Source organism: Mytilus galloprovincialis, chromosome 2 (assembly GCF_965363235.1).
Source record: "Mytilus galloprovincialis chromosome 2, xbMytGall1.hap1.1, whole genome shotgun sequence".
Taxonomy (NCBI): domain Eukaryota; kingdom Metazoa; phylum Mollusca; class Bivalvia; order Mytilida; family Mytilidae; genus Mytilus; species Mytilus galloprovincialis.
Window position 1 is genome coordinate 61,159,562 of NC_134839.1, and position 144,179 is coordinate 61,303,740.

Genomic DNA, 144,179 nt, shown 5'->3' on the forward strand with positions numbered 1-144,179 from the left:
CGTCTGTCCCGCTTCAGGTTAAAGTTTTTGGTCAAGGTAGTTTTTGATGAAGTTTAAGTCCAATCGACTTCAAACTTAGTACACATGTCCCCTATGATATGATCTTTCTAATTTTAATGCCAAATTAGAGTTTTTACCCCAATTTCACGGTCCACTGAACATGGAAAATGATAGTGCGAGTGGGGCATTCGTGTACTGAGGACACATTCTTGTTTTGAGAGGATTAATATTCAACAGCATAGTGAATTGCTCTAAGAGAAAACAAAAATTTTAAGTTCATTAGAACACATTCATTCTGTGTCAGAAACCTATGCTGTGTCAACTATTTAATCACAATCCAAATTTAGAGCTGAATCCAGCTTGAATGTTGTGTCCATACTTGCCCCAATCGTTCAGGGTTCAACCTCTGCGGTCGTATAAAGCTACGCCCTGCGGAGCATCTGGTTGGTTCTGTTGTTAGGAATTTTAGTTGTGACATTATTTGACTTATGAAGTCATATTCAATGTAAACAAAGAAACGCTGTCATCAGGTAACGTTTTTATACGACCGCAAAAATTGAAAATATTTTGGTCGTATATTGGTATGATGTTGGCGTCGTCGTCTGCGTTGTCGTCGTCCAAATACTTTTAGTTTTCGCACTCTAACTTTAGTAAAAGTGAATAGAAATCTATGAAATTTTAACACAAGGTTTATGACCACTAAAGGAAGGTTGGGATTGATTTTGGGAGTTTTGGTCCCAATATTTTAGGAATTATGGGCCAAAAAGGGCCCAAATAAGCATTTTCTTGGTTTTCGCACTATAACTTTAGTTTAAGTAAATAGAAGTCTATGAAATTTTGACACAAGGTTTATGACCACAAAAGGAAGGTTGGGATTGATTTTGGGATGTTTGGTTACAACAGTTTAGGTAGCAATACACAGTTAGGAAAAAAACTTAAAATTGACACTCATAATTTTTAAACACCCTCTTTCCCCTCCTGTCTAACAAAGAAGGCTTTTATATGTGTGTTATGCATGTATATACTTATAGAAAGAGAATCTTCCATAGATTTGATTTCTAATGGTCATAAGGGTGAAATATAATCCCTCTTGGGTGTAACCATGGCAACAATCTGCATTTCTTAGATACAAAATATAGCAAAAAAGGGGGGTGAACATGTCACAAAAGTCTCCAAAATTTGGTCTAAAGGAAAATTTCAATCAATTACAGTAATACCTTTCCTGAATCCATAGGTTTATTTCTATCAAGTGGTCCCAAAAAAATCATATGCTTATCTGCTCGTTTTTCCATAAAATTGAATTGAAAAGATCGAGCGCAAAATCTTTGTTGATAAACACTACAATAATGTATGGACCTATGAACGGTACGGATAGGAAAATACGGACTGTCAATCATATAAATGGCCTATAAAACATGTTAAAAACAATCTTAATGTTCATATAAACCCACTAAGAAGGCTATATTATTCTTCAATTATCTAAAAATCAATTTTATTGTACAAAAACTTTCATATTTAAAAAATTCACAGGGGCCATAATGCGAAACTAAACTTCTAACTGTGTATTGCTACCTTAGGAATTAGGGGCCAAACAAGTGCCCAAATAAGCATTATTCTTGGTTTTCGCACAATAACTTTAGTATAAGTAAATAGATATCAATGAAATGTAAACACAAGGTTTATGACCACAAAAGGAAGGTTTGGTTTGATTTTGGGAGTTTTGGTCTCAACAGTTCAGGAATAAGGGGCCCAAAGGGTCCATAATTGAACTTTGTTTGATTTCATCAAAAATGGGAATAATTGTGGTTCTTTGATATGCCGAATCTAACTGTGTATGTAGATTCTTAAGTTTTGGTCCCGTTTTCAAATTGGTCTACATTAAAGGGGCACTAGCTACGAGATATAAAAAAAATCTAAAGTTTGATTTTTTTTGTTCAATCAATAATGAAAGTGAAATAGTGAAATAACAATTCGCTTTTTTCGGCCAAACAGGTTCAATTTTGTCAAATTACGCTTAGAAACATTGATTATTAGTAATTCACTTGCAAGTGAATGAGTCGACCTCTTTAAATCTGTATTCATGTGAACTTCAATTTAACCCCTGGCTAGAGATTGACAATGCATGCATTTTACGTGTACTGGTTATTTAAAGAAAAAGAATGTCAACAATGAAAGTGAAACTACGGTAAATCATTTGATTACTAATTCGATGCACATAAAATCATTTTTATACGATTAAAAGCAATGAGAAGCATCTATTTTTAATCTATGAAATAAAATCAAACAGACCTATAAAAATCCAATTGCACGTGTTGGTTTAATCTATTCATGAAAAATTATCTTTATTTATGTTTACATCGCTTATATGGTCATCTGAGGTCAAATCGATAGTTAATTAGATGGCGTCTGGACTAAAATACACGAAACGAACCTATATATTATCTACCCCATGCTCTGTAAACTGTTTATTTTAGACTTTTGATAGATTAATGTTTTACATTGTTATAAATCAAATATGAGAATTTGAGTCAAATCGGTGACCATGAATTTGACAGCCAGTGCCCCTTTAAGGTCCAAAGGGTCTAAAATTAAACTTAGTTTGATTTTTACCAAAATTGAAATCTTGGGGTTCTTTGATATGCTGAATATAAAAATGTACTTAGATTTTTGATTATTGGTCCAGTTTTCAAGTTGGTCCAAATGGGGGTCCAAAATTAAACTTTGTTTGATTTCATCAAAAATTGAATAATTGGGGTTCTTTGATATGCCAAATCTAGCTGTGTATGTAGATTCTTAATTTTTGGTCCCGTTTTCAAATTGGTCTACATTAAAGTCCAAAGGGTCCAAAATTAAACTAAGTTTGATTTTAACAAAAAATGAATTCTTGGGCTTTTTTGATATGCTGAATCTAAACATGTACTTAGATTTTTGATTATGGACCCAGTTTTCAAGTTGGTTCAAATCAGGATCCAAAATTATTATATTAAGTATTGTGCAATAGCAAGAAATTTTCAATAGCACAGTATTCAGCAATAGCAAGAAATCTTCAATTGCACAGTATTGAGCAATAGCAAGAAATTTTCAATTGCACAGTATTGCGCAATAGCAAGAAATCTTCAATTGCACAGTTTTGAGCAATAGCAAATATTTTCAATTGCACAGTATTGCGCAATAGCAAGAAATATCTAATTGCACAATAATTGGAGTTATCTTTCTTTGTTCAGAATAGTAGTTGAATCAACTTAAATCATTGTTTTATACAATATACAATGTATATTCACTTTTACTACCAACCAATCTTTACCATTCATTGATAACAAGTACTTTATTTTACATTTTAATATTTTATATCAGATGTATTTAAAAGAGTAGTTATTGTTGCAAACTCCAATAGAAATTTGAATTGATATCAGTTTTGGAAAAAGGGAAAGGGAGATGTGAAAAAAAATAGGGGGGGGGGGGTAAATTTTTCTCATTTCAGATTTCATAAATAAAAAGAAAATTTCTTCAAACATTTTTTTCAATTTGAGAGGATTAATATTCAACAGCATAGTGAAATTGCTCAAAGGCAAAAAGAAAAAAATTAAGTTCATTAGACCACATTCATTCTGTGTCAGAAACCTATGCTGTGTCAACTATTTAATTTTAGATTTAAATAAGTTTGAAGAAGAAATCTTTAATTGATTTGTAAAATCTTGACATTTGTTTTGTGTAAAAAAAAAACCCATATAATGTCAAAAATTTGATCACAATCCAAATTCAGAGCTGTATCACGCTTTAATGTTTTGTCCATACTGGCCCCAACTGTTTAGGGTACGACCTCTGTGCAGTGGCGGATCCAGAAATTTTCATAAGTGGGGGCCCTCTGACTGACCTAAGAGGGGGCCCGCTCCAGTCACGCTTCAATGATTCCCTATATAAGCAACCAAATTTTTTCCCAAAAAGGGGGGGCCCGGGCCCCCTGGGCCCCCCCTCTAAATCCGCCTCTGCTGTGGTCGTATAAAGCTGCGCCCTGCGGAGCACCTGTTTTTTTTTTTTTTTTATAACAAACCATTTTTAAAAATGAATTAGTATTGAGTTCCTTTCTTAAACTTATAAATATACATTTTATTCAGTCTCATGCAAACAAGACCGGAAACGGAAGTAGATTTCTGCGCAGATCCGGAAATACTCTAGTTCAGGGAAAGCTTGTTCGCGACCTAGAATTCTGAGTGGGTCAAGCGTTTAATTAAAATTCATACGAGAATATGCGAGATTTGGATGAACTGGGGGCAAAGTCATATATGGTACACATCAATATTCGGTGTTTAATAGGCGTTTATTAGGACGCCTGCCGCTTTCCCGTTTACCTGTGAAGTCGTTGCGTGTCATCTGTTTTTTGTATGTTTACGTTTATGTGTAATTAAGTAAAATAAATAATATTTTGAAAAATTTCGGGACATAGTGTTTAAAAATTACGGGAGAAAATTGGAAAAGAAATTTGAAATTACTGCTTGCAAATAGCCAAAACGAAATGTTTGATATTAAAAGAAGGAACGAAGTCCTTCAAGTCCCTGGAAGCTGTTAAGAACTTTGAAGAAGTTTATGTGCAGAAATATAATTTTTTATCGATTGAGAATAATTTACAGAAACATGCTGGCGTAATGGCAAAATAGTATATCATACAATGGTGACACTACATAATTTATTCTCTTAAGCTTTTTTTCGGGAGAATATAGATAAACAACCTAAACCATATGATTTCCATGTATTAAAGACGGATCTTTTTGAAAAGTTGTTGCTGGTCATAACACATAGTCGTAATGAATGATATTATGCGTCAGTGTATTCAATAAAAAATAAACAATATGGCATTATAAAAATTATGTTTTCAATATTGTATAAATAATCTGACGTTAAACCTTGGTACAATATATATACGTTCCTTGTCAGTCAAACCATGATAAAATAAGTTCCCATAAAATCAAACAGCTACAGATCGTCATATGGAATTAAAATCTTAGCAAAAAAGCAGCACCCACTTATAAGATATATACAATGTCTTTACTCTGACTGTTGCATTTTGAACAAACGAGTGAAAGTCCAGCGCAATGTAGAACAAAATAGTTTTAACAATCATATATCATTATCATGATCTTGACTTGCATGGATATGCATTTAACTTGCAACTGGACGATTAAACAGAACGGTTATTGATGACTGCACGAAAATCTTTAACCTCAGACAAAACATGAAAAATGAAAATAAATATTTGCAAAATTTTGCCATGATGCCTGGATACTGTATTTTGGACATAAAGAAGCTCCCAATTTCCCAAAATTCCATTATGTTTGACAATGTAAAACAAAACTTTAACCACAGACTGAACCTAAATGCTGAATTTGTCGGCGTGAATGCCGACGACGGAACCTAGCATCGCTTAGTATCGCTTTCGCGAAACTTCTCAAAAAGAAGGATGTATGTCAAAAGATCCGGCAAGTAGGCAGCTATTTCACTCATAAATCTTAAAGACCTTCTTGCTTTCGACAAGACGACAATAATTGTTTTCTTTTTGTCTAGGGGGGGGGGGGTCTTTTTTCTATAGTAATTGTAGTATAACAAAAAAAAAATCGCATTTAGTATCATTTTCTACCTACTAACGTGAATTTTCTGACACAAAAATAAATATACGACAGAACTGTTCATTAAAAGTATGTAAAACAAATATGAACATATATTTTAATGGTACCTAACTGTCAGAACATGATTACGATTATTAAGGGTATATTAATTGTCTCTAACTGTCGCCTGGTGAGATTAATAGTTTGAGGTAAAACTTTATGATACCATATGGCCTAGGTGTTGATTGACTTTTATTTTTATGACCTAAGATCAGTTCCTCAGATATGGTAATGAAATAGCACCCGTACCTTCTTGAATATACAGACGATCTGCTAAGTGAACATCACAGCATGAATCTGTCCATTTTTTGCGTGAAGGTAACACTCAAAGTCGGGTGACATACATCAAACCGTTCCTTTTGTAATTAAGATTAATTAACATAACGGTCAAAATAGTCTGTTTTAATATGTCAGTGGAATCTTCAGCTTTAGAAGAATGTAACAAACTTTGTATTTATAAACGATATAAAGTAGTATTTGGTTTTGAAAGATACTTAGATTTTCATTGTAATGTATCAATATTAACAAAATTGCGTAGCGGCACGCTTAGATTAAATGTTGACGTTGGTCGTTATCTGAATACTCAAAGAGAAAATAGAATTTGTATATGTTGCAATATGAATGTTTTGGAGAAGGGATATCATTTTGTTTTATCATGTCCAACGTATAGATCTGTACGTAAAGAATTTTACATTTATTCTACTATTCTTGGCCAAATCGGTACAAGTTAGATAATTTATTCTAAATCTCTGACAGTAAAACTATGCATTTATTCAAATGCAGCCGCTTGGAATATTAAATCACATATAATGCCATAATATTATTGTACACTCTGTAACTTCTGTTCTCTGCTGCCTTTTGTTTGTCATATGTTGCATATATTTTCGTTTGCCATAGCATGTGAAAATAAAGTATGCATTAATCTGACTACAGAAATAACGATGCCGCGATCTGATAACTCAATAAACTGATAATGCCCCCAGTTTAACAAATCTCGTATCTAATTAGTCGATAACGCAAAATCACGATCGATTTTGCACATGCGCATTGTTTCCCTGAACTATAGCCTGGGGTCCTGGCTAATCTTGTCAGTATACGACGCGCAGCTAGATTGGGCCGGATGCCAGGCTACCTGAACTAGAGTATTCAAAAACGCGACAACAAAAAAAATTGAACGATTTTGAGTTCATTAGTACAATGAAAATACCGGGAAAATTTTCCCGACTTTTTTTTTTAACTTTTTTTATTGAATTTTCTACTGTTATTGGGGACTTCGTCCCCATATAAATCCTTGGTTCAATAGCTTGTTTGTAAGCAGCACCCACTATCAAGGAAATCATGTTAAGAAACACAATTTAAGCTCTGGAATATTGTATCTATGTTTCTGTGAATGTTGGCGTTTGTTTTTGTAGCAGTTCAGTGTCTATTCTTCCTTTGTTTTACTCTTATATAGTTGTCCATCAAACAATCTTGTAAAACTGGTTGATTGTTTAAAAAATCACGATGGTGATCAGATTACCTTAAAAACTAACCTCTAAACCATTTTAAAGATTTGTATTTCACATCCTTTTCAAAAATATCACAATCCTGTGAAGTTTATTGCAAAAAAAAAAACGTCTTGTGTGCATGAAAATAGATGGTTTTTTTTTATGTCTTCTGGGTTGGTACAATGAAGCAGATTAATCAAAATAACCATATTGCAATAATAATTGGGCTACTCTCATCCTAGGTAATTTGAATAATGTATAATACGTAAATTAATATCTTTTTTTTAATAGAGATCACATTAGTCAGTAACCTTAGGCTTATAAAGAACCTGGAAAGACCCATTTTTTTAGAAGAAGATAACAGTTCTTTTTTGGTAGTATGTTTGGCCATAATGTTCTTGATATTCACAAAATCGCATTCATATATTTGTTAAATTTCGATTACAAAATACTATTTTAAGATGTACAAAATTTCAGTTCCTGAAATAGAAAGTATACTATTTAGTTTAACTTCATAATGTTTTTCAAATTCTATAAGATCACTTGAATATATCCTTCAACCTTGACCAGTCACCCTTATGCGGAAGAGGTTGTATTTTTAGAGCTTTGCACATTACTTGATAAATATCCACTGCCCGGACAGGTCCAATCTTGTAATTCTTCTTAAAATCTAAAAAATATGAATAAGGGCAATTACGATTTGTTTTTCCCCGAGGATTTCCCTCTAGCAATAGTTTAAGTACTTTTAACAAACGTTGTTTGTAAATTTTACCAAAATGTTTTCCATTGTGATTTATTTGAAATAATCTTTTTAATAAAACTTTCTTTGTTCAAGAATTATCAATGAGATACCCTTTGTATTAGTTATATGCCCCGTTTCTCAATTTCATAAAATTCAGATTGTTCCCTTTGCTTGGTTAGATTTGTTACCCGCTTATGTTGCACACGTGTTGATGTACTTGTCCCTCTCCATTTTTGTAAAGCCCTGGTCATAACGAACCTACGACACATCTATACAACGCCACGACATAAAATTTGGTCAAAACGCGGCTCATCTGTGGTCGTCGTACGACGATCGCACGACAGTCGCACAATATTTTGTGCATCGTGGCACTGTCGTGTGTCGTGGGACGAAAATTGGACACGCACCTTTTTTGCTCTACGATTTTTTATCGTGTCACTGTCTTGTGGCTGTCGTCACGTGTCTTACAATCGACGTGCGACTGTCGTGCGATAAACACATTGTCGTTGGTATCAATATAATGCATTTTAATCAAACAATCGTCGCACGGCTGTCGTACGATTGTCTCACGAATACCAAATTCGTACGATGATCGCACAACATTGATTGTCTGTACGTTTGTCGTGCAACATATTTTCGTTGTATTTAGAAGAATACAATTCGGTGGATATGAATGTTTGGAAAAACATACCGTCTACCGTTTAAACAGGATGGCTATTTCATCAGAACGATTACGCTTGGCCCTGTTGAAAATGCGCCTTGAAGGACTACAACAAGAGCAAAATATGGTCCTGTTAGCGTTGATCCGAGCCCGTGAACAGTATAGGAACCAGCGAAACGCCCGACGTTGGTGGGTTAGGCCATGGATCGAATGGCACCCTATGTTTGGGCAGTACAGTACACTGATGTAAGAGTTGGAGTGGAAATCTACCGTTGATTTCGTTGGATTCATGCGGATGGAGCCTGACATGTTTCAAGAGCTTTTGTTGAGAGTCGCATCACAGTGGCACGACAGTCGTACGACAGTGACACGACAGTAACACGCGCATCCATTGACATGAAAACCTGAAAAATAGCCCCAAACAACTCAAGATTGTCGTACGATTATCACACGACTGTCGCACGACTGTCAGACGACCGACTTGCGACAAACCCACGACAGTACAATTACAATTCTTTTTTTTCGGTCTTTTACCAATCGTGGAACCATCGTGGACATGTCGTAGCTGATGTGACCACTCGAATTATGTTTTTGAAATTTTGCACGACAGCGCCATGACAACTATTTTTTAGATCTTCCACGACAAAAAAATCGTACGATCTGTTGTGACCGGGGCTTAAAGCAACACAAGTTCTTGAACAAAAGAAATATATCAAATGAGGTCATTCATAACATTCAATTCACAGTCACGTCTCAGTCATTACAGCTGAACGGACGTGCTGGGCCAGCTCTCCTTTACCCGCTATCTTCGATGAGGGTTTGCAGATAGATGACCAACGACTTACTACTTTAGATGACAGAAACCAATCCAACGCCGTACAGTAAACGTAGTAGTTGGCGTATTCACGCGTTAACATGCACTCCAAAACCCATTGTATCATGGGGAAGTGTTATGCCGATTAACGTTCGAGAGCTGTATCCTAGGTGTTAGATGATTGATCTTCATTTCACTACCTCACGGCTTTGGTCCTGATAACGCTTCCTGTCATCTTTAGCACTACGTCCAAGACTCATCTACCAGTACTCCATCATTGAGGTTAGCGGGCTGCCAAGCTGACCAAATTGGTCCTGAAAGCAGCCGTTGTGAAGAAATAACAACAAAAATAGTAAACAAACCAAAAAGAACTCACAAAACCAAGATGGCGACCTCAATAATGGCCACCACCACCTGTTCCTGGCCGATGCTGGCAGAAATTATTTAAACGCTCACCAATCGCCTTCGGTCACCGAGCCGACCGTGCGAGGGCTGTATAGCCAGTCAAGATCGTTAAAAACTTCCATTTGTTGTAAAATGAGGTAATGTGGAATGATTTTCATCGAGACAACTTTCTCTATAGACCAACATAATTATGCAAAGTAATGGTAATTCTCAAGACCACAACAATTTTACAGATAACGGCATACACTATTAGTCTATGTATCGACAGTTAATTTATTAATTTTCTTACCCGGACCCATCGCCAGAAAAATTCCGTGCATGTCTTCCTCGGCATTGTCGTATCCATGGTACCCCTTTGCCGGTCCATTCATGTATTTGTCAATTGAGGGCCCACCAGGCTGAAATAAATATATATTAAGCTTTATCAAAACTTAGTATGTCCAAACTAGTTTATGTTCTTATATATTACTTCTAGATTTATATGAAACTGGCACATACAATTCAAATATGAATCTAATACACTAAAATTATGGCACAATTATGGTAAAATAGTTTTTGAGACTTCAAGTACTCAAAGAGGTGCTAGTACGAAAAAGGAAAATAAGCAATCGTTGCAGTGTATAAAGAAGCTTCCTATTTATAAAACAGATAATGTTACTCATGCAGTTAGTTACAGCAAGTCACTTCCTAGTTCTTTATTATAGATTTATTTAGAGGGATCTTGCTCTGTTCTTAATGTGAGGAATGTGTGACATTCCCATAACACTTGCGTTTGATTTAGTCTTCACAGAAATATGTGCAACGAGAAATGGAGATTTACAGTCCGAATCGGACGAATTACAGAGAAAGTCTAAGCAGGTGTACACACTTCTAATGTATCTAGAATGTTAAAAGTAATGGAATTACACAAAGGTTGTTATATTTTGTTCACTTTATTCGTTAGGTTAAGTTAAGTTAGTTGTGGGATTATTTTTTCATACTGTTCTATACATGTAGTGTATTTCACAAGAACTACAAAAACTGAAATCTCCTTTATTTAGTGTTTTTAGGTAATTCATATTCTATCGATACCTGAAGTTTTCCAGGTTAATATAGTTATCAAAGGTACCAGGATTATAATTTAGTACGCCAGACGCGCGTTTCGTCTACATAAGACTCATCAGTGACGCTCATATCAAAATATTTATAAAGCCAAACAATACAAAGTTGAAGAGCATAGAGGATCCAAAATTCCAAAAAGTTGTGCCAAATACAGCTAAGGTAATCTATTCCCGGGCTAAGAAAATCCTTAGTTTTTTGAAAAATTAAAAGTTTAGTAACAGGAAATTTATAAAAATGATCATATAATTGATATTCATGTCAACACCGAAGTGCTGACTACTGGGCTGGTGATACCATCGGAGACGAAAAATCTACCATCAGTGGCATCGACCCAGTGGTGTTAATAGTTATCAAAGGTACCAGGATTATAATCTAATAGCCAGACGAGCGTTTCGTCTACATAAAACCCATCAGTGACGCTCAGATCAAAATAGTTATAAAGCCAATCAAGAACAAGGTTGAAGAGCATTGAGGACCAAAAATTCAAAAAAGTTGTTCCAAATACGGCTTAGGTAATCTATTCCTGGTAAAAGAAAATCTAAGATATTTAGTATCTTTCTAAACATAATATGCCTTTATTTCATAAAAGGGGGAGAGATACCAGAGGGACGGTCAAACTCTTAAATCGAAAATAACTGAAAACGCCATGGCTAAAAAATATAAAGACAAACAAACAAATAATAGTACAAAAGACACAACATAGAAAACTTAAGACGAACCCCATCTTGTATCCATCTAATGAGTACAGCATTTTTCAACTGATTTTTATAGTTTTTTCTTATGTTGTACTGTTACACCACTATCCCAGATTAGAGTAGGGTTAAGATCTCACGAACATATTTAAACCCGCCACAATATTTATGTGCCTGCCCCATGTCAGGAGCATGTAGTTCAGTGGTTGTCCTTGGTTCGTGCATGTTTGTTATAATTGTTTTTCGTAAGCTGTTTTCTTAATTATTTTGTTTCAAATTTTTCATGTCGGAACCTTTTTAGCTGACCATTCGCTATAGATTTTACTCATTGTTGAAGTCCGTACGGTTGCCTATAATTGCTTACATCCACTTCATTTGAACTTTCAAATTGGTGGATAGTTGTCTCATTGACAACGATACCACATCTCCTTACTTTTTTATATTAAGAACACTTAAGGAACTTTGATAATGATGATGAGGATGATTAGATAAACTTACTGTTAAAATGTACCATCCAAGATCAGCCACAACGATTATTGGAGCTATCAGTTTATTATTTCTATAGTGCCACCGGTCTGGTAAAGTTTCTTTCTTAAACACTTTGATATGACTATCCCCCATGCTTGTTAGACCAGTGTAAACCTGTGGAAAATATTCATATATTTCTGCCCTTTTCTAGCACTTGTGTTTGTTTTGACTGTAGTAGTATACCGAGTACATGGTATAAAATAGTGGTTCATTGGTTGATGATAATTAAGGTAATTCCATGACCAACCATAAGATAGGCAACATAAACCAATGGAGTATTCAAACTCAAAACCGGTTGAACCTGTCGTTATATTCAAACTCAAAACCGGTTGAATCTGTCGTTGAATTCAAACTCAAAACCGGTTGAACCTGTCGTTATATTCAAACTCAAAACCGATTGAACCTGTCGTTATATTCAAACTCCTAACCGGTTGAACCTGTCGTTATATTCAAACTCCTAACCGGTTGAACCTGTCGTTATATTCAAACTCATAACCGGTTGAACCTGTCGTTATATTTAAACTCATATCCGGTTGAACCTGTCGTTATATTCAAACTCGTGGTTGTCGTTTGTTGGTGTTGTTCGTAAGTGTTTCTCGTTCAACAATTTTAATATAGGTTAGACAGTAACTGTTGGTTTTCCTGTTTGAATTGGTTTGCACTAGTCATTTTTGGAGTCCCTTATAGCATATTTTGTTGTAATGTTTTCCCAATTTATTGTCAATTTCAAGCTGATATGAGACAGACTCAAATGTATCTCATACTTCAAGTTTGATGGGAAAGATGCATTTAACATAATCACCGAACTTTAAATTACCGGGTATTAGATAAGATGACATCATCTATATAATGGATAATAATACTACTAGCTTCTTTTCATCACACACACACCTAAACGTTACCAATTACAGACAAATTTTAGAGGCAACAAAGCATTAGAATTAAATAAAGCAGGAAACAAGCGAAGTGTAAAGCATACCATCAAATAAGAATTGTACAATTAATTTTTCCACTAAGTCTGTATCAAAATAACCAAATAAGGTATGATTTTCAATGAAACATTTATAAGCAATTTAGTGTTATCATTTGTCATGAATAAAAATACGTGACATTCATCTATACGGGGACTATTATATTTTTTAAGAGATTGAGAATTTTACACAATGTTGACTGCTGTACTTCTATTTTTGACATTTTTATCTATCATGTCTGTTTGTTTTTGTTCACACATCGTTGTCAATATTATGCATTGTTTTTTACTGTCATACAAGTGAGAGGTTTAGCTAGCAAAAAACCAGGTTCAATCCACCATTTTATACATACGAAAATGCCTGGTCAAGTGAGGAATATGACAGTTGATATCCATTCGTTTGATTGATAGAGCTTTTGATAAAGAACATTTCGATTTAATTTTTCATTGGAGTTCGGTTCTTTTGTTATTTTCCTTTTTTTTTAATAACATGTATAGTATAAAAGACTCAGATTGAATGCGCGAGTCCCACGCCTTTTCATAGAGAATTGGCAGTATTCACATGTATATTTAATGATAAAATTCTACTGACGAATCCATCATGTGTCTCATAAGAGGGGGATATAGGACCTTTATCGGGACTCCTGCATTGGGTTATTTTAAGCTCGGGATTTCGGGATTGACCCTTTCGGGATCCGGGAATTCTCTTTTTGAATTTCGGGATGTCGGGATTTAAATTTTGTTAAATTCGGGACCTCGGGATATCGTGTTTCTAAGCCCGGGATTTTCGGGATCAGACCCCTCCTACCCCCTAATATGTATAGAAATTAATGTGTATACCGTGTATAATCATAAACGTTCGTATACACTTGATAATATCATTAAATAAGGTTGGATTAAAGAAATATTTAGCTTTAAATAATCCTTTTTTTCTGTGATTTTGAAAGTTTAAAGCTACAATTGATTGATGAAGTATTAAGTTAGTATAAATTTCAATGTGTTGTTAACCAACCACCGTAATCGTAACCTTATTAAAATTGAAAAAAAAACTCACCTTATCTATTTTTCCTTCTCTTGGCCATATGCTACAAACCGCACCTTTATCCTCAACAGCTATGACATCCACACTACCAATATGATCTGATATATCAATTGTTCGAGATTCCGAAATTTCTGTCATGCCATGGTCAGAAAAAATAACTACATTGGTGTTCTTTTCTAAGTTATACGTTTTAAGCAATAGCAGCATTTCTTTTATAGCTTCATCAGTTTGTTTCACTATGTCAAACACTTCCTCAGAGTTTGGACCATAGCTATGTCCCCATCTGTCAACAGCATTCAAATATACTCCTGTAAAAATTGAACCAAGAACTAATTGAAATGTATGATCCAATGATATTTTCTCTGATTTTGTTTCATACCAGTGAAATTAAAGAGTAGAATTTCAAGGATTTGAACATAAGTTTTTCCATAAGCCAATTTTATACAGATTAATAAATGGATAGCTTAAATTATTTTGAGAAACGACATGCAAATCTAAAAACAGAGAGTGAAATTACAAAAGGAAACACAACTAGCCTTGAATACACAAGGCGTACGGATATTAATTTTGATAGTAAACTCTTAAAGGTACTGTTTAAAAGTACGTAATCATACTACATTTTGTATATTCAATTTACGACAGCTATGCTTACAAGTAGTTATCAAAGGTACCAGGATTATAATTTATTTCGATAGACGCGCGTTTCGTCTTCATAAGACTCATCAGTGACGCTCATATCAAAATATATTGCAACAACCTTCAAAGCCTCTCTGCTAGTTGAAATACAAATATCTATTTGTTACTTAAAATGCTTACCGGCAAAATCAATCTTGTCTGTTTTTAATAAGTCCACAGCTTTCTTTAAATTTTTTACCGTTTGTGGAACCATCGGCCATTCATTCATTTTATCACAAAAGGTAGATGTCATGTTATGTACAGGGACATGACACCCAGGCCATTCAAACATGTATGTTCTTTTTTCCTGAAAATATTCATTACAAGCATTTGGATAATGTTACAAGTTAGACTAGAATATATTCAATGAAGGGAAAACATCTTCATATATATTCCTATTTAGAAAGTGTGCAGGAAGAAAATATTTCACCCCGTAAACATGCGAATTGAATATTCCGTGGAATGAAATCATTTCTGAAAAATCAGCCTTTTTATTCTGTTTCTGATAAAAAAAAATAATAAAAAAAAACCGTCGCATTCATAAGTTGAACAACTGTGTGATTGATCGACCAAAGTCCGTTTTTCTAAGACAAACAGTCTGTGAAATGTCTATCTACCCTTCACGATAAGTATGTTGTTGTTCCTCCAGACAAAGTCTCAAATATTATTGTCTTTCTATGTAAATCGTACAACTACGAGTGTTTTGTATAAGAATTAGAAATAGATATGCACTCAGGTAATCGCCCATACAAAACCCATCATTTGACAAGGATGAGATTTTGGCGAATCATAAGTCCTTCATGTCATCAATGAATATTACATTGAACACCAATTTGGAGGACTTTACTTGTTTTTATTGGATATCTAAGCTTCACAAACTTACGTACAAATAACGCTACATTACCGGCTCATCTGCATGTTCGACAAAAGAATTGTCCATTCGATTGGAAAAAAAATATATCCGCAGTGAAAGAGGAGGGTCTTCAGAAATACTGTGAAACTGTTTACTCGCGTAGTGGTATTAACCATATGTGGATTCTTAAAAACTCGAAAGAAATTCTTCATAATTTAAAATCTCGATCATATTTTGAAATTGAAATCTGATTTTTCAACCCTGAATACCATCACTCCCAATGATAAATTGAAAAATCGTATAAAAGAAATAATCCACACTGCCTTTCAACATAACAATGATTGCATACGCTATAAATTTATTACTTTGTCATACCATACGGCATATTTTGTTGTTAGAGAACATTCATTTGACGTGGATCTGTAATTATACATCCCGTCACTGTGTTCTATGATCATTTTTCATTCTTGTCTTTTATTTTTGCTAATATGATTGCATGCCTTTTTGTGTTTCATTTTTACATATGATGTGGCCCTGTACTTTACATCCCGTAATTGTGTTATTGTGTCACGGTTAATGTTTTGTTTACATATTTGTTTGTTTTAATAGTGATTAAGGTAATACTAGTAACACAATGTTGACTGCTGTATCCCTCTTTTTGACATTTTCACCTATTATGTCGTTTTCTTTTGTTCACACATCGTTGTCAATATAATGGAATTTTATGCGACTGTAATATAAGTGTGAGGTTTAGCTAGCTATAAACCCAGGTTTAATACACCATTTTATACATAATAAAATACCTGTTTCAAGTCAGGAATATGACAGTTATTGTTCATTCGTTTGATGTGGTTGAGGTTTTGATCTTGCCATTTGATTAGGGACATTCTTCTTCGTAGTTTAGTATTTTTGTGATTTTACTTCTAATATAAAGGCTTTAATAATTATAATTATGAGTATACATCGTACAAAATCTTTAGAATCATATCCTCGATGAGTTTTTTTTTTCTACATCTAAAGGAAATAAAAATTCTTTAACCGGTGCTATAAACTGACATGAATCTGCAATTACCGGCTCATCTGCATGTTCGACAAAAGAATTGTCCATTCGATTTGAAAAAAAATATATCCGCAGTGAAAGAGGAGGGTCTTCAGAAATACTGTGAAACTGTTTACTCGCGTAGTGGTATTAACCATATGTGGATTCTTAAAAACTCGAAAGAAATTCTTCATAATTTTAAATCTCGATCATATTTTGAAATTGAAATCTGATTTTTCAACCCTGAATACCATCACTCCCAATGTTAAATTGAAAAATCGTATAAAAGAAATAATCCACACTGCCTTTCAACATAACAATGATTGCATACGCTATAAATTTATTACTTTGTCATACCATACGGCATATTTTGTTGTTAGAGAACAAAAAGGTAAAACATGCTACACAGAGGAATAAGTGATCAGTATGCTGGAATTTCCTATTGACAACATATTTGTTGAATACTTTATACTAATACATCGAATTTGATATACACAGTCATCTCAGTACCAGAATCTTTGACAAACGAGACGATCTTAATTTTGAATTATCAATTCCCCCCACCTTACAAACAATATACCAACTTCACCTGCATAAGGGATATACATTTCGCAACTTATTCGGTATTCAAGAGCATGTAGCAACTATTCAGACTTTGTAAAACGTCATCAGTGTCTGAGTAGAAAGTTGATGAACCAGGGTTATGTCAAAGAACGTCTCGTTTTTTTTCTTCTAAAAAAAGTTTATCTGAAGGAAGATTCTGGATACTGACGTTGTTTATCGTCTTAATGACGTGTTATATTATTCATTTATTAGTTTTTTTTAAATATTTTACTTTTATTTTTACTTTTTTACTTTTACTGTATATCATATTGGTGGTATTCATTTGACGTGGATCTGTAATTATACATCCCGTCACTGTGTTCTATGATCATTTTTCATTCTTGTCTTTTATTTTTGCTAATATGATTGCATGCCTTTTTGTGTTTCATTTTTACATATGATGTGGCCCTGTACTTTTACATCCCGTAATTGTGTTATTGTGTCACGGTTAATGTTTTGTTTACATATTTGTTTGTTTTAATAGTGATTAAGGTAATACTAGTAACACAATGTTGACTGCTGTATCCCTCTTTTTGACATTTTCACCTATTATGTCGTTTTCTTTTGTTCACACATCGTTGTCAATATAATGGAATTTTATGCGACTGTCATATAAGTGTGAGGTTTAGCTAGCTATAAACCCAGGTTTAATACACCATTTTATACATAATAAAATACCTGTTTCAAGTCAGGAATATGACAGTTATTGTTCATTCGTTTGATGTGGTTGAGGTTTTGATCTTGCCATTTGATTAGGGACATTCTTCTTCGTAGTTTAGTATTTTTGTGATTTTACTTCTAATATAAAGGCTTTAATAATTATAATTATGAGTATACATCGTACAAAATCTTTAGAATCATATCCTCGATGAGTTTTTTTTTCTACATCTAAAGGAAATAAAAATTCTTTAAATAAAGGCAACAGTAGTATACCGCTGTTCAAAACTCATAAATCCAGGGACAAAAAACAAAATCGGGGTAACCGGTGCTATAAACTGACATGAATTTGCAATAAGGTGCACACTTTTATTCCGTGTTGGAGGCCTGACCGGGACTGTAATAGGCCACTGCAATACAAATGATGGGGTATTGCTATGACCTCTTTGTTCATATCACACAAAACAACTTTCGTTATGTTGCGTTTCTGAGTTACTAGTCGACATTTTATTAATATTCATATAGAAACATAATACAGATAACACTGGAAAGCTGTTTGATTATCGAACTTCACTTGTAACCAAGTTTCTTACTTGTTTAACTGCAGATATCCACAAAGGTTCAGCACCTTCAAACCAGTGTGATTGGTTTGATTCTAAATTTACCATCTTGTATTCAAAACTGCTTTGTTTTTCTTCATGGTACATACAGTTACCAACAAAGCCATGATCTTCTGTGTGTAATCCTGGAAAATCAAAGCTAGCACAAATGGTTTAAATTAAAAAGAGTTTTCTTTCAATTTCAAAATCACAGATGAAAATAAACCTGTCTGTTATTGAATCCGTTTTGGAACGTTTTTGTAATTGGTATTTGTTGTTGGTTTGTGATCTCATTGATGTATACTATATACCTGACAGTCTATTCCGCAAGGTTCATATTTCTTATGCATGCATGACGCCTTAAAGGACATACTTTCATATTGTTTTCTGCTTTACACTTAATATTTATTAAATCAAACATTCAATATGTTCAGTGGTTGACGTTTGTTGGTGCGGTTCATCAGAGTGTATATAGATTAAACCGTTGTTTTTCATGTTTAAATGGTTTTGCACTACTAATGTTTAGCCCTCAATTTATTGCTTGCTATTCGGTGTGAGCCCTTCGTGTTGAATGCCGTACTTTAATGGTTTGCTCTTACAAATTGTGACTTTGATGAAGAGTTGTCTCATTGACACTCATACCCCATATTCTTTTATCTATATAACAGGTAAATACTAAAATAGTCAGATAGTACATCCTTTACATCGTGTAGTTTTTGTTTAACTTACTGTATATTCTAAACAATAGTAAAACTTTAATTACCTGTCATTAAAGAATAAAAATTAGGAAATGACAAAGTTGGAAAATCAGGAATCATGTAATCTGCCTTTACTCCTTGTTCAAATAGCCGAGAAAATCCTGGTAGTTGTAAGCCAGGTATATTAAAGTAATCCCATCGAAATCCATCTATTAAAAGCACTAATAACTTTTTGTTCTCAACAACTTGACTTGTCATGCTTTCTCTGGCAGCTTAGAGTGTGGTTTAGCTTGAAAAAATATAATGGAATATTTTGATAATATCAAAATCAGACGTTTATATGCAATATAAACATTTGAAAGACATTTAATTTTTTGCATCTTTGCAACATTTATAATTGAAATAAAAGCCAAGTATTAAATATACACTAATCATGTGACTATATAAAGTTAATATGTTTGTCTAGAAACTTCATACGGGAACACCTATGTTTCAGGGCCTGCATCGTTTTGTACCATGGTTTCCTCGAGTTCAACATTTTGAAAATCAGACAGTTAACTTTCAAAAGTACATTTAGACGTGATATGATAACACTTTTGTAAATTAACTCATCATAGATACCAATATTAAAATTTTGCACGCCAGACGTGTAGCACATGGCCTACATCAATGATACGGAAATTTCAGCAGTAATAATAAAGAGTTCCAGTGTATGTAAAGTGTGGATCCTAAAATATCATTTTCACTGTATATGTCATAAATTTCTGATGTAGAATTATAAATAAACAGACGATTTTTTTTTTATTTTGGAAGAAAATGAAGAAAATTAGTTAAAATGTATATGTTTAGAAATAAATAATACTAGTAAGACAATGTAAGAGATGCGAACGGGGTTTTATCGCGCCTAAAACTATCCAGCTGTGAAATATATACCGAAATAGGTGAGTATTTAGAACATTTCACGAACAGATCGTGCAGGTGATTTAAAACTAGCAGGTTAGATGTTGTTGCAGAAAAATATTCAATTCAACACAATTATTAAAGTTGTATAACGTAGAATAGGTTTTGTCATTCAGTTTCTTCATATTGAATTAAATTCCATTATGATGCTTTCTTTATGCGAGTCATGTTTACTGTCGAATAATGATACTATAAGTTCATTTTCACTGTAGAGCGATTCATTAGTATTGTATATGCGGTGCATTTTCACTATATGATTTTTATGTTTTTTATCTATTAAAGCCTTAATTTAACCGATTTGCTCAAATAATAGATAAAGTAAGAGAAGGATTTGATGAAGTTTTAACTTGCGGAGGAAAGTTTGATTTAACACTCTAATAAATTCAGTAGAAATAACATTTATTTCAAATGTATTCCATTTAATTTCTTATAAATTGTAGGGATCTTTATCCTTGGTTTTATTTATCCATTTCCATGACACTTCATCACTAATTACGTACATCTTGATATAGATTAAACCGTTTGGTTTTCCCGTTTGAAAGGTTTTACACTGGGGTCCTTTATAACTTGCCGTGTGAGCCAATACTCCATGTTGAAGACCGTATTTTGACCTATAATGGTTCTACTTTTATTGTGACTCGGATGGAGAGTTGTCTCATTGTCACATATGGCATCTTCTTATATCTCAGTATCTATGGCTCAAACCGAAACGGGTTAAAGAACACACTACTTTCCTAATATATTTATAATGGGCTTAAAAGAGGGACGAAAGATACCAAAGGGACAGTCAAACTCATCAATCTAAAACAAACTGACAACGCCATGGCTAAAAATGAAAAAGACAAACAAACAACAGCACACACGACACAACATAGAAAACTAAAGAATAAACAACACGAACCCCACCAAAAACCTAGGGGTGATCTCAGGTGCTCCGGAAGGGTAAGCATATCCTGCTCCAGATGCGGCACCCGTCGTGTTGCTTATGTGATAACAAATCCGGTAAATAGTCTAATTCGGTAGGTCACATTCATGAAAGGGAAGGGGATTGTAGTTACGACGTAAGGAACATATCCGATATCATTTGTGAAACGGTTATTCCATAACGGTCAACCAACTCGTGATGGCGTCCGTAAAATGTACGAAGGGATGATTTCAAATTCACCATTTGGAACTCTTGGTTCAATAGCTTCCTTGTGAGCAGCAACCCTCTATCAAGAAAATCATGATAGGAAATGCAAGCACGGGAATATCGTATCAATTGGGAGATATATACCCCGTATGCAGGTGCTGTTGGAATGTTGCTACTTAGAAATGGAAAGTTCACAATTGGAAAGCTGAAATCATCTCTTTTGTCGTAAAGTTTTGTTTTCGACCGACCCTCATTGTCAATTTCTAGATGTAAGTGAAGATATGAGGCCGACTTAACTGTATCTGTAGTATCCTTTATCTCTAGCTCGATTGGATAGATGCGTTCCACATAGTCACCAAATTTTGAATTATTTAGTGAAAGAACATCATCTATATAGCGAAAAGTAGAGTTAAAGGAACCTTTTATCTTTCTTCATAAGAAGTTCCTGCATGAAGTCAGCCTCATAATAATAAAGAAACAAGTCGGCAAGTAGAGGGGCACAGTTTGTTCCCATTGGAATGCCGACAGTCTGTTGAAAAACAATTCCTCCGAACGTAACAAATGTGTTGTCAATCAAGAAATCAAGCATCTTGATAATAACAGTTTCAGAAAATTTTTGTTCGAATCAGAGTGATCCTTTACAAAGTAGGATTTATCCCTCCCTAAGACAAGATACTTGTATCTACGTTAGCCATTCTTTTTAACGAAGCAAAGCAATACCAACTCTTTCAATTTGTCTTTTAGTTTGGAAAGTGGAATACTAGTGTACAGAGTAGAAAAGTCAAATGTTTAAATACTGTTACAAGATGAAAGAGAGTTAGATTGTATGTACTCTAAAAGATCTTTGGAATTTTTAAGTATCCACCTTTGATTCACGCCCCCTCTAGAATAGGCAGTTTCAAAATAAGTTTGAAGCCCGTCTTTGATTGCTGATAAAATAGATGTTAATAATTTCGAAAGAGGTTTCGTGGAGCATTTGGAAGACCCAGCAATATACCGTTGCTTGTAAGAACACTTATGTAGTTTAGGTATCCAATACAGTGATGGCAGATCCAGTTCTTCATCTTTGGTTGAAATTCCAAAGGAACACAGAACAGACCTATGATTATCCAGGAATTTCTCTTTGGTAAGTGTCGTGAGGGTATATGTTGAGTTTCCAAGTGAATTGTCAATACCTAATTCGTTTATCAAGCAGTTAATGTAATGAGTTTTACATACAAAAACGATGTTGTTTGGGGCTTTATCTGAGGGGACAACAACATATTTGTCATGGAGGTAGGATAGGTGTTTTGCAACATTTGGGTCTTTAAAGATTGACGTAGCATGGGCATTGATAGACCCATTCCGTTTCTTAATTTTGATTTGTATCAACGACCTCACTGCCTTAATCCATTCGGAAAGAGTGTCTACGTCTTCCTTCTCGCGCTTAGCCCATTGCCTGGCATAATCCTCAACTGAATCCATCAAAATTTGAAAGTTGTATTTCCAATTAATGGATTAAGACTCACGATATTTCGGACCTTTCGATAACACATTTCGTAGAGAAGTGTTATTAACAATGTTGAGGTCACCGGTAATAACGTGGCCAGCAGGATTATATGTGAATTGGGAACTAGCACAAGTGCAATCAGGAGGTTTAGACTTGAAGTCGTCAATATCGAGATCCTGCAAAACGTGTTTGTAATTGAAAATTTTAGTTGCAATAGGTTTGGTATAGGTATAAGAAATGATTGGTACAGACTGGTCTTTGAAATAAGGAGGTATTTTCGATTGAACTAATTTATGATGAAGGATATTGCCTAAGTTGACGCCATCGATACCTTTGTTGGCAAAGGAAAGATTAAGGAAAGATCTTTTCTCTTTTTCATCTTTGCCAATGCGGACTGGCTTGAAAAGTCTGTGACTTGCAATATCCGAAATTATAGCTGTAATTTTGTATTGGTTTGAATGAGGGTTTGTAACAGTGGATTCCAAACATAAATTGAACAGAGAATGAAGTTTTGAAAGGGGTAATGAATACAGTTTCGTGCGAATATGATGAATACCTAACGGCTTTTGTATAAATGGCAGCAAGTCATTAATAGATACATCATGCAGAGAAGGTGATGTATAATGACGATGACCTTGACTGCGTCTACGTCGAGGAGTCGAGTTGAAAATATTCATCACATTCACCGAGTTACACGAAGGACTAGATAGAATACCTATACCATCAATTTTGTCATTAAGTTAATATGAGTGTTGTCAAATCGTACAATTTTGCCTAACAGGTTACTCGGATAGTCGTTCGAAGGACAAGATTTGTAAAAGTCAGATTTTTAAGTAAAAACGTTTTTGCAATATTTACGTGTATTTTATACATGGTATTGAAGCTGCATGTATCCTTTTGCACTTTATTCCTTTGCGTTTCTGCATGCACAATTTCATTAACTTTTCGTGATATCCTCGTGCATTTATAGACCTGTTTCCTTATTATATATCATTTATAACGTTACTGTCAATTTCAAGTTCCTTGTATTTTTACTGATATGCACACGATGAAACATATCCATACAAAACTGTACAACCAAATTTTGCAAACTTAATTATGACCTCTAAATTGATAAAAAAAGAGCAATTAAAAAATTAGAAAATAAAAATAATAGAACATTACCATAGGTATTCAGTACACATTTGAACTGATAAGCGTCCGCAAGTTGACCCCTTGATCTTTAAAATTTATCAGTTACCAAGAAACAGATAGCTCTGACCATGATCTAATTAACGTATTTCGTATTCAAACATTTCATTTTGTTGTAAAACAATGTCATTATGTTCTTGTTCGTCAACTCAAACGAGCATAAAATATTTATAAAGAAAAAAACCAAACACTATTTGGGATATCAGCTCGCCTGGACCGTACAGTTAAGCATGTTTATTCATTTATTTACAATATATGAATATTTGTCTGCACGCCCGTAGCCGCTGCTTCAACATATCATTTTCCAATTATACACAATCTACTAAAGAAACATCTTTGTTTACAATCTTTTCAATCATGTATAATCTTAAAACACATCCACATCAATCATAAGCATGAATACATCAATTACAATATTGAAAAAAATAAGTGGGTGGGTGGCTGGGGTTAAATGGCCAGACTGAACTGTCCAAAATGCAAGCGTCGAATGACACTTAATTACACACAGATTTACCGTTACAATTCTTCCCGCTTATATTAGCTCGTGAAATATTCATTATTCTATAGTATACCTTAAACCGGTATATCTAGTTATGTGACAAATGTCACTACAAATACATGTGTTCTTTACAACATTGATAAATACATTTCTTTAGTCACACTATGTTCAAATATACAATCGAAATCACAAATAGAACTTCTCCACAAATTAAAGAATAAACGTTGGATATTGATCTCAAAAGGCGTCAACTGAAGCTTCATTTATATAACACAAGCCATTATACATCGAAGTATCCACCTAACATACTAATTTTATAGTGTGTCTCTGCCATCATTGTTTTTCGTTATTCCTTTAATTTTTAATATAAATCAGATTGTTCGTTTTCCCATACGAATGGTTACAAATTTTGAATGACGTAGCTTGTCCAGTGGTATCTAGTCGGTAAATTCTTCCTTATGTAAATCCACTGGCAATTTCGCATTGTTATATCAATTAGTATTTCATAATTTTGCCTATTTGGAATAAATGATACACTCAGTATTACATTTGCATCTAAAAGATGACACATCTTCATATATAAAACCAGGGTTTTATAGTAACGGCAGATTGTGTGTGAAACAAGTTTTATCAAATATGCTCAAGGCAATTCAAAGTATGTACAAAATATAGTAAAAACACATAAAAATACCAGGCATATCATTTTGTATGCCAGACTTGCGTTTCGTCTATAAAAGAATCACCAGTGACGCTTGAATCAATACAGTAAAAATGACAAATCTAATACGAAAAGGAGATCAATAAAAACCATTAATTCCAAAAAGTTGTGCCAAATAATGCTAATGTAATGCATGGCTAGAGTATAAGAAACTTAGTGTTTCTAATGATTCAATATTTTATAACCAGTACATTTACATAAACAGAACATATCAATGATTTTTCGAGTCAACATAAAAGTGCAACTAGGCGGAAAAGGCGCAGACGAAACTTCTACCAACAGTGGCATCGATCAAATGGTTGAAAAAAATCTTGAAGATACCAGGCGTATAATTTTGTATGCCTGACGCACAAAGGTCCACTTTGCTTAAAGGAGTTGTAACCTCAGTTTTAGTATCCTTACATAAAAAAAAATACATGTAGACAACATGTATTATTAGAACGGATAGCAAAATCTACTTCGTCTTCCTTTTGTCAATCCTATAATACCAAAGTAATAGAACAGAAATACTGAACTACAAGGAAAATTTAAAACGAAAAGTCCCTAATCAAATGGCAAAATTAAAAGATTCCTGACTTGGTACAGGTATTTTGTTATGTAGAAAATGGTGGAATGAACCTGGTTTTATAACTAGCTAAACCTCGAACTTGTATACCATTATATTAACAACAAAACAAAGTAGGAACAGAACAAAAAGACATAATAAGTAAACATGTCTGAAATAGGGGTACAACAGTCAACATTGTGTAATAATCTTAATCACTATAACAAAAAATATGAAAACAAAGAAATTTGTCAACAAAGTAAACAAAAATGGCACATACAAATCACATTAGAAAAATAAAGAATACAAAATTTTTACCATAACACAATGACGGTATGTATAAGTACCGAGCCAAGTCAAATGGATATTACCAAATTTAGACAAAACAGTAATAGTAATAATTTACAAAGACAAATAAAAGAATACTATAACACATCAGTAAGATGCTAAACAACGTCCATACCTAGAATCTACTTCAAGACCATAATGTATTATTTGTGATGTTGATACAGAAAAACACTTTCATCAATGGAAAATCGAGTTTCTTTCAGACCTTTCAATTTGCATTACGTAGAGTGATCTTCCAATGCGGGTTCGTTTTAATCGTCAAATAAAGTAAAATAACAAAAATACTGAACACCGAGGAAAAAGTCCCTAATCAAATGGTAAAATCAAATGACCATATAAACAGTTTTTTCCTCATATTTTCACTTCACGAAAATACATCTAGAAATTGACAATGAGAACTGAAATGTACGATAAGAAATAATTTCAGCTTTCCTATTGCCTTCTTTATATCAAGATGTAGAAATATTTTAGCAGCGTCTGTAAATAAGCATGTTTCTCAATTTTGAAGTAAAATTTCAGAGCTTGTGTTTCAGATCATTACTTCCTTGATAGAGGATTGCTGCTAACATGAAAGCTATTGAATCCCTATTGGCGTTATAGTTGAAAAAAGTAAAATCCCAAAAATACTGAACTCAGAGGAAAATCTAATCGGAAAGTTCATAATCACATGGCAAAATCAAATGACAAAACACATAAAAAACGAATGGACAAGAACTGTCATATTCCTGACTTGGTACAGGCATTTTTAAATGTAGAAATTATTCGTTGACCATTAAGGAATATATGTTTAACACATGAGCACAGATCCGTTCCAATTGCCTTATCCACTATTTCTTCCCTATGTTACCATAGATTGTAGTTGTCATGAGGAACACGACGGGGAAACAGTTGGAGCAGAATATGATTTCCCTTGTGCACCTGTAGTATGTGTGTTTTTCTTTCGTATTTGTCATCGTATTAACGATTTTCGTGGACTCTGTGTTTTTGTTGTTGGTCAAGTGGTTTTTTTCTCCAAAAACTAAATATTTGTATCGAAGATTCCCAAATTTGTAGAAAAATTAAACCTTAATGAGAAAGGTGATGTTGCAATTTAGGATGACAAATAATAATCAGTGCAGTGTGTTAAAAAAAAATTTATGTAAAAAAAATATATGTAACTCACCAAATATTTTGAAGACCTTTTTTAAGTGTAAAAAAATAATGATTTTAAAAAGCTGTTAAGTCAAAAATTTTGGATTTTTTTAGATTCCAATTAATGAAAAGAGACGTGCATTATCCTTTTTCATGTGAATAACTAGACAAAGGTCGTATTTTCTTTTATCCTTTATTCTCTTGATTGAATGGAGTAGTTGTGAAGTTGGATTCCAAGGTGTGTGCCACTTTCGAAGTGCATTTTCTATGTAATTCACAAAACAATAATTTAAAAACAATACTATATTGATTGAGGCTTTGTATGTTGGAGCAACAAAATAAGTATCACAAGTTATCATTCACAAGTTACCCAAAATAGTTATTTAAAGGATGCCATCCGACTTTACACAATGGACAAGCACCAACCACCGTATAAAGAGTTGCGAATAAATTTCAACAAAGAATACCATTTCATTATTACGTATTTATTCAAACTAAAAAAAGGTGATACACTATTTTCAAATAAATATATCTTTGACACTAGACCAGTTGCCCTTATGTGGAAGAGGTTGAATTTCAAGTGCTTTGCACATCACTTGATATATATCTACTGCTTTAACTGGCCCATTTTTAAAGTTCTTTTTAAAATCTGAAAAGAGAGTAATAATATGAAATAGTTTAATACTTAATTCTTAAAACTACGAATTAGGAAAACAATGAAGTATACAGACGACTGGGTATATGGAACAAGCTATAATGTGGATTCATTATTATTCGATGGATACCAATTTTCGTAGACTTCCTTGGTAAAGGCGAGCCACGAAATTAAATGTTAAAAAAATGTCTAATGCTCTATAGGCATGTTTTCCTACTTTTGCAAAACCATGAGATCAAATATCATGTATGTTTTCCTTAATCCATGATAATAGGTACCCAAAAAAATGAAATAAATCCAGTGTAAAGAACAAAGTAACAAGATGAATAAGACTTAAAAATGATAATAGAAATCAATTATTTATATGGATTTGTTCTCAAAGTATTCAAGATTGCAACTCAATGCACACCCACAATATTTAATATCTTAGAAGTGTTAAGCTATCTCGCTTCTGAACCTATACTTTATTTTTCAGAATATAACAACATGTTGTTTAAAAGATGATATAGAAGAACTAACAAATATTATTGCACAGTCATTGAAATAAACCCCAAAAAAAGGCTTTAGGATGCCTGAATTATTCAACAGGTAAATAAATCAAAAACAACAGCAGTTGCAATCTACACACATTAAGTAACATAGTGTTCACATTAACTTAGAATTTATTGATTGATTGATTGATGGTGGCATCAACCCAATAAAAAAATTGTCTGCACTCTTATAAGACCTTGTTGATAGCCTTTGATATAATTTTTAAAATGCCACAAGATATGTAGGTGTGAGAGTGCTTCAAATGAAAATTTTCAAGGGGCATAACTCCTTTAATGATGTGTGTTTGTTTAGCTCTGATTCTCAAATTTGCTGATATAAATCTATGTTATAAGTTTCATATATATCTACCAAGAACTGTACACTTCAGAATACAAACAATGCAAAATTCTGTTTTAAGAATACTAGTGTCCAAGAAAAGTATCTTCTTCAAAAAAATAATTTATATTTGCTGATTTGCCAACTTGTAGCATACATTGCTGTTATAATCTTTAAAATAAATTTGATAATAATCTTCCAAATAATATTGGCAACTCAAAGGAACAAAACTCCTTTGAAAATAGTATGTTGGCACTAATTTTGAAATTGGAGACATAGGTTATATACAAGGATCTGAAAACTTGCCTAATTTCAGTCATTTTGAGATAACCTAAAAGTTGGTGTCCTTTTTCTAAAATATATTTTTCAAAATCACATAACGAAGCATGCTCATACTTTATAGCCTCATCGAACTTGTATGACTGCTGCATCGCATTTACTTCATGAATTTTCCTACAATTTTCCTGAAATCATTCAAAGCAATTAAGGGGAGGAAACAATGAAATGATTTTAATGACTCAAAACGAATAATTTCTCAGACATCGTTAACATTTCTTTCGACTTTGAAGACAAAACTTAAAACCGGATGTTTAACATGTATACTTTAATATAAGTTTCATAAATATTTGACAATTATACACACGAAAGGTTTACAAGACCAGACACACATACAGATGGACATCGTGTATTTCTAATTCCCCCTGTACTTTGTTTATCACGAGATTAAAAAAGGGAAGTTTGAACAAGAATGTGTCCATAGTGAACTGATGCCCCTCTCTCACTATCATTTTCTATGTTCAGTGGACCATGAAATTGGGCTCTATACTCTAATTTGGCATTAAAAATTAGAAAGATCATACCATAGTGAACATGTGTACTAAGTTTTAAGTTTATTGGACAACTTCATCTGAAACTACCTTGACCAAAATCTTTAACCTTAAGTGGGACAGCTGAAGGGAAAAACAAACAGACGCACAGACCCAAAAACATAATGCCCCTAAGTGGTGACTATGTATCTTACATTTGGCCTGTAAACAATTATGTGCGAGGTAAATAGGATGTACAAGATTTTCTAAATTTACAATTATAATGTCATTTGTCAACAATTCCTACTAACAATTCAGAACCATATTTACTTAAAAAATACAAAATTTCTTTGATGCAACTGAACTTGGTTTTGTCAATACTTCTTTTACAAAATTAAAAAAATCTGCAAAAATTAAGAAGATCCTACAGGTGTCAATAAATTTCAACAAAGATACAATTTTCAGAGTTGAACAACTTTTTCCCTTCAAAAACAAGCATGCTAACCATTATTTAATCAAAGATTTTTACCTCAAACTGAACCTTATCTTAAATCATCAGAATGACAATTTAACTTGAAATTCTATTGACTATACTAATTGAAGCTGAGGTATCAACTTGTTTAATAAAAGGAATTTTCTAAATCTTCTTGTTGTGGACCTTGTTATTTTTTGTCTAAATACTTTGAAATTAAGAAATCAGTTATTTTAAATGGTTTATACAGGGAAAACTAAATCATTTCATGATTTAGAAACATTGAACAAAGACCCCATAAATGTAATGTTTCTCAAAGTCCACATTTTAAACTTACATTGTGATGAGTTTAATAGAAAGATTGTCGTCGTCTCTAGATAAACAAAAGGTGGATGATTCTGCGTTTTATGATCATCAGAGGACGCTCTTTTGGTGATATCAATTGACTTTGCTATCTTGCGCGAAATTTTTAAAGTGTTAATTTCAATAGTTAGTTTGTACATTAGTTTAGAATGGTCATTAGTGCGAATAATTATTTTTTAAGTGCATCTCACGCTATGTTCCACTAAAAAAGTCTAATATTTTCTTTAGAAAATTCGCAATAAATAATTGATATTTCCATTAAAAACAAGTGAAATAATTTCTGATGCAAATATTATATATGATAAGAAATAAGTAAAAGTTAACAAAAATATGTAAACACTGAATTATTAACCTACATAATAACAGTAGTTTTTTGTGCATTTGTGTTACAGTAAATATCAAATATAGCTTAATGATACTCGGTGTACGTCTTCTGAATATTAAATTCGATTTAAAAATAATTAATTGAAAAAAAAAATAAAAACCATTAAACCTACCTGGGCCACAAGCTAAAAATATACCACCCATATCTTTCTCTGCATTATCATATCCGTGATGTCCTTTAGCAGGTCCATCGCTATATTTGTCTATGCTTTGTCCTGAAGGCTACAAAAGTCTGTATATTTATAACATGATCTATGTGTTCTTTAAATATTTATTGACTTTGAATCATTGCTGAAACTATTGAATATATCAAAATTGCTGATCTGTATAAGGCATGTCGTTGCGTCGTTCTATGTGAATGTATAAGGGACAATAAAACATAGAAAAAATCTAAATATTGAAGTCAAGACTTTCATTATGATCCTGAACAGCTGATTGTTTCTTACATACTGGTACTTAATAATCAAATAAATGCCAGAGAGTGCAATATATTGACCATCGTGTATTTGCATGACTTTATTTTGTTTCTTTAAAAATATATATTATTTTGAATATACTATAAAGTAAGAAACTCACAGCTAAAATATACCAACCAAGCTCTGCTACAACAATTATGGGTGCTACCAATTGACTATTTTTATAACGCCATCTTTCTGGTAAATTTTCCTTTTTGTAAACTGTTATATGCTTGTTGTTCATTTGTCGTAGATTAGAATACACCTAAACAAATAGTAATGAGTTGAGGGTCAATATCTGCATAACAGGTATTCAAAATTAATGACATACTGTAAACGAAAATCGGTTTAGAAGCAAAGCAAAAAGACATGAATAAAACACAGCAAAGACTAATGAATCAAAAGATAGAAAAAAAATATAAACACTTCTTCAGGAAAGTTGTGGGGTATACGTCTATGCGACTGCAACCAGAAACCCCCAAAAAATATATAAAAAACATTCAAAGGTCAATTTACAGTCTTCAATAGATAAATATATATGTAATAAAAAAACTAAACTCTAAATCACTCGTAATAGAAGTATAACTTATCCAAAACTTATAAATCATACTTCTTTAACCCCAAACTTTTAAATTAGCAGACAACGTTAACATTTGACATAAATATGGATGGGTATGGTCATTATTTTCTTTTCAATAAAAAAAAAAAACATTTGGCTTATAATACACAAACTTATATATAAGTAGGATTCAATATTTCAGAGGACTTTGCAGGATTATTTTTCCGTTAAAGGGAATACATTGTCTAAAGTAAGGAGGTTGGTGTCAGTAACCAACTAGTGATTTCCGAGAATTTGGGTTCGATTCTTTTTTGGAAAAAGTTAAGTTGATGTCTAAGCTTTATGATTAGAAAATAAATACTTACTTTTTCTAATTTTCCTTCTCTTGGCCATATGCTACATACAGCTCCTTTATCCCTGACAGCTTCTACATCCGCATATCCTATATGATCTGATATATCAATAGTTCTAGACTCAGAAATTTCTGTCATTCCATGGTCAGAAAATATAACTATATTTACTTTGTCCTCTAAACCTTCCTGTACTAACATATCTAACATTTGTTTGATAGCTTCATCTGTTTGTCTGATAATGTCTTTTAACTCTTTTGAGTTAGGACCATAACTGTGTCCCCCATCATCTACTACATCCACGAATACACCTGAAAAGAGAATTGGTGGTTTCATGCGTTTCACGCTGCACGGCCTCTTTTTAATACTAGTAATACAATGATTAGTTGATGGATTATTTGTTGTTAAACATCTGGTAGTAAATGTTTCGTAAAATCTAAGCATCCTATAAAAGCTAAGTTAACTATTTCAGAGGAAATTACACATGTTTCTGGATAACTCCACAAGAAACTCTCCAAACAAAACCATTTTGGAAGCTACACACCTTAAACTGAAATAACACATCAGCTTTGCCTGTAGTAGCTGCAATTTAGTTTTAGTGTAATGCAAAATTCATACACAGAAACTTCGCAATCGAAACATATCATACAATTCGTGCTAGTGATAATTTACTGACAAAGCAATCCGTACCTGCCATGTCTATTTTATCAGTTTTGAATTTGTTGAAAGCTTTCTTTAAATTCTTCATCATATGGGGAATCATTGGCCACTCATCAACGCCCATTTCATCGTAAAATGTTGATGTCGTTCCTTTGTTTGGGATATGTCCGCCAGGCCACTCAAACATATGTGTTCTCTTTTCCTAAAAATAATATATATACTAAAGTTAATATATTACATTTCTTGTATGGTCATGGTCAGTTTGAGCTGATCAAAACATACCGTTTTCATGGAGTTACCGTGAACACATACATACATGCATCTTTGGTTTATCATCTTACTCATCAATTATCCGTATTCACCTTAGCCATTTACATAATATATTATTTGGGACAAAATTGAACCTGGTCAAGTTTAAAGAGCCTTTATATCAATGTTATGTTTTTAAACTGTATTTCTGTGCTCTTTGTCGATTCTCTTATTTTAGTCTTGGTTTAAACATGACCGCACTAAAGTATTTAGGTTTTATAAATGGTCATTAGCATACCTCTGAGTAAAGTACATGTGTTTTTTTTATTGCTTGCATATCTCATTTTAATAACATGAAAGCACTCGAACAATACATTCTTATAGTGGGTTCCCTTGTATAACTGTTTTAATTCGGAAGTTGGTCGTGTAGGCGGGACACCATTGAAACCTGTTATTCTGGCATTGAAACCGAAAGCAATACAACAGTGAGATTTCATGTTCCTGCATTGAGTTCGTATGCGTTACAATAATTAATGAGACCAAATTTTCTAGTATCTAGTGCGTAAGTTTTGACACTGTTCTTATTTAGACAGCAAGCTTTTCATTTGAAATTTCACGTTCTGGCAAAATTATATTTACTCACCTGTTTTACTGCAGTAATCCAAAGAGGTTCAGCACCTTCAAACCAGTGTGATTTTTTCGATTCAGCGGTTTCCATCTTAATTTCAAAGCTGTTTCCACGTTCTTGATTCCACATAAAATTACCAACAAATCCATGATTTTCAACATGTAGTCCTTTTAAAAGACAATTTCATGTCAGAAAACTAGAAACTTATGATGAATTATTTCAATAACGAACATTGATATTTGAAATACTAAGGCTTTTCTACCTCAGGAATAGATAACCCTGAGATGTATTTGGCAAAATTTTAGGAATTTTGTTCATCAATGCTCTTGAACTTCGTACTTTATTTAACCTTTATAACTTTTTTGGATTCGAGCGTCACTGATGAGTCTTTTGTAGACGACACGCGCGTCTGGTGTAAAAACAAATTTAAATCCTAGTATCTATGATGAGTTTATTTACAAGGACATACATTTGCCGTGTATCTGTTCTGTATATCGATCATTACAAAAATAAAGACAGCTAACATAAATATGTAAAATATGTCAAACCTTCTTTATTAGAAATGGTAGTCCAGTTCGACAGTATGCATTTGAATTAGAAGATCTATAATACAAGAACGAAAGAGACAAAAAAAGGCAAATATCAAAAAGCTCATTTCAGCTAGATAAGGCTGAAATTTCTGTAAGTAGGTATAGCTTTTACGTTCGAATAAATTATGTTATGCTTTGAATTACACGAGATAGCCAGCACAAAAAGTAATCTTTACATTATTTTTTACCTGTCATTATTGAGTAATAATTTGGATATGACAATGAGGGAAAATCAGGAACCATATAATCTGATTTTATCCCTTGTCGAAACAGCTGTTTAAATCCTGGCAGCTCTAGACCATGTATGTCAAAGTAATCCCAACGAAAACCATCAATTAAAAGCACCAATAACTTCTTCGTCTCTCTTTTGTCTGTCATTTTGGTATTGAAAAGCTAAAAACATAAATAATTGCTCAATATTTCTATTCATTTATTTTTATTTTTTATGTTTCTTGTATTTCATCTTACGGTTTAGAAATGTATAAAAAATAGAGTACGACTCTGTCTTTTTTACGTGGTGGAGGTTTAGTTGAGATACAAATTTCCATCTTTATCGTACGATATACCTCAGTCATTGAAAAAGTAAACATGTATTTTTTCAACAATAAAAAATTCAAAACCTTATAATTAGTTTAAATTGATTATAATTGGAAGATTGAATAAACAACATAAAAATAAATTATCAAAAGGTCTGTTATTGTCACTTTATATTGTGAAAAGTTAAAGTTCCAGCACATATTTTTTTACATTACCAGCATCTTATATAGGCTGTGGGTAATTACGCATTAACTCAATAAGGAGTTGCATCCTTACTATATATTGGGAAGGATTTAAAATGGTCATGTTCTAGAAAATAGTAAAGTAACAAAAATAGCGATCTCCAAGTAAATCCAAATCGGGAAGTCGCTTATACAATTGCATAATTAAAAGCTCAAACAAATCAAACGAAAGGAAAACAACTACTATATTCCTAAATTGGTACATGCATTTATTTATGAAGAAAACGGTGGATTAAACCTGGTTTTATAGCTAGCTTAACCTCTTACTTGCATGACAGTCTCATAATGTTCCATTAAATTGATGACAATATGTGAACAAAAAAGAAACCTAATAGGTAAAAAATAAAGGGTTTAGAAGTCAACATTATGTTATAATCATAATCACTATAAAAAAATTATGTCAACAAAGAAAAACAAAGCACATAAGCAAAATGAAAGACAAACATTTAAAAAACAAATGACCACAGCACAACAATGCATTGGCTGGACGCATAAGTACCGAGTCACGTAAATAAAATACCAAAAAAGGACTAAATAATAAAGGTTAATAATGATTTACAAAGGCAAATGAAAGAACACCATAATACGTTATATTAAGATGATAAGCAACATCAGTACAATTTGAATTTCAAAACCATCATGTATTATTTGTGAAGCTGATACAGAATATTTATAATATTTTTTAGAAAAAGCGCATCATTGACATTTAGAAAATATGCTTGCATTGGTAACGTTTTAATTACACACAAAATGTCTGGTTCTTTCATACACAAAAAGTAAAATATAGATTTCCGAAAGACTACGTATGAAATCTTATGAAGTCTTATTAGAAGGTTGTACACAAGTTATTATTCTGAATGCAAAATGATAATTAATAAAGAAAGACTATACCGATACATTGTATTATTACTATGTCATTTTGATGTAAAAACCGTACTTACAACGCTTGTGGTGACCTTCTAATCTGATAATAGAAGTTGGAATTCCTCTGTTGTCAACAAATTCTGATAAAAAGAATTGATTGTACGACTACTTTGGCTATTTACCGATAACTATGTGGCCAAAAGTTCCATCTCTTTGACGGCGTTATCCATGTTATCTGTTTCAAATCCTTTTAAATTTAATATTGTCTAGTGAAGCAGATACATATCATGGTCAAGACAGAACTGACCAAAATAGATTATCTAAATATACATACAAGTGTGGACACAGATTTGTGTTGTCTACGGGGCGAATTTTCATAACGACTTGTTCGGGTGGATTACGGTGGGTGCTAGACAAATATTATGCCACATCAAAATCTAAATTTTGTTATGTTGTTTTTTGGGCGAATATGGACACTGTTTTACATTGAAATTGTAATACAGATACTTCAGGAAGTCACAAAATTATAACTATGAAGGTAAACTTTCCAGAGAAACACTTTAACTTTCCGTCATGTTTAACTCCGCCACATTCTGTATGTAAGTGTCTGTCCCAAGTCAGGAGCCTATGGTTGTCGTTTGTTGATGTGTTACATAATTAATTTTCGATCATTTTTTAACATAGATTATGCCGTTAGTTTTCTTGTTTGAATTGTTTTACATTTGTCATTTCGGGGCCTTTTATAACTGATTTTGCGGTATGGACTTTGTTCATTGTTGACGGCTGCACGGTGACACATATTTGTTTATTTCTGTTTCATTTGGGCTCTTGTGGAGAGTTGTCTCATTGGCAGTAATACCACATCTTTTTTTTTTTAGGAAATCGTTTTTTGTCTGCAGCTGCTGACAAAGCAATCATCAAGCTTTCAGACGTTCGACTTTTCAGAAACACCTAGAATTGAGATAGAAAATTTGCGTAATTTCATACCTGCAACATTTACAAAAGATGAGATCATGGATAAAATGTCTACAACGACTTGACTGAAAGCTGTTGCAGAACGCATGAAATATTCCCACCATATATTGAATTTTTAAATTACAGAAGAAACCTTATATAAATTTATCAGCTTTAAACAAATAAATTTCTTTATATTAATGTTCGTTCAATAAATGTCCATCTGTTCAACTGGACAGTTATTATATGTCTACTCTGCATACTTCACTACCAAACAATTTTACCATAGAAAAAACCCTCCCGATATGATCTAAAGGATTTCAATTTATTTGTGTTTGTTTGTACGAAATCATTTTATTTAAAAGAATTAGATATATAACAATAGAATCATTAATTCAATCAGTAAAATACAGAATTTAAACGACATCTTTGAATGATAAATTGTCGAATCTTCTACTTTTTATTAATGCGGAGACCAGACAAAATCTTTCCGATGAAATCTCTGATGGCTGGATTCTTCAAATTTGGCAGTTTGTCTGAAAAAAAATGCACTATAAAACTTGTTTATGCCAAAAACAACTGTATTCTTTATAGGATTAAACGCCTTTCAAAAGGAATTTATTGGTGTATAAACTCGACCAATTCACTCTCAAACAAGACTTTTATGATATGTATGTGAGTGACTTGGTACAGTTTATACACCAGTAAATTCCTTAAAACTTATAATTCTTTTAAATTGGAGATAAGGAATATATTTTTTCACACTTGTTAGCTCTATCACACGTAAATTGTGTATTTATTTTATTGAATAGACCTGGCGCATGAATATATTTGTTGGTTAACGCAAAAATATGTACTCAATGAAATTTGCTATCTGATAAAAAAAAAAAAAAAAAAAACTCTTATTATCATTCAAACGATTTTTTTTTGAATATTATTTTATTTAACGATTAACGTGAGGTGAAAAAATTTTTGTTAACGTCAAGTTTTATTATCGCCGCCAACTTGTTTACATTGGTTACGAAAAGAAGTTCGGTCAACGTCGTCTATCGAAAAATAACCAACGTCAAGATCAACAACCAGAAGTTTTCTCGACCAATCATATCAACGTATTCCATAATATGCAAATCATATAAGAATTATTATTATATAATTTGATATTTACTTTAAATTCATGTCCACTCTGTAAAATACAGACACATGTGTTTATCATTTATTAGTTCAAACATTTGTATTTGCAAGAATAACAAATTTGATTGAGATAAAGAGACGTTGTCTCCAAATGCAATTATAAGCACAAAAATATTTCAAAATGACGAAAACATTATAGGATTGTATGTACAAAAAAATAAGATACATGAAAAAAATAAAATATATAATATTTTGAATATATAAGATAAAAGTAAAGTGCGGTGGGTTTAGTGAGTGAAATGAACTGTCGGTAACTGCTTGTACTCTCAGACAGGTTATTTGTGTCATTTAATTTTTGCTATTGATATAATTGCAAAGTTAAACTTGGGTTTTATTACTACTTGAACTGTAACTTTAAAGCCTTTAATTGCAACAGATCACAATGGTGCCGTGTGTGATTGTTGATGAGGCGAATTTTGTGACCATGTCCACATTTAGGATTGTAGTTAAAAATACAGTTGTTTTGGCTTGAAATTAAAACATGTCGCGTAATTTTACAATCATGACAAGATGTAGTGAGAGATCATTGCAGATTAAACCTTACCAACAGAATTTTATGTGAGGTCTTGAATTTCCGTCTTTCTCAGAGCTTTTATATGTTCTGTATTTGTAATTTCTCGTTACTTTCATTCCCGTTTTTTCTGATTCATGTTGGTCATTACTGGTTCATCAAATACTAGTAGTTCATTGCTGATGTCATCTTGTTCGTTGTTGGTTTTAATATCTTCCTTGGCGTGATCTTAAATATGGGAAGAATAAAAAAAAAATGAATGAATCTTTTTTTATTTGCATATCTGTTTGACCTTCAGCGTCACTGATGAGTCTTATTGTGCGAAACGCGCGTGACGGTGTGGCGTATCAAATTATAATCCTAGTACATTTGATAACTTTTTGCTTCACAAACAGGAAATATAAACAGAACTCTAACTGATTTGTTTTTCGCAGTTTGGCATTAGTTATATTGTTTAATAACATGAGTTTGTAAAATAATAGTAAAATAACAGCCAAAGCAAAAGATGAAGTTAGCAAATGTGTTTATCAAGAGGTCCGTTACCTCTAGAAGAAGTTTTTAGCTTAAACAATGATCCTTTTTACATGAGCTATTTTCAACTGCGTTTAAATTTTTCATTATTTATCGATTTCTTATTTTTAGTGTAGTGTAGTGCACCTCCTTATACATACATAATATAGTCACTATCAACAGTTTTTTTCCCAACACAAACCTATTACTTCACATGGAACGCCTTCTTCCTCAGGATAGTGATAGTCCCCTCTCATATTTTCAATATCTTTCCAAAAATTTAACTCTAGAATTGACCCGGCCTCTTTTTTAAATTCGCCAAGCAACTTCTTGGTTGCAGCCTCTGAAATAAAACAGACAGTTCATTTCAATCACTCAATCAATTATATTATCTAATACAGCTCTATTAGTTACTTTACTATTAAAGTGTACAAAAATCATGTCCAGTTTTTGGCTTAGATGTTGATGCATAATCAGTATAGGTATTTAAAGGGAATTACACGTCAAAGAACGTATTTTAATCTTTACATCAGAAGTAAAAAAGACGCCTACAGGTACAAATTCATGATTAAATGTACTTCAAGTTTATGAAAAAATGTCCAAATTGCATCAGTTTAGACATATTTCAAAAAAGCTTTACAAAATTCATGATAGTTCGGGATTCTGTACTCTCATCCAAAACTTAAGCAAAGTCAGATCGAAGTCTTATTTTTTAAAATTCTTACGCTATTCTCTTTTTATAGTAACCGCCTATTATTATAAACTGGAAATACTATTTTTTCTCTTTGGTTAAACCTGTGTGTCTTAAATTATGATATAAAAAAGAAGATGTGGTATGATTGCCAATGAGACAACTCTCCACAAGAGACCCAATGACACAGAAATTAACAACTGTCATCGTACGACCTTCAACAATGAGCAGAGCCAATACCGCATAGTCAGCCATGACAGGCCCGGCCGAAATGACAAATGTAAAACAATTCAAACGAGAAATCTAACAAGAGAAAACAAACCTGTTCTTCTGTACAAATCTTCATAATTTCGTCTGTAAAGGTCTTCCTTCATTTTTTCCGTTTTCGCACAAAATTCTTTGTCTCCATCAGCGTGTGAATCCTTTTTTAGATGAGATTTAAGCCCTTTCTTCTCGGATTCTAAAATCTCCTTTGCATTATTGAAGTGATCCATCTAAAATGGACCCGCAAAAAATAAACCATGTTTCTTCAAAAACATAAATCCTGGCATCAATTTTTCATAAGTTGTATAACAAAAAGAAAAAAATGTCTGATGCAGTTTTCAGTCGTTTTACGTTGCTAACAAAAACCGACGTCAGTTCTTCCGAAAAACAAAATCTATTTAGAAAACGATTGAACATGTCATTCAACTTTTCTTTTATCTGTCTATGTAATGGAAAGGAATGAGTATGGAAATCTGAACAAGTTTGCTTAATGTATCTGGTTTCTTTTCTTGAAGATAACAACATTGAAGATAACAAAATTGAAGATAACAACATTGAAGATAACAACATTGAAGATGACAAAAATGAAGATAACAACATTGAAGATGACAAAAAATGAAGATAACAACATTGAAGATGAAAAAAATGAAGATAACAAAAATGAAGATAACAACATTGAAGATGACAAAAATGAAGATAACAAAAATGAAGATAACAACATTGAAGATGACAACAATTTCGGTGGAAACGTAATTAAAATATTGCTACAGAAGTTATTATAATGCTGCAGCAACTTTCTTAAATTAGTACTCATATCTATATATAATGTTTCATCTTTTTTCTATTCTAAAAATGGCAGTTATGCTAAATGCTGTTGCATCGTTATACTTAAGCGTGAACAAAATACCTGCTGAACAGTGGCGGATCCAGGGGGGGTTCCGGGGGTGCGCACCCCCCCTTTATTTTTGCCGATCAATGCATTTGTATCGGGACATATGTTTTGCACCCCCCTGCACCCCCCCCCCACTTTTGCCCTGGGTTAGCACCCCCCCTTTCGAAAATTCCTGCATCCGCCCCTGCTGAAATACTTTTTTTAGTTGAATAACATACCTTTTTTACAATTATTTGTCCTTTTCACAATAAAGCCGTCAGGTATGATTGGTAAAACTGTTATAAGTTTCGTAAAAGAATATGTAGCGATTCGTGTGTTTTTACAACGCCGTTAAGACGTTGCCAGCGGACTTATTGTGACGTTCTTTAGATTGTTCACTATACACTTCCGGAGAGTAACTGAAACTGCGCAAAACAAGCTGCATACCTGCATAAAACAAATAATGCGTCACAATATACCATTTAAACTTAAATCACTTACAATGAGAGGAGAAAACTTGCAAACACGCTTTTTTAAGACATTTGTGTTAGCTTACAGGGATGTGCCACTAAGTTAACGGTTTGATAAGACATTTTTACTTTTTTTTAATGGACAGTTGCGCCCTTTTTAATTGGCATTTGCGCTGTTGTTGTATGTAAAAAAGCTCAAACGTCCTTTGTCAATTTATGCGTGCATTTAATTAAGTTTATTGTGGGAAAAAAGTACACATTGTATCTATAGGCGCATGAAGTTTACACTTATTTTTTCCCCGTGACACGGTGAAGACATTTGCTCTTCAAATACTAGTACTATGTAACTTTAATACATGACCTAAATTGACCGCATATTTGCGGTTTTTACATAGAATGTGTCAAAGAGACAACAATCCGACAAAAGAGCAGAAAACTGCCGAAAACCATCAATCGGTCTTCAAAACAGCGACAAAATCCGCAACCGGAGGCGTGCTCCAGCTGGTCCCTTAAAAAAATATGTACTAGATAGGGATAATGGACGTCACACTAAGTAAACGCCGAGATATATATATAAATAAACTAAAATTAAAAAGCATACAAGACTTACAAAGGCCATAGGCTCCTGACTTGGACAGGCGCAAAGATGTGGCGGAGTTAAACATGTTTTGTGAGATATCAACCCTACCCCACTACCTCTTAATTTACCAAAGTCTAATGAAAGATTTTTTTAAAGTTATCCCGTACAAGCCACAAAAATCATATCAAAAATGATACCAGAACATTTTTTTTCAGGTAAACAATAGAGAAAATATTTGTTTACGGTGATGTTGTTTATAGAGCCTCTGAAATTAGATATGATCAATGCTATAATTAAGCTCATTTGAATGAATTTGATTTTATGACCGTGTAGTAAATTCTTTGAATATTGACTTCATGGTACAAACCTTGAGTTTAATGTTTTCAAAAAATGGAAAAATTACTAAAAGTGATTGGCTTAGATAGTGGAAACAAAATTTGGTCGACACCATATCCATACTGATATTTTGAAATTTCACCATCATGCTTTTCTTACTGCTTATGAAGTCTTTACACGATTTCCATTTGCTTTGTACTGATTAAATTCTTATTCTTGGAAAACTTGGTTTATTGATTAGTTGGAACTGCCTTCCTTTTCCCACACATTCTTTATGTGCCTGTCCCAAGTTAACAGCCTTTAACTCAGTGGTTGATGTCTCTCTTATTTTTCCTTTCTTTAGTTTTATCAGGTAGTTGGTTTTCTCTTGTTTACTTGTTTCCCATTTTGTCATACTGGTGCCTTTTATAGGCTACTATATGGTATGTTTTTTTCTCATTATTGGAGACCATACATTGTCCTATAGTTGAAATATCATCCTTGTCCTTTGGTCTCTTGTTAGTGCTCTTAAGCTTTTTCTCATTATTGAAGGCCATACATTGTCCTATAGTTGATATATCATCCTTGTCCTTTGGTCTCTTGCTAGTTCTCTTTAGCTTTTTGTCATTATTGAAGGCCATACATTGTCCTATAGTTGATATATCATCCTTGTCCTTTGGTCTCTTGTTAGTTCTCTTTAGCTTTTTCTCATTCTTGAAGGCCATACATTGTCCTATAGTTGATATATCATCCTTGTCCTTTGGTCTCTTGCTAGTTCTCTTTAGCTTTTTGTCATTATTGAAGGCCATACATTGTCCTATAGTTGATATATCATCCTTGTCCTTTGGTCTCTTGTTAGTTCTCTTTAGCTTTTTCTCATTATTGAAGGCCATACATTGTCCTATAGTTGATATATCATCCTTGTCCTTTGGTTTCTTGTTAGTTCTCTTTAGCTTTTTCTCATTATTGAAGGCCATACATTGTCCTATAGTTGATATATCATCCTTGTCCTTTGATCTCTTGATAGTTCTCTTTAGCTTTTTTTCATTATCGAAGGCCATACATTGTCCTATAGTTGATATATCATCCTTGTCCTTTGGTCTATAGGTAGTTCTCTTTAGCTTTTTCTCATTATTGAAGGCCATACATTGTCCTATAGTTGATATATCATCCTTGTCCTTTGGTCTCTTGTTAGTTCTCTTTAGCTTTTTCTCATTATTGAAGGCCATACATTGTCCTATAGTTTATATATCATCCTTGTCCTTTGGTCTCTTGTTAGTTCTCTTAAGCTTTTTCTCATTATTGAAGGCCATACATTGTCCTATAGTTGATATATCATCCTTGTCCTTTGGTCTCTTGTTAGTTCTCTTTAGCTTCAAATTGTTATCTTTTTGAACATGCATGAAACATTTGCCAGTGGACCTTAGAAAACTGACAATCAATAAATCTATGTTAATTTTTATATTTTTGCTTGATAATTATTCTTCTATATTAAAAAAAAACCATGCGAACTTTTTAAAATCTCTATGGGGTGTTTATGCAACAATTCTAACGGTTAAAACTTTCAGTGTTCTCGTGTTTCATGGTTCCCCTCTAGATTGTACCAGTAATGTCAGATCTCTTATTTTTTTCTTACAATTTATGATGAATTTGTTTTGTTGCACAATTCCTGTACTCTTGTTTTTTGTGTAGAAAAAAAGTACAAAGCATCACAGCACAATCTTTTTTTTTGTATAGGAATGACTGACTGTAAACCTTTTCCATATTTTGACAAATAAAACACATTTATCAAGCTTGCATTGCTCTCTTAATTGTGGGATGCTATAACACAAGGTGGTGTAACTGTTCTTGCAGATTTTCACAGAAAGGAGGAAATATGCATGTAATTTTTCTAAAGAAGGCATAGTGTGTGTCTGGATCTTTTCAACTGCTGAGAATAAACTTTCACAATCTTGATCGTCAGGGGAAGTAATTCAATATTCTCACAAAGACTGAAGTGTTCTAAGCCTTGAAGGATTTCTGGTGAATAGATGTACTTCTTTAAAATGTTAGTGGGGTCACCATAAACTTTGAAGCATTTGTTGCAGAGGAAAGTTAAAATTATAGTTAGCAGTGGCAGATCCAGCCATTTGAAAAAGGGGGGTCCTCAACCTAGGAGAAAGGGTTTCCAACCATATGTCCCCATTCAAATGCATTGATCGTCCAAAAAAAGGGGCTCCAACCATGAAACCCTCCCCTGGATCCGCCAATGGTTAGCATTTTGAAAACCAGCCATTTTCTACTTACTTATATAAAGCAACACAAGTTTCTTAATTAACTAAGATAGAGCCATTTAGCTAGTGATAATTCATTCACAATGATCACATTTTTCTATTTTACACAAAGACAGAGGGAAAGAATTAACTAAAAATTCCCAAATGCTTCTTACAAAGTGAAATTTACAATTTAGTGATTAATCAGGATGAATTAGTAGAACATAATTCCATTGATCAATCATTCCTGGGTTACAGAAGAGAGTGCATCCCTTGCCTATGGCTAAACTGCATCTTAAATACACATTAGTAGGTCATTTGCTGAAGTAAGCATTTTAATTAAAAAAAAAACAAATCCTCCATCACCATAAAAATGAAACAATGAACCTGTATATGAGAAATCTTTCCTATCAAACTTGTATGTTTTGTGGAACAATCCATAATACTAATTGACTGAGGAGTAAAAGAGAAGAGTACATACTATGGTGCTGTATGCAAATTTTGTGATGTCTATATGTTGGATTTTTTTTTAGAGTTCAATAAATACATAATAGTAAAGACACTTGTCTATTGTTGAAGACCCAATGTTGACATCAAAATATCTTTTATAGATTTTGTGCTGTTGGCTTGCTGTTTTAGAAATGTGTACCTCATATCTTTTTATTCCTATATACTATAAAACATGAATCAACAATACCAAATTAATTTAAACTTTATGTTTGATATGAAATTAGATACATCTTTGAATATGATTGATCTTTAAAAATACATTTATGATACAATGGAAATCTTTCTCTTCCCTCTTTTCATGAAGTTTTGATAGAGAAATTTGGCTTAATACAAAATCAACAATATGTTTTCCTCACTATAAAATACTTTTATCAATTACACACAAAATTATCGTTTACAAGGACTTTTAAACTGGCTATAAGTTGATGAAATGCATTAAAAAAAAAAAAAAATTAAGATGTTTGTGCAGCATGCAATCCTAAAATTTATCATGTTGGCATATGATGAATGATTTCTTATTACTTACATATTACAAAAGAAAATGAAAAGTATCTTGATCAATGTTGACAGATGAGATTCATTCTTTGTTTAAAAAAAACCAATAATGATATATAAAACAGCATTTTATTTTGCACTTTCATATTTGTCAATCAATAATTATTTTCAAGATACAAAATATATCTGGTTTCAAAACCAGACATGTTGACCTACATCACTACACAATAGACCTTTTCTATCAACACAGTCGTTAATACAGGTCGGTATAAAATATTATTCACAAATAGTTCCTGAGGTTTCAGAACTCTGAGTCAGGACTTCTGATAGAATTGTTCCTGTTAATTCCATCTTATAAAAACAATATTACATAGTTATTGCACCAATAAATACAACTGTTTATTCATCTCTGTCTATTCTGAGCTGCCTCTTTTCTTGCTGCATCTTGTAACAATTGCGTATCACATTCATCTGCAGGTAACTGTACATATCTAACTACTGAACCTCTAATAAAACAATTCTTCACTGATAACTGAAAAACAGAGCATGTAACTATTAACAATTCATTTTATACAAATCTTACTTATTGTATTTATAATTATTAAAGATATCAAAGTAAACAAGTTACAGTTTTCTATGAATTTCAAGATTCACTCAAAAAGTACCCTTCAAATAAAACTAGCAAATCAGACACTTTTCCCCATAAGCACATTGTTTCCATTATATATCAAACATTTTTTACTTGTTTTGATTTGGATTTGTAAATTAACTTTAATACTGCTTATAATTTAATCTCAGTAAATAGTATCACAATTATAAATCGTCATCTTAAGTGGATCATTCTTTGAATTATGCTTTTTGTCTCCTCAGTATTTCCAGCATCGAGTTCATTTGTGCAACTTTTGATCTGAGTTAGGCAATCATGATTGAACACTTTGTGGGTATTATTTAGACACTTGATCAGCAATATAGATGTAAAGTGTAATTGTTTAGTAACTGATAAGAAAAGACCTACCATATGTGGATATTTATCTGGATCTGTCACCTGTATGTCTGTTAATTTAATATTCAGGAACTGATCTACTGAATGTAATGTACCACATATGCTACAAAATAAATAACATTTAAAGCAACACTATACATGAAAAATATTACAAAACATAGTACATGTATGGACAAATAATTTAATACTAAATGGTGTATAAAATCTCAATTTTGGAATATAGTTCCTGTTCTTCATTAAAGCTAATGCTCATTTTATTTTAAGCAGTTATGTTTAGTTCTATTATTATTCCTGTACTTCAGACTACTGTCTTAGAATTACTGTGATTAACTGGAACAACAAAGTATTTGAAGTTTTGTCAAATACATCAACATGCAGAAAGAGGCTCATCATTACAAGTTCATTATTCAGATCAAGACCAAATATCAAATTTTCCGATAACTCTGAAAAGAAATATGAAACAAAGGCTAGGGACAAAGCAAAAGGTGAATGCAGTTCACCAACCAGTTTGTACATTTGTATTTAGGGCCTGGGATGTTTATTAACATGATAAAAATAACATATGTGCCATGTGGTGTGATAACCTATAAGACAAGTTTCCACCTAAGACCAAATCTTGTGAATGTAAGCAACTTTAGTATCTGTCTTTATTATTCTTGGATTCTTACCTCAAATCATTCTTTAGTTCCACAACAACATCTTTACCAACTAAAGATTTGAAGAAAGAGTAAAACAACTGAAATCAGAAAAAAATAAACATTCATTTTTTTTACATAAATACATGAAATAAGGCCGTTAGTTTTCTCGTTTGAATTGTTTTACATTGTCTTATCAGGGCCTTTTATAGCTGACTATGCGGTATGGGCTTTGCTAATTGTTGAAGGCTGTACGGTGACCTATAGTTGTTAATGTCTGTTTCATTTTGGTCTTTTGTGGATTGTTGTCTCATTGGCAATCATACCACATCTTCTTTTTTATATGATTAATATGTATAAATTCATTCATATTTTGATACAATTTAAATTATAGAAATGTGATTTGATTGCCAATGAGACAATTTTCTCCAATTTTAATAAGCTCTGACAACAAATGAGAAGCCAGGATGTAAGCAACAGCACATCACTGTCAGATATTTTGTATTATGAGGACAAAATTTTACAGGAACCCTGAGGGATGTCCAGTAATATCAGACAAAAAGGATAAGGTGTTTAGTCAATACCTTAGGGATCGTCTATTGGAAATCTATGAATAACAATCCATGACAAATCGCCCCACTGGCAAATCACCCCACACCTAATCGCCCCACTTCCTGAAAAAATCGCCCCACTTATGAAAAAGGGTAAATTTCCATTGAAAATATGTTGGATAATTTTGCTCCATATATAAAAAGGGTAAAATTCCCTCTGAAATAAGGTCTGCCAAATGCAACTCGTCCCACTTGTGAAAAATAGATAAATCCTGATGAATTTAATAATGCTAACTCGTCCCACTTGATGCAAAAGATGTAATCCCGTTGTATATCTATGTTCCTACCGCACTCATAATTAAAATCAATACCTATGAAAACCTTAGATAAACATGCTTTCCTTGTTTGAATTGTTTTACTATAGTCATTTTGGGGCCCTTTATTGTAACTTGGATGAAGTGTTGTTACATAGGCACTCATACCCATCTAATTATATCTATTTTGTAGTTCTTTTCTTTTTGTTGAAATAAAGCAGAAATAAATGAGTATCAGTATTTCCGAGAGTGACATGAATGCCAACTAGCCCCACTTGTGTAAAATAGAAAAGCCCTAATGAATCGAGTCATGCCCCTCATAGCCGTTTTTAAGTGGAGCGAGGTGGTATACCAGAAAATTATATAATATATTCATCTAGATTTTTACTTTATCATTAATAAGTGGGGCAAGTTTGCTGGAGAAAAATTAACAGGATTTAACCGTTTTCACAAGTGGGGCGAGTTGGTAAAAAAGTCACACTGGCACTTGTCTCAGAATTTTTTTCCCTTGTATACCTTTATATAGCACAAGGTACTTAACTCGCTATTTTGAAAAATGTCGTACGGTGACGAAATTCCATTAAAAATGCCGGGTCTCGGCTGTCAACCCCACTAAAACTTGTTATGCCATAAATCTAAATGAATTTATCTTCACAATGGTGTATAACACGCCTACTGTTGTTGTCGGAATCATCCGTAGCAATCCTACCCAAGTATGTCATTCGTAATTATTTCGTCAACCTACACAAAATTGGCAATACACGTCTCGCAGTTAATGATTAATTATAAAAATTGTTTCAGAAAAAACTGTTAGTTTTTGTATGAATAGAACTTATCATACAGTTAGTGAAATTGAATAATATACCATGAAAAAAATGTAACAAGTGTCGTTTGTGGTATGTCTAATAAGTTACAAATTTTCCCATGACGTCAATGTCATGCAGACTCTCTCTTGACTTTAAGTATGAAATGAAACAAGATCAGATAACTCAGAGAATCATTTAGACTATCCCATAGAATTGACCAATCGGAAACCGAGACATACAAGGAAACGTGACACGTTTATTGCCAATTGTTCAGCGGGTTTGCAAAATTATTACGATTGACATACTTTGGTAGGATTGCTACAGATGATTCCGACAACAAATGTAGTCATGTTATACACCATTGTAAAGATAAATCAATTTAGATTTACAATACAACAAGTTTTAGTGGGGTTGACAGCCTATAAAGCGGCATATAACGGAACTTCGTCACCACCTGACATTTTTCTAAAATGCAAGTTACGTACCTTGTGTTATATAACGGTATATGGGGAAAAAAAATTCTGAGACAAGTGCCTGTGGAAAAAGTGGGGCGATTTGTCCTGCTTCCATGAAGTAGATGTTCTTACACGACCTGTGTCGGACTAACTATTTATAAATAGGTCGTCGGGCTATTGCAGTGTCGAACTAAGAGGGTGTGGGGTAGTTGGAATTAAGAGGCGACCCAGCTGGCCTTAGTTACTGCGTGACGCTCATCACCAAAGTGACACCGAACTTTTTACAGCAGAAAATGGTAAAATAGATAGCTTGAGGCCATGAATAAACTTTCAACACAACTCCTCCTATACACTTTATAGTGTCAAATAGAGCTGATGGGCTGGCACAGCTTAAACATTGAAAGATGAACGTTATTAAATGGAAATCAAAATGTAAAATTTTCATTCATGCTTTTACCCACCATTTTGGATTTTTATCTCGTCATGAAGGAGATTTCACTACAATGAAAAATAAGGACAATCTTTATTCATAAATATATCAGCCATAATATTTCTTTGTATTTGATGTTTCCAAAATTTATAATGACAATCGGAAAATTTTCTTAAAAGAACCGAAAAAAATAGATTTTGCATAGCCGATCTTTGTTGTCACGTGACTTAAACGAGATCATAAATTGTAAAGCGAAAATAGCACTGTCATACAGCAGACAACTTGAAAATGACATCTGTACTCAGTCATATAAATCAGGAGGAGTCACATTATGCTCCTAAACAAGCATACTTCAATCCATATGAACAGAATGGAGGGTATTACATTTTTCCTCTCATGTAAAATTCACATATATCTATATCATGATATCAGAAAGTAAAATGAAAAACTAAAATGATGCACATTCAAGTCATTTCACATAATTTTGTTCTTTGAAACGATCATTTTATTGTCAATGAAACAGCTATCAACCTAAGAACAAGGCGTTGTTGTAAGCAAGCCGCCTGTCTGTCCACTTGCTGATTTTTTTTACATGGTTACCAGGGCTTTCCATTGAAATTGAAGTAGAAGGCTCAATTAAAAATATAGGCGGCTGTAACATGCGTTCGGCGAAGCCGGACGCCCACCAAGCTGTAAGCTTGGTGCCTTACGGCCGGGGTCTGGGGGCCGCTCAAGGCCCCCAGAAGCTCTGGCATAAATAGAGCAAAATCCTGCATTCTCGCAATCTCCTGGCACCTAATTTCATCTTTCAAATGACCATTATTTATGTATGAAATTAAAGAAAGAAAAAAAAAAAACTTAAAGAAATTTCATTTTTTTTTATGTTAGTTTTTTATTTTCATTACCTTATGCTTAAAATTCATTTACTTTAAAGGAGTTTTATTTAAATAATCATCCGGTTTGTTACAAATCTTGATCGATTTATTTTGCATAAATACGTGCATTTGTAAACAAATGACCCCCCTTTTCTCTCTTAAGACAGTTACGCGTATTTAAATCATAATTATTTCTCAAGCATTGACAGAAAATTGATATATCCTCTGATTTTCTCTTTTTTTTTGTAAACTGTTCAATAAGTAGGATACATAAATCATTAGGAAATGTTATTCATTTGAGGTCGAGTCGACAATATTCTACTTTCGTTTTTGACCCACGTGGGCTTTGAAAAATGAACTTCAAAAGATACTGTTTTCCAGATTCTGAACAATATGATCTACTACACTTTCTTTAATTTGACTAATAATATTCCATAACATAAGATTGTCATTCTATCTGATTGTCTTCACGTTTCAAAAGCCAAAAAAAACAACGAGTTAATGACTATCGGAACGTCTCTATTGTTATCGTTCAATGACCACCGGAACGTCTCTCTTGTTATCTTTGAAAAGAAAGAAACGATGCATTCTGACTTTAAATAGACAACCAATCAGTGACCTGAATTCATGTGAACTATATTTAGCCCAAGGTAAACACTGACTTTTCATCCTTGTTTATCGTGACCGCGACTTTGCGACAATACGTCTCTCGGCTGCCTGTAAACATTTGAAAAAGATATTTTTTTCTTTTTGAATTTATATTTTTGTCAGTGAAGTAGCCGGCACTTGAAGCCACCGTAAGCGGCGGATTTCCGCCGGCTACCGGCTTCAATGGAAAGCCCTGGGTTACAAGTTTCAACATGAGAGTAACTTTGCCATGACCAAGTTATACATACACCTTATCGCCATTTGTCCGCCATTACTGGATATCACACAGGTTCCCATAAAATTTTGACTTCATAAAGCAAAATATCTGACGCCACAATGGAAAAGTGATCTTTGTATGCGTCAAAAGTTCAAGTGGCAGGGTCAGCCGGGATTAGCGATAAGTACGTGTATTGGGCATACACCATAATGTTACTAGCACCACTCAGACCTGCAACCTACGTAGCCTGATTTTGTTGGTATCATCCTGTTATTCATGCCTCAACCGGAATCCAGATATAGGGATCGTAAACAAGTCAAATCATTATTTAATTAATTTTCGTCAAACATGTCAAAGGCAATCATCAATTCTGATTTTAAAATTATACTTTAATTTACATAGAAAAAAGATTTTTTCATACATGTATGTAACACATGCGTGAAATTGTTTTTAGCAAATTTAGTATTAAAATGCAAATTGATTTCACGCTAAATTAAATGAGTGCAACTATTATCTGTTGTACAAATATACATGTTGTATTCAAACACTTTTAAAGATAATTAAGTTAAATAATAATAAAAGCAGGTGATTTCCTGTCAATTTGATAAACAAAACAAATCCAGAAATGAATCCAGAACTATTGTACTTTAATTTGATCGCAAAACGTCCGGTTTCAATTTAGTCAAATCGAAAGAAATGTAAGCAGTGTCTGGAAATTAACCAGCTTGATTCATTAAAATCATTTCAATTTTATACTGTTGCCTTCCCTAAACTGTTCTTGAAGGTAATGGTGAGAAATTTACTCTGTAAATGCAATGAAACAGCAATACAAGTTCGTCAATTCTATGAATCTAGTGAAGTTGAAAAGGGGCACCTGCTTAAAGTCTTTTCAATCATCTCAAAATGACCAAAATTGTATGGAAAAATTTCCAGATCCTTGCTTTAAACTGCTATTTTCTGCTACATTATACAGTTAGTGTCAAATTGGTTAAAGTTTTACTATGATTTGTCAAATAACCTAATCCTGATTTGTCAGAACTCTCAAATAATTCTCATTATTTTTCGGAAAAAGAATAATGTGAATTGTCAAAATCAGTTCACTTTTATCGTCTAAAGAAATTATCCATTTAATTGTCTGACATGCACCAAAAATTAACGTTCAAGTCATTTGACAAGAATCTTTCCGGTTATTTTTCATAAACAGGATAAAGGTACCCCCAATGAGTACAACAGTCTGTTGTACCCATCTTAAAGAGAAAAAATAATTAGTCAAGTTAAGAGTACTTTTTAAAAGAAATTAGTTTGAGCGCTGACCATAAATCATTTAATGAGGTATGAATGCTCTTGACTTTGAAAATTGAAAATTTTTTGGTTGTATATTAGTATCACCTTGGCATCGTCTTCTGCGTCGTCGTCACGTGCATCGTCCGAAGACATTTGGTTTTCGCAATATAACTTTAGTATTAGTAAATAGAAATCTATAAAATTTACACTTAAGGTTTATGACCACAAAAGGAAGGTTGGGATAGATTTTGGGAGTTTTGGTTCCAACAGTTTAGGAATTAAGGGCCAAAAAAAGGCCCAAATAAGCATTATTCTTGGTTTTCGCACAATAACTTTAGTACAAGTAAATAGAAGTCTATTAAATTTAAACACAAGGTTTTTGATTATAAAAGGAAGGTTGGGATTGATTTTGGGAGTTTTGGTCCCAACAGTTTAGGAATAAGGGGCCCAAAGGGTCCAAAATTAAACTTTGTTTGATTTCATCAAAAATTGAATAATTGGGGTTCTTTAATATGCCGAATCTAACTGTGTATGTATATTCTTAATTTTTGGTCCCATTTTCAAATTGGTCTACATTAAGGTCCAAAGGGTCCAAAATTAAACTTAGTTTGATTTTGACAAAAATTGAATCCTTGGGGTTCTTTGATATGCTGAATCTAAAAATGTACTTAGATTTTTGATTATTGGCCCAGTTTTCAAGTTGGTCCAAATTGGGTCCAAATTAAACTTTGTTTGATTTCATCAAAAATTGAATAATTGGGGTTCTTTGATATTCCAAATCTTACTGTGTATGTAGATTCTTAATTTTCAGTCCCGTTTTCAAATTGGTCTACATTAAAGTCCAAAGGGTCCAAAATTAAACTAAGTTTGATTTTAACAAAAATTGTATTCTTGAGCTTTTTTGATATGCTGAATCTAAACATGTACTTAGATTTTTGATTATGGGCCCAGTTTTCAAGTTGGTTCAAATCAGGATCCAAAATTATTATACATAAGTATTGTGCAATAGCAAGAAATTTTCAATTGCACAGTATTCAGCAATAGCAAGAAATTTTCAATTGCACAGTATTGCACAATACAATGTAGCAAGAAATCTTCAATTGCACAGTATTGTGCAATAGCAAATATTTTCAATTGCACAGTATTGTGCAATAGCAAGAAATATCTAATTGCACAATATTGTGCAATAGCAAGAAATTTTCAATTAATTTGAGTTATCTTTCTTTGTCCAGAATAGTAGTTGAATCAACTTAAATCATGTTTTATACAATATACAATATATATTCACTTTTACTACCAACTGATAAATTAAAACAATCTTTACCATTCAGTGATAACAAGCACCTTTTGTTACATTTTAATATTTTATGATGTATTTAAATGAGTAGTTATTGTTGCAGACTCCATTAGAAATTTAAATTGAGATCAGTTTTGGTAAAAGGGAAAGGGGGATGTGAAAAAAAAAATGATGGTGGGGGTGGGGTTAAATTTTTCTCATTTCAGATTTCATAAATAAAAAGAAAATTTCTTCAAACATTTTTTAGAGAGGATTGATATTCAACAGCATAGTGAATTGCTCAAAGGAAAAAAAAGTATTTTAAGTTCATTAGACCACATTCATTCTGTGTCAGAAACCTATGCTGTGTCAACTATTTAATCACAATCCAAATTTAGAGCTGAATCCAGCTTGAATGTTGTGTCCATACTTGCCCCAACTGTTCAGGGTTCAACCTCTGCGGTCGTATAAAGCTGCACCCTGCGGAGCATCTGGTTTATTATGGGCCCAGTTTTCAAGTTGGTCCAAATCGTGGTCCAAAATTAAACTTTGTTTGATTTCAACAAAAATTGAATCCTTGGGGTTCTTTGATATGCTGAATTTAAACATGTACTTAGATTTTTAATTATGGGCCCAGTTTTCAAGTCGGTCCAAATTGGGGTCCAAAATTAAACTTTGTTTGATTTCAACAAAAAATGTATATTTGGGGTTCTTTAATATATGATTAATCTAACCATGTATTTAGATTTTTGATGTTTGGGCCCGGTTATGAAATTGGTCCACATTGAGGTCTAAAGGGTCCACAATTGAACTTTATTTGATTTCATCAAAAATTGAATTCTTGGGGTTCTTTGATATGCTGAATCTAACCATGTATTTTGATTTTGGATATTGGACCATAATAGGTAATATCCAATTTAAAATTTAAAGTTTTTAAGTTTAAGTTCTTGGACCACATTCATTATGTGTTGGAAACCTGTTTTGTGTCAACTATCTTATCACAATCCAAATTCAGAGCTGTATAGGTACCAAGCTTGAATGTTGTGTCCATACTTGCCCCAATGTTTAGGGTTCGAACTCTGCACTCCTATAAAGCTGCGCCCTGCGAAGCATCTGGTTTTCAATAAAAAAACATAGGGGAATAATCCAATCATTAAAAATATAGGAAAACTGTCATTGATGATGAAATCACTTTTTCAGGACAGTGTTAGCAGTTGCGGGTGAAGATTTTTCAGTAATAGCATCAGATACAAGGTTGAGTCAAGGATTTTCTATACACACGAGGGATCTACCAAAGACCTATAAATTGTAAGTTAAATGAGTAAACATGGAATCTTTAATTTTTTGGTTGATAATATTTCTTGGTGGCAAATGGTCTCAGTTCATGTAATTCATAGACGGTATTACCAGCCTATATGGCAAGTGCATTAGACTTTAATCTTGGTCAGTGTCGTCAGTTTTCATGCTGAAGTCTATAGTTCTTTCCTCAGGCACCAGCTTCTGGCACCAATATAATCATGATAATACAGTTGGTGTTTTGTTTAAGTTGTTTAAGTTTCCTATTTTACATATATATTTCTTGTGCCTCTTGCACTCAGAAAGTATATATATATATATATATACATGTAATAAATGTAAATTTTAAGATATTTCTGTAGTTCATAATTGACCATGTGATGTTTATTTTCTCAATACACCATATTTATTGAAACAACAGTTAGTAATTATTGTTGAACATGTTCATGCTGTTGGACAATAACAGAGATGGAGGATTTAATGACAGTTTTGACAAGAAGCATAGTTAAGAGTTAATTTTCTTTTCTTTTGTAGGACATCTTCAACAGTTCTTGGAGCATGTGGTTTCCATGGAGATACACTGACACTTACTAAGATTTTACAAGCAAGACTTAAAGTACGCTACAACTTTTGTTTTATTGTATAGATGGAAGTACCTTAAACATACATATTATTATTGATATAATTCTAATCATTTGGTTTAAAAATAGTTTATAATATAAGCTGTTTTTGGTAGAAATCAACTGTATGCAAATTCACATACATGACATATACATTTATAAGACTTAGTTGATTTCGGAACATTCAAATAGGAAACAAAATATGAATGTAACTCTTGTTTTGTAGGGTACTTATAACAATTTAATTTAACGAACAGTTACAAACATTCCGTAGATTTTTTCCAACCAAAATAGGTTAACAGATGTACATGTATTGATATTCGTTTGTACACAGTCCATTTCTATCCGACGCAGCTCATTTGATATCTTTTGGAGAAATCCCATATTCTACATGTAGTTTAAACGGTATATATTTATATGACAAGCTATAACAACCTTTCTTATTTATGTGTTTATAATGCGTTTCCTAGTTTTTACTTGTAACTTTAATTAGTTTGAGATGTTTATGTTTAAATTTATCTCCAAATCCTACAGTCTAAGTGCCCAGAAATTAAAATTAAAAACAGAACATATGAAATAACTTTAACGTCTATGAATGGTATAAGAAAATTATATAGTTGTCATGACAATAATTGTCATCATGATCAAGTCAACATTTGTTTTCCTCTATCTGTTGGTAAAAAAGACAGGTTCAAGCCAGAAGTATGTCAATTTATTATATGTGCAGTAACTAAAGCATAAATAATTTCTTGCTATAGAATAAATATTTATATGCAGTTATATAATTATTACATGTACATGTTCATGATGAATGTACTTTTAATATTACATTTTGCACATTACCTTTTTGATTAACTGATTATTGATTTTATTTAGCTTCATTTATTTCATCATAATCTGGATATAGGAATATTAATTAACAGGATTTGAAATGATAGTGGACAGAAAAAGGGTACAGATAATTAGGGCCCCGCCGACTAAGGCGGGTCGCCCTATAGTGATCAGTCTGTCCGTCCGTCCGTCCGTCTGTCCGTCCGTCCGTCTGTCCGTCCGTCCGTCCGTAACACTTTAACTTTGTGTCCGCTCTATATCTTAAAAACCGTTATGATTTCAAAGTTTATACTTGACATCCATTTTAACCAACACCAGAGGGTGTGTCATGATGTATGTAAAACTTCCTAGGTCAAAGGTCAAGGTCAAAAACTTTGGTTTCAGTTGACAACCCTGTGTCCTGTGGTGAAGATCGTGTCCGCTCTATATCTTGAGAACCGTTATGATTTCAAAGTTTATACTTGACATGTATATGAACCAACACCAGAGGGTGTGTCATAATTTATGAACGACTGCCTAGGGCAAAGTTCAAGGTCAAAAACTTTGGTTTCAGTTGACAACCCCATGTCCTATGGTAAAGATTGTGTCCGCTCTATATCTTGAGAACCGTTATCATTTCAAAGTTTATACTTGACATGTATATAAACCAACACCAAAGGGTGTGTCATAATTTATGTGCAACTTCCTAGGTCAAAGGTCAAGGTCAAAAACTTTGGTTTCAGTTGACAACCCCATGTCCTATGGTAAAGATCGTGTCCGCTCTATATCTTGAGAACCGTTATCATTTCAAAGTTTATACTTGACATGTTTATAAACCAACACCAAAGGGTGTGTCATAATTTATTTACAACTTCCTAGGTCAAAGGTCAAGGTCAAAAACTTTGATTTCAGTTGACAAACCCATGTCCTATGGTAAAGATACAATTTTTTAATGCACATTATTCACAGCGGGGCCCACAGAGATGGCTCCCATCTCAATGATATCTAGTTCTAACTACTACTATGGTCAGTTTAGAGGTTAAGAGCTTCTTAAATGGGGCAAAAAGTAAGTCATACACCTATTACATACACAGCAAAGATGACAAGAAACATCCCTTATGCTTTATGACTAGTGTTTGCAAAAAAAAAAAATCAAATGGAAACTGTCTTTGATACACATATTTGGATTTGCTAATTATTTCCAACTTTTTCCCCAGATGTATGAACACGAACACAACAAGAAAATGTCAACAACAGCTGTAGCTGCCATGTTGTCTACCATGCTTTACTCCAGGAGGTTCTTCCCCTTTTATGTCTATAACATTGTAGCTGGGCTAGATGAGGAAGGTTAGTTCAATAGTTGATAATTATCATGATTATATTGCACAGAGACTTTGAAGCTTTCTAAGATAACAAAAGAATAGAATGTATATTTTTTTTATTTCAACAAAATGTTACATAGAACAGACATTAGTTTTACTTTTCAAGCATGGATACAAAGCATCTTCATTGAATCCTAAAGTTTATATTCTAATTAGGTCCATTTGGAATCAATACTTCTGATATATTATTGGTATAAATGGTGATCAGTTGCATGTTGAATTTGAGGCTTCAAGCTTTCAATCATTCTTAGGTGGCTTTGAAACTGATAGAGTTTGAATGTTAGGTTTTCTCATTATGTGTGTTTAAGGAGAAGTATTTTACAACCCAATGTATCATGCGACTATAGCATCTTTTTAAAGCAGAATCAAGGTAACAATCTGTCATCCTTTATTAACTTTTTTATTATTTTTAGCTCACCTGGCCCAAAGGGCCAAGTGAGCTTTTCTCATCACTTGGCGTACGGCGTCCGGCGTCGTCCGTCGTTAACTTTTACAAAAATCTTCTCCTCTGAAACTACTGGGCCAATTTCAACCAAACTTGGTTACAATCATCATTGGGGTATCTAGTTTAAAAATTGTGTCCGGTGACCCGGCCAACCAACCAAGATGGCCGCCATGGCTAAAAATAGAACATAGGGGTAAAATGCAGTTTTTGGCTTATCACTCAAAAACCAAAGCATTTAGAGCAAATCTGACATTGGGTAAAATTGTTTATCAGGTCAAGATCTATCTGCCCTGAAATTTTGAGATGAATTGGACAACCCGTTGATAGGTTGCTGCCCCTGAATTGGTAATTTTAATGGAAATTTTGCTGTTTTTGGTTATTATCTTGAATATTATTATAGATAGAGATAAACTGTAAACAGCAAAAATGTTCAGTAAAGTAAGATCTACAAATAAGTCAACAAGACCAAAATGGTCTGTTGATTTCTTTAGGAGTTATTGCCCTTTATAGTCAATTTTTAACCATTTTTCGTAAATCTTAAGTTATCTTTTACAAAAATCTTCTCCTCTGAAACTACTGGGCCAAATTAAACCAAACTTGGCCACAATCATCATTGGGGTATCTAGTTTAAAAATTGTGTCTTGTGACCTGGCCAACCAACCAAGATGGCCACCATGGCTAAAAATAGAACATAGGGGTGAAATGTAGATTTTGGCTTATAACTCTGAAACCGCAGCCTTTAGAGCAAATCTGACATGGGGTAAAATTGTAAATCAGGTCAAGATCTATCTGCCCTGAAATTTTCAGATGAATCTGACAACCTGTTGTTGGGTTGCTGCCCCTGAATTGGTAATTTTAAGGACATTTTGCTGTTTTTGGTTATTATCTTGAATATTATTATAGATAGAGATAAACTGTAAACATCAATAATGTTAAGCAAAGTAAGATTTACAAATAAGTCAACATGACGGAAATGGTCAATTGACCCCTAAGGAGTTATTGTCCCTTATAGTCTATTTTTAACAATTTTCATAAAATTTGTAAATTTTAACTAACATTTTCCACTGAAACTACTGGGCCAAGTTCATTATAGATAGAGATAATTGTAAGCAGCAAGAATGTTCAGTAAAGTAAGATGTACAAACACATCACCATCACCGAAACACAATTTTGTCATGAATCCATCTGCTTCCTTTGTTTAATATTCACATAGACCAAGGTGAGCGACACAGGCTCTTTAGAGCCTCTAGTTTATATTGTATAAAGTTTATGGCTAGACATCTAAATTTTTGAAGATTTTTTTGTAATATTCCATTGGTATTTGTAATAATACTACTAACACATACAGTTCATTCATTTTGATAAAAGGTTTTAGAAATATGTTTTTGGCCTTTTTGTAGTTTTTAGATGCTTCATTAAATTGAGAATGGAAACAGGGAATGTGTAAAAAAAAACAAGTAAACTGTATGCACTTATTTGAACAATAGTGGATGGTTGTGTCATTATCAATCATACCACATCTTCCTATTTTTATATAAACTAATGAGATTTGATATTTTATTTGTAGGTAAAGGATGTGTATTCAGTTTTGATCCTGTAGGATCTTATGAAAGGGAAACATACAGAGCAGGAGGATCAGCCAGTGCTATGTTACAACCTTTACTAGATAACCAGGTTAGCATGACAAAAAAAAAAAAAGACTAGAAAAGATTTTGAAAATATTTAGATAAAAATTTGGACATCAAATAATGTCCTAAGAAATCAAATTGCTTACCTTTTTCAAAAATGATAATTAGAAATCAAATCATACACCTTATACATGTATAATATTGAATTATAGTATTAGGATCGAATTGAATCCTTTCTATTTGTTTATAAAATAAAAGAGAGAATCAAATTATATACATTACATGCCTTATACATGAATATAAAATTTATGTACATCATAGGTTCAGTCAGAGAAATATCAAATGGCATGGTATAATAAGGCATTATTTTTGGTGCAAAGGCTACATATATTTATTTCTTTGCCAAAGTAGGTTGGAGTTTGGGTTCGAGCATTTCTTCAATAATTGCAACTATTGATAGTTTTTCAGTTGATGAATATTATTTAGAAGTGGAAGACCACACCAAATTTGGGTGACCTTTACCACTTTTCACATATTTTTGCTTGGTTTTGCATTAAGATAAGTTTCAAAGCAGCTATTCACAAATCAGAGAGAACTGATCTTTTTGTCTAACAGGTGACACAACATGTTTAGTGACTAAGTTCTACAGTTAACTTAGATAACCATGACTTGAATTCATTTATGGATGAATGGCTATATTTTTTTTTATAAAGGTGCAGATCCAAGCAAATACAAATCTAAGTGGGGTTATCCTTTGCAAGTTGATGCATCATTTTCAGTAAACGAAGATGTTCTTGAATTATATGACCTTGATATTTAATAATGATTGAATTTCTTTCAAATAAGAATGGGATTGTTCTAAAAAAGCTAAATGATATACATGTACTAAATTGGCATTAAAACAATGTTAGTTATTTACCATTTATACAATGTATCACACATGACTGGTATGACAAACATGAAATAGATGCTTGATTTTGATTATTTTGTACTTTTAGATTGGTTTTAAGAATCAACATGGAGTAACCAAAACACCTTTATCACAAGAGAAAGCTATTAAATTAGTTAAAGATGTGTTTATATCAGCTGCAGAAAGAGACATATACACTGGTGATGCTATTGTATTAAACCTAATTACAAAAGATGGAGTTAAAGTGGAAACTTTCCCTCTGCGTAGGGATTAACTTCTATAATCTCATTGACTTAGTGCTTTGTTTGTAAAATCTCCATTATATTTCACTGTGACAAGTTCATAATAAAATATCATAAAACATGGTTTCTTGTTGATTTCTGCCATTTTATATAAGTTTCAAATTGCCAAATATCAACATACAATTCTTAAATTGTCTCAAATCATTTCAATCCAATACCTTATTTGTCATGGAAATGGGTTGCTCATTCTGATAACATAATTGTAATAATACATACAAAGTTAAACAGGAATTATCAAAATGTCAAAACAATTAAGCAGACTACCCCAAACACCAGAGTCTTCCATAAATATACTTAAAAACAATAACAACAGATAGTTGGACTTGATACAGGAACAAGTTTTGGTGGGGTTGAATCCATCTTTTGTGATTACAAAAACAAACTACCTTATATGATGTGATTTATTTACTGTTTATTGGTACTAAATACTGAAAAAGTTTGTAATTGCTTGGAAAAATTTAACAGAAATGTAAAAAGGGCAGATGGATAAAATAATAACAGTCTGGTTTGAATTTTGGGATTGAAACAGTTGTACATGAATCTTCTAGTAACAGTACAATGATTGTTCTATTCAGGTGAAAACCAAAAGGAGAAGATGTAAATAACTTTTAAGATTTTCATTTATATCTTTTTAAAATTGTGATAATACAAAACTAACAGGCATTCTGTGAGTATTGCATTGCAATACATAGTCCCCTAACAGTTAAAAAAATCATTGTTTTGGAACAAAATTTGAACTTCATCTATAAATTGTCATGGTGTAGACTATAAAACAAATATCAATATCTTCATGATGAAGTGTTGAAAATTGATTATTTTAAAAAGTTAATTTTCAAAGTCCAAGTACCATAACTGCACAAAATCATCAGACCTGAACAAAATTCGAACTTGATCTGAAACGTGTCATGATAAAACTATATACCAATTCTCAAATCAATATCTTCAAGAACTACCAAAAAAATTGTGGAAATCTGCTTCTTTTAGGGTATTTTCTAAGTCTAAGGACCATAAATCTGCACAAAATCATCAGACCTGAACAAACTTGAACTGTAACTTGTCATGATAAACTATATACGAATTCTCAAATCAATATATTCAAGAACGACAAAAAAAAGTGGACAACTGCTTATTTTATTGAATTTTCTTAGTCAAAGGACCATAACTTCAGTCTGGAACAAAATTCTAACTTGATTTGTAACTGGTCATGATAAAATCATACACCAAATATCAAATCAATATATTCAAGCATGACCAAAAAAATATGTGGAAAACCTGTTTGACGGACAGACAGATGGACAGAGTTCAAATCTAAAGTTCGGTAGGGGACCGTAAAAACAGGTAGTTAAAAATCTAGGATGTCACAGGAAAGCCAATTATAAGCATTTTGCAAAAATGGAGTTTTTTTATTTGACCTTCAAGACCTATAAGGAATTTGAAAACCAACTTAAAATTGTACCAAACTGCTCATTTATGTTGATGTCTCTCTTATAAATATCAGTATTTAATTTGTCCTGAATTTGCTTGATATATTTGCAACTAAACATTATGCAAACAACAATGAACCGTTTTATACTTGACATGTGTAATCAGAGTGTGTGTCAACGTTTCATAATAGCCTAAGACAGAACTAATATTATCTGAGCATCACTGATGAGTATTATGTAGAGGAAAAGTGGGTCTGGCATATCAAATTATTAGCCTGGTACCTTTGATAGATATTCACAATTGTTTACAATGTATGACATCATATTCATTCAGAATAGATAAAGATACGTGTTTTCTTTATTTTCTGTACAGACGATTATCCATTGATTATCACTAGAACTTACGTGCAGGACACACTCAAAACTAACACTCATATGATGAACGGTCAAAATAACTTATAAGACGTATGACCGTGTACTATGTATTTTCCTGAATTAATTGTAAGCTATTTAGATGGCCAAAAATACTGCCTATGAGCCTGAAGAACTAAAGTTTTAAAGATTTTATTTGTTGTCTAAATTCTCCTACAGTGTCCTTTCCTCTAATGAGATCTGCAGCCTTTTCTCCAATCATTATACAAGGAGCATTTGTATTACCAGATACTTGGCGTCTTACAACAGAACAATCAGCGACTCGAAGTCCTTTTATGCCTCTAACTCTAAAATGAAACAATAGAATGTCTTTACAAATAATACTGCAGAGGTACGATCGTTTGTTGTGCTAGATGTCATAATAAAACAAGATACTTGATATTGCACCGTCCAAAATAAGAAATCGCTGGACGGACCTAGTAAAGTACTCAATTATAATATCGATATTGATATTTTCTGCAAATTACATATATCTTTAAAGCCAGATAAACATAAAAATATTTGGCAAATCTTGACGTCCAATGTCTATATTTTAGGCGTTTTCTTTCTATTTTGCATCTACTATCGTATTGTTACATGTATCGTCGTTCATATTAAATATATATGTACACAAACAATCTTTACCTTAACTCTTGGTCAACAACAGCCGTCTTGTCGTTGGGTCCACCCATTCTGCACGTTGATACTGGGTGGTAAGTAGATACAGCAAAATGACGTAACAGACATTCCCAATATGAATCACTGTCAAATTTTTCTTTGTCACATATCCCGTCAATAACAAATTTGTTTAAGGTTGCATCAATTTCTTTCATTGCTTTGGTAGATGCAATTTGTTGTGATTTTTTAATAGCTGAAAAACTGTATAATTTCAGAAACATCGTATAGATTACTATTTAGTATGCAATAATTTAGAAACATCGCTATAAGGGGCTAAGGGACTCGGTTGTCGAGAGGTCTTGCAAGTTAATCTTCTGTATCACTAGCCTGTGAACACTGAAGTTGTGACAGTCAAAACCATAATCAAGGATTGCCATATTTTCTAGAGAAAGTGACGTAGTTGGTGGTTCTTTCTGGGAACCCTTGCTATATCAACTAATAAAAACAATAAGAGCATCCATAAGATATTTGATTGTGCCAAAAGTGACGTTTTATGTCTGTTTTTCGTCTTTTTTTAGTTATAAATCCGGAAGGACTGTAATGACTAAGTATAAAAAAAGTTAACACACACTTTACTGTAATTTACCATAAGCTTGGTGCACTCTTTGTTGAAAAAGAACTTTATTTAAGAAATTTAGTTATTTTGAATTTTAGCAGCAAATTTCGTATATTTGTTCAACTTCGAAACAAGGACCGAAGCTCATAAACTCTATTTTTAATTAAACACAGGATTAAAGGAAATTTCATAGAAGGTCAACTACATTGCTAAGGGAGTTGATATAAATTTGCTAATCATCTTTTAATTTTGTAACCCTTCTAGCTTTTCCCCCCCACAAATAAAGACGTTTAAAAAGAAATCCCACCTGCTTTTCATTGATTTAAATATACGTCACAAATGCATATGCACATGACAACATTTGTAATTAAAGCTTTCTGTTACTTTTCATACAGTCTAACGTTCGATTGAATAATAATTAAAAAAAAAAAAACCAGAGACATAATCATCCACTATTTTTAAAAAAGACTATAAATTCACGAGTTATGTTTTCTTAAGTGCACGAATCTTAAAAACAAAAACAATACCTTATCTCTATTTTTCACACTTTTGATTTATAATTATTCATTCTTGATTTAAAAAAAAAGTGACTGTGTATTAAAAATGATATATTAAAGTCGAATTTCAAGAGTCAATTGCGGTAAACCTCTTTATTCTACACATACCGCTTATTAAAACTTTGATATCATCCGGCTGTTGAAGATAGTTTGGATTTATTATAGGATAATCAAAAGGGTCTGCACTTTTTAGACGTATTGATCCTTTACTCTTAGGATGCGACAAAATGCTCAGCATGGTAAACTCTTTCTTACTTCCTGTTTTTATCAGCTGATCTTTAATCTGAAAATAAGAAAGGATTCATGGTAATTAAGTTTAAATTCAACATATAAAAGAGAATGCTAAATAAAAGACTTTAGACAAAGTGACAAGTGTCTCGGCCAATATACAATGGTATTGTAAAATTTTCAATTGCATGTCTTTCATGAGAATTACTCCTTTAAATAATATATCAAGGCTTATTTATGTAAACCTTTGACATTAAAATTTAAAATAGAAATTGGGAATATTTAAAAACGACAACAACCCGACTAAAGATCAGATAACAGCCGAAGCCCACTTATGGTTCTTCAACACATCAAAAAAATCCTGCACCCGGAGGTGGGACTCAGCAGGCCCCTTAATAAAAATGTGTACTAAGTCAGTGAAAATGGACGTCACACTAAACTCCAAAACGCATAAATGAACTAAAATTTAAAATTTAAAAAACATACAAGACAAAGTCCAGAGTCTCTACTTAAGACAGGCGCAAAAATGCGGTGGAGTTAAACATGTTTTGTGAGATCCAAATCCTCCCCTCATACCTCTAGCCAAAGTAAAATTATTATAAAGAAAAATACAACAATACGCACAGTAACACTCTGTTTAAAAGAAGCCTGAGTCCGATGTCTGAAAAGGTTTCAAATAAACTAAGCAAAATTCTACACAAAATAACAAAAGACTACTAGCAGTTACTGATTTGCCAGGCCAAGACCTCAATTAAACGAATTGAAATATTATGTTTTCATTATATGAAAATCAAGCACAATCCATCCTGTTGGGAGTAAAGTATCATACCATCATAAAAAAGAACATAACCCGTATCAGGCCACCAACTGGTTTTGGAATAAATGTGTTTATTACCGATGCAAAGACCCTATGGGTGAATCAATATTAATAACAAGATATGCCACCCGTAAAGACAAGAAAACTGTATCGTAACTATATTCCGTCTGAATAAATCTGTTTAAAGTTTGGATAACTTTTGAGGTGAATGCCGACATTTTTGTGCTTTGTAAAGAATATTATAAAAGATTGGATATGAAAAACCCGAACTTAATAGAATTCACTGTATATAAGATAGCTTTTCTATGTTAAGTTAACTGATCATTTTTTATATTTTATAATTTTTTAAATAATCAAATCAGTAGGAATAACATAATTTACGCTTCTGAAGTTGTATACAACTACGTGTTCATATAATAAGTGACCTTAGTAACGAGATACATAAGAAATTTTATGGCAATTTAAGATCATATACTTCTCTTTTCAAGTTTAATTTTAGTCCGTCTTCAATAAAGTCTTCATCTTGGGCACCATTGAATAATTGCAGCTGATAGTCCGGCCACCCTGGTTCATTTTTGTTTCTGTCTTTCATTTGTCCAAATACGTGCCCTTCGCCTGCACAGTATGAATTCCATCCTTATGAATAAAAATAAGCATAACATATCGTAGTTAATATCAAGAAATTAAAAAAAAAAAAACAGAACCTCAAACGACATAATCAACACACTAACCACAATCTGTTAGCTCGTTGTTTTGAAAGCATCTCATCAGTCAACATATAAATATTTCAATACAAGTCTATAGCTTCTACACAAAGACGTTTTATTTTACTGGATATCTTTGATTGCACTAAATATTCAATTTCTTTCATTTTATACCAAGTACATAGCGCTACTCCGCTTGCCTCTCGTAGTTTTGAGATTATTATAAACTCAAATATATGAACCTCTTATAGTACTATTCTAGGATGGTCTTCTCCCTTGCAATATACGGGTATCTCAGTTGCTTTTAAAAAGCTTGTAACACTGTATGGACATTTACCAATATGGTTAGACTACATGATGGCATCTAGATTATCAAACTTGATATAAAGGATACGATATAAACAGTGAAGTCTGCTTCATATCTTGACTTACATCTAGAAATTTACAATGATGGTCGGTTGTAAAAAAAACCTTCAGGACAAAGTGATGATTTGAGCATCCCAATTGTGAACTTTCCATTTCTATGTAGCGCCTGAATATTGAGTACATACCTCCTAGTTGATTCGATATTCCAGGGTTTGTTTTTCCTGTCATATTGTCCTTGATATAGGGTTGCTACTGATTAGTAAGCTATCAAACAAGGAGTTTTTTTGTGGTGAATTTGGAAACATTTCATGCTAAATTTAACTAACGCCATCCGGAGTTGGTTACCCGTTATGAAATATCTGTTTCAGAGATGAAGACAGCTATGCTGTAAGTGTTTTTCCCTCAATCACATCCTCTTTCACCAGAATGCGACCAACTGAAAAAGACTCATCACCGGGTTTGTACTTACATGAACAACATGACGGGTGCCATATTTGGAGCAGGATCTGCTCACCCTTCCGTAGCACTTGAAAACAATTCCGATTTTTGATGTGGTTCGTGTTGCTCAGTTTTCTATATTGTTTTGGAGTATTTTTGTTTATCTTTTGTTTCTTTTCTTTTCTTTTCTTGCCATGGCGTTGTCAGTTAATTTTTAAATAATGAGTTTGAAAGTCATTTGGTATATTTCGCCTTTCTGTTTTGTTCTTGCATATAACATAAACGGTACAAATTTTCTGCACCAGATGCACATTTCGACAAATCGTTTCTCTTTCGTGATGATTGCGGCCAAAATATTTGAATATCCATTATATCCGAAACCTATCTTATCTTCATCTCTCCTTTTTTTTATTCTTATCTAAAAGTGTCTCATAATCATGCGATAAGTTAAACTGTTGTTGACTTTTTTATCAGAAGAAATCTTACAAAATAATTATGTGGACTAATGTATACCTTTTTATTTTTAATGGGCTCTGCTAAATTCTATTAATTTTAATTTATAGGTAGTTTGGTGGAACTGTTTGTCGTGAAGCTAATAGACAAGATGTAATTCCAAAATTCAAGCATAACAGGATTTTTTTCCCTGTCAAGACTCCAGGTCATTATATTCGATTTCCATTATTTCACTATCATACTTGCCAGTCTCTTCCTGGTTTTCTTGCACTGATTGTATCATAACAATAAGAAAAAGCCGTTGAGCAATTTTATTTTTTTATATATGCATTGTTTGTTTCCACATTTCTTACCTCTTCCTGTCAGTTCGTACCAAATTGTATTGGTCATTGAATTTGACAAGTCTTTAGTTACAGTATATGATTGGTTGATTTTATACTTCATAAAAAACATCATGTGGTCCTCTAAATTCTCTCCTACGGGTAAATCAGCATTCACCGGTATCTAATAATATTACATACAAAGAATATAACTATTATTGGTTTAATTAGAAATATAACTCCATATCGAATACTACATAGAGACCTTTAGGACTTGCCAAACACATGCATCAATAAGACTATATACAACAGTGACAGGGAGGTTTGGCTAGCCAGAAAACTCATCATGGTTTCTCAAAATGTCCAATATCAAGTCAGTTATTGTCAAATAGTTCGTGTCTATGTAGGATTCATTGGCTTTTATTTGTGTTGCATTTCAGTTTTTCTGTTGTTTCGTTTTTTTTTTCTCTTATAGTGGATGTGTTTCCCTCGGTTTTAGTCTGTGACCCGGTTTTGTAACCTCTCAATTGATTTATGACTTTCAAACAGCAGTATACTTGTTTTGCCTTTATTTACCGACATCTTTCTCATACAAAGCTAGATTGAAAAAAAATATAACAAAAGTACCGAAATTTCTGGAAAATTCGAACCGGAATTCTCTCAGCAAATGGCAAAATCAAAAGTCCAAACACATCAAACGAATTGATAACAAATGTTTTATTTCTGACCTGGGAAAGGCTTTTGTTATGTAGAAATTGTGGATTTAACCAATTTGAATGATATCCACTTTAAAAGTGTTAAAAAAAACCTGGTCAAGTCATTAAAACACAATACTTGTAACCCAAATGAGGAGTTATTTGACATTTTCTATCATCGCGTTCTCTGGTCTTGATGTCGGTTTGATATTTTGCATAGGTATAACAAATAACTATACTAGTAAATCAAAGTAGTGATAATGACCGCTGATAATAGCTAAAATGGACAAATCAATTGTGATTTAAGTACTCACATAAAGAGGCGATACACAATTAAATGATTATTTTATTTGAAATTGATCTCAAAATAGAATAAACGCAAACAAAATGTTGAAATGGTCATACAAGGGCAAGGAGGAGGAGAAGGAGACGATTGTTAATTTCACTCGTTTGACCTTTCTGTAGGTCTTTTGTCACTGATTATTTCCCCTCAAAACACGTAATACAGACTTCAGGACAACGATATTTCAATGAGTAAGTTTGGACTTATTTGTAGTTCTTGTCGTCTATTATCATAAAAAATAATTAACTGTATATCCATCATAATTTTAAAGAAAATCGCCACTTACACTTGGAAAAATGATTACAACCTAAATCAAGGCAATGTCTTAAAAGGGAGTCAATTGATGATTTCGTATACTGGTATATCAAATATTTTTAGAGCTATAATGGCATTTTGTAGGTTCGATTTTTTATGTTCAATCATAAATAATAGTAAAATAGTGAAATAATAATTCTCTTTTAGCAGCCAATATCGTTATTTTTTCATTAAATATTAAGCTTAGAATCATCGATGATGAATTATCCACTTATATGTGAACAATGCGACCGCATTGAATTCATATTCATTTGAACTTCAATTTAACCCCTTGGCTAGCGATGTATAATGCAGGAATTATGTGTAGTCAATTATTAAAAGGAAAAGATTGTCAACATCGACAGTGAAACGAATTAAATTCATTTGATTGACTAATTCGATCCACAAAAACTCATTCTTCTACAGGTAAAAACGGTAATTTACATATATTCTTAATCTATAATATGAACTTAAACAAACACAGAAAATCTAATTGCACGAGGACGTTATCTATTTATATCTATATTCTAGTTTATATCGCTTATATGACCAACAGTAATCTTCGGAGTTAAACTTGATAGTTAATTACTAGTATATGGCGTCTAGAATCAAATATACACGAAACAAAGATACCTGTTATCGAGGTCATGCCCTGTAAATTATTTATTTTAGACTTTTTATAATTTGGAGAATGTTTTACATTGTTATAAATCAAATATAAGAATTTGACAGCTAGTGCCCCTTTAAGTGATTTGTTTTTGTGATTTCTATTTATAATTACGAAACCTCTAAATTGACTTACCCCTAGGTCTTCTAAATGTTTCATTGGTCCAATTCCAGATAGCATCAATAACGTCGGACTATTAATTGCCCCAGCAGAAACAATTACTTCTTTTCTGGCAAAAACCTGCGTCTTTCTATTATTCTTGATAAATTCCACACCGATTGCCTTCTTTTGTTCAATTAAAACCTTTGAAAAGTTAAATGAAAATAACTGGTAGGAATTGATTTTATTTACATTAATAAATTAGTGAATTAGTGAATTATGTAATGTTTTCAAGATCTGTCACAGGTGAGAGGTTTAGCTAAGTATAAAAACAAATTCTATCTACCATATTTTTACATACGGAAATGCCTGTACCGAATGAGAAATATGACAGTTGTTTTCCATTCGTTTGATGGATTTGCGATCTTGATTTTGCCATTTGATAAGGTACTTTCCGTTTTAAATTTTCCTTTGTTTTAGGTATTTTTGTTATTTTAATTTTAAGAAGTGACGTACATTTGACAAAATTCAATAAAAAAATATTTGGAAAATAGAAATACAGTGGATGATATTTAACTGCGACAATTTAAAAAAAAATAATTCTGGTATGTACAGTATTACTTAACCCAGGAGTGTTATCCGGTCAATGACATCCGGAATGGGTAAGCATATCGTGCATCGCATACAATACATGACTTACTAGTATCAAGTTGATAAATTCTTATAATAACACATTTTCAATTCATTATCATCATGGCATCAAAGTAAATAGATGGATGTCAAACAGACATGTAAGTCTTTTAGGAAATATATTTACTAGAAGATGCCTACACGTGAAGAAGAACGAACTGTAAATGATTTAACTCAATGAAAATGTATGATGTCCGTCAATACACAAAAACAATTACCTTGGTGACATAACTGTGAACACTTATATGTAGATTTGTCCTTTTTAGAACAGGTCTGATGTAAGCCCTTGCTGTACCGTACCGTTCCCCGTCTTTGATGTTGGCCTGCATATAGGTATAACCTTCAAATATTGCCAAACATAATTAGTACGAAGATACCGATTACTGTAAATAATATAATTACATATCATTGAAGAGGATTTGAATGAACGATTTAAATAATGTAACTTTTGTTTTATAGAGATTCTCCCTGTAGTCGTGCATTATCATAACGGGTGTGAGTGCTGCCCTGTAACGGCAATAACCTACTCTTTTTCGAAATCTAAAAGGTTGTATTTTACGTGCAAGAGATATGACTCTCTTAACATGGGTCAACATTTTTTCCTCCCCTTCCGACGGACTATCATCGTTTCTCAAGACCACGCTCGCAAATGGTGTCAAGGAAGAGCCAAAAATTCAGTCCCTGAAATTTCCCCCCGGAACGCAGATTGAACCAGGAACCTTTGTGTTAGTAGTTTGATGTGATAACAACTACACCACGCCTCTCCTTGGATTTTGTTGTTATTGATATCATCAATGGATATATTTCAAATGTTAACGATGTCTGGTCAACCATTGTTCCTGTTTACAGAAGAAAAACTTACCAATCATATCTTCTCCATTCAAATCAACAGTTTTCATTCCCAACTCCTTTGCGCTTCGACTATAAACGTCTGGAAGTGGTGAGACACGAGATTCACTTATAGGTAGGTTTCCTCCTCTGGAGTGATATGCTGCATAACATAAAATAATAAATTGTTTTTCATTTGTAATGGACAAAAATAACGAGTTTTTCAACTTTTTATAAATAGGAACCATTCACACATAATTAAGGTAAAGAGAAAGAGATTTCAGGAAGTACCAAATATTCTGAGACCAGACATCAAACATTATAAAAATAAAAAGATGTGGAATGATTGCCAATGAGACAACTTTTCTCTTGACACCAAATAAAACGAAGGTAAGCAAACATATGTCATTGTAGGTCTTTACCAATGAAAAAAAAACCAACATTCCACATAGCAATCTGTATAAGAACCCGACATAAGAAAACTAAAAACCTAATTGATGTATTAAACAACAAACGAAAAAAACTGAAATAATGTATAGAAAAGTAAAACGCAACAAATGACAACAAATATATTACGTGCTCCAGACTTGGGAAATGCACACACAAAATGTTGCGCATAACTCTATTCCTAGCCTTTATAAGAACAAACTATGAACATTAGTTGAAATATACCATGTCATCTCTAGCCTTTTATTCTGAAAAGTGTGTGTAGTTTAGATATTACATATTTTGGTATTTCAGTTCTATTCATCATATGAAATAGAGTGAAAAATATTGGTTTTACAAAAGACATTATGTTAACAGAAAATAAACTGATGACGATTGTTAACTAATCGGAATTTGATGAGACTGTCGTACAAGTGAGAGGTTTAGCGCTATAAAACCAGGTGCAATCCACCATTTTCTACATTTGAAGATGCCTGTACCAAGTCAGGAATATGACAGTTGTTGTTCATTCGTTTGATGTGTTTTGTCATTTGATTTTGCCATGTGATTAGGGACTTTCCGATTAAATTTTCCTCGGAGTTCAGTATCTTTGTGATTTGTCTTTTTAAAGTATTTACTAGTCTGTATCTCTGTAAAAAAATTTATTACAAAACTCAATAAGCAGATTTCATTTGAACATGTACACATTCTAGCAACTAGTTGTCCGCGGATGCTTTAAATTGTACAGGAGATATGATGCGACAAGACAAAAAAAAAGTACTGGAAAAGTTGAAATCGTGTTGTTTTTTTATTCTTTTGTTTCCAATTTTCCTTTTCTTTCCAATACAGATTTGAAAAAAAGACAACATTGGCTGTTATATACAAATGTTCCTTCGGGATCTTTGATAAAGTGTCTGTAAATACATCCTCATCAGTATTTTTTATTATGAATATAACATCTACTGATGTATGCAAAATGTTCAGTTTCCAAATAAAAAAATCAGTAGGTAAAAACTCATATTTTAGGAATGGGATGGTAGTACTCAAAGGAATTCTGATAATTTGCCTATATGTAATCTTGTCATTTTACTTCCTATTCAAATATATGCATTACTCACGAGAGTTAAAGAGATCTGGTATTTGTATATCTTCTATTTTAAGAAAATACGGTAGAACATCTTTATAACTCCACCCGGTACAACCTTCTTTAGCCCATTGATCATAATCATGTCTGCTTCCACGAACAAACGCTAGGTAATTGATAGAACTGGATCCTCCAAGAACACGACCTCTTGGCCAATATGATTTCTGCAAAGTGAAGTACCTTACTATTATTATACGAGAGATAGAGAGAGAGAGAGAGAGGGATATAGGAGGATATGGAGAGAGAGAGAGAAAGAATAACAATTGCTCTCGGGTAGATAGTTGTCGTATTGGCAGTCATACCATATCTTTTCATTTTGATACATAGTATATTCTGATTAATACTAGTGACATTTGATATCGTACCTGATCAACCATCGCTCGATGACTGTATTTTTGTGGTACTGTATAATACGCCCAGTCTTCATTAGACATTTGTAAACTACCAACTTTTAATGGAACACGTATATTGTCATTGTTTAGTTCAGATCCACCAGTTTCAAGTAACAATACCGATACATCACTGTCTTCTGAAAGTCTGTTAGCTATGACAGCTCCAGCTGAACCTGACCCAACTATAGATATAAGAAGAAAGTAAGATACTGCTTCTGGTACCATACCAATATTCTTACAGGAGATGTTTCAACTAATATTTAATGTTTGCTTGAAAGTATGGGCACCCTAAAAAACAGATTTTTATTACTGTAAACAGGGAAATTTTCGCTGTAGTTTTATTTTCGCTATTTTCGCGGTAAGAAGTGAAACGCGAAAATAAAACGACCGCGAAAATATCAAGGAAACTCTTTTCATTACATTTACTTTTACAAATTGTGACTTGGATGGAGATTTGCCTCATTGGCACTCATACCACATCTTCTTATATCTACGTATATGAATAGAATATATATAGGACAACTGTTTACCACTGATTTCAAAGACTAGAAATATATAATTTAAATTATAACTGTATCTCTTAATGAAAAGCAATGTTAAAAGGCATGTCTTTAACTCAAATCAGTTATTTCATTGAAGCGAACATTACGGATATTGTTATGTAAACAACACTCATTACAAATATGTTAATGACACCTGTCAATCAGTAATAAAGGTGTCACCTCGTTGAATCTACTACAAAGATTGATCAGATCAAAAGATCGATTAATTAGCATTAATCCTGACAGCTTTTTATTTTAATTCATTCCTAATTAGGTTTACTTTTCTATTATTGTGTATGTGTTTTTACGAGCATTAAAACATGCCAAACTTTTAATCTACTTTAACATAAATGAACCGAAAACAAAAGATTTTTGATTGATTTTATCATTTGATTTAAGATATATGTAAAGCTGTTCACTTTCCAAATCATTTATGAAAATATTTATCTAGGCCACTGGGAAATCGCGAATTCAAAACGGCGCGAATTTGGATCGTGTAAGTAAATCGCGAAATAAAGACGGCGCGAAAATTTCCCGGTTTACAGTATTTCAAATGAATACCAAAGAGTTACAAAATGTAAAAAAAAAAAAGACAACAGTAGTATACCGCTGTTCGAACGGCCAGACGAAACATTTCTACAAAATGTTTATGAACATACATTCTAAATACATTAGAAATATGTAATTATATGTATATAAAGAGTCGAAAGATAGACATGTTATGTTAAGTTCCTTTACGAAATTAAAGGATTAGGAAATTTAAATGTGCAATACACTTAAAGAATACGATTGAAATAAAAATTAAAAAAATCTTAAATAACTTGCCAACAATATAGTCATATGTTGAATTAACTTTGATATTAAGTGCGTCATCTGGATTCTGTTTTGAAGTAAACCAATACAAAACGCCAAACAAAGCTGTTATAACTGCAGCAGTATGTATCATTGTCTGAAATAAAGTAAAAGATGGTGGTAATCTTCATTTCCTTTACGACTTTTCTTCTACAAAAGACTCCTAAGTGGCGCTACAATTGTAGATGAAAGACAAAATCAAATACGAAATTTAAGGGCATTTGAAATCAGGCAGTTTAATTAAATTGTTGTAAATCTAGTCTCGAGTACCATTGAAAAGACGTCAATAATTGTCGGAATTCGTATCAGGTTCAGTTAAACCGATATCGTTAATTATGTTACTATCAATACCTGTATTATAAAACCAAAATGTTCTGAACACTTATAACCAGAGACCGTTTCCATAAAGGAAAATGATATATGCATGCTACTGCGACTAAACTAAAATAAAGTGAAAAAAGAACAATAACAAAATACTCCGAACTCTTACGAAAATTCAAATGGCAAAGTCCAAATCTCTAACACATCATTCAAAACAACTGTCACATTATTGAATTGGTGCAGGCAATGACTTAAAAAATGGATGGTTAGTAGATAATCTGGAAATACATACCGAACAGAAAACTGTAAGCATTAAAAACACTTTGAACACATGTTTAGATAAATAGAACTAGATTAGATATCTTAATTTCAATTTCTTTTCAAAGCTATTTTGTAGTTATTTCTTGAAAGTATGCGACACATCTCCGTTGAACGATAAATAGGTTCAAAGGAAATACATTGGTGTAGCACTATAATAGCATCTAAATGATCAACATGTGCCTACAAATTATTTTTGTTAAAAAAGATTTTAAAAGGAATTTTACTTTAATCATTCAGCATCGCGCGAATAAAGGATGGCTGTCACCCAATTTACCCCATCAATTACTGAAATTACATTTGAATCTAATGATGCTATAGAAAAAAAATGGTAAAAAACCTACATTTCCCCCATTTTCTATCCACTTTTTCTTAGTTTTCATAAAGTTCCGATGCATTGGGTTTTCCGTGAAGGTTCGACTCCGATCATGTACCAATATAAGCGTAAGGAGATGTGGTACATGTATGATTACCCACTGACAACTATCAACGACAGTTCAAAAGTATCGAATGGAAGCACTTATAGCCAACAATACGACCGTAAACAGTGAGAAATCCGAAAACGAAACTTAAACCGAAATCAAGGATAGTTGAGTATTTCTCAGGTGATGAATAAATGTTAGCATTATGAAGTTTTGATATACTCGACAAGTATATTCATGTAGATTTTAAAGTCATATGAAACCAGTGAGTGGTGAAAAATAATGAGTGGTGAAAAATAATGTTTATCCAATTCTTGAACCAATGCATGTATATATCATAAACTTAGAACTCTGTGCACAATTTTGTCATTTTTTACGCAAATATATCGTATAATCGTCATTTTTGTTCTCTCTCTGTCTGTTATGATTTAACAAATATGGCTGCTCATTAAATGCCGTGTTTTAAAGCCGAAGTGTACCGATGTCACCTTATAGTAAACAAATAACAAAAAGCATGGGTATTGAGCACGTGTTTAACATGAACAATCAGATAATTGTTTATTTTAATGACAGATCCATGAGTATTGCGATCACCGGATTTTTACGAGAAGGGTTATGCTCAGGTCACTATGCATACGGAAAATATGTCGGCGAATTGCTTCCTGGAAGCAAGCAATTAAAAATCAGTAAACTTCTTCTAAATGCGGACAAATTAAAGAATTTTCCTCAGAAAAAAGTATATATACATAAGTTGTATAATGAAAACTATCCATTTAGTTATCAAAAAACATATGCATGATTTTTTTTTATTTGAGGTATCTTATGACTTTAACTTTTAACTTTTTAATGGATTTTTTTAAATAAACAAACCACAAGAATATTGATTTACTAGCAGACAATACACAAGACGCAATATGCATTAATTTTTTGGTGGTGTTTTCGATGAATGTAAATCTAGAAAAGCACCTTTCATGCATACAATTTGTAACATGCTGCTTTGTTCACAATATCTGCTTATATTACAGTATGAAAAAAATATTATATCAACATAAAAATACTTATCTTGAACAGAAAATGACTATACCTGAGTTTGTCATGCAGTACTGTAACATCTAAACAGTTAACAAACTTTAGTCAAGGTAAGCTATTTTTAGATGTTTATATAACCTACATGTCACTAAACTAGTATCAAGGTGCATGTTGTCTCTACTGAATGTAAAGTTGATAATTCCCTACTTGATCATATATTAAATATAATCTAATTATCCATGCTTAAATTCTCATTTCTTCTGACAAAAAAAGGGGTCCTCAACCTAGGAAAAAGGGGTTCCAACCATATGTCCCCATTCAAATGCATTGATCGTCCAAAAATAACATCAAACCCTCCCCTGGATCTGCCCATGGTTAGCATTTTGAAAACCAGCCATTTTCTACTTACTTGCATAAAGAAACACAAGTTTCTTAATTAACTAAGATAGAACCATTAAGCTAGTGATAATTCATTCACAATGATCACATTTTTCTAATTTAAACAAAGACAGAGGAAAAGAATCAACAAAAAATTCCCAAATGCTTCTTACAATGTTGAATTTTACAATTTAGTGATTCATCAGACGAATAAGTAGAACATAATTCCATTGATCAATCATTCCTGGGTTACAGACGAGAGTGCATCCCTTGCCTATGGCCAAACTGCATCTTAAATATACATTAGCAGGTCATTTGCTGAAGTAAGCATTTTTATTTAAAAAAAAATCCTCCATTACGATAAAAATGAAACAATGAACCTGTATATGAGAAATCTTTCCTATCAAACTTGTATGTTTTGTGGAACAATCCAAAATACTAATTGACTGAGGAGTAAAAGAGAAGAGTACATACTATGTATGGTGCTGTATGCAAATTTTGTGATGTCTATACGTTGGATTTTTTTTTAGAGTTCAACAAATACATAATAGTAAAGACACTTGTCTATTGTTGAAGACCCAATGTTGACATCAAAATATCTTTTATAGATTTTGTGCTGTTGGCTTGCTGTTTTAGAAATGTGTACCTCATATCTTTGTATTCCTATATAATATAAAAAATAAATCAACAATACCAAATTTACTTAAACTTTATGTTTGATATGAAATTTGATACATCTTTGAATATGATTGATCTTTAAAACACATTTATGATACAAAGGAAATCTTTCTCTTCCCTCTTTTCGTAATTTTGAAGTTTTGATAGAGAAATTTGGCTTAATACAAAATCAACAATATGTTTTCCTCACTATAAAATACATTTATCAATTACACACAAAAATATCTTTTACAAGGACTTTTAAACTGGCTATAAGTTGATGAAATGCATTAAAAAAAAAGAAATAGAATGTTTGTGCCGTATGCAATCCTAAAATTTATCATGTTCGCATATGTTGAATGATTTCTTATTACTTACATATTACAAAAGAAAATGAAAAGTATCTTGATCAATGTTGACATATGAGATTCATTCTTTGTATAAAAAAACCCAATAATGATATATAAAACAGCATTTTATTTTGCACTTTCATATTTGTCAATAATTATTTTCAAGATACAAAATATATCTGGTTTCAAAACCAGACATGTTGACCTACATCACTACACAATAGACCTTTTCTATCAACACAGTCGTTAATACAGGTCGGTATAAAATATTATTCACAAATAGTTCCTGAGGTTTCAGAACTCTGAGTCAGGACTTCCGATAGAATTGTTCCTGTTAATTCCATCTTATAAAAACAATATTACATAGTTATTGCACCAATAAATACAACTGTTTATTCATCTCTGTCTATTCTGAGCTGCCTCTTTTCTTGCTGCATCTTTGTAACAATTGCGTATCACATTCATCTGCAGGTAACTGTACATATCTAACAACTGAACATCTAATAAAACAATTCTTCACTGATAACTGAAAAACAGAGCATGTAACTATTAACAATTCATTTTATACAAATCTTACTTATTGTATTTATAATAATTAAGGATATCAAAGTAAACAAGTTACAGTTTTCTATGAATTTCAAGATTCACTCAAAAAGTACCCTTCAATTAAAACTAGCAAATCAGACACTTTTCCCCATAAGCACATTGTTTCTATTTATATATCAAACGTTTTTTACTTGTTTTGATTTGGATTTGTAAATTAACTTTAATACTGCTTATAATTTAATTTCAGTAAATAGTATCACAATTATAAATCGTCATCTTAAGTGAATCATTCTTTGAATTATGCTTTTTGTCTCCTCAGTATTTCCAGCATCGAGTTCATTTGTGCAACTTTTGATCTGAGTTAGGCAATCATGATTGAACACTTTGTGGGTATTATTTAGACACTTGATCAGCAATATAGATGTAAAGTGTAATTGTTTAGTAACTGATAAGAAAAGACCTACCATATGTGGATATGTATCTGGATCTGTCACCTGTATGTCTGTTAATTTAATATTCAGGAACTGATCTACTGAATGTAATGTACCACATATGCTACAAAATAAATAACATTTAAAGCAACACTATACATGAAAAATATTACAAAACATAGTACATGTATGGACAAATAATTTAATACTAAATGGTGTATAAAATCTCAATTTTGGAATATAGTTCCTGTTCTTCAATAAAGCTAATGCTCATTTTATTTTAAGCAGTTATGTTTAGTTCTATTATTATTCCTGTACTTCAGACTACTGTCTTAGAATTACTGTGATTAACTGGAACAACAAAGTATTTGAAGTTTTGTCAAATACATCAACATGCAGAAATAGGCTCATCATTACAAGTTCATTATTCAGATCAAGACCAAATATCAAATTTTCCGATAATTCTGAAAAGAAATATGAAACAAAGGCTAGGGACAAAGCAAAAGGTGAATGCAGTTCACCAACCAGTTTGTACATTTGTATTTAGGGCCTGGGATGTTTATTAACATGATAAAAATAGCATATGTGCCATGTGGTGTGATAACCTATAAGGCAAGTTTCCACCTAAGACCAAATCTTGTGAATGTAAGCAACTTTAGTATCTGTCTTTATTATTCTTGGATTCTTACCTCAAATCATTCTTTAGTTCCACAACAACATCTTTACCAACTAAAGATTTGAAGAAAGAGTAAAACAACTGAGATCAGAAAAAAATAAACATTCATTTTTTTTACATAAATAAGGCCGTTAGTTTTCTCGTTTGAATTGTTTTACATTGTCTTATCAGGGCCTTTTATAGCTGACTATGCGGTATGGGCTTTGCTAATTGTTGAAGGCTGTACGGTGACCTATAGTTGTTAATGTCTGTTTCATTTTGGTCTTTTGTGGATTGTTGTCTCATTGGCAATCATACCACATCTTCTTTTTTATATGATTAATATGTATAAATTCATTCATATTTTGATACAATTTAAATTATAGAAATGTGATTTGATTGCCAATGAGACAATTTTCTCCAATTTTAATAAGCTCTGACAACAAATGACCGGATGTAAGCAACAGCACATCACTGTCAGATATTTTGTATTATGAGGTCAAAATTTTACAGGAACCCTGAGGGATGTCCAGTAATATCAGACAAAAAGGATAAGGTGTTTAGTCAATACCTTAGGGATCGTCTATTGGAAATCTATGAATAACAATCCATGACAAATCGCCCCACTGGCAAATCACCCCATACCTTATCGCCCCACTTCCTGAATAATCGCCCCACTTATGAAAAAGGGTAAATTTCCATTGAAAATATGTTGGATAATTTTGCTCCATATATAAAAAGGGTAAAATTCCCTCTGAAATAAGGTCTGCCAAATGCAACTCGTCCCACTTGTGAAAAATAGATAAATCCTGATGAATTTAATAATGCTAACTCGCCCCACTTGATGCAAAAGATGTAATCCCGTTGTATATCTATGTTCCTACCGCACTCATAATTAAAATCAATACCTATGAAAACCTTAGATAAACATGCTTTCCTTGTTTGAATTGTTTTACTATAGTCGTTTTGGGGCCCTTTATTGTAACTTGGATGAAGTGTTGTTCCATAGGCACTCATACCCATCTAATTATATCTATTTTGTAGTTCTTTTCTTTTTGTTGAAATAAAGCAGAAATAAATGAGTATCAGTATTTCCAAGACATGAATGCCAACTAGCCCCACTTGTGTAAAATAGAAAAGCCCTAATGAATCGAGTCATGCCCCTCATAGCCGTTTTTAAGTGGAGCGAGGTGGTATACCAGAAAATTATATAATATATTCATCTAGATTTTTACTTTATCATTAATAAGTGGGGCAAGTTTGCTGGAGAAAAATTAACAGGATTTAACCGTTTTCACAAGTGGGGCGAGTTGGTAAACTAGTTTGAGGAGAGAATTTTTTTAAAATGGGGCGAGTTGGTAAAAAAGTCACACTGGCAATCGTCTCAGAATTTTTTTCCCTTATATACCTTTATATAGCACATTCTTGGATTCTTACCTCAAATCATTCTTTAGTTCCACAACAACATCTTTACCAACTAAAGATTTGAAGAAAGAGTAAAACAACTGAGATCAGAAAAAAATAAACATTCATTTTTTTTACATAAATAAGGCCGTTAGTTTTCTCGTTTGAATTGTTTTACATTGTCTTATCAGGGCCTTTTATAGCTGACTATGCGGTATGGGCTTTGCTAATTGTTGAAGGCTGTACGGTGACCTATAGTTGTTAATGTCTGTTTCATTTTGGTCTTTTGTGGATTGTTGTCTCATTGGCAATCATACCACATCTTCTTTTTTATATGATTAATATGTATAAATTCATTCATATTTTGATACAATTTAAATTATAGAAATGTGATTTGATTGCCAATGAGACAATTTTCTCCAATTTTAATAAGCTCTGACAACAAATGACCGGATGTAAGCAACAGCACATCACTGTCAGATATTTTGTATTATGAGGTCAAAATTTTACAGGAACCCTGAGGGATGTCCAGTAATATCAGACAAAAAGGATAAGGTGTTTAGTCAATACCTTAGGGATCGTCTATTGGAAATCTATGAATAACAATCCATGACAAATCGCCCCACTGGCAAATCACCCCATACCTTATCGCCCCACTTCCTGAAAAAATCGCCCCACTTATGAAAAAGGGTAAATTTCCATTGAAAATATGTTGGATAATTTTGCTCCATATATAAAAAGGGTAAAATTCCCTCTGAAATAAGGTCTGCCAAATGCAACTCGTCCCACTTGTGAAAAATAGATAAATCCTGATGAATTTAATAATGCTAACTCGCCCCACTTGATGCAAAAGATGTAATCCCGTTGTATATCTATGTTCCTACCGCACTCATAATTAAAATCAATACCTATGAAAACCTTAGATAAACATGCTTTCCTTGTTTGAATTGTTTTACTATAGTCGTTTTGGGGCCCTTTATTGTAACTTGGATGAAGTGTTGTTCCATAGGCACTCATACCCATCTAATTATATCTATTTTGTAGTTCTTTTCTTTTTGTTGAAATAAAGCAGAAATAAATGAGTATCAGTATTTCCAAGACATGAATGCCAACTAGCTCCACTTGTGTAAAATAGAAAAGCCCTAATGAATCGAGTCATGCCCCTCATAGCCGTTTTTAAGTGGAGCGAGGTGGTATACCAGAAAATTATATAATATATTCATCTAGATTTTTACTTTATCATTAATAAGTGGGGCAAGTTTGCTGGAGAAAAATTAACAGGATTTAACCGTTTTCACAAGTGGGGCGAGTTGGTAAACTAGTTTGAGGAGAGAATTTTTTTAAAATGGGGCGAGTTGGTAAAAAAGTCACACTGGCAATCGTCTCAGAATTTTTTTCCCTTATATACCTTTATATAGCACAAGGTACTTAACTTGCGATTTTGAAAAATGTCATACGGTGACGAAATTCCATTAAAAATGCCGGGTCTCGGCTGTCAACCCCACTAAAACTTGTTATGCCATAAATCTAAATGAATTTATCTTCACAATGGTGTATAACACGCCTACTGTTGTTGTCGGAATCATCCGTAGCAATCCTACCCAAGTATGTCAATCGTAATTATTTCGTCAACCTACACAAAATTGGCAATACACGTCTCGCAGTAAACGATTAATTATAAAAATTGTTTCAGAAAAAACTGTTAGTTTTTGTATGAATAGAACTTATCATACAGTTAGTGAAATTGAATAATATACCATGAAAAAAATGTAACAAGTGTCGTTTGTGGTATGTCTAATAAGTTACAAATTTTCCCATGACGTCAATGTCATGCAGACTCTCTCTTGACTTTAAGTATGAAATGAAACAAGATCAGATAACTCAGAGAATCATTTAGACTATCCCATAGAATTGACCAATCGGAAAATGAGACATACAAGGAGACGTGACACGTTTATTGCCAATTGTTCAGCGGGTTTGCAAAATTATTACGATTGACATACTTTGGTAGGATTGCTACAGATGATTCTGACAACAAATGTAGGCATGTTATACACCATTGTAAAGATAAATCAATCTAGATTTACGATACAACAAGTTTTAGTGGGGTTGACAGCCTATAAAGCGGCATATAACGGAACTTCGTCACCACTTGACATTTTTCTAAAATGCAAGTTAAGTACCTTGTGTTATATAACGGTAAATTTTCTGAGACAAGTGCCTGTGGAAAAAGTGGGGCGATTTGTCCTGCTTCCATGAAGTAGATGTTCTTACACGACCTGTGTCGGACTAACTATTTATAAATAGGTCGTCGGGCTATTGCAGTGTCGAAAAGGTGTGGGGTAATTGGAATTTAGAGGCGACCCAGCTGGCCTTAGTTACTGCGTGACGCTCATCACCAAAGTGACACCGAACTTTTTACAGCAGAAAATGGTAAAATAGATAGCTTGAGGCCATGAATAGACTTTCAACACAACTCCTCCTATACACTTTATAGTGTCAAATAGAGCTGATGGGCTGGCACAGCTTAAACATTGAAAGATGAACGTTATTAAATGGAAATCAAAATGTAAAATTTTCATTCATGCTTTTACCCACCATTTTGGATTTTTATCTCGTCATGAAGGAGATTTCACTACAATGAAAAATAAGGACAATCTTTATTCATAAATATATCAACCATAATATTTCTTTGTATTTGATGTTTCCAAAATTTACAATGACAATCGGAAAATTTTCTTAAAAGAACCGAAAAAAATAGATTTTGCATAGCCGGTCTTTGTTGTCACGTGACTGAAACGAGATCATAATTTGTAAAGCGAAAATAGCACTGTCATACAGCAGACAACTTGAAAATGACATCTGTACTCAGTGATATAAATCAGGAGGAGTCACATTATGCTCCTAAACAAGCATACTTCAATCCATATGAACAGAATGGAGGGTATTACATTTTTCCTCTCATGTAAAATTCACATATATCAGAAAGTAAATCAATGAATGTAAAAACTAAAATGATGCACATTCAAGTCATTTCACATAATTTTGTTCTTTGAAACGATCATTTTATTGTCAATGAAACAGCTATCAACCTAAGAACAAGGCGTTGTTGTAAGCAAGCCGCCTGTCTGTCCACATGCTGATTTTTTTTACATGGTTACAAGTTTCAACATGAGAGTAACTTTGCCATGACCAAGTTATACATACACCTTATCGCCATTTGTCCGCCATTACTGGATATCACACAGGTTCCCATAAAATTTTGACTTCATAAAGCAAAATATCTGACGCCACAATGGAAAAGTGATCGTTGTATGCGTCAAAAGTTCAAGTGGCAGGCTCCGCCGGGATTAGCGATAAGTACGTGTATTGGGCATACACCATAATGTTACTAGCACCACTCAGACCTGCAACCTACGTAGCCTGATTTTGGTGGTATCATCCTGTTATTCATGCCTCAACCGGAATCCAGATATAGGGATCGTAAACAAGTCAAATCATTATTTAATTAATTTTCGTCAAACATGTCAAAGGCAATCATCAATTCTGATTTTAAAATTATACTTTAATTTACATAGAAAAAAGATTTTTTCATACATGTATGTAACACATGCGTGAAATTGTTTTTAGCAAATTTAATATTAAAATGCAAATTGATTTCACGCTAAATTAAATGAGTGCAACTATTATCTGTTGTACAAATATTCATGTTGTAGTCAAACACTTTTAAAGATAATTAAGTTAAATAATAATAAAAGCAGGTGATTTCCTGTCAATTTGATAAACAAAACAAATCCAGAAATGAATCCAGAACTATTGTACTTTAATTTGATCGCAAAACGTCCGGTTTCAATTTAGTCAAATCGAAAGAAATGTAAGCAGTGTCTGGAAATTAACCAGCTTGATTCATTAAAATCATTTCAATTTTATACTGTTGCCTTCCTTAAACTGTTCTTGAAGGTAATGGTAAGACATTTACTCTGTAAATGCAATGAAACAGCAATACAAGTTCGTCAATTCTGTGAATCTAGTGAAGTTGAAAAGGGGCACCTGCTTAAAGTCTTTTCAATCATCTCAAAATGACCAAAATTGTATGCAAAAATTGTTAAAGTTTTACTATGATTTGTCAAATAACCTGATCCTGATTTGTCAGAACTCTCAAATAATTCTCATTATTTTTCGGAAAAAGAATAATGTGAATTGTCAAAATCAGTTCACTTTTTTCGTCTAAAGAAATTATCCATTTAATTGTCTGACATGCACCAAAAATTAACGTTCAAGTCATTTGAGAAGAATCTTTCCGGTTATTTTTCATAAACAGGATAAAGGTACCCCCAATGAGTACAACAGTCTGTTGTACCCATCTTAAAGAGAAAAAATACATAGTCAAGTTAAGAGTACTTTTTAAAAGAAATTAGTTTGAGCGCTGACCATAAATCATTTAATGAGGGTATGAATGCTCTTGACTGTCAGGCTTCAAATGGTCATTTTCCGTTACAGATAGCTTTAGATAGAAGTTGAAGAGTTGCTTATAAAAGAAATTAATTGTCTGATAAGTCCTTATGTTCACAAACCTGAATATGACAGCTGTTTGATGAAATTCACCAAATGACTTTGTTTGATTAAAAAACAGTGTTCCACCATTTTTATACGACCGCAAAAATTGAAAATTTTTTGGTTGTATATTAGTATCACCTTGGCGTCGTCGTCTGCGTCGTCGTCACATGCATCGTCCGAAGACATTTGGTTTTCGCAATATAACTTTAGTATAAGTAAATAGAAATCTATAAAATTTACACTTAAGGTTTATGACCACAAAAGGAAGGTTGGGATAGATTTTGGAAGTTTTGGTTCCAACAGTTTAGGAATAAAGGGCCAAAAAAGGCCCAAATAAGCATTATTCTTGGTTTTCGCACGATAACTTTAGTACAAGTAAATAGAAGTCTATGAAATTTAAACACAAGGTTTTTGATTATAAAAGGAAGGTTGGGATTGATTTTGGGAGTTTTGGTCCCAACAGTTTAGGAATAAGGGGCCCAAAGGGTCCAAAATTAAACTTTGTTTGATTTCATCAAAAATTGAATAATTGGGGTTCTTTAATATGCCGAATCTAACTTTTGGTCCCGTTTTCAAATTGGTCTACATTAAGGTCCAAAGGGTCCAAAATTAAACTTAATTTGATTTTAACAAAAATTGAATCCTTGGGGTTCTTAGATATGCTGAATCTAAACATGTACTAAGATATTTATACGACTGCAAAAATTTAAATTTTTCGTCGTATATTGCTATCACGTTGGCGTCGTCGTCTGCGTCGTCGTCGTCTTCCGAATACTTTTAGTTTTCGCACTCTAACTTTAGTAAAAGTGAATAGAAATCTATGAAATTTTAACACAAGGTTTATGACCACAAAAGGAAGGTTGGGATTGATTTTGGGAGTTTTGATTCCAAAATTTTAGGAATTAGGGGCCAAAAAGGGCCCAAATAAGCATTTTCTTGGTTTTCGCACAATAACTTAAGTTTAAGTAAATAGAAATCTTTGAAATTTTGACACAAGGTTTATAACCACTAAAGGAAGGTTGGTATTGATTTTGGGAGTTTTGGTTCTAACAGTTTAGGAATAAGGGGCCAAAAAAGGGCCCAAATAAGCATTTTCTTGGTTTTCGCACAATAACTTAAGTTTTAAGTAAATAGAAATCTATGAAATTTTGACACAAGGTTTATGACCACTAAAGGAAGGTTGGGATTGATTGTGGGAGTTTTGGTTCTAACAGTTTAGGAATTAGGGGTCAAAAAAGGGCCCAGATAAGCATTATTCTTGGTTTTCGCACAATAACTTTAGTTTAAGTAAATAGAAATCAATAAAATTTAAACACAAGGTTTATGACCACTAAAGGAAGGTTGGTATTGATTTTGGGATTTGAGGTCCCAACAGTTCAGGAATAAGGGCCCAAAGGGTCCAAAATTGAACTTAGTTTGATTTCATCAAAAATTGAATAATTGGGGTTCTTTGATATGCTGAATCTAACTGTGTATGTAGATTCTTAATTTTTGGTCCCATTTTCAAATTGGTCTACATTAAGGTCCAAAGGGTCCAAAATTAAACTTAGTTTGATTTTGACAAAAATTGAATCCTTGGGGTTCTTTGGTATGCTGAATCTAAAAATATACTTAGATTTTTGATTATTGGCCCAGTTTTCAAGTTGGTCCAAATTGGGTCCAAATTAAACTTTGTTTGATTTCATCAAAAATTGAATAATTGGGGTTCTTTGATATTCCAAATCTTACTGTGTATGTAGATTCTTAATTTTCAGTCCCGTTTTCAAATTGGTCTACATTAAAGTCCAAAGGGTCCAAAATTAAACTAAGTTTGATTTTAACAAAAATTGTATTCTTGAGCTTTTTTGATATGCTGAATCTAAACATGTACTTAGATTTTTGATTATGGGCCCAGTTTTCAAGTTGGTTCAAATCAGGATCCAAAATTATTATATTAAGTATTGTGCAATAGCAAATATTTTCAATTGCACAGTATTGTGCAATAGCAAGAAATATCTAATTGAACAATATTGTGCAATAGCAAGAAATTTTCAATTAATTTGAGTTATCGTTCTTTGTCCAGAATAGTAGTTGAATCAACTTAAATCATGTTTTATACAATATATAATGTATATTCACTTTTACTACCAACTGATAAATTAAAACAATCTTTACCATTCAGTGATAACAAGCACCTTTTGTTACATTTTAATATTTTATGATGTATTTAAATGAGTAGTTATTGTTGCAAACTCCATTAGAAATTTAAATTGAGATCAGTTTTGGTAAAAGGGAAAGGGGGATGTGAAAAAAAAATGATGGTGGGGGGTGGGGTTAAATTTTTTCACTTCAGATTTCTTAAATAAAAAGAAAATTTCTTCAAACATTTTTTAGAGAGGATTAATATTCAACAGCATAGTGAATTGCTCAAAGGAAAAAAAAAGTATTTTAAGTTCATTAGACCACATTCATTCTGTGTCAGAAACCTATGCTGTGTCAACTATTTAATCACAAACCAAATTTAGAGCTGAATCCAGCTTGAATGTTGTGTCCATACTTGCCCCAACTGTTCAGGGTTTAACCTCTGCGGTCGTATAAAGCTGCGCCCTGCGGAACATCTGGTTTATTATGGGCCCAGTTTTCAAGTTGCTCCAAATCGTGGTCCAAAATTAAACTTTGTTTGATTTCAACAAAAATTGAATCCTTGGGATTCTTTGATATGCTGAATTTAAACATGTACTTAGATTTTTTATTATGGGCCCAGTTTTCAAGTTGGTCCAAATCGGGGTCCAAAATTAAACTTTGTTTGATATCAACAAAAATTGAATCCTTGGGGTTCTTTGATATGCTGAATCTAAACATGAACTTAGATTTTTGATTATAGGCCCAGTTTTCAAGTCGGTCCAAATTGGGGTCCAAAATTAAACTTTGTTTGATTTCAACAAAAAATGTATATTTGGGGTTCTTTAATATATGATTAATCTAACCATGTATTTAGATTTTTGATGTTTGGGCCCGGTTATGAAATTGGTCCACATTGAGGTCTAAAGGGTCCACAATTGAACTCTATTTGATTTCATCAAAAATTGAATTCTTGGGGTTCTTTGATATGCTGAATCTAACCATGTATTTTGATTTTGGATATTGGACCATAATAGGTAATGTCCAATTTAAAATTTAAAGTTTTTAAGTTTAAGTTCTTGGACCACATTCATTATGTGTTGGAAACCTGTTTTGTGTCAACTATTTAATCACAATCCAAATTCAGAGCTGTATAGGTACCAAGCTTGAATGTTGTGTCCATACTTGCCCCAATGTTCAGGGTTCGAACTCTGCACTCCTATAAAGCTGCGCCCTGCGAAGCATCTGGTTTTCAATAAAAAAAACATAGGGGAATAATCCAATCATTAAAAATATAGGAAAACTGTCATTGATGATGAAATCACTTTTTCAGGACAGTTGCGGGTGAAGATTTTTCAGTAATAGCATTAGATACAAGGTTGAGTCAAGGATTTTCTATACACACGAGGGATCTACCAAAGACCTATAAATTGTAAGTTAAATGAGTAAACATGGAATCTTCAATTTTTTGGTTGATAATATTTCTTACGGGGCCTTGGTGGCAAATGGTCTCAGTTCATGTTATTCATAGACGGTATTACCAGCCTATATGGCAAGTGCATTAGACTTTAATCTTGGCCAGTGTCGTCAGTTTTCATGCTGAAGTTTGTAGTTCTTTCCTCAGGCTCCAGCTTATGGCACCAATATAATCATGATAATACAGTTGGTGTTTTGTTTAAGTTGTTCAAGTTTCCTATTTTACATATATTTCTTGTGCCTCTTGCACTCAGAAAGTATATTTATATATATACATGTAATAAATGTTAATTTTAAGATATTTCTGTAGTTCATAATTGACCATGTGATGTTTATTTTCTCAATACACCATATTTATTGAAACAACAGTTGGTAATTATTGTTGAACATGTTCATGCTGTTGGACAATAACAGAGATGGAGGATTTAATGACAGTTTTGACAAGAAACATAGTTAAGAGTTAATTTTCTTTTCTTTTGTAGAACATCTTCAACAGTTCTTGGAGCATGTGGTTTCCATGGAGATACACTGACACTAAGATTTTACAAGCAAGACTTAAAATACGCTACAACTTTTGTTTTATTGTATAGATGGAAGTACCTTAAACATACATATTATTATTAATATAATTCTAATCATTTGGTTTAAAAATAGTTTATAATATAAACTGTTTTTGGTAGAAATCAGTGGCGTAGCCAGGGTTGAAATGATGTGGATGTCTAGGCGCCTTGCGGAGCGAGGCGAAAAAAAATTTGGACCTTTTTATGCAGAAAATTACTTTTTATTTAAGCACATGTACTCCCACAGAATCCGACACTAGTTAGATTTTTGTTTAAATTCATAATTACCACCATTACATATATTTATATTTTTAACCAAATGTTATTGTTTTCTCGAAACTACCATCATTCAATTTATAAATATTTGATGTAAAGTTTCCCACCCCAGTGGCGGATCCAGAAATTTTCATAAGTGGACTGCCTAAGAGGGAGCATGCTTCAGTGATTCCCTATATAAGCAACCAAATTTTTCGCAGAAAAGGGGAGAACCTTACATGCAACCTACGCCACTGGAAATCAACCGTATGCAAATTCACATACATGACATATACATTTATAAGACTTAGTTGATTTCGGAACATTCAAATAGGAAACAAAATATGAATGTAACTCTTGTTTTGTAGGGTACTTATAACAATTTAATTTAACGAACAGTTACAAACATTCCGTAGATATTTTCCAACCAAAATAGGTTAACAGATGTACATGTATTGATATTCGTTTGTACACGGTCCATTTCTATCCGACGCAGCTCATTTGATATCTTTTGGAGAAATCCCATATTCTACATGTAGTTTAAACGGTATATATTTATATGACAAGCTATAACAATCTTTCTTATTTATGTGTTTATAATGCGTTTCCTAGTTTTTACTTGTAACTTTAATTAGTTTGAGATGTTTATGTTTAAATTTATCTCCAAATCCTACAGTCTGAGTGGCCCGAAATTAAAATTAAAAACAGAACATATGAAATAACTTTAACGTCTATGAATGGTATAAGAAAATTATATAGTTGTCATGACAATAATTGTCATCATGATCAAGTCAACATTTGTTTTCCTCAATCTGTTGGTAAAAAAGAAGGTAATTTTATATGAATCTGACAGGTTCAAGCCAGAAGTATGTCAATTTATGATATGTACAGTAACTAAAGCATAAATAATTTCTTGCTATAGAATAAATATTTATATGCAGTTATATAATTGTTACATGTACATGTTCATGATGAATGTACTTTTAATATTACATTTTGCACATTACCTTTTTGATTAACTGATTATTGATTTTATTTAGCTTCATTTATTTCATCATAATCTGGATATAGGAATATTAATTAACAGGATTTGAAATGATAGTGGACAGAAAAAGGGTACAGATAATTCAAACTACTACTATGGTCAGTTTAGAGGTTAAGAGCTTCTTAAATGGGGCAAAAAGTAAGTCATACACCTATTACATACACAGCAAAGATGACAAGAAACATCCCTTATGCTTTATGACTAGTGTTTGCAAAAAAAAAATCAAATGGAAACTGTCTTTGATACACATATTTGGATTTGCTAATTATTTCCAACTTTTTCCCCAGATGTATGAACACGAACACAACAAGAAAATGTCAACAACAGCTGTAGCTGCCATGTTGTCTATCATGCTTTACTCCAGGAGGTTCTTCCCCTTTTATGTCTATAACATTGTAGCTGGGCTAGATGAGGAAGGTTAGTTCAATAGTTGATAATTATCATGATTATATTGCACAGACACTTTGAAGCTTTCCAAGATAACAAAAGAATAGAATGTATATTTTTTTATTTCAACAAAATGTTACATAGAACAGACATTAGTTTTACTTTTCAAGCATGGATACAAAGCATCTTCATTGAATCCTAAAAAATATATTCTAATTAGGTCCATTTGGAATCAATACTTCTGATATATTATTGGTATAAATGGTGATCAGTTGGATGTTGAATTTGAGGCTTCAAGCTTTCAATCATTCTTAGGTGACTTTGAAACTGATATACTTTGAATGTTAGGTTTTCTCATTATGTGTGTTTAAGGAGAAGTATTTTACAACCCAATGTATCATGCGACTATAGCATCTTTTTAAAGCAGAATCAAGGTAACAATCTGTCATCCTTTATTAACTTTTTTATTATTTTTAGCTCACCTGGCCCAAAGGGCCAAGTGAACTTTTCTCATCACTTGGCGTCCGTCGTCCGTCGTCGTCCGTCGTCGTCCGTCGTTAACTTTTACAAAAATCTTCTCCTCTGAAACTACTGGGCCAATTTCAACCAAACTTGGTTACAATCATCATTGGGGTATCTAGTTTAAGAATTGTGTCCGATGACCCGGCCAACCAACCAAGATGGCCACCATGGCTAAAAATAGAACATAGGGGTAAAATGCAGTTTTTGGCTTATCACTCAAAAACCAAAGCATTTAGAGCAAATCTGATTGGAGTAAAATTGTTAATCAGGTCAAGATCTATCTGCCCTGAAATTTTGAGATGAATCGGACAACCCGTTGATAGGTTGCTGCCCCTGAATTGGTAATTTTAAGGAAATTTTGCTGTTTTTGGTTATTATCTTGAACATTATCATAGATAGAGATAAACTGTAAACAGCAAAAATGTTCAGTAAAGTAAGATCTACAAATAAGTCAACAGGATCAAAATGGTCTGTTGACCCCTTTAGGAGTTATTGCCCTTTATAGTCAATTTTTAACCATTTTTCGTAAATCTTAGTCATCTTTTACAAAAATCTTCTCCTCTGAAACTACTGGACCAAATTTAACCAAACTTGACCACAATCATCATTGGGGTATCTAGTTAAAAAAATGTGTCCGGTGACTTGGCCAACCAACCAAGATGGCTGCCATGGCTAAAAATAGAACATAGGGGGTAAAATGCAGTTTTTGGCTTATCACTCAAAAACCAAAGCATTTAGAGCAAACCTGACATCGGGTAAAATTGTTTATCAGGTCAAGATCTATCTGCCCTGAAATTTTGAGATGAATTGGACAACCTGTTGATAGGTTGCTGCCCCTGAATTGGTAATTTTAAGGAAATTTTGCTGTTTTTGGTTATTATCTTGAATATTATTATAGATAGAGATAAACTGTAAACAGCAAAAATGTTCAGTAAAGTAAGATCTACAAATAAGTGAAACAAGACCAAAATGGTCTGTTGATTTCTTTAGGAGTTATTGCCCTTTATAGTCAATTTTTAACCATTTTTCGTAAATCTTAGTTATCTTTTACAAAAATCTTCTCCTCTGAAACTACTGGGCCAAATTAAACCAAACTTGGCCACAATCATCATTGGGGTATTTAGTTTAAAAATGTGTCTTGTGACCTGGCCAACCAACCAAGATGGCCGCCATGGCTAAAAATAGAACATAGGGGTGAAATGTAGATTTTGGCTTATAACTCTGAAACCGCAGCCTTTAGAGCAAATCTGACATGGGGTAAAATTGTAAATCAGGTCAAGATCTATCTGCCCTGAAATTTTCAGATGAATCTGACAACCTGTTGTTGGGTTGCTGCCCCTGAATTGGTAATTTTAAGGAAATTTTGCTGTTTTTGGGTCTAAATAAATTATCTTGAATATTATTATAGATAGAGATAAACTGTAAACATCAATAATGTTAAGCAAAGTAAGATTTACAGATAAGTCAACATGACGGAAATGGTCAATTGACCCCTAAGGAGTTATTGTCCTTTATAGTCAATTTTTAACAATGTTCATAAAATTTGTAAATTTTAACTAACATTTTCCACTGAAACTACTGAGTTCATTATAGATAGAGATAATTGTAAGCAGCAAGAATGTTCAGTAAAGTAAAATGTACAAACACATCACCATCACCGAAACACAATTTTGTCATGAATCCGTCTGCTTCCTTTGTTTAATATTCACATAGACCAAGGTGAGCGACACAGGCTCTTTAGAGCCTCTAGTTTATATTGTATAAAGTTTATGGCTAGACATCTAAATTTTTGAAGATTTTTTTGTAATATTCCATTGGTATTTGTAATAATACTACTAACACATACATTTCATTCATTTTGATAAAAGGTTTTAGAAATATGTTTTTGGCCTTTTTGTAGTTTTTAGATGCTTCATTAAATTGAGAATGGAAACAGGGAATGTGTAAAAAAACCAAGTAAACTGTATGCACTTATTTGAACAATAGTGGATGGTTGTGTCATTATCAATCATACCACATCTTCCTATTTTTATACGACCGCAAACATTTTAATTTTTTGGTCGTATATTGCTATCACGTTGGCGTCGTCGTCGTCCGAATACTTTTAGTTTTCGCACTCTAACTTTAGTAAAAGTGAATAGAAATCAATGAAATTTAAACACAAGGTTTATTACCACAAAAGGAAGGTTGGGAACTTGGGATTGATTTTGGGAGTTTTGGTTTCAACAGTTTAGGAATTAGGGGCCAAAAAAGGGCCCAAATAAGCATTATTCTTGGTTTTCGCACAATAACTTTAGTTGAAGTAAATAGAAATCAATGAAATTTAAACACAAAGTTAATGACTACAAAAGGAAGGTTGGTATTGATTTTGGGAGTTTAAGTCCCAACAGTTTAGGAATAAGGGGCCAAAAAGGGACCCAAATAAACATTTTTCTTGGTTTTCGCAACATAACGTTAGTATAAGTAAATAGAAATCTATGAAATTTAAACACAAGGTTTATGACCATAAAAGGAAGGTTGGTATTGATTTTGGGAGTTTTGGTCCCAACAGAATAAGGGGCCCAAAGGGTCCAAAATTAAACTTTGTTTGATTTCATCAAAATTGAATAATTGGGCTTCTTTGATATGCCGAATCTAACTGTCATGACTGTGTATGTAGATTCCTTACTTTTGGTCCCGTTTTCAAATTGGTCTACATTAAGGTCCAAAGGGTCCAAAATTAAACTTAGTTTGATTTTAACAAAAAATGAATCAGTTAGGTTCTTTGATATGCTGAATCTAAAAATGTACTTAGATTCTTGATTATTGGCTCAGTTTTCAAGTTGGTCCAGATCGGGGTCAAAAATTAAACTTTGTTTGATTTCATCAAAAATTGAATAAATGGAGTTCTTTGATATACCAAATATAACTGTGTATGTAGATTCTTCATTTTTGGTCCTGTTTTCAAATTGGTCTACACTAAAGTCCAAAGGGTCCAAAATTAAACTTAGTCTGATTTTAACAAAAATTGAAATCTTGGGGTTCTTTGATATGCTGAATCCAAAAATGTACTTAGATTTTTTTATTATGGGTCCAGTTTTCAAGTTGGTCCAAATCAGGATCTAAAATTATTATATTAAGTATTGTGAAATAGCAAGTCTTTTCAATTGCACAGTATTGCGCAATGGCAAGAAATATCTAATTGCACAATATTGTGAAATAGCAAATTTTTTTTTAATTAGAGTTATCTTTCTTTGTCCAGAATAGTAAGCAAGAAATATCTAATTGCAAAATATTGTGCAATAGCAAGATTTTTTTTTAATTGGAGTTATCTTTCTTTGTCCAGAATCAACTTAAATCTTTGTTATATACAATATACAATGTATATTCACTTTTTACTACCAACTGATAAATTAAAATAATCTTTACCATTCAATGATAACAAACAGTTTTTTTTACATCTTAATATTTTATGATGTATTTAAATGAGTAGTTATTGTTGCAAACTCCATTAGAAATTTTAATTGAGATTAGTTTTGGAATAAGGGAAAGGGGGATGTGATTAAAAAAATTGGGTTCAATTTTTCTCATTTGAAATTTCATAAATAAAAAAGAAAATTTCTTCAAACATTTTTTTGAGAGGATTAATGTTCAACAGCATAGAGAATTGCTCTAAGAGAAAACAAAAATTTTAAGTTCATTAGAACACATTCATTCTGTGTCAGAAACCTATGCTGTGTCAACTATTCAATCACAATCCAAATTTAGAGCTGAATCCAGCTTGAATGTTGTGTCCATACTTGCCCCAACCGTTCAGGGTTCAACCTCTGCGGTCGTATAAAGCTACGCCCTGCGGAGCATCTGGTTGGAGTTGAGGTAACAACAGTTTAGGAATTAGGGGCCAAAAAAGGGCCCAAATAAGCATTATTTTTGGTTTTTGCACCATAACTTTAGTATAAGTAAATAGAAATCTATGAAATTTAAACACAAGGTTTATGACCATAAAAGGAAGGTTGGGTTTGATTTTGGGAGTTTTGGTCCCAACAGTTTAGGAATAAGGGGCCCAAAGGGTCCAAAATTGAACTTTGTGTGATTTCATCAAAAATTGAATAATTGGGGTTCTTTGATATGCCAAATCTAACTGTGTATGTAGATTCTTAATTTTTGGTCCAGTTTTCAAATTGGTCTACATTAAGGTCCAAAGGGTCCAAAATTAAACTAAGTTTGATTTTAACAAAAATTAAATTCTTGGGCTTATTTGATATGCTTTATCTAAACATGTACTTTGATTTTTGATTATGGGCCCAGTTTTCAAGTTGGTCCAAATCAGGATTCCATATCAAGTATTGTGCAATAGCAAGAAATTTTCAATTGCACAGTATTGCACAATAGCAAGAAATATCTAATTGCACAATATTGTGCAATAGCAATTAATTTTCAATTGGAGTTATCTTTCTTTGTATAGAATAGTAGTTGATTATGTATGTTGGAAATTTGCCAAACATGACTATGATGTCATTTTCTATTTCAATTTGCCAATAACTTTATGTAAATAACTTCATTGGAAATTTGCCAATATAAAATGTTGCTGATGAAGCTTTTTTTCCTTATCTTATCTAAAATGTTTTTAGATAATGTATGTTGGACATTTGCCAGACATGACTATTTACATTTTGGATATTGAACCATAATAGTTTAATATTAAATTTAAAAACTTTAAATTCTAATTTTAATTTCTTAAACCAAATTCATAATGTGACATAAACCTATGTTGTGTCAACTATTTAATCACAATCCACATTTATAGCTGTATCAAACTTAAAAGTTGTGTCCATACTTGTTCTCATTTCAGATTTCATAAATATAAAGAAAATTTCTTCAAACATTTTTTTGACAGGATTAATATTCAACAGCATAATGAATTGCTCAAAGGCAAAAAAATTTTAAGTTCATTAGACCACATTCATTCTGTGTCAGAAACCTATGCTGTGTCAACTATTTAATTTTAGATTTAAATAAGTTTGAAGAAGAAATCTTTAATTGATTTGTAAAATCTTGACATTTGTTTTGTGTAAAAAACGCATATAATGTCAAAAATTTGATCACAATCCAAATTCAGAGCTGTATCACGCTTAAATGTTTTGTCCATACCTGCCCCAACTGTTCAGGGATCGACCTCTGCGGTCGTATAAAGCTGCGCCCTGCGGAGCACCTGGTTATATAAACTAATGAGATTTGATATTTTATTTGTAGGTAAAGGATGTGTATTCAGTTTTGATCCTGTAGGATCTTATGAAAGGGAAACATACAGAGCAGGAGGATCAGCCAGTGCTATGTTACAACCTTTACTAGATAACCAGGTTAGCATGACAAAAAAAAAAAAGACTAGAAAAGATTTTGAAAATATTTAGATAAAAATTTGGACATCAAATAATGTCCTAAGAAATCAAATTGCTTACCTTTTTCAAAAATGATAATTAGAAATCAAATCATACACCTTATACATGTATAATATTGAATTATAGTATTAGGATCGAATTGAATCCTTTCTATTTGTTTATAAAATAAAAGAGAGAATTAAATTATATACATTACATGCCTTATACATGAATATAAAATTTATGTACATCATTGGTTCAGTCAGAGAAATATCAAATGGCATGGTATAATAAGGCATTATTTTTGGTGCAAAGTCTACATATATTTATTTCTTTTCCAAAGTAGGTTGGAGTTTGGGTTCGAGCATTTCTTCAATAATTGCAACTATTGATAGTTTTTCAGTTGATGAATATTATTTAGAAGTGGAGGACCACACCAAATTTGGGTGACCTTTACCACTTTTCACATATTTTTGCTTGGTTTTGCATTAAGATAAGTTTCAAAGCAGCTATTCACAAATCAGAGAGAAATGATCTTTTTGTCTAACAGGTGACACAACATGTTTAGTGACTAAGTTCTACAGTTAACTTAGATAACCATGACTTGAATTCATTTATGGATGAATGGCTATATTTTTTTTATAAAGGTGCAGATCCAAGCAAATACAAATCTAAGTGGGATTATCCTTTGCAAGTTGATGCATCATTTTCAGTAAACGAAGATGTTCTTGAATTATATGACCTTGATATTTAATAATGATTGAATTTCTTTCAAATAAGAATGGGATTGTTCTGAAAAAGCTAAATGATATACATGTACTAAATTGGCATTAAAACAATGTTAGTTATTTACCATTTATACAATGTATCACACATGACTGGTATGACAAACATGAAATAGATGCTTGATTTTGATTATTTTGTACTTTTAGATTGGTTTTAAGAATCAACATGGAGTAACCAAAACACCTTTATCACAAGAGAAAGCTATTAAATTAGTTAAAGATGTGTTTATATCAGCTGCAGAAAGAGACATATACACTGGTGATGCTATTGTATTAAACCTAATTACAAAAGATGGAGTTAAAGTGGAAACTTTCCCTCTGCGTAGAGATTAACTTCTATAATCTCATTGACTTAGTGCTTTGTTTGTAAAATCTCCATTATATTTCACTGTGACAAGTTCATAATAAAATATCATAAAACATGGTTTCTTGTTGATTTCTGCCATTTTATATAAGTTTCAAATTGCCAAATATCAACATACAATTCTTAAATTGTCTCAATTCATTTCAATCCAATACCTTATTTGTCATGGAAATGGGTTGCTCATTCTGATAACATAATTGTAATAATACATACAAAGTTAAACATGAATTAAAAAAATGTCAAAACAATTAAGCAGACTACCCCAAACACCAAAGTCTTCCATAAATATACTTAAAAACAATAACAACAGATAGTTGGACTTGATACAGGAACAAGTTTTGGTGGGGTTGAATCCATCTTTTGTGATTACAAAAACAAACTACCTTATATGATGTGATTTATTTACTGTTTATTGGTACTAAATACTGAAAAAGTTTGTAATTGCTTGGAAAAATATAACAGAAATGTAAAAAGGGCAGATGGATAAAATAATAACAGTCTGGTTTGAATTTTGGGATTGAAACAGTTGTACATGAATCTTCTAGTAACAGTACAATGAATGTTCTATTCAGGTGAAAACCAAAAGGAGAAGATGTAAATAACTTTTAAGATTTTCATTTATATCTTTTTAAAATTGTGATAATACAAAACTAACAGGCATTCTGTGAGTATTGCATTGCAATACATAGTCCCCTAACAGTTAAAAAAATCATTGTTTTGGAACAAAATTTGAACTTCATCTATAAATTGTCATGGTGTAGACTATAAAACAAATATCAATATCTTCATGATGAAGTGTTGAAAATTGATTATTTTAAAAGTTAATTTTCAAAGTCCAAGTACCATAACTGTGCACAAAATCATCAGACCTGAACAAAATTCGAACTTGATCTGAAACGTGTCATGATAAAACTATATACCAATTCTCAAATCAATATCTTCAAGAACTACCAAAAAAATTGTGGAAATCTGCTTCTTTTAGGGTATTTTCTAAGTCTAAGGACCATAAATCTGCACAAAATCATCAGACCTGAACAAACTTGAACTGTAACTTGTCATGATAAACTATATACGAATTCTCAAATCAATATATTCAAGAACGACAAAAAAAGTGGACAACTGCTAACGGTATTTTATTGAATTTTCTTAGTCAAAGGACCATAACTTCAAACTGGAACAAAATTCTAACTTGATTTGTAACTGGTCATGATAAAATCATACACCAAATATCAAATCAATATATTCAAGCATGACCAAAAAAATATGTGGAAAACCTGTTTGACGGACAGACAGATGGACAGAGTTCAAATCTAAAGTTCGGTAGGGGACCGTAAAAACAGGTAGTTAAAAATCTAGGATGTCACAGGAAAGCCAATTATAAGCATTTTGCAAAAATGGAGTTTTTTTATTTGACCTTCAAGACCTATAAGGAATTTGAAAACCAACTTAAAATTGTACCAAACTGCTCATTTATGTTGATGTCTCTCTTATACATATCAGTATTTAATTTGTCTTGAATTTGCTTGAAATATTTGCAACTGAACATTATGCAAACAACAATGAACTGTTTTATACTTGACATGTGTAATCAGAGTGTGTGTCAACGTTTCATAATAGCCTAAGACAGAACTAATATTATCTGAGCATCACTGATGAGTATTATGTAGAGGAAAAGTGGGTCTGGCATATCAAATTATTAGCCTGGTACCTTTGATAGGTATTCACAATTGTTTACAAAGTATGACATCAAATTCATTCAGAATAGATAAAGATACGTGTTTTCTTTATTTTCTGTACAGACGGTTATACATTGATTATCACTAGAACTTACGTGCAGGACATACTCAAAACTAACACTCATATGATGAACAGTCAAAATAACTTATAAGACGTATGACCGTGTACTATGTATTTTCCTGAATTAATTGTAAGCTATTTAGATGGCCAAAAATACTGCCTCTGAGCCTGAAGAACTAAAGTTTTAAAGATTTTATTTGTTGTCTAAATTCTCCTACAGTGTCCTTTCCTCTAATGAGATCTGCAGCTTTTTCTCCTATCATTATACAAGGAGCATTTGTATTACCAGATACTTGACGTCTTACAACAGAACAATCAGCGACTCGAAGTCCTTTTATGCCTCTAACTCTAAAATGAAACAATAGAATGTCTTTACAAATAATACTGCAGAGGTACGATCGTTTGTTGTGCTAGATGTCATAATAAAACAAGATACTTGATATTGCACAATTATAATATCGATATTGATATTTTCTGCAAATTACATATATCTTTAAAGCCAGATAAACATAAAAATATTTGCCAAATCTTGACGTCCAATGTCTATATTTTAGGTGTTTTCTTACTATTTTGAATCTACTATCGTATTGTTACATGTATCGTCGTTCATATTAAATATATATGTACACAAACAATCTTTACCTTAACTCTTGGTCAACAACAGCCGTCTTGTCGTTGGGTCCACCCATTCTGCACGTTGATACTGGGTGGTAAATAGATACAGCAAAATGACGTAACAGACATTCCCAATATGAATCACTGTCAAATTTTTCTTTGTCACATATCCCGTCAATAACAAATTTGTTTAAGGTTGCATCAATTTCTTTCATTGCTTTGGTAGATGCAATTTGTTGTGATTTTTTAATAGCTGAAAAAAATGTATAATTTCAGAAACATCGTATAGATTACTATTTAGTATGCAATAATTAGAAACATCGCTATAAGGGGCTTAGGGACTCGGTTGTCGAGAGGTCTTGCAAGTTAATCTTCTGTATCACTAGCCTGTGAACACTGAAGTTGTGACAGTCAAAATCCTTGCTATATCAACTAATAAAAACAATAAGAGCATCCATAAGATATTTGATTGTGCCAAAAGTGACGTTTTATTTCTGTTTTTCGTCTTTTTTTAGTTATAAATCCGGAAGGACTGTAATGACTAAGTATAAAAAAAAAGTTAACACACACTTTACTGTAATTTACCATAAGCTTGGTGCACTCTTTGTTGAAAAAGAACTTTATTTAAGAAATTTAGTTATTTTGAATTTTAGCAGCAAATTTCGTATATTTGTTCAACTTCCAAACAAGGACCGAAGCTCATAAACTCTATTTTTAATTAAACACAGGATTAAAGGAAATTTCATAGAAGGTCAACTACATTGCTAAGTAACCCTTTTAGCTTACCCCCCACAAATAAAGACGTTTAAAAAGAAATCCCACCTGCTTTTCATTGATTTAAATATACGTCACAAATGCATATGCTCATGACAACATTTGTAATTAAAGCTTTCTGTTACTTTTCATACAGTCTAACGTTCGATTGAATAATAATTAAAAAAAAACCAGAGACATAATCGCTCCACTATTTTTAAAAAAGACTATAAATTCACGAGTTAAGTTTTCTTAAGTGCACGAATCTTAAAAACAAAAACAATACCTTATCTCTATTTTTCACACTTTTGATTTATTATTCATTCTTGATTTAAAAAAAAAGTGACTGTGTATTAAAAATGATATATTAAAGTTGAATTTCAAGAGTCAATTGCGGTAAACCTCTTTATTCTACACATACCGCTTATTAAAACTTTGATATCATCCGGCTGTTGAAGATAGTTTGGATTTATTATAGGATAATCAAAAGGGTCTGCACTTTTTAGACGTATTGATCCTTTACTCTTAGGATGCGACAAAATGCTCAGCATGGTAAACTCTTTCTTACTTCCTGTTTTTATCAGCTGATCTTTAATCTGAAAATAAGAAAGGATTCATGGTAATTAAGTTTAAATTCAACATATAAAAGAGAATGCTAAATAAAAGACTTTAGACAAAGTGACAAGTGTCTCGGCCAATATACAATGGTATTGTAAAATTTTCAATTGCATGTCTTTCATGAGAATTACTCCTTTAAATAATATATCCAGGCTTATTTATGTAAACCTTTGACATTAAAATTTAAAATAGAAATTGGGAATATGTAAAAACGACAACAACCCGACCAAAGAGCAGATAACAGCCGAAGCCCACTTATGGTTCTTCAATGCAGCAAGAAAATCCTGCACCCGGAGGTGGGACTCAGCAGGCCCCTTAATAAAAATGTGTACTAAGTCAGTGAAAATGGACGTCACACTAAACTCCAAAACGCATAAATGAACTAAAATTTAAAATTTAAAAAACATACAAGACAAAGGCCAGAGTCTCTACTTAAGACAGGCGCAAAAATGCGGTGGAGTTAAACATGTTTTGTAAGATCCAAATCCTCCCCTCATACCTCTATCCAAAGCAAAAATTATTATAAAGAAAAATACAACAATACGCAGAGTAACACTCTGTTTAAAAGAAGCCTGAGTCCGATGTCTGGAAAGGTTTCAAATAAACTAAGCAAAATTATACACAAAATAACAAAAGACTACTAGCAGTTACTGACATGCCAGGCCAAGACCTCAATTAAACGGATTGAAATATTATGTTTTCATAATATGAAAATCAAGCACAATCCATCCTGTTAGGAGTAAAGTATCATACCATCATAAAATATAAGAACATAACCCGTATCAGGCCACCAACTGGTTTTGGAATAAATGTGTTTATTACCGATGCAAAGACCCTATGGGTGAATCAATATTAATAACAAGATATGCCACCCCTAAAGACAAGAAAACTGTACCGTAACTATATCCCGTCTGAATAAATCTGTTTAAAGTTTGGATAACTTTTGAGATGAATGACGACATTTTTGTGCTTTGTAAAGAATATTATAAAAGATTGGATATGAAAAACCCGAACGTAATAGAATTCACTGCATATAAGATAGCTTTTCTATGTTAAGTTAACTGATCATATTTTATATTTTATAATTTTTTAAATAATCAAATCAGTAGGAATAACATAATTTACGCTTCTGAAGTTGTATACAACTACGTGTTCATATAATAAGTGACCTTAGTAACGAGATACATAAGAAATTTTATGGCAATTTAAGATCATATACTTCTCTTTTCAAGTTTAATTTTAGTCCGTCTTCAATAAAGTCTTCATCTTGGGCACTATTGAATAATTGCAGCTGATAGTCTGGCCACCCTGGTTCATTTTTGTTTCTGTCTTTCATTTGTCCAAATACGTGTCCTTCGCCTGCACAGTTTGAATTCCATCCTTATGAATAAAAATAAGCATAACATATCGTAGTTAATATCAAGAAATAAAAAAAAAAAAACAGAACCTCAAACGACATAAGCAACACACTAACCACAATCTGTTAGCTCGTTGTTTTGAAAGCATCTCATCAGTCAACATATAAATATTTCAAAACAAGTCTATAGCTTCTACACAAAGAAGTTTTATTTTACTGGATATCTTTGATTGCACTAAATATTCAATTTCTTTCATTTTATACCAAGTACATAGCGCTACTCCGCTTGCCTCTCGTAGTTTTGAGATTATTATAAACTCAAATATATGAACCTCTTATAGTACTATTCTAGGATGGTCTTCTCCCTTGCAATATACGGGTATCTCCGTTGCTTTTGAAAAGCTTGTAACACTGTATGGACATTTGCCAATATGGTTAGACTACATGATGGCATCTAGATTATCAAACTTGATATAAAGGATACGATATAAACAGTGAAGTCTGCTTCATATCTTGACTTACATCTAGAAATTTACAATGATGGTCGGTTGTAAAAAAAACCTTCAGGACAAAGTGATGATTTGAGCTTCTCAATTGTGAACTTTCCATTTCTATGTAGCTCCTGAATATTGAGTACATACCTCCTAGTTGATTCGATATTCCAGGGTTTGTTTTTCCTGTGATATTGTCCTTGATATAGGGTTGCTACTGATTAGTAAGCTATCAAACAAGGAGTTTTTTTGTGGTGAAGTTGGAAACATTTTATGCTAAATTTAACTAACGCCATCCGGAGTTGGTTACCCGTTATGAAATATCTGTTTCAGAGATGAAGACAGCTATGTTGTAAGTGTTTTTCCCTCAATCACGTCCTCTTTCACCAGAATGCGACCAACTGAAAAAGACTCATCACCGGGTTTGTACGTACATGAACAACATGACGGGTGCCATATTTGGAGCAGGATCTGCTCACCCTTCCGTAGCACTTGAAAACAATTCCGATTTTTGATGTGGTTCGTGTTGCTCAGTTTTCTATATTGTTTTGGAGTATTTTTGTTTATCTTTTGTTTCTTTTCTTTTCTTTTCTTGCCATGGCGTTGTCAGTTAATTTTTGAATAATGAGTTTGAAAGTCATTTGGTATATTTCGCCTTTCTGTTTTGTGCTTGCATATAACATAAACGGTACAAATTTTCTGCACCAGATGCACATTTCGACAAATCATTTCTCTTTCGTGATGATTGCGGCCAAAATATTTGAATATCCCTTATATCCGAAACCTATCTTATCTTCATCTCTCCTTTTTTTTTTATTCTTATCTAAAAGTGTCTCATAATCTTGCGATAAGTTAAACTGTTGTTGACTTTTTTTATCAGAAGAAATCTTACAAAATAATTATGTGGACTAATGTATACCTTTTTATTTTTAATGGGCTCTGCTAAATTCTATTAATTTTAATTTATAGGTAGTTTGGTGGAACTGTTTGTCGTGAAGCTAATTAATAGACAAGATGTAATTCCAAAATTCAAGCATAACAGGATTTTTTTCCCTGTCAAGACCCCAGGTCATTATATTCGATTTCCATTATTTCACTATCATACTTGCCAGTCTCTTCCTGTTTTTCTTGCACTGATTGTATCATAACAATAAGAAAAAACCGTTGAGCAATTTTATTTTTTTATATATGCATTGTTTGTTTCCACATTTCTTACCTCTTCCTGTCAGTTCGTACCAAATTGTATTGGTCATTGAATTTGACAAGTCTTTAGTTACAGTATATGATTGGTTGATTTTATACTTCATAAAAAACATCATGTGGTCCTCTAAATTCTCTCCTACGGGTAAATCAGCATTCACCGGTATCTAATAATATTACATACAAAGAATATGACTATTATATGTTTAATTAGAAATATAACTCCATATCGAATACTACGTAGAGACCTTTAGGACTTGCCAAACACATGCATCAATAAGACTATATACAACAGTGACAGGGAGGTTTGGCTAGCCAGAAAACTCATCATGGTTTCTCAAAATGTCCAATATCAAGTCAGTTATTGTCAAATAGTTCGTGTCTATGTAGGATTCATTGGCTTTTATTTGTGTTGCATTTCAGTTTTTCTGTTGTTTCGTTTTTTTTTTCTTCTCTTATAGTTGATGTGTTTCCCTCGGTTTTAGTCTGTGACCCGGTTCTGTAACCTCTCAATTGATTTATGACTTTCAAACAGCAGTATACTTGTTTTGCCTTTATTTACCGACATCTTTCTCATACAAAGCTAGATTGAAAAAAAATATAACAAAAGTACCGAAATTTCTGGAAAATTCGAACCGGAATTCTCTCAGCAAATGGCAAAATCAAAAGTCCAAACACATCAAACGAATTGATAACAAATGTTTTATTTCTGACCTGGGAAAGGCTTTTCTTATGTAGAAATTGTGGATTTAACCAATTTGAATGATATCCACTTTAAAAGTGTTAAAAAAACCTGGTCAAGTCATTAAAACACAATACTTGTAACCCAAATGAGGAGTTATTTGACATTTTCTATCATCGCGTTCTCTGGTCTTGATGTCGGTTTAATATTTTGTATAGGTATAACAAATAACTATACTAGTAAATCAAAGTAGTGATAATGACCGCTGATAATAGCTAAAATGGACAAATCAATTGTGATTTAAGTACTCACATAAAGAGGCGATACACAATTAAATGATTATTTTATTTGAAATTGATCTCAAAATAGAATAAACGCAAAAAAATGTTGAAATGGTCATACAAGGGCAATAACTCTGTGAAGAAGACGATTGTTAATTTTACTCGTTTGACCTTTCTGTGGGTCTTTTGTCACTGATTATTTCCCCTCAAAACACGTAATACAGACTTCAGGACAACGGTATTTCAATGAGTAAGTTTGGACTTATTTGTAGTTCTTGTCGTCTATTATCATAAAAAATAATTAACTGTATATCCATCATAATTTTAAAGAAAATTGCCACTTACACTGGGAAAAATGATTAAAACCTAAATCAAGGCAATGTCTTAAATAGGGAGTCAATTGATGATTTCGTATACCGGTTTATCAAACTATTTTTAGAGCTACAATGGCATTTTGTAGGTTCGATTTTTTATGTTCAATCATAAATAATAGTAAAATAGTGAAATAATAATTCTCTTTTAGCAGCCAATATCGTTATTTTTTCATTAAATATTAAGCTTAGAATCATCGATGATGAATTATTCACTTATATGTGAACAATGCGACCGCATTGAATTCATATTCATTTGAACTTCAATTTAACCCCTTGGCTAGCGATGGATAATGCAGGAATTATGTGTAGTCAATTATTAAAAGGAAAAAATTGTCAACATCGACAGTGAAACGAATTAAATTCATTTGATTGACTAATTCGATCCACAAAAACTCATTCTTCTACAGGTAAAAACGGTAATTTACATATATTCTTAATCTATAATATGAACTTAAACAGACACAGAAAAAACTAATTGCACGAGGACGTTATCTATTTATATCTATATTCTAGTTTATATCGCTTATATGACCAACAGTAATCTTCGGAGTTAAACTTGATAGTTAATTACTAGAAGATGGCGTCTAGAATCAAATATACACGAAACAAAGATACCTGTTATCGAGGTCATGCCCTGTAAATTATTTATTTTAAACTTTTTATAATTTGGAGAATGTTTTACATTGTTATAAATTAAATATAAGAATTTGACAGCTAGTGCCCCTTTACGTGATTTGTTTTTGTGATTTCTATTTATAATTACGAAACCTCTAAATTGACTTACCCCTAGGTCTTCTAAATGTTTCATTGGTCCAATTCCAGATAGCATCAATAACGTCGGACTATTAATTGCCCCAGCAGAAACAATTACTTCTTTTCTGGCAAAAACCTGCGTCTTTCTATTATTCTTGATAAATTCCACACCGATTGCCTTCTTTTGTTCAATTAAAACCTTTGAAAAGTTAAATGAAAATAACTGATAGGAATTGATTTTATTTATATTAATAAATTAGTGAATTATGTTATGTTTTCAAGATCTGTCACAGGTGAGAGGTTTAGCTAAGTATAAAAACAAATTCTATCTACCATATTTTTACATACGGAAATGCCTGTACCGAATGAGAAATATGACAGTTGTTTTCCATTCGTTTGATGGATTTGCGATCTTGATTTTGCCATTTGATAAGGTACTTTCCGTTTTAAATTTTCCTTTGTTTTAGGTATTTTTGTTATTTTAATTTTAAGAAGTGACGTACATTTGACAAAATTCAATAAAAAAATATTTGGAAAATAGAAATACAGTGGATAATATTTAACTGCAACAATTTAAAAAAAATATTTCTGGTATGTACAGTATTACTTAACCCAGGAGTGTTATCCGGTCAATGACATCCGGAATGGGTAAGCATATCGTGCATCGCATACAATACATGACTTACTAGTATCAAGTTGATAAATTCTTATAATAACACATTTTCAATTCATTATCATCATGGCATCAAAGTAAATAGATGGATGTCAAACAGACATGTAAGTCTTTTAGGAAATATATTTACTAGAAGATGCCTACACGTGAAGAAGAACGAACAAATGATTTAACTCAATGAAAATGTATGATGTCCGTCAATACACAAAAACAATTACCTTGGTGACATAACTGTGAACACTTATATGTAGATTTGTCCTTTTTAGAACAGGTCTGATGTAAGCCCTTGCAGTACCGTACCGTTCCCCGTCTTTGATGTTGGCCTGCATATAGGTATAACCTTCAAATATTGCCAAACGTAATTAGTACGAAGATACCGATTACTGTAAATAATATAATTACATATCATTGAAGAGGATTTGAATGAACGATTTAAATAATGTAACTTTTGTTTTATAAAGATTCTTCCTGTGGTCGTGCATTATCATAACGGTTAGAATGCTTGTTTGTGAAAGCGCTTTCTTGGATTATGTTAATTCAATAAATTTATTAACTATAATAGTGGATTGCGAATCAAGTTATTGCAACTAATATTAATCCGTTTCAATTTTACGGGTGTCAGTGCTGCCCTGTAGCGGCATTAACCTACTCTTTTTCGAAATCTAAAAGGTTGTATTTTACGTGCAAGAGATATGACTCTCTTAACATGGGTCAGCATTTTTTCCTCCCCTTCCGACGGACTATCATCGTTTCTCAAGACCACGCGCGCAATGGTGTCAAGGAAGAGCCAAAAATTCAGTCCCTGAAATTTCCCCCCGGAACGCAGATCGAAGCAGGAACCTTTGAGTTAGTAGTTTGATGTGATAACAACTACACCACGCCTCTCCTTGGATTTTGTTGTTATTGATATCATCAATGGATATATCTCAAATGTTAACGATGTCTAGTCAACCATTGTTCCTGTTTACAGAAGAAAAACTTACCAATCATATCTTCTCCATTCAAATCAACAGTTTTCATTCCCAACTCCTTTGCGCTTCGACTATAAACGTCTGGAAGTGGTGAGACACGAGATTCACTTATAGGTAGGTTTCCCCCTCTGGAGTGATATGCTGCATAACATAAAATAATAAATTGTTTTTCATTTGTAATGGACAAAAATAACGAGTTTTTCAACTTTTTATAAATAGGAATCATTCACACATAATTAAGGTAAAGAGAAAGAGATTTCGTGAAGTACCAAATATTCTGAGACCAGACATCAAACATTATAAAAATAAAAAGATGTGGAATGATTGCCAATGAGACAACTTTTCTCTTGACACCAAATAAAACGAAGGTAAGCAACCATATGTCATTGTAGGTCTTTACCAATGAAAAAAAAACCAACATTCCACATAGCAATCTGTATAAGAACCCGAATAAGAAAACTAAAAACCTAATTGATGTATTAAACAACAAACGAAAAAAACTGAAATAATGTATAGAAAAATAAAACGCAACAAATGACAACAAATATATTACGTGCTCCAGACTTGGGAAATGCACACACAAAATGTTGCGCATAACTCTATTCCTAGTCTTCATAAGAACAAACTATGAACATTAGTTGAAATATACCATGTCGTCTCTAGCCTTTTATTCTGAAAAGTGTGTGTAGTTTAGATATTACATATTTTGGTATTTCAGTTCTATTCATCATATGAAATAGAGTGAAAAATATTGGTTTTACAAAAGACATTATGTTTACAGAAAATAAACTGATGACGATTGTTAACTAATCGGAATTTGATGAGACTGTCGTACAAGGTTTAGCGCTATAAAACCAGGTGCAATCCACCATTTTCTACATTTGAAGATGCCTGTACCAAGTCAGGAATATGACAGTTGTTGTCCATTCGTTTGATGTGTTTTGTCATTTTATTTTGCCATGTGATTAGGGACTTTCCGATTAAATTTTCCTCGGAGTTCAGTATCTTTGTGATTTGTCTTTTTAAAGTATTTACTAGTCTGTATCTCTGTAAAAAAAATTATTACAAAACTCAATAAGCAGATTTCATTTGAACATGTACACATTCTAGCAACTAGTTGTCCGCGGATGCTTTAAATTGTACAGGAAATATGATGCGACAAGACAAAAAAAAATACTGGAAAAGTTGAAATCGTGTTGTTTGTTTATTCTTTTGTTTCCAATTCTTTCCAATACAGACAACATTGGCTGTTATATACAAATGTTCCTTCTGGATCTTTGATAAAGTGTCTGTAAATACATCCTCATCAGTATTTCTTATTATGAATATAACATCTACTGATGTATGCAAAATGTTCAGTTTCCAAATAAAAAAATCAGTAGGTAAAAACTCATATTTTAGGAATGGGATGGTAGTACTCAAAGGAATTCTGATAATTTGACTATATGAAATCTTGTCATTTTACTTCCTATTCAAATATATGCATTACTCACGAGAGTTAAAGAGATCTGGTATTTGTATATCTTCTATTTTAAGAAAATACGGTAGAACATCTTTATAACTCCACCCGGTACAACCTTCTTTAGCCCATTGATCATAATCATGTCTGCTTCCACGAACAAACGCTAGGTAATTGATAGAACTGGATCCTCCAAGAACACGACCTCTTGGCCAATATGATTTCTGCAAAGTGAAGTACCTTACTATTATTATACGAGAGAGAGAGAGAGAGAGAGAGAGAGAGAGAGAGAGAGAGAGAGAGAGAGAGAGAGAGAGAGAGAGAGAGGGGGGAGAGGGAGATAGGAGGACAAAGCTGTTATAACTGCAGCAGTATGTATCATTGTCTGAAATAAAGTAAAAGATGGTGGTAATCTTCATTTCCTTTACGACTTTTCTTCTACAAAAGACTCCTAAGTGGCGCTACAATTGTAGATGAAAGACGAAATCAAATACGAAATTTAAGGGCATTGGAAATTAGGAAGTTTAATTAAATTGTTGTAAATCTAGTCTCGAGTACCATTGAAAAGACGTCAATAATTGTCGGAATTCGTATCAGGTTCAGTTAAACCGATATCGTTAATTATGTTACTATCAATACCTGTATTAAAAAACCAAAATGTTCTGAACACTTATAACCAGAGACCGTTTCCATAAAGGAAAATGATATATGCATGCTACTGCGACTAAACTAAAATCAAGTGAAAAAAGAAAAATAACAAAATACTCCGAACTCTTACGAAAATTCAAATGGCAAAGTCCAAATCTCTAACACATCATTCAAAACAACTGTCACATTATTGAATTGGTGCAGGCAATGACTTAAAAAATGGATGGTAAGTAGATAATCTGGAAATACATACCGAACAGAAAACTGTAAGCTTTAAAACACTTAAAGAGAGAGAGAGAGAGAGAGAGAGAGAGAGAGAGAGAGAGAGAGAGAGAGAGAGAGAGAGAGAGAGAGAGAGAGAGAGAGAGAGAGAGAGAGAGAGAGAGAGAGAGAGAGGGAGGGGAGAGGGAGATAGGAGGATATGGAGAGAGAGAAAGAATAACAATTGCTCTCGGGTAGATAGTTGTCGTATTGGCAGTCATACCATATCTTTTCATTTTGATACATAGTATATTCTGATTAATACTAGTGACATTTGATATCGTACCTGATCAACCATCGCTCGATGACTGTATTTTTGTGGTACTGTATAATACGCCCAGTCTTCATTAGACATTTGTAAACTACCAACTTTTACTGGAACACGTATATTGTCATTGTTTAGTTCAGATCCACCAGTTTCAAGTAACAATACCGATACATCACTGTCTTCTGAAAGTCTGTTAGCTATGACACCTCCAGCTGAACCTGACCCAACTATAGATATAAGAAGAAAGTAAGATACTGCTTCTGGTACCATACCAATATTCTTACAGGAGATGTTTCAACTAATATTTAATGTTTGCTTGAAAGTATGGGCACCCTAAAAACAGATTTTTATTATTTCAAATGAATACCAAAGAGTTACAAAATGTAAAAAAAAAAGACAACAGTAGTATACCGCTGTTCGAACGGCCAGACGAAACATTTCTACAAAATGTTTATGAACATACATTCTAAATACATTAGAAATATGTAATTATATGTATATAAAGAGTCGAAAGATAGACATGTTATGTTAAGTTCCTTTACGAAATTAAAGGATTAGGAAATTTAAATGTGCAATACACTTAAAGAATGCGATTGAAATAAAAATTAAAAAAAATCTTAAATAACTTGCCAACAATATAGTCATATGTTGAATTAACTTTGATATTAAGTGCGTCATCTGGATTTTGTTTTGAAGTAAACCAATACAAAACGCCAAACAAAGCTGTTATAACTGCAGCAGTATGTATCATTGTCTGAAATAAAGTAAAAGATGGTGGTAATCTTCATTTCCTTTACGACTTTTCTTCTACAAAAGACTCCTAAGTGGCGCTACAATTGTAGATGAAAGACGAAATCAAATACGAAATTTAAGGGCATTGGAAATTAGGAAGTTTAATTAAATTGTTGTAAATCTAGTCTCGAGTACCATTGAAAAGACGTCAATAATTGTCGGAATTCGTATCTGGTTCAGTTAAACCGATATCGTTAATTATGTTACTATCAATACCTGTATTAAAAAACCAAAATGTTCTGAACACTTATAACCAGAGACCGTTTCCATAAAGGAAAATGATATATGCATGCTACTGCGACTAAACTAAAATCAAGTGAAAAAAGAAAAATAACAAAATACTCCGAACTCTTACGAAAATTCAAATGGCAAAGTCCAAATCTCTAACACATCATTCAAAACAACTGTCACATTATTGAATTGGTGCAGGCAATGACTTAAAAAATGGATGGTAAGTAGATAATCTGGAAATACATACCGAACAGAAAACTGTAAGCTTTAAAACACTTTGAACACATGTTTAGATAAATAGAACTAGATTAGATATCTTAATTTCAATTTCTTTTCAAAGCTATTTTGTAGTTATTTCTTGAGATATGCGACACATCTCCGTTGAACGATAAATAGGTTCAAAGGAAATACATTGGTGTAGCACTATAAAAGCATCTAAATGATCAACATGTGCTTACAAATTATTTTTGTTAAAAAAAAATTTAAAAGGAATTTTACTTTAATCATTCAGCATCGCGCGAATAAAGGACGGCTGTCGCCCAATTTACCCCATCAATTACTGAAATTACATTTAAATCTGATGATGCTATAGAAAAAAAAATGGTAAAAAACCTACATTTCCCCCATTTTCTATTCCACTTTTTCTTAGTTTTCATAAAGTTCCGATGCATTGGGTTTTCCGTGAAGGTTCGACTCCGATCATGTACCAATATAAGCGTAAGGAGATGTGGTACGTGTATGATTACCCACTGACAACTATCATCGACAGTTCAAAAGTATCGAATGGAAGCACTTGTAGCCAACAATACGACCGTAAACAGTGAGAAATCCGAAAACGAAACTTAAACCGAAATCAAGGATAGTTGAGTATTTCTCATGTGATGAATAAATGTTAGCATTATGAAGTTTTGATATACTCGACAAGTATATTCATGTAGATTTTAAAGTCATATGAAACCAGTAAGTGGTGAAAAATAATGAGTGGTGAAAAATAATGTTTATCCAATTCTTGAACCAATGCATGTATATATCATAAACTTAGAACTCTGTGCACGATTTTGTCATTTTTTATGCAAATATATCGTATAATCGTCATTTTTTTTCTCTCTCTGTCTGTTATGATTTAACAAATATGGCTGCTCATTAAATGCCGTGTTTTACAGCCGAAGTTTACCGATGTCAACTTATAGTAAACAAATAACAAAAAGCATGGGTATTGAGCACGTGTTTAACATGAACAATCAGATAATTGTTTATTTTAATGACAGATCCATGCGTATTGCGATCACCGGATTTTTACGAGAAGGGTTATGCTCAGGTCACTATGCATACGGAAAATATGTCGGCGAATTGCTTCCTGGAAGCAAGCAATTAAAAATCAGTAAACTTCTTCTAAATGTGGACAAATTAAAGAATTTTCCTCAGAAAAAAGTATATGTACATAAGTTGTATAATGAAAACTATCCATTTAGTTATCAAAAAACATATGCATGATTTTTTTTAATTTGAGGTATCTTATGACTTTAACTTTTAACTTTTAAAGGGATTTTTTTAAATAAACAAACCACAAAAATATTGATTTAGTAGCATACAATACACAAGACGCAATATGCATTATTTTTTTGGAGGTGTTTTCGATGAATGTAAATCTAGAAAAGCACCTTTCATGCATACAATTTGTAACATGCTGCTTTGTTCACAATATCTGCTTATATTACAGTATGAAAAAAATATTATATCAACATAAAAATACTTATCTTGAACAGAAAATGACTATACCTGAGTTTGTCATGCAGTACTGTAACATCTAAACTGTTAACAAACTTTAGTCAAGGTAAGCTATTTTTAGATGTTTATATAACCTACATGTCACTAAACTAGTATCAAGGTGCATGTTGTCTCTACTGAATGTAAAGTTGATAATTCCCTACTTGATCATATATTAAATATAATCTAATTATCCATGCTTAAATTCTCATTTCTTCTGACAAAAATTGGGCAAAAGTCAGCTTTAAGAGAGAGACGAAAGATACCAAACGGACAGCGAAAACTCATAAGTAAAAAATAACCTAAAAACAACACGGCTTAAAAAGAAAGACCAAACAGACAAACAACAGTTCATAAAATACAACATAGAAAATAAACATAGAGAGACACGAATAGATATAGGAAGATGTGGTGTGAGTGCCAATGAGACAACTCTCCATCCAAATAACAAATTATAAAAGTAAATCATTATAGGTCAATGTACGGCCTTCAACACGGAGCCTTGGTTCACACCGAACAACAAGGTATAAAGAGCCCCAAATTACTAGTGTAAAACCATTCAAACGGGAAAACCAACGGTCTAATCTATATAAAAAACGAGAAACGAGAAACACGTGCAGATCACATAAAGAAACGACAACTACTGTACATCAGATTCATGACTTAGGACAGGTACAAACATTTGCAGCGGAATTAAACGTTTTGATGGTACCAAACCTTCTTTCTTATTCTGAAACAATAGTATAACATCACAACATAGAAAAAACACACGATAAAATATCAATTGGAAGGCTTAGCTCAATCAAAACACGTAAACAAACACACTATGAACGAATAAATTTGATTAAACAGGGGGTGATCTCATATGCTCCAGAAGTATATACAACACACGGGCATCTGGAATTCAACAATAACGTTGTCTGTTTTTATTATTACATTTGTTAATTATTTGAAACATTTTATAGTGTATATACCAAAATCAATATTATCCCAATCGAATATATTATCTTCCGGACATTTTTGGTAACAACCTGGATTTTATTTATAAGTATTAACAAGTTCAAAGATTGGAAAGAATGCAAAGAAACAAGTATCATGATGTCGAATTCAACGTATACTGTATTTAATCAATATAATAGAATTTAAAAAAACGGACAAAATTGACTCGTTAAACTACAAACGAAAATCGAAAATATAATGCATTTATCCCTTTCATTATCTGAAATATTACAAATTGGTTATTTTCAATATGAGTGAATATTTGTAAAGATAGCACATAAAATCGGCGAAACGTTTTATAATATTTGGCATATACATCGAATCTCTAATTCTACTCCATGGATGATTTTTGAAAGATGTATATCGTAAAACGCAGTCGGTGACCCTATCTTTACTTTGCACCATTAAAACTAAAATTTATGTATCAACAACATATCTTTTTTTAAGAAAAATCTATGGAGTACAAATACAGAGATGTGATGATTTGAAGACAAATTTTAGAAGGTTTTAAGCCGATGTTTTGTTCTTTCTATACAAAATGCAACCTATGTATTTACAAATATACACATAATGAAGTATATCAAAAGATTGTTAGCAGTATTAACTAATTTGATATATCTATTATGAATGATATACAATTATTATGAAAAAATCGATCTTCTCCTCGTACCCTTTACAAAATATCATAGTCTTTATAATACATATGGTCGACTTCAAATTGGAATCTAACTGACAAATGTAGGTATTTGAAGTTTCAAATTGCCAACTTCCAATATCTCAGCAAATATTTACCCTCTGCCAATAAATTTTACATATTCTTATAATAATGTGGATTATAGCCTGTCCAAACTATATGGATTACATAAACAACCGATAAGAACAGCTAAAAAGTTATGAAGAAAAATTACTGAAATAAGCAAAACACTAACCCCACAACACGCTATCGATGCGTCAGAGACAGTAGAATAAGCGTTTCAGATTGGCATAACAAAACAATGTTTTTCTAATCGTGTTCTGCAGATTTCGTGTTTATGTCTCAACATACCATAGCGAAATGTTTTCATAGTATTAGATACTCCTTGGATACCAGAATAATCGTCTAATCTGTAGACTTTTATCTAATCACTGAGTGAGGATTCGCAAGGCTGGTGATATACGCAAAGCAGAAGAAGCTTTACCTGTTGGCGCAACCGGTTTCCCTTCTCATTAAGTTCACATAATGTTTTCAATGTTTTGTATTTTACATTATTGATGAACATCTTTTAAGGAATTTATAAGACTTTAAAAGCGACAAACATAAGTTGAATATATTTTGTATTGTTTTGATACTGTATCAAAGTAATACACATTAGATACAATAGAACTTTCTTTTCAAACGGCCATAACATTTACAACAACAGTAGAGAAAAACAGAGTCTTAAAATACGAGATACCCAATATTTAATTTCATTGATCAGACAAAAGTCCGGGACATTTCGTGAGTATGATTACGAAAATACTTGGTTTAAAACAAAAATGCATAGTTGATTTTAAATAAATTATAGAAAAGTCACTACAAAAAGGGACTATCAAATATAACGTGTGTAAGTACACTTGTGTCTCTGGCTGTTGTTTTGTGAATTGAGTTAAACTTCAAATCATACAATTACGTAAATTGACCTAAACTATCATTTTTGAATAGTAAATAATGTGTTGTTAGTCCTGTGGGCAATGATGATGCTGATATCTTTTATAAGAACAAAAACACCAAATTCATATAATCATACTCATCAAATTGTCCCCTCATTGTTTACTTATAATTTATGATGAATGCAAATTATATTATTCAGTATCATATTAATAGAATATATAACATAAGATATTTTATGGCAGTTGAAGAACATATACTTCTCTTTTCAAGTTTAACTCAAGTCCTTCTTCAATGAAGTCCTCATCTTGGGCAGCATTGACAAATTGGAGCTGATAATCAGGCCATCCCGGTTCATTTTTGTTTCTGTCCTTTATTTGTCCAAATATGTGGCCTTCGTCTCCACAGTATGAATTCCATCCTTATCAATACAATAAACATATCGTAGTTAATATCTAGAAATTTGAAAAAAAAATTAACCTAGATGAAACGATACAATCAACACACTTACCACGATCTCGTAGCTTGTTGTTTTAAAAGCACCTAAACAGTTACCATGTAAATATTTCAAGTCAAGCCTATCGCTTCTGCATCACGACGTTTTGTTTTACATGCTATATTTGATTGCGCTAAGGATTCAATATCTTATACAATATACTTAACCGTACTAGACTTGCCTCTCATCGTTATGAGATCCTTATAAACTCTCATGAAACTCTTATAGAACTATTAATACTAAAACCAAAGCCATCTTGTGTTATGCATACAACCAAAGACATGTAGACCACTACGATCACATGATGTTTGAATCACAGATATCCAATCATCGAATGCGTCTTAATATCCACAGCTAAATTTAGTAACAAATGAACAAGATACCTCCCTAGAATACATTATTTGACTATATTGGATTGTATACTCTGTCAAATTCCGTATTTCATATGTTAGAAAGGTGTGATAAAATTAGTGTGTAACACGCTTCAGAGCTTTATACAGAATAGATTTAAATAAATGAGCCGTCTAATGTCAACTTTTACTCAGCGAGATAAAACCGTTACGTTAACACAACCACACAATTTTATGTAAAGTAATAGTCTTTCAAGTCAAGATGCATATATGGTTCCCGTTGATGATCGGTTGCAAAACGACAAAGTAATAATTTAAGCTGTTTGAACTTTACATTTCTATGGAGTGCCTACATACCTCTACGATGATTCTATTTTCCAGGGTTTGCTTTTCCTATCATAATGTCTTTGATAGAGGGTTGCTGCTCATATGTAAGCTATTAAACAAGGAGTATCTAGTGATGAAGTTAGAAACTATCCTTCGTGAATTTAACTGACACCATCACGAGTTGATTTTGATAGTTGAGGAATATACAGAAGTGTTGTTACCACAATCCAACTTTTTTTCCACAGAATGCGGCCAACTGAATACAACTAATCACCGGGTTTGTACTAGCATAAACAACACAACGGGTGCCATATTTGGAGCAGGATCTGCTTACCCTTCCGTAGCACTTGCGATCACCGTCGATTTTTGTGTGGTTTGTGTTTCCAAGTCTTTATTTTTTATATTGGTTTTGGGTACTGTTGCTTGCCTTTTTTTTGTCTTTTAATTCCATTGCGTTGACAGTTTTTTTTGACAAGCAATGTCTCTTATGTGATGATTGAGGCCTACATACTTGAATATCCAAAACCTTCTTTATCTTCATCTTTGAATATGCTTAACAGAATTTGCTTTCCCTGTAGAGGCATCCAGTTCACTCTATTCGTATTTTATTGCTCTTCAACTTTGTACTTGTTTGGGTTTAAAAATATTTTTGATTTGAGCGTCACTGATGAGTCTTATGTAGACGAAACGCGCGTCTGGCGTACTAAATTATAATCTTGGTACCTTTGATAACTATTATTGGATTTCCATTGTTTCTTTATCATATTTACCAGTCTCTCCCTGTTTTTCTTGCACTAATGGGGTCACAACAATAAGAAAAGTCTCGGAACATTTTTATCTTTTTCATGTATGCATTGTATGTTTCCATATTTCTTACCCTTTCCAGTCAATTCGTACCACATTGTATTTGACAAGTCTTTAGTCATAGAATATGATTGGTTGATTTTATACTTCATAAAAAACATCATGTGGTCCTCTAAATTCTCTCCTACGGGTAAATCAGCCTGCACCGCAATCTTATAATATAACATACACATAATATAACTATTGCGAGATAGAATTTGAAACATGAACTCCAAATTAATACTACATAGATACCTTTAGGAATCTGAATTGTTTACTTTCTAAACATATGTATCATAAAGACAGTATGCAACAATGATAGAAAGGTTTGGCTAGCAAGACAATCAGATTCAGCCCATCTTGATTTGGTAAAGTGTCCCGTTGCCAGCCAGGAATATGGCAGTCGTAATCAAATAGTTCGTCTCTATGTAAGTAATATCGGCTTTTGTTTGTGTTGCATGTTAGTGTTTCTGTTGTTCTGTTGTTTTCCTTTATATTTGATGTGTTTCGCTCGGTTTCACTTTTTAATCCTGTTTTGTTTTTTGTCAATCGATTTACGACTTTTGAACAGCGGTTGCTTTTATTAATAGACATCTTTCTAACATAAAACTTAATTGAAAAAAAGCAAACAAGCGAAAATACAAAACTCCGAACAAAATTTGAGACGGAAAAATCCTAAGCAAATGGCAATTTCAAAAGCTCAAACACATTAACGAATGGATAACTGTCTTATTCCTAACTTGGTACAGGCAATTCCTCAAGACAAAAGTAAGGATTAAACAAGTTTTGATGATGATCCATTAAAAAAGTGTTTTAAAAAAAATGGGTAAGTCATTAAAAGGCAGAACTAGTAACCAAAATGGGGAGTCATTTGACGATTTCTATCATCAATGTTCGCATAGGTCTGGTCTTGTTGTCGGTTTGATATTGTTATGGGTATAAATCATATACATATATAAATCAAGTTCTAGAAGATGATCGCTGAAAATAGTTAAAATAAACAAATCAATACTCAATTGATAATCTTATTTGTAAATCGCATACGTTTGACACCTTTTGCTGTTAAGAATCTCTCGAACTATTGAAATAGATCTCAAAATAGAACAAACGCAAATAAAATGTTGAAATTGACATACCATGGCATTAACTCATTTAAGGTATCGATATTCAATTGCAACCGTTTGACCTTTTTGTAGATATTTTGTAAACAATCTCATCATAGATACCAGGATCATATCATGACAAAAACAAGTGAGACAGACTGCAAGGCAACGTCATATTGATAGATAATTTTGGACTTATTTGTCGTCTATTTGCATAAAATAATTTACTGCCTATTCATCATAATTTTAATGAAAATTGCCACTTTACACTGGGAAAATGGTTGCATCGTCAATCAAGGCAATGTCTTTAACAGGTAGCCAATTGACGATTTCGTATACATCAAACTATTTATAGAGCTATGATGACATTTTCGCGTTTGGTAGGCGATTTTACAAAAATACGTATTTGTTAAGAAATTCATTTCTCCGGATTATAACAACGACACTGGACTTTGAAATAGATAGATGCATATCAATGACATTAAAACACAGAAACCCGTTTAGCTTAGTGAGCTACACATGATTTTCAGAAGTATTATGCATTGCACATGCATGCCAACATAACAATATGTTGTATACTAGTACGTTAAATGACCGATATATATATACGAAAGTATATTGTATAAACATACAAATACACGGCGATCAGTGGTATATGTGTTATGCATAGTCCGGACAAAATATCATAATATGCAGATGCTCCCGATTAATTCCACATATGAGTTATTTGTTTCCAAAATTATTTTCCCCTAAAACATTCAACTCATATTTGTTTTTCGATTGATGTGTACAAAGTGAATAAGGTGATCTGTTTAATTACATGTATTAAGTGATTTCTATTACTAGTTACGAATACTTTAAATCGATATACCCCGAGGTCTTGTAAATGTTCCTTTGGTCCAATTCCAGATAACATCAATAATGTCGGACTATTAACTGCCCCAGCAGAAACAATTACTTCTTTATTGGCAAATACCTGCGTCTTTCTATTATTCTTGATAAATTCCACACCAATTGCCTTCTTATGCTCAATTAAAACCTTTAAAAATGAAAATAACTGGTTGGAATTGTTTGAATGAATTTGAGAATTAGGTAATGTTTCTAAGATTTGTATATGTCTTAATTGAAATGGTAACTTTACTATAAATCCAGGTTGATTTCACCATTTTGAAGATTACGGAAATGCCTGTTCCAAATCAGGAATATGACAGTTGTTACCCATTCGTTTAATGTGCTTGATATTTAGATTTTGCCATCTAATAAGGGAATTTTTCATTTCGTGCTTTTCTTTGGAGTTCGGTATTTTGGTTATTTTTGCTTTTTAGAAAGCGACCAGACAATTGACAAAATTCAATCCAAAGAACTGGAATATTTTCATACAGTGTATAATACTCAACTGCGACAATTTGAAGGAAACAAGAGAAACCAATAAAAACAAAAACCATTACCGGCATGTACAGTATTGTGTCATCTGATGATATAGAATGGGTAAGCATATCGTGCTTCGAATGCAAGAACCGAATTAACAAGTGAATACAATTCTTATAATGAGAAATTTCCAATAAAAAATAAAGATTGGTGTCAAACAGACATACAATTCTTTTAGAAAATATATTTACTAGAAGAAGCTGACACAAAGAGAAAGGCGCATAAAAGCTATAACTGAATGAAAATATAGCTTGAAGATAGAGACCATCATATAATTACCTATACAGTTAACTTATATTCGAAAATAAGGGAACATAACCTGGTGTGTGTTATTTTCACCTGTACTACTAGTATCTCAAGTTTGGTATTGTTTTCCAACACTTTATCTGTGAAGATAATGTAAGTCAATATACAGAATAGTTATCAAAGGTACCTGGATTATAATTAAGTACGCCAGACGCGCGTTTCGTCTACATAAGACTCAATAGTGACGCTCATATCAAAATATTTATAAAGTCAAACAAGTACAAAGTTGAAGAGCATTGAGGATCCAAAATTCCAAAAAGTTGTGCCAAATACGGCTAAGGTAATCTATGCCTGGGATAAGAAAATCCTTAGTTTTTCGAAAAATTCCACACCAATTGCCTTCTTATGCTCAATCAAAACCTTTAAAAATGAAAATAAAATTTTCGAAAAAAAGTTTTGTAAACAGGAAATTTATAAAAATGACCACATTATTGATATTCATGTCAACACCGAAGTGTTGACTCCTGGGCTGGTGATACCCTCGGGGACGAAACGTCCACCACCAGTGGCATCGACCCAGTGGTGTAAATAGTTATCAAAGGTACCAGGATTATAATTTAGAACGTCAGACGCGCGTTTCGTCTACATAACATACCTTGGTAACATAACTGTGAACACTTATATGTAAATTTGTCCTTTTTAGAACAGGTCTGAGGTAAGCCTTTGCTGTACCGTACCGTTCTCCGTCTTTAATGTTGGTCTGCATGTAGGTATAACCTTCAAATATTGTCAAACATTATAATACGATGATACCAATTACTGTACTACATGATATTGTTTTATCAATTAAAGGATTTGAATGAACAATTCAACTATGGAATGTATCTTTTGTTATAAAGACATGGAAGATACGTCCTGGTCATGCATTATTTTGTCGTTGTTTTATGTTAGAGTGTTTGTTGGTGATATCGTTTTCTTGGATTTTTTTGTTTGTTGATATTATCAACGTAAATATCTGAAATATTAACGAAGCATTGTCAACCATCGTACCTTGTTATTGACAATAAACTAACCAAGCATATCTTCTCCATTCAAATCAACAGTTTGCATACCCAATTCATCTGCGCTTCTACTGTAAATATCAGGAAGTGGCGATTCACGAGTTTCAGTTATAGGTACGTATCCTCCTTTCGAGTGATATGCTGCATAAGATAAAATTAAAAATTATTTTTCGATTTCTAATTGACAAAAAATTTCGATTTTTTTCCACATAAAATGAACAGTAACAATCCACACTTACCCAAATAAAGAGGAGGGGATTTCAGAAAGTACCAAATATACTGAGACCAGACATTGACCATGATAAAAATAAAAAAGATGTGGTATGACTGCGAATGAGATAATTTTTCACCAGACACCAAATAAAATATAGGTAAGCAAATATGTGTCACGGCAGGTCTTTAACAATGAACAAAAACCTTTAAAAAAACATCCCAAGGAAACTATACATCTGATGTATTAATAAAACAAACAAACGTTTTCGCTTCTCTGTTTAAAGAAATATTAGAAAGGTCAATAAACAGATTTCATTTGAACCCTTACTAGACATTTACGGAAACTAGGTCTATACCTAGGATTACACTTTAGACTTACGATTACAGGTGACAAAACAAGAGGTCATCTCAAAATACAAAAACAAACCAACAATACAGATACAAAATAGCAAATGGTGTCTTCTATATAAAAAAAAAAAAAGATGCAAGCAACACGTTAACATTTCATGTGTGCGAAAGATCGAAGGTGTAGATAGATGTATGGTATATATATATTTCTAGCAGGAGCTATAGACTTTCCCCAGTGAAACAGGGTACTTTCAATGCAATGGTTAGTATACGAAAACCAGCAACCATATTGTTCAGAGGATACTCTACAAACTGTTTCATTTGAAAAAGTGTTGTTGGTGTCGTTTTTGTTATGCACGAGTACAACTTTGTATCCGCAACTGTTGCTTTGCCGACTTAAATAGATTGTCATTTTTTAGCAATTTTTTCTCGCCTGCTACACTTTTGCATTTTTTTATCCCTAACAATAAATTGAATAGATTTGAATATAAAATTTGTAGTTGAAATGAAGAACGTCGCAGTGAGAGATCACGGGCTGTTCCGGTGGTTGGAACACCCCTTTTCTTGCCGATGAATGCTTCTGAATAAGGACATATGATCGATCCACCTCTTTTATCTTGGATTGGAATCCCCTTTTGAAAATGGCTGGATCGACCCCTGCGTCGTCAGTGCACTCTATATTACAATTCCATGAAAATAGTACCAGTCTCGGAACAGGGGTTAAAGCTCATGCTTCGAGCATACCAGTCCCACCCATGGTTATGGGGGATAATTATCGACACCGCGAAAAAAAAAACGTCCATACTTAGAGATCTCTATTATAATAATTGCATAAAAGGAAAAACAACTTGGAACCCGTTTGTTATTTTGTGTTTATTGCTGTTGAAAACATAGATAGCAAAGGTTTAACTATTTGAGTACACCTATTCTTGCATTTCCACTGAGTCTGGAGAACAGTCTAAAATATATTTCCGACAAAGAAAAGATGGTTGATAAATGCTTTTTTGGTGTTTTTTTTTCTGGAATAGTTGTGAAATTTCATAAAGAATAAATAGCTCGAAAACACCTTTCCGCTGTATTTCCTCATTCTCTTTAAAACAAAATAAAAGAGGGAAAGTATGCCTTAGCATGCATACACATGCTTACACGCTCCATTGTTATTTGCACGTTTCCTAACACAAAATATTGCTGATTTTTTTTCCAGCAATTGTCCCAATCTAGCTACTGCAACAACAATTGCGATATTTTTTCAGCATTTTCAACCTGGATAACACCGTATACAATAATTAATGTTAACACATTGCTGCAAATATATTAGGAAAATAAAATCGTTGTTCAACATCACTATCGTTACTTTGTTTTGGATCGACGGTTTATTTTTACACTTTGAGAAAGCCCACGATTTAAATGCTACCTATATGTAATTGTAATCCTAATCGTAGGTGTATGACAGTTTCTGCAAATGTCTACTAGCAACCGGTTATCCATATATGTTGTAAATTGTTCACACCATATGATGCGACAAGATGAAAACAGCATTTTAACGAAAAGTTGAAAGCATGTTGTTTGCCTTACATTTTAGTTTTCTCTTTTTTAATTCCGTTTGAATTGAGTTATGTCTAAACACTGTCAACATTGTCTCTATTCAAGAGGTTTCCAGTAAGTAAGTTCCTTCAGGATGTTTGACAAGGTATCTGCAATGTCAACAGTAAATAGAATGAAATTCAAAACAGTGTGGCTGTGGCCATTGATTGACACATTAAATTCATCCACAATTTAGGTGAACGTTTGTATGCAACGACCACTGCTCATTATGTACTTTTTAAAGACACTTCAACTATGGGGTCACCAAAGGTACTCAACACCTTAATAAAGTAATTCGAAAAATTAATCAGAAATAACACGATGTTTTGATTTATACCAATTATATAAATCAAAACATAAAGGTTATTCCTGATTAATTTTCGAATTATTTTATAATTAAAGGCGTTAAGAAACCTTTTGTGACCCCACAGTTTAAATGTCTATCATAGGCACGTCGTGAACAGTGGTCGTTACAGACAAACGTTCACGTAAATTGTCCCAGTCAATGGATGAATTTAATGTGTGAAATAATGGCCACAGCCACACTGTTTTGAATTTCATTCTATGTTCCTTCAGGATGTTTAACAAGGTATCTGCAATGTCAACAGTAAATATATCTGCATCATTATTTCCTAGGCAAATCTCCAATGAAAAAAATATATTAATAAGGTTATTATTCTGCGATTTTTGGTGTGTTGGTAGTATTCAAAGGAAATGTGATAATTTGACGATTTGAAATTTTGTAATTACACACAGAATTATTATCATGCTTACTGCTACTTCGTGCATTATCACATGCATTACTTACGAGAGTTATACAGTTCTGGTATTTGTACATCTTTCATTTTAAGAAAGTACGGTAGCACATCTTTATAACTCCCTCACGTACATCCTTCTGCAGCACATTGATCATAATCATGTCTGCTACCTTGAACAAATGTTAAGTAGTTTATAGAACTTGATCCTCCTAGAACACGCCCACGCGGCCAAAATGATTTCTGCAAAGCAAATCAAAGTACCTTAATATTATCATACTAAGAACTACATGTGCTTACATCTATGTCATTTTGTCTCAGGTAGATATGCATCGTATTGGTCATCATACCAAATCTACTTATTTTGATACAAACAAAGTAAAATCTGATCAAAAACCACTGATACCGTACCTGATCAACCATCGAGGTACTGTATCACACGCCCAGTCTTCATTAGACAATTGTAAACTACCAACTTTTAATGGAACACGTATATTGTCATTGTTTAGTTCAGATCCACCAGTTTCAAGTAACAACACTGATACATCATTGTCTTCTGAAAGTCTGCTAGTTATGACAGCTCCAGCTGATCCTGATCCAACTATGAATATCAGAAGAAATAAAATTACTGCTACTATAACCATAACAATGTTCTTGAGAGAGGTGGGTTCTATTTATATTTCATATTGGTTTGAAAGTAGGGACATTCTAAAAAAAATATTAGTATTATTATTTCCAATTAATATCAAAGCGTTACAATATTTAATAAAAAAGTTGCAAGGCAAAACAGTTTACACAATATACATATATTTTAAATACATTAGAAATATGTAATAACGTTTATATAAAGAAGAGGAATATCTTATGGAAAGTTCCTTTCTAAATTTAAAGTATTATGAAATTTAAATATAAAATACATTTATAGAATAAGTTAAAAAAAAAAATAATCTTAAATAACTTGCCACAACAATATAGTCATATGTTGAATTAACTTTGATATTAAGTGCTTCATCTGGATTGAGTTTTGAGGTAAACTAATACAGAACACCAAACAAAGCTGTTATGACTGCAGCAATGTGTACCATTGTCATAAATAAAGTAACCGGCATCATATAAAAACTTAGAAAAAGTGCAATTAAGAATCGAAGGTTTTTGACAATTTGTCTTTCTAGTAACAGTAACGTAACCAGATTTAAACGTATTTCAGTAAGAATGGGAATTCGGGCGATAACCTAGAATTGCTGAAAGATTAAAGACAATTGACTCAAGTTCTGCTACTTCTTATATAACACGTCTTTTATTCCCTAAGACAATAGAACGAGTGTCACTTGTCGACCAGATCATGTTTACCCATCAGTAGAACCTATGTGAGATAAAGTCACGTTTGGAATCATCCTTTCATTTTTAAAACAATGCTATTAAAACATGTTTAAACTAGAAAAATAAATACGATTATGTAGCCCCTTCTTACAACTTCGTTCTGTTACAAAGTGTAGTTTCACTTCGTTCTGTTACAAAGTCAACTTTCAATCTTTTTACATAATAGTGAAAGTACAATGTAACTAGATTTGTAATATGGCACCCTCGTCCCCTAATTATCAGGGTAACGTTAGCTATTTTGAAATTTCAAATTCAACAGCGCATCTTTAAATGCCTGTACCAAGTCAGGAATATGACAGTTCTTGTCCATTCGTTTTTGATGTGTTTTATTATTTGATTTTGCCATGTGATTATGGACTTTCCGAATTGATTTTCCTCTAAGTTCAGTATTTTTGTGATTTTACTTTTTTCCAAATAAAATTTGCTGGTAAAGTTTCATTCAGTTTGGGTAATTTTGGAGTGAGCAACATGTTTGGTGTTTCTATTGGTACAATGATCATTTTTACATCCCAGTTAACTTTTCGGTAAATGTCAAAACGTTTGGAGCATTTTGAAAATTGTATAATTTTTCCTGCGTTTTGCTGTTTCTATGATAACGGTGACCATTTCCAAAATTCTTAAGACAAATGCTACATTTGAACATGCTGTTACAATACATACATTTTTATTGAGTTTGATGTACTTTAAGAAAACCCAGAGTTCATGTATTTACATAAACAGTCAGAGTTTAACTTTTTCCTACTTTCCATGACATTGGCGGCCATTTTGGAATTAGTAAATACTGTCTGCACATCGAGGCATACCAGATAGAAATAACATAAAATCTCATCTAGTTAGGATTTACAATGAAAATTTTAACACTTTGAAATTGTGTCGCATGTTAGCAGTTTGTATGGCAACGGTAGCCATCTTGAAAACGCCATACCCCGTTTGAAAATCTGCACATGCTGGTTAACATTATGGTAAAGTTTCATTTTAATTGATTCTTTCAATTCCGAGATATGTGCTAGAATAAAAAAAGTGGAAGAAAAGTAATAAGACGGAAAAAAAAGAAGTAGATTTAAAAAATTGTCAACCCAACTTCGTTTAGGGTGTTTGTTGAGCATAATCTTACTTTGCACTGCATATTTAAATTGCATGTTTTCATGAATTTTGAATGCGTCTATATATTTCGTTATTCAGTCGATTTGAAAAGCATACTTGAATTTACTGAATACCGTCTCTAAATAAAACTTTTTATCATCTTTCCCAATGCCTATATCACCCTGCTCAGTCGATCTGTAATTCACGTATCACGGCTTTGAAACGAGAACAGGCATTTTCAGTGGCGTCACAATGTCTGAGGAGAAGTTATCAGCGACGTAATAATGTGCAAGGATACGTTATCGAGATTGCTTTCGTCAAGTGTGAAACCGTCTTAGAGAGGCGGAAAAAGACCAGTAACAAAACGATTAACCGATAATCGGGTTTTCTTCGTAAAGATGTCGGAAATTATCAGCTGCTCGACAAAATGTGAAGCTTTTTAGCTCGTTTGCTGCACTAACTAGCTATTAATGCCCCAATCACACTAGATCACGATCACACCACGCTGACCGCGATCTCAAATAAATAAGATCGCGGTAAGAGCGGCATGAAAATGTAGATTTACGTTGTTTTCACGATGCTACTACGTCCTCATAACGCTTCTACAACGATCCTGCTACGACTACACCACGTTATTACCACGCTTATTATGCGACCTTACTACGATTAGCACGATCTTATTACGCTCATCACGTTCTCATAACGACCATACCACGATTTTGTCGATTGCAACACGATCTTACCACGCTTCTTTTGCGATTATAGCACGCTCTTATCTCGATCATTCTACGATCTTTCCACGTTCATATCGCGATCTAACTACGCTCTCAGCAACAACGTCAACATTATGTTCCGTATAAATACTGTTTCATTCCTTCTAATTGTCATTAATACGTAGAATTCTCGAAATTAATACGGACATCCTCCGAAATCTACCAGAACTGGTGGACGTGTGGTAAGTGTAGAGGTAGAGTCAAAGGGGCCTCTTATACAACTCCTGATCCAGTAGAGATGTCGGATCAACCTATCCAACCTGTATCCTGTAACGTATTCCTGAGCCATCAAGATCAAATGACAATATTTTTTTTAACAATAGTGGGAATGATACAGATGTGTCAAGCATGGTTGAGCTGTTGGAAATTAGGGACATGAGGTCCAAATTACATTTTGACAAAACCTGGAGAACTTTTATATAAATTTAATGTGACAATGGCTAGAACTCGAAAGTAATTCTAGACATTATCGTAGTTTGAACGTTGTCAGGTCCTAAAACGAGCGTGATGAGGACGGCATTAGCGTGCTAGAATCGTACTTTGGTTTTGAACAGATTAGTATAAACGTGGTATAGTCGTAGTAGAAGCGTTGCTCGGTCGTTTGGAGAACGTGATGAACGTAGTGAGGTCGTAGAAACGTCGTAGTGAGATCGTATCGCAATCTCTATGACTAGATTCGCGCTTTTGCAACGCTCCTCTGGCTACGATGGTACGACCTTTGTAATCTTACCACGACCTTACTGCGTTCTCACTACGCTTCTACTATGACCTGATTTCGCCACGATTGTTTTGAACATGTTAAAAATTGGCCACGCATATCACGATCACGAATACCTCATCTTTTTCAGAGATCATGTGCGATCGTGGCCTAATGTGACTGCGGTATTAAGGTTCACATTGGAACTCACTGTTCATATTTTACGATATGAATGTGTAGGAAACCCAATAATCTATACGAATTGAATTGAATTTACTTGAGGGTACCAAAACTAATGGAGATAAATAAAAAAATAAAGAAATAAAACATCAATCTAACGAGAATTATCTTTAACAGAAAATGTCTTTACCTGAATGTGCAATACTGTAACATCTAAACTGTAAACACACGTTAGTCAAGGTAAGCTATTTGAAGATGTTTGAATAACTTATACATCAGAAAACTAGTATCAAGGTGAATGTGGTCTCTTCAGTTGATAATTCCTTACTTAATCATATATTAAAAATAATATAATTATTCATGCTTAAATTCTCATTTCTTCTGAAAAAAATGAGCATAAGGTCAGCTATAAAAGAGAGACAAAAGAGATCCAAAGGGATATTCACACTCATAATTCGAGAAAAATTGACAACGACATATGGCTCAAGAAGAAGAAGACTAATAAACAAACAAGTACACAAAATACAACATAGAAAACTTGGGGTGATTTCATGTGTTCCAGTAGAAAATGCAATACATGCGCATCTAGAATTCCACAATTACGTTATCTTTCTTGTAACAATTAATTTTTGTTAATCATTCGTCCCTCTTTTAAAATATTTTATAGTATATATATACCAATATCATTATCATCAAAATGGAAAATATTCTTTACTGGACATTGTTGGTCAAAATCTGGATTTTATTTATGAGAATTAACAATTTCCATGTTGCAAAGATGGGAAAGAATGCAAAGAAATAAGCATCATGATGTCGAAAACAACTCATTCAGGTACCTGGGGGTGATTCTAACTTCTAAGTCTTCCGTAGGATGCGTATTTCGCATTATGATATCATGTAAAATATGTAAAAATTACCAGCAGTCGTGTTATCGAAAAGGGTATGCCTATCATAATCAACAACCAACGCAAAATTTTAGCGAATGCTTCAAATATACCATTGTAGGATCGCTCAAAGTTTGTGAAATTTCCTTGTATAACAAAAAAAAAAGCGCAGGAATATTGCACTAATATGCAGATTCCTTTTCGTATTCAGGTGCTTCTGTAATGCAATTAAAAGAACACAATATGAAGTCTTTTTTTTTTTGTGGTAGCATTTTCACCATAACTTCATTATTCATTTCTAAATTTAAGTCGAGATATGAAGCAGATAATACAAAAGATGCGATCAACATAGTCACTTAATTGTCATTACATGTAAAAGATTCTACATATAGCGGAAAATTGAATTAAAAAAATAGTATAGTAGTAGCATCATTCAATTTATCTACAAATATTAAAAGAAAAGAAATAAAGGAAAAGGTTGTCTGAAAAGGAACAAAAATTGATGTCCATTGTATTTTTGGCTTTATGTTGTAAACATGTCAACCGACGTAGTAAATGTATCGCCATTTAAAAGCAAGCATTTCAAGAAGAAAAATATGCCCAAGAATCATTTGTCAGAATCAAATGTAACATAGTATTATTTGCCACTGCCTAAATCATTATATTTAATTTATACCTCATTTTCATGAAGAAAACAAAAACTAATTTTGTTAACCTATAACTTGTTCTAAACGAGAAATGCATCGATAAAGCAAATAACATTAAACTTTTGATCTTATCAGTGTGGCGGGTATACAATATTTTTTCTCTTTCGAAAAAGTTGCATCTTAAAATTTTAAAACGAAAAGCTTGTAGATTAACAATCGTTCATAATGACGTTAAGCACGTTAATGCGTCAATACCGTGTAATCAACCAGTCCACACTAATAAACAGCTTTTCTATAAAATTATAATAGATAAGTTATATAAAACTTATTCATAGACTAGACAGATGAATACTATTCCAAAAATAATACAAATTGTTTTATCATATTTAACAATAGTATAAAATAAGGACAACATATTGACAAAACGTCAAAAATATGCGTGTCAGACGTAACAGACTATACACATAATAACCTTAGCAGGGGTGTTCGTGTTCTTCAAAACAGTGTTATATCCGCGAAAAATCGCAAGAATGATATGCTTTATATATAAAGTATTACAATATTACTGAATATGCGTTCCTGTAACGACCAACGCTATATTTTGGCAAAAACAAATAGTGGTCATTATGGTCAGATTAAGGAAAATGTTAAGCTATCAAAATTTATAGGTTTTGAAATATAAGATTATATGATTTTTCGTTTGTGTAAATAATGCTTATAAAAGTACATAGATAGACTAAATCAAAATAGATTTTTTGCAGCACTCACACCCCATTTAAAAATGCAACGACTTCTGGCAAATGTCTTGCAAGATGTCCAATGTCGGATTTCGCCGCTTTATACAAATAAACTTTAATTTGCGACGTTATTTATTGAAATTTCAGATTTGTTGCATGCTAAATAGTGCTTTTCCGTAATTGCACTTTAACTTTACATAACAGCTGAATACTTTTTGATAATTTGCGAAGTCAAAATGACTTCGTTTTCAAAGAAATGAAATGTCTTGCAAGTTTTCCACTGGACGATTTTCATTCGTTTTCAACGTTGTCGATTCGGGACGCTATTTATATATGATGAATCATTTGCATATATTTCCTCAGATGGAATTTTTCTTGATAGTCAGATAATATCAACTTGACCACAAAGTATATAAAAAAAAATCCGATGACTGGGTTGTTTGTTTAAATGAGGTTCTAGAGTTGTGAAAAGGTTGTGTATAACGAGAGGATAAAAAATCAACTTTTTTGAAATTTTCAAATTTCAGAAGCGTAAAACTGCGATTTTTTTATTTCTGTGCAATAAGATTCATATGTATAGAACTTGAAAGTGAAAATAAAATTGGGCTATATACCTCTCCTTATCATACAAAGCTTAGAGGGTTGCTGCTCACAAGGAAGCTATTAAACCAAGAGTTCCAAATGGTGAAGTTGAAATCATCCCTTCGTAAATTTTACGGACGCCATCACGAGTTGGCTGACCGTTATGGAATAACCGTTTCACAAATGATAACGGATATGTTCCTTACGTCGTAACTACAATCGCCTTCCCTTTCATGAATGTGACCTACCGAATTAGACCATTTACCGGATTTGTTATCACATAAGCAACATGACGGGTGCCGCATGTGGAGCAGGATCTGCTTACCCTTCCGGAGCACCTGAGATCACCCCTAGTTTTTTGGTGGGGTTCGTGTTGTTTATTCTTTAGTTTTCTATGTTGTGTCGTGTGTGCTGTTGTTTGTTTGTCTTTTTCATTTTTAGCCATGGCGTTGTCAGTTTGTTTTAGATTTATGAGTTTGACTGTCCCTTTGGTATCTTTCGTCCCTCTTTTTTAACATATGAAATGAATATAACTTACCTTTTTTTCTGACAATCCTTTTATTTCTTAATTTAATTTTCCTTTTCTGATCTAATTTGGAAACATTGCATTATTTTTTTACGTTTTGTGTCAATTGGTGTCTAGTTGAGAGTTGTCTCATTGGTACTTATTATACCGTATATATCTTGATTTCATACAGACTTATGCAATACGCAAATACAATATATTTTGTTGTTTGTTGCTTACGTTACTTTCAGTGGGAAATATTTCATGCATATTCAGTACAACCAAACATTAAGAAGTATCCATATTGATGTGCAAAACAAAAATAGCAAGCGAAATAAAAACATATCCCCGATAATCATTAATCGCCGTAAAACGTAAAAATTTTACGTTACCATTTGAGACGCAATGTCGTGCGTTACGTCTATGACATTCTGCAGCACGTATTTGTTGTGGAATGGTAGTCGTCATCGGTGAAGTTGATGTATAGGAGATTATTTTAACAGGTTGACCATTATATACTATTAAATCCTTCCGGAGCACCTGAGATCACCCCAAGTTTTTGGTGGGGTTCGTGTTACTCAGTCTTTAGTTTTCTATGTTTTTTCTTGTGTACTATTATTTGTCTTTTTCATTTGTAGCCACGGCGTTGTCAGTTTATTTTCGATTAATGAGTTTGACTGTTCCTCTGGTATCTTTCGGCCCTTTTTTATAGCAGGAATTAATTTACAGTTTGCAATCTTTATGAGTTAAAAAATTAAAGTGTTTGTAGTATGGATTTGAATCAGCAGCTTTACCCTGTATTTTGTTTCCAGCTGATGAAAACACGTTCGACAATATGACACAAAGATGAAATAGATGGTATATTAGACGGATTATTTGACGGAGGGATATGATTTAACAATGGTGACGTGCCGTCATAAAACTGTAACTCTACCTGCAAAATAATGACAATGTACAAGTTAAAGAAAAAACACTTGTATAAAAATCAACTTTGACTTGGACCTAAACATATAGTGAAAGTAAAAAAAATCTTAAAATTAAACCAGAGTGCTCATTTATATAAATGTCTCTCTTATAAATATCACACTTTATACTATATATACCCAACCTGAATACGCATGAAATATTTGCCATTGGACATTAAGCATAATCCAATCAAAAAGCTATGTTTGCCTTTTATTTGGGATAGATATTTATGATATTTGAAAGAAATTTGATTAATTACATGTCAATCAAATATTCAACCGTATATATAGAGAACCAACTCAACTAACACACATCTCAAAGTCGGCATACATTTTCAACAAGAGACAAGTGTGTATATTCAGAAGACACTTTGATGTTGAGCCATCTTTGAATACATATCAACACCAATAGAATGCCGTTTGTATTCATCAACAGTCCCGCCCCTACCAAATACTCAATGAAGACAGACTAGCTGATTACCGCCTTAGAATATGCTGTGTGTTCATTGATGATGTGATTATCCTTTGAAGGACATACGAGGAACATCTCAACAACTAACAACTGATAATGGAACGCATAAGAAATGCTAACCTGAAGTTGACACCCAAGAAGTGTTCTTTTTCCAGCGCAAATTAAAGTTAAGACACATTGTTTTAGCACATGGAGTGGAATTGGATCCAGAAGAAAACGATAAAGGTCATGGCCTGGCCTACACTAACATCATCTGAAGATGTTTGACGGTTTTATTGGGGGTGGGGGGATTAGCTGGATGTTGCAGACCCTTCATCAAGATCAGGAGACCATTGACAGAGTTTCATCAGGTAGGAAAGGACAGAAGAAGAAGAAATAACCACAGAAAGAATGGTATTGGAGAGAAGTCCAGGGTCAAGCATTCGGGAAACTCAAAGAACAACCTACATCAGCTCCGATATTGAGGTACCCTGATAACAGTGTGCAATACAAACGGGACACAGATGCGTCTGGTTTTGGTGCTGTACGTTACAAGGAACGTCACGGAGAGAAACACGTCATCTGTTATGCAGGTTGAGGGATTACCAAAGCCAAAAAGAATTATCATGCTCACAAGATGGTGTTCCTGGCAGTTAAGTGAACAATAACAGACAAGTTTGAGGATAACCTGTATGGACCAGCGCATTTACAATGATAGCCAACAACAATGCTTTGACGTATGTCCTTACTGCTGCCTAACTGGATGTCACTGGACAAAAATGGTTAGACGATCTTGCAACATATAACCTGATATCAAGAACGCTCCAGGGAGAAACAGCTTTATGCTGACGGTTTAAGCAGACTTCCTAAGGACATAGTAGAGATCACCACCAACACCATAAGCGCCATCTGCAGTTCCATGACATCAATACCTTATGCACAAGGTTTAGCAGTCAATCCAGATAGGCTACAAGATGACAACGACCTGAATGGAACATCTTCATCAGATATCATAAACTGGAAAAAGAGCCTAAAGACAAGACATTGTTGTCATCGAATTAAAATGATACAGAAACAGCAGAGAAAGGCGACGCCATACTTAAAAGACAGTAACAGCATCTAAAGATTATAGATGGCGTATTATATCGACAGGTAACTATCAACGATAAAGTTAAACATCAGCTAGTACTTCCAGAAGCCCATGTTTCTACATCACTTCGGATATGGTACACACTGGCAAAAGACCGTACATCGTCATTATTGAGACAGGTTTTACTGGCCTGGTAAAGCCAATGATTTGGAGGGTGGATATCACATTATGGAAGGTGCATTCTAAGAAAGACGATTCAAATCCAGACAGCCCCGCGTGTCAGCATTGGGAAAACAACACCACTACAGCTAGTGTGTATTGAATATCTTACTTTACATCCATCCACAGGAGGTCAACAACACATATTGGTCATACCAGACCACTTCACCAGCTTTAGTAAAGCCATGTTCATGTATGAAGAACCAAACAGTAAAGACAACATTTGAAGCCTTCTATCAGCATTTCATAGTGCATTATGAAATACCAGACTGGATACATTCAGACCAAAGAGGTAACTTTAAATCAAAGATCATAAAGGTATGCAGTCTGACGTGGATGATCAATCACGCACCCTCAGTTACCATCCGATGGGGAATCGAATATGCAAAAGGTTCAACAACTCTACTAAAAATTTCAGTCCCAGATGGTTCATTGCTTTATATCTTTAGCAGCCAACCATCCATTTTATGGAATACAGCCAGAAGCAGCACAGGTTATTATTGATATTATTATAACCGCAACCACAGACGGGAAATGACAGGACGTCTGTTCAAGGCTGGGCGGAGTACTAGTATGTGATAGCATGCTATTTTATGTATTTTTATATTCTTAGTACTTGATATTAGTATAAATAATCATACTTGAATAAAGTTATTTTGTTAGCTTATTAGTTACATTCTGTAATCAATGATTAGTATTGTGTATTACCCTATTTTAACTTATTGACATGACGGACGGGTTCTCAATAGTTAGTCCTTTATTTTCACGGTTTGTTTGAGCGCTATAGAACATGTCTTTTATTGGTAGGTACTCTTGGAAGAGATATTGTGGTCAACAGATATGTTTACCTGTCTGCAATTTAACAACTTTAAAAATTAACCGGTTCAATAACAGTTCTGTCATTGAAAAGTTTATTATATAAAGTATATTTAAATCGTACCAAAGATGTAGTGTTTGTTTATTTAATGGTTTATATGTTAATGTGTCACTTGCACTATAAATGAGGGCAGTATTGACATATCAATTATTTCATTTCGTCTGAATAAAAAGTTTCAAAACCCTAGATTGCAGTTAATTATGCATTACTAAAAGCCTGATGAATCCGGTTTTTACATATCATTATGATTTAAGTTTTTTTATATACAGTATCGAGTTAATGTATATTATTAAGCGTTGTCTACGAGAAATAAGTCATTTTATTCTGATAAAGTAATTGCATCAAAACCCAATATAAATATAGTTATAACATATATATTTCATTTAACTGTGTTAATTGATCGGAAAGTGAATAACAACGTAGACCTTAAATTATATTTGGTCTATTCCCTTAACACATGACATTTGCACGGGAACTTCTTACATTGACATCGTAATATACCTTAATTTAGATAATGGTAATGTAATAGCAATTGTTCTTGGATGTAATACTAGATTTCTTCTTTTATATTACATATTTGACATTAGGTTTGTACAAAGATTATGTATCCTTCTATTGACTCGATGCAAAACATATGTAAATTTTATAGAAAATACACAGCCTTTCCTCTTGAACTATCATATATAAAAATTCGTTGCATGATAGATATAGGATTATTGCATGCAGTGCTAGCAATGATTTCCTTTAAACTAAAGGAGTAGGTTCAGTAAGACCCCTTTTTGGCCCCAAAATATAGCAGTTTTACAAAATTGTGAAAACGTAAACTTTTAGCTATTTACTGGAAAGTAGAATGCTTCTGCTACATAAATATGGGCTGTTTTTTGACAATACAATGCACATATATCGGGTACTAGCATCATTTAGTCATGCTAAATTGCTGAAATCTTCACAATTTTAGCATTTTAGTTAAATTAGACGGTTTCCGTCTTAAATGAAAGTGGCCGCATTCGTGTTCATTCATAATATTGAAATGTAAGTTGTATTTGATGATAATACATAACATATATGAAGGTTGAGGATGAACACGGCTGCGGCCACTTTCATTTTTGACAAAAACCATCTAAAAAGGGACGTTTTTTGTCATATTTGATAGATTTTTCATATTTAAGCTTGAATCGGAGCTTTAAAAATGACTAAATCAGTTAAAATCTTTCACATAAACTGATTGAATCAATTGAAATAGACACTTAAGTGTTTAAAAAGTGTCCAAAATCTTTCGTTAGATGTACCTGAAATTTGAGGCCAAATTCGGCCCTTACCTGACCTACTCCTTTTGATATTGGTGAAATCAAATATAAATATGGACCAATTCAAGTAAACCTTTTAGGGTGCGCTCGACTTGCGTGACTCACCACGAGGTATTTTGTAATTTAAAGGTTGTTTAGAATGTTTTGCCAACAATAAACGCTAGCACATCATAGGGAAACAAGTAAGTCATCAATGTTCTGAATTTTATAACAAAATTCTCTGTATTAAATTCTGTGGATTTTCTACAAAAACATTGGTTTGAATGCCACAAAATCCCCCTTTTTCTATTAAACGCAATGAAACAATGAATAATGATGCTTTGCACCAAGTTTTTTCCCCCTTAGTATATGTTCACAATGGCCCATCTCTACAGACTACTAATCATTTTCTTCGGTGTTTTGATACTATTGCAGTTTTAAAATTTCGTAATTACATGGCTACAGAAGGGGTCATAAACCTTAAGTCGAACTGAAGTAGACAAACTGTATACCTTATCATAGTTTAACAACAATTTGCACAACGGTACTGATATAAGATGTTATTATACGAAGATGCTGTTATTAATTTAAATCGGGTTGATAATTATTTCGGCTTAAAATATAGCCTTCGTCAGTAGTTTTAACAATACTAATAGGTGGTTTAAAAAAAGATCAGTAATACAGGTAATTTTTGGTCTATTGATTTCAATCCAATATCTTGAATATCATAATATAAACAAAACTCGATACGCCAATAAACATGACTGTGTATATTTACATATAAAAATTATTGCATCAATAAGAAATACTAAGTTTTGTTTTTCACTAATTTTTGAATATATGTGACTGTGTATATTAATGGCATCAATAAGAAATACTAACTGGAATAAAAGTGCTTAGTCCTGTTGCCACTTGGTGAAGCAAAAGCGAGACATAGCGATTCGGTTACAGCATCCATAAATATTCACTCTGTGGTAAAAATTTTTGAAATTTTAATAACTTTTCTAAACTATCTTGGATTTCTACCAAACTTAAAAATAACATTATATCCAGAAGTAAAATTTGTAAAAACAAATCCTGTTTATCCGTTTTTATACGCCCGTCTTTTAGACGGGACGTATTATGGTATACCGTTGTCCGTCCGTCCGTCTGTCCGTCCGTCGTCCACACTTCGGACAATAACTCTAAAACACGTTCACCAATTTCCATGAAACTTAAGTGAATTGTTTATATCTATTGACGTAAGCTCCCTTTTGTTTTTTTTTAATTTCAGATTTTAAGTTTTGGATTTATGGGGCTTTATTCATAAAAAAAGGGGGATTTTTAACACTTCGGACAATAACTCAAAAAGGTTTTCACCAATGTCCATGAAACTTTGGTGAATTGTTTATATCTATTGATGTAAGCTCCCTTTCAATTTTTATAAATTTCAGATTTTAAGTTTTGGATTGATGGGGCTTTATTCATAAAAAAGGAGGATTTTTAACACTTCGGACAATAACTCAAAAAGGCTTTCACCAATGTCCATGAAACTTTGGTGAATTGTTTATATCTATTGATGTAACAAATAATACTTAATAAAATCTGATGAAAACATAAAATTTGTAAAATCTTTAGTTCAATTTAAAACATTAAATTTCTTGTTAAAAATAGGTTCCATGAATGTCATACGTTTGTACTATTATTGAATAGTTGCAAGGATGAAAGCACATTAGCAGTCCCTGAGATACTAACTGTTCCCTGAGGCATATATCATTTTATGATAACATTTTTACTATCTAAGCTATGGATAAAAATCAAATACTGTTTTTACATATAGGATGTTTTACTCTTGTTAAAATTGGTTGCAATTGAAATCACAAATGATACCTTAGCATTGCAGCTTTTTTTATAGAGTTCGGTTTCGGTGGAAGGGTTGAGCGCAATAAAAAATGTTATAAAACATAACTAGTCTACAATAGCACATAAGTGAACAAGTGACAACATGAAAGTCCTAACATGTGACTAAATATTCCTTAAATGTTAAAGGGTGTCATTTTCTGAAAAAAATAAGGAAATCAAGTCTCCTAAACATTTATCAATATGATCATCTTGTGAATATTCTAAACAATAAAAAGGTAATAATCATTATCCACCATATTAAGCACCATTTGAACAACTTTTGCATACATCTTTGTATAATTTAGTATGGATTCCTTACTGTGTTCAACAGAATCTAATTATGAGCAATATACCCCAAGAAAATTACCTTCTTTCAAACTACTATAAAATTTGGAAATCAGCCATAGAATTACTAAAACTTATAATCATATATCACTTTCCTTATATTGCATTGAAGACTTCTATGTTATATGACAATGTTAATGATATTTGTTTTTTATGCTAAATATTGAAAAGCTGAACTAGGTTTAATCATCTGTGTCTTCTTCACTGTAATCACTGTCCTCATCATCAGAAAAATCCTCATTTTCATTCTCAGAAAAGGCCTCCTCATCATCAATGAAATCTTTATCTTCATCATCAATGAAATCTTTATCTTCATCATCAATGAAATCCTTACTTTCATCACCTACTTCCTCATTTAGATCATAACTTTCAGTAGAGTCACTTTCACCATCTTCACTTTCCCTGTTATCTTCTTGCTCTCCTCATTGTCATTGTAGTCTTTTTTGCCATTTTTATACGCCCGTCGCCTTTCAAACAGCGGGCGTATCATGCGCTAAAGCGCAGCCCTTTATTTACTTATAAATGGACTTACTGTTTCATGGATTTTTACCTAACTTGGACTGCAGCATGAATATGATCATAAGCTAGTATCTAGACGGAAATTTTGTAAAAGTCTATTTCCGGTTTTCCGTATCTATCTATAATACTAAAATTACGAGGTCCAATTTGTCAGCCGTCATCACGTAAAAACGACGAATCAAAGAATTCAACTTTATATACAACTAATATAGTACAAAGGTGTAGATTAAAAATTACACCACTCCAGGCCCTTTTGTTTTCCACGTAATTAATATTGCCAATAATTAGGAAGTTCCGGGTCGAGTCCGATACCGATACTAATAGTATAATCACCTGTTACCTATTACCTTATTTATACGTTCCGCATCTGACAGGCGCACCACCAAACGGTGTATTCAGGATTAATATGCTATATACACGGGTCATAATCACAGGGTTGACACTACTAAATTGTCAAATTGTTACCTATTGTAGTATTTTAATCCGTAAGACTTTCTAAGATAACAATACGAATACTAAAAATCTGGACTAAAAATAAGTTTCAATTTGTTAGCGGGCATGACGTAAAACAGCGAACCAAAGAATTCAACTTTATTTATAACTAATATAGGACAATGCTGTTGATTAAAAAATACTCCATTCCAGGACCTTTTGTTTTCCAAATAATTAAAATTACCAATAATTGATAAGTTCCAGTTCGACGGGTTCAAACAGAAAGATTTGAAAGCAGAGAAAATTGTGTATCTTATAATCGGCATGACTTTATCAGATGACAGTACTAATACTAAGATAAGGCTTGCGCATCTATAATACTAAAATTACGAGGTCCAATTTGTCAGCCGTCATCGGGTAAGAACGACAAATCAAAGAATTCAACTCTATATATAACTAATATAGGACAATGGTGTAGATTAAAAATTACACCACTGCAGACCCTTTTGTTTTCCACATAATTAATATTGCCAATAATTAACAAGTTCCGGGTCGAATCCGATACCGATACCAATAGTATATTCACCTGTTAGCTATAACCTTATCTGTACGTTCCGCATTTGACAGGCGCACCACCAAACGGTGTATTTAGGATTTTGCTATATACACGGGTCATAATCAAAGGGCTGACACTACTAAATTCAATCATTGTCAAATTGTTCCCTATTGTAGTTTTATTCAGCAATCAGCAAGACTTTCTAAGATAACTAATATAGGACAATGCTGTTGATTAAAAAATACTCCATTCCTGGATAGCCAGGACCTTTTGTTTTCCAAATAATTAATATTACCAATAATTGATAAGTTCCAGGTCGACGGGTTCAAACAGAAAGATTTGAAAGCAGAGAAAACTTTGTATCTTATAATCGACATGACTTTATCAGATGACAATACTAATTACTAAAATAAGGCTTAGGCATAGTTATATACTTTAATTCAGTCACGGACCCGTGATATCACGGGTGTGTACTTGTAGTTATATACTTTAATTCAGTCACGGACCCGCAATATCACGGGTGTGTTCTAGTATTGTTTATAAATGGACTTTCTTTCAGTAAACATAACAAACAGTCTGCAGTAAAAGTTTTCAAAACATTTATCAGATTTATTAACAATCCCGGAAGATATGCAATCTTTGATAGAAGCTTCCTACAATCAAAAGGAAGTGTCTATTAAAAGAAAATGTTTTAATTATTCCCCCCCCTCCATTTTAATTGAGCCTAAGACTGACAGCAAAAGTAGGCGAACACTAGGTTCCGCGGTACACTTAGAATTTTAGTCATAATCAGTGGAGGATATAGGACCCAAAAGAGCTCAATCCTGAATGGTCGAACTATTGTTTGGTTAAGTACATATAATTGATTTTTAGCCGGAACGATTCTCAGTGTCGGATCCAGAAATTTTCCTAAGTGGGGGCCCACTGACTGACCTAAGAGGGGGTCCGCTCCAGTCACGCTTCAGTGATTCCCTATATAATTAACCAATTTTTTCCCAAAAAGGGGGCCCGCCCCCCCCTTAAATCCGCCTTTGATTCTTGTTCCAGTTTCTGACCCAATCTTTGTAGGGAACATCAGGGTCCCCTTCCTCCGACCACCTAAATAAAAAATTTAGACCCAACAGTTGAAATTCCTACTCGCAATGTCCAGATTGCATGGTAAGCAAATGAGTGTGCAATTATAAGGGAGACAACTAGTACCAGCAAACCCCAAATATCAGAAAAACAATAAATTAATTTTAGTCTTTTTATACATGTATATACAGGCGCTTATCCAATCATTTTGAAAAGGGGTGTTCAAAGTTCAAAACCTCGGAACATCCCACCGGGATTTGCCAATCATAAATGATATATGTAAACTTAGCTTTTCATAACTGATAGTCCTGTACAGAATCCATTCCGTTGAAATCTATCCCCCAAATCCAACCAGTCGAGATGCAAATATAAAAAATAAAAC

General features: G+C 32.7%; 7 protein-coding genes, 1 long non-coding RNA gene and 1 pseudogene across 10 annotated transcripts; 3 read left to right on the forward strand and 6 right to left on the reverse strand.

The window, feature by feature from the left end:
• Positions 1 to 7,417: 7,417 nt before the first annotated feature.
• On the reverse strand, positions 7,418 to 24,028 carry LOC143064033 (glycerophosphocholine cholinephosphodiesterase ENPP6-like). 2 transcript variants are annotated; one of them, XM_076236534.1, is made up of 8 exons: positions 23,972 to 24,028; positions 19,292 to 19,515; positions 18,523 to 18,674; positions 14,919 to 15,084; positions 14,115 to 14,410; positions 12,061 to 12,204; positions 10,059 to 10,167; positions 7,418 to 7,817 (listed from the first exon to the last, which is right to left on the reverse strand). In XM_076236534.1, the coding sequence occupies exons 2-8, from the start codon at positions 19,482 to 19,484 to the stop codon at positions 7,687 to 7,689; spliced, it is 1,191 nt and encodes a 396-aa protein (XP_076092649.1). In that variant the 5' UTR covers positions 19,485 to 19,515; positions 23,972 to 24,028; the 3' UTR covers positions 7,418 to 7,686. The 2 variants fall into 2 exon arrangements, with proteins under 2 accessions (XP_076092649.1, XP_076092650.1); XM_076236535.1 differs by lacking the exon at positions 12,061 to 12,204.
• A 3,679-nt stretch (positions 24,029 to 27,707) lies between these two features.
• On the reverse strand, positions 27,708 to 41,286 carry LOC143064034 (glycerophosphocholine cholinephosphodiesterase ENPP6-like). Of its 2 annotated transcripts, XM_076236537.1 has the most exons (11): positions 41,151 to 41,286; positions 40,099 to 40,270; positions 39,288 to 39,428; positions 38,609 to 38,803; positions 34,465 to 34,669; positions 33,702 to 33,853; positions 32,840 to 33,011; positions 32,165 to 32,460; positions 31,362 to 31,505; positions 30,899 to 31,007; positions 27,708 to 27,887 (listed from the first exon to the last, which is right to left on the reverse strand). In XM_076236537.1, exons 5-11 carry the CDS (start codon positions 34,652 to 34,654, stop codon positions 27,757 to 27,759), a joined length of 1,194 nt encoding a protein of 397 aa, XP_076092652.1. In that variant the 5' UTR covers positions 34,655 to 34,669; positions 38,609 to 38,803; positions 39,288 to 39,428; positions 40,099 to 40,270; positions 41,151 to 41,286; the 3' UTR covers positions 27,708 to 27,756. The 2 variants fall into 2 exon arrangements, with proteins under 2 accessions (XP_076092652.1, XP_076092653.1); XM_076236538.1 differs by lacking the exons at positions 38,609 to 38,803; positions 39,288 to 39,428; positions 40,099 to 40,270; positions 41,151 to 41,286 and adding an exon at positions 35,997 to 36,215.
• Positions 36,216 to 37,106, forward strand: LOC143064035 (uncharacterized). The gene is made up of 2 exons (XR_012975170.1): positions 36,216 to 36,457; positions 36,798 to 37,106. It is a non-coding gene; the product is annotated as an uncharacterized LOC143064035 (long non-coding RNA).
• Positions 41,287 to 45,477: 4,191 nt separating the features above from the next.
• On the reverse strand, positions 45,478 to 49,777 carry LOC143064037 (U6 snRNA-associated Sm-like protein LSm2). Its single transcript, XM_076236540.1, has 4 exons — positions 49,759 to 49,777; positions 47,205 to 47,272; positions 46,549 to 46,639; positions 45,478 to 46,065 (listed from the first exon to the last, which is right to left on the reverse strand). The coding sequence occupies exons 1-4, from the start codon at positions 49,759 to 49,761 to the stop codon at positions 45,937 to 45,939; spliced, it is 291 nt and encodes a 96-aa protein (XP_076092655.1). The 5' UTR covers positions 49,762 to 49,777; the 3' UTR covers positions 45,478 to 45,936.
• Positions 49,778 to 49,943: 166 nt separating this feature from the next.
• LOC143064036 (proteasome subunit beta type-1-B-like) lies at positions 49,944 to 61,483 on the forward strand. Its single transcript, XM_076236539.1, has 6 exons — positions 49,944 to 50,104; positions 55,228 to 55,335; positions 55,858 to 55,939; positions 57,971 to 58,100; positions 60,148 to 60,254; positions 61,207 to 61,483. The coding sequence occupies exons 1-6, from the start codon at positions 50,016 to 50,018 to the stop codon at positions 61,390 to 61,392; spliced, it is 702 nt and encodes a 233-aa protein (XP_076092654.1). The 5' UTR covers positions 49,944 to 50,015; the 3' UTR covers positions 61,393 to 61,483.
• A 1,906-nt stretch (positions 61,484 to 63,389) lies between these two features.
• Positions 63,390 to 77,549, reverse strand: LOC143064038 (glucose dehydrogenase [FAD, quinone]-like). The gene is made up of 12 exons (XM_076236541.1): positions 77,490 to 77,549; positions 75,318 to 75,441; positions 73,924 to 74,132; positions 73,533 to 73,722; positions 72,023 to 72,151; positions 71,379 to 71,500; positions 70,507 to 70,674; positions 68,406 to 68,556; positions 66,567 to 66,727; positions 65,155 to 65,329; positions 63,901 to 64,126; positions 63,390 to 63,563 (listed from the first exon to the last, which is right to left on the reverse strand). Exons 2-12 carry the CDS (start codon positions 75,436 to 75,438, stop codon positions 63,392 to 63,394), a joined length of 1,824 nt encoding a protein of 607 aa, XP_076092656.1. The 5' UTR covers positions 75,439 to 75,441; positions 77,490 to 77,549; the 3' UTR covers positions 63,390 to 63,391.
• Positions 77,550 to 79,071: 1,522 nt separating this feature from the next.
• LOC143062519 (U6 snRNA-associated Sm-like protein LSm2) lies at positions 79,072 to 81,344 on the reverse strand (annotated as a pseudogene).
• A 10,561-nt stretch (positions 81,345 to 91,905) lies between these two features.
• Positions 91,906 to 99,323, forward strand: LOC143064039 (proteasome subunit beta type-1-B-like). Its single transcript, XM_076236542.1, has 3 exons — positions 91,906 to 92,265; positions 97,990 to 98,096; positions 99,047 to 99,323. The coding sequence occupies exons 1-3, from the start codon at positions 91,944 to 91,946 to the stop codon at positions 99,230 to 99,232; spliced, it is 615 nt and encodes a 204-aa protein (XP_076092657.1). The 5' UTR covers positions 91,906 to 91,943; the 3' UTR covers positions 99,233 to 99,323.
• A 1,706-nt stretch (positions 99,324 to 101,029) lies between these two features.
• On the reverse strand, positions 101,030 to 118,301 carry LOC143064040 (glucose dehydrogenase [FAD, quinone]-like). Its single transcript, XM_076236543.1, has 12 exons — positions 118,141 to 118,301; positions 113,095 to 113,218; positions 112,483 to 112,691; positions 111,322 to 111,511; positions 109,841 to 109,969; positions 109,076 to 109,197; positions 108,216 to 108,383; positions 106,111 to 106,261; positions 104,266 to 104,426; positions 102,850 to 103,024; positions 101,703 to 101,928; positions 101,030 to 101,408 (listed from the first exon to the last, which is right to left on the reverse strand). The coding sequence occupies exons 2-12, from the start codon at positions 113,213 to 113,215 to the stop codon at positions 101,237 to 101,239; spliced, it is 1,824 nt and encodes a 607-aa protein (XP_076092658.1). The 5' UTR covers positions 113,216 to 113,218; positions 118,141 to 118,301; the 3' UTR covers positions 101,030 to 101,236.
• Positions 118,302 to 144,179: the final 25,878 nt, after the last annotated feature.

What these genes read in the sequence shown, in the direction of transcription:
- LOC143064033 (XM_076236534.1), bottom strand. Translation starts at nt 19,484, where the DNA reads ATGACAAGTCAAGTTGTTGAGAACAAAAAGTTATTAGTGCTTTTAATA. An exon ending in TTTTTATTCTTTAATGACAG is followed by an intron (nt 18,675 to 19,291) that starts GTAATTAAAGTT and finishes TTGATTTTCCAG; the next exon opens with GATTACACACAGAAGATCAT. An exon ending in AGACAAGATTGATTTTGCCG is followed by an intron (nt 14,411 to 14,918) that starts GTAAGCATTTTA and finishes CAATTTTTACAG; the next exon opens with GAGTATATTTGAATGCTGTT.
- LOC143064034 (XM_076236537.1), bottom strand. Translation starts at nt 34,654, where the DNA reads ATGACAGACAAAAGAGAGACGAAGAAGTTATTGGTGCTTTTAATTGAT. An exon ending in GAGAAGGAAAATTAGAAAAA is followed by an intron (nt 31,506 to 32,164) that starts GTAAGTATTTAT and finishes CTATTTGTTTAG; the next exon opens with GTGTATTCTAATCTACGACA. An exon ending in TTGGTTGGTATATTTTAGCT is followed by an intron (nt 31,008 to 31,361) that starts GTGAGTTTCTTA and finishes AGACTTTTGTAG; the next exon opens with CCTTCAGGACAAAGCATAGA.
- LOC143064037 (XM_076236540.1), bottom strand. An exon ending in GAACTAAAGAATGATTTGAG is followed by an intron (nt 46,640 to 47,204) that starts GTAAGAATCCAA and finishes TTTATTTTGTAG; the next exon opens with CATATGTGGTACATTACATT. An exon ending in CAGATAAATATCCACATATG is followed by an intron (nt 46,066 to 46,548) that starts GTAGGTCTTTTC and finishes TCTGTTTTTCAG; the next exon opens with TTATCAGTGAAGAATTGTTT.
- LOC143064036 (XM_076236539.1), top strand. Translation starts at nt 50,016, where the DNA reads ATGACATCTGTACTCAGTCATATAAATCAGGAGGAGTCACATTATGCT. An exon ending in TTTTACAAGCAAGACTTAAA is followed by an intron (nt 55,940 to 57,970) that starts GTACGCTACAAC and finishes CTTTTTCCCCAG; the next exon opens with ATGTATGAACACGAACACAA. An exon ending in AACCTTTACTAGATAACCAG is followed by an intron (nt 60,255 to 61,206) that starts GTTAGCATGACA and finishes TTGTACTTTTAG; the next exon opens with ATTGGTTTTAAGAATCAACA.
- LOC143064038 (XM_076236541.1), bottom strand. Translation starts at nt 75,438, where the DNA reads ATGATACATACTGCTGCAGTTATAACAGCTTTGTTTGGCGTTTTGTAT. An exon ending in ACCAGATCTCTTTAACTCTC is followed by an intron (nt 72,152 to 73,532) that starts GTGAGTAATGCA and finishes TATGTTATGCAG; the next exon opens with CATATCACTCCAGAGGAGGA. An exon ending in GTTGTTGACCAAGAGTTAAG is followed by an intron (nt 63,564 to 63,900) that starts GTAAAGATTGTT and finishes GTTTCATTTTAG; the next exon opens with AGTTAGAGGCATAAAAGGAC.
- LOC143064039 (XM_076236542.1), top strand. Translation starts at nt 91,944, where the DNA reads ATGGTCAGTTTAGAGGTTAAGAGCTTCTTAAATGGGGCAAAAAGTAAG. An exon ending in AGCTGGGCTAGATGAGGAAG is followed by an intron (nt 92,266 to 97,989) that starts GTTAGTTCAATA and finishes TTTTATTTGTAG; the next exon opens with GTAAAGGATGTGTATTCAGT. An exon ending in AACCTTTACTAGATAACCAG is followed by an intron (nt 98,097 to 99,046) that starts GTTAGCATGACA and finishes TTGTACTTTTAG; the next exon opens with ATTGGTTTTAAGAATCAACA.
- LOC143064040 (XM_076236543.1), bottom strand. Translation starts at nt 113,215, where the DNA reads ATGATACATACTGCTGCAGTTATAACAGCTTTGTTTGGCGTTTTGTAT. An exon ending in TTCACAGTTATGTCACCAAG is followed by an intron (nt 108,384 to 109,075) that starts GTAATTGTTTTT and finishes AACTTTTCAAAG; the next exon opens with GTTTTAATTGAACAAAAGAA. An exon ending in AATTAAACTTGAAAAGAGAA is followed by an intron (nt 103,025 to 104,265) that starts GTATATGATCTT and finishes TCTTATTTTCAG; the next exon opens with ATTAAAGATCAGCTGATAAA.